The sequence below is a fragment of the Sturnira hondurensis genome, unplaced genomic scaffold, assembly GCF_014824575.4.
Source record: "Sturnira hondurensis isolate 20B ecotype Veracruz unplaced genomic scaffold, ASM1482457v3 Scaffold0001221, whole genome shotgun sequence".
Lineage (NCBI taxonomy): Eukaryota > Metazoa > Chordata > Mammalia > Chiroptera > Phyllostomidae > Sturnira > Sturnira hondurensis.
Genome location: NW_028073852.1, coordinates 7,534,895 through 7,675,338, shown reverse-complemented (window position 1 = coordinate 7,675,338; position 140,444 = coordinate 7,534,895). Strand labels below are relative to the sequence as shown.

At 53.1% G+C, this 140,444-nt stretch overlaps 2 protein-coding genes, 1 long non-coding RNA gene and 1 pseudogene across 10 annotated transcripts in view; 2 read left to right on the top strand and 2 right to left on the bottom strand.

Moving 5' to 3' along the window:
• Positions 1-4,579, bottom strand: part of ETV4 (ETS variant transcription factor 4) — a 14,342-nt gene extending 9,763 nt beyond the window's left edge. For 3 of the 7 annotated variants that reach the window (XM_037068180.1, XM_037068217.1, XM_037068206.1), the window contains exons 1-4: positions 3,992-4,151; positions 3,750-3,860; positions 3,474-3,567; positions 3,208-3,255 (exon numbers count right to left, since the gene is read on the bottom strand). In XM_037068180.1, coding sequence (XP_036924075.1) covers positions 3,208-3,255; positions 3,474-3,567; positions 3,750-3,809 — 202 coding nt within the window. In that variant the 5' untranslated portion in view covers positions 3,810-3,860; positions 3,992-4,151. Of the gene's footprint in view, positions 1-1,226; positions 1,303-3,207; positions 3,256-3,473; positions 3,568-3,749; positions 3,861-3,991; positions 4,155-4,401 lie in introns of those variants that run through there. The other 4 variants (XM_037068189.1, XM_037068198.1, XM_037068224.1 and 1 more) reach the window with 4 other exon arrangements.
• Positions 4,580-33,357: 28,778 nt separating this feature from the next.
• On the top strand, positions 33,358-34,074 carry LOC119003349 (geminin-like; annotated as a pseudogene).
• A 34,776-nt stretch (positions 34,075-68,850) lies between these two features.
• Positions 68,851-87,008, bottom strand: MEOX1 (mesenchyme homeobox 1). 2 transcript variants are annotated; one of them, XM_037068145.1, is made up of 3 exons: positions 86,115-87,008; positions 70,698-70,870; positions 69,405-69,609 (listed from the first exon to the last, which is right to left on the bottom strand). In XM_037068145.1, exons 1-3 carry the CDS (start codon positions 86,581-86,583, stop codon positions 69,487-69,489), a joined length of 765 nt encoding a protein of 254 aa, XP_036924040.1. In that variant the 5' UTR covers positions 86,584-87,008; the 3' UTR covers positions 69,405-69,486. The 2 variants fall into 2 exon arrangements, with proteins under 2 accessions (XP_036924048.1, XP_036924040.1); XM_037068153.1 differs by lacking the exon at positions 70,698-70,870 and having other exon boundaries at positions 68,851-69,609.
• An 11,143-nt stretch (positions 87,009-98,151) lies between these two features.
• Positions 98,152-123,194, top strand: LOC119002303 (uncharacterized). Its single transcript, XR_005069723.1, has 3 exons — positions 98,152-98,231; positions 117,009-117,171; positions 123,096-123,194. It is a non-coding gene; the product is annotated as an uncharacterized LOC119002303 (long non-coding RNA).
• Positions 123,195-140,444: the final 17,250 nt, after the last annotated feature.

The following is a 140,444-nucleotide window of genomic DNA, read 5'->3' as shown; positions in this document are numbered from 1 at the left end:
AAGGAGTCCTCGTGGAGAGGCGGGGAGCCATGCTCCAGAGCTTCTGCTCCAGCTTCAGCTCTCACCCTTACCCCACCCCAACCCTGGCAGTCTCTGTACTGGGAGGAACCAGTTCTCTATCTATGGAGGGGACAAGAGACTTCTACAAGGGAAGGAGACAGAAATATGTAGAAGGAGCTATTGTAGCTAAGAAAGACACGTGAAGGGATTAACCTCATGTCTCCCCACGACACGCTGAGGTACTGGCGTGCATACATGCGGATTCACACACACCCTAATTCCTTTCACTTCACAGCAGCACACGAGTGAAACACCCCCCATGCACACCTTTCACGCACAGGGGCTCCTTTGGACGTACGAAGACAAAGGGGGAAGCCAAAGGGCAAGGAGACTGTAGAGCTCGGAGGACTGGGAAGCAGAGGGGAGCGGAGACCCATCCCTTTGAGAATCTCACAAAAGGTAGGGATCGTTCTCTTTCTAAATGACCCCCATTCCTGTGTGTGGGGAGCACCCCAACAGTAGTACAGTGTCAGAGGGCTCAAGGGCCCCAGTGACTATTCTGCAGAGCTCCTGGGACTCCACGGACCCCAGCCTCACACAAAGGACATGCATGGCCCCAAGTCCATACTCCTTTCCACCAAACAGATCAAAGTCATTGTCCCCGAGGGCTCGCCTCGAGCCAGGAAAGGAGCCCGGGACCAGAAGCAGCACACCTTCTACCACGACCGGGCACAGACTGGGTTCAGCCTGCCCCTGCCTGCGTTTTCCTACAGCAGCCCGATCCTTTCTCCAGCAGCTCAGCAGACTCCAGGCGCCCCAAACCAGACGTGCCCTCCTAGATTCAATTCATCCCCCTCACTCTGTCCAGAAAACACCCAACCCTGAAGATCTCTGAACCGCCTGCCCCCACAGAGCCCCACGCACACTCACCCCAGTGATGCTTGGACACCAGACTCCAAACCCACAGTCACACTGGCTGGATCCAACCTGGACATCCTCCCTGAATTTTTCACAATCCCTCCACTGCACAACACCCCCCGCCCCCCGCAACAAGGATCTGCTTCTTGTCTCCACATTGGGGCTTTGGGGGGAAAATCCAACTGAGGGAGGGCGGTTGGACTCCGGCCCCCATTCCTACTGACGCGCCCCATTACTGGCAAGTTTCCAAAGAAGCTAGCCCCTCCCTGCCACCCCAAAGGTCCCCCTGGGCTGTAGAGGTCACTGACCTGGTGGGAAGAGGCAGGAGAGGAGGCTGGGGTGGTGCTGGGATGGTGCAGGGGGACAGGGCCCCGGCAGCTGCATCTGTCTCCGCAGAGAGAGCGAGAAGGAGCGAGCGGCCTCAGCATCCCCCCCTCAGGCCTGGCCATCCATCGCCAGCTGGGAACCTGAGCTGCTCCCTCAGAAGGAAGGAGAGGGAACCAAGGAGATCCCAGCACCCACCCCCGCTCCGTCTTGCGATCCCCACCCCCACCTCCCCACCCACTGGATTTAAATGTACAGATGCTCCCAGGGCAGCAGCAGGGAACACACACTTGCTGTCACACTGACACATGCAGATAGACACACGTACAGTCTCTAGACCCCCACTGCCAAGGGGTGGGGCTTCCGAGGTTGAGAGGCAATGAGAACATTTTTCTCCCGTTCCCATTTCAAATCCAGGCACAAATGGACCAGCTGCTGCCAAAATGCCAACCTCTGAGCCTACCCCTAAATCACAGCTCCGAGAGCTGCCCATGGTGGGGAGCGCGGGGACCCTCAGCTGACAGACAAGGAGCCTGGCGGCGGCCAGACAAAAATCAGGCGTTGGGAAAGGAAGTCTTTGAGAGGCCGTGGAAACTGACACCTCCGTGTTCTTCAGCTCCAGCCCAGCTCTGGAACCTCGGAAGGAAGCTCAGGAGGAGGATGGGCAGACTGGGCACAGGTCTGCTTTTAATTTGGAGCCGAGCACCCAGGACTTGCAGAGTCAGGAAGACGAGCACAATACCCCCAGCGCCCCCAGATCCCTTCAGCACCCGAGTCGCTGGCGAACCCTGAATTCCACAAAATGTCTCAAGCATTTGCTCTGTGCTCAACAGTCATTCTGTTAACACAGATTTGGGGGGATACCACAGTGGTCAAGACAGATCTAGTCTCATTTCAAGGCTCTAATCAGGTGTCTTCCCCTTCTACCCCAAGCTTTTGTAGAGGGTTCCACTGGAGCTGGACTGCAGCTTCAAAAACATCACCAAGGATACCCCCGCGGAGGGCTGGGGAGCTTCTAAGAAAGAGAACCCCTTCAAAAAGGGGTTCCTAGTGTGGTTTCTCGGTTTTCAGAGTGTTCAAGGGACCCTAAGATGGGGGTGTTAACCCTTCCCTCTCATAGACTATCTAAACATCGTTAGCCTTCTACCTGCAGCCCAGCCAGCGACACCCTCAGGCCCCACGAAAATACACCAATGACTCCAACCAGGAGACCCCCAGAACACACTTCCCCACTGAGCCAAGGCCCAGCTCCTGACCCCACCTCAGCTAGCTTGCAGCTACAGCTGACCCCCTGGGAAACAAGCAGGGGAATTTGCCTGGGGTGGAGGAATACAGGAGGAAGGAGGATCGCTGCCATCTGAATTACAATCAAGGCTATTGGGGGGAAGGAGGGGCTCAAAGACATCTGACAAAGTGCTGCAAACAAGAATTATTTAAACTTTTGTTGTTCTTTGGCTCAGACAGAAAATTGTTTGGCACTGGTAGCCGGGAAGAACAGAAACCAAGGGTTTAGGTAAAAATCAATGTCTTGGCAACTCCCGAAGATAGGTAACAAGTTAATTGCTCTTTCTCCTCATCCTCTTCTTCCTCACACCCCTTCCCCAGCAACACACCCCAACACACACCTCAGCTGGGTGCCTGCTGCCAAACAAATTTTGCAAATGAAAATTTCAACCAGGAAAACGGGCCTGGGGCCAAGTTCCATTCAAACAAGCAAATACCCCACACAATGGTCTGATTCATCCCCAGGCCTAGTTACACAAGCCTGGCTCAGGGTAGAGAAAATAAATATCTATATAAGTGTCCACATTGGGCTCTGGGGAGAGCAGAAAGGCTGAGGACTTGAGGAGGGGGCCTTGGAGAGCTTCTTGGGGCCAGGGAGAGAGGAAGTGGGCCAGGCGGAATACCAGGGTAGAGAGCACCCCCCACCACCACAGTAATAGAAAATGTCACGAAACTACTCACCTTCAGCGAGCCATGTCTCCTGAAAGTGACTTAAATCCTGGAAGAGATCTGAGGGGTGAATAATGGAATTGGAGGTGAGGTGGAGGTGATGGTGAGAGAGAGGGAGCCCCAGTGAGCCCCATGAAACCCCTTGGGGTAGCAGGGGCCGAGAATGATCAGAGTCCCTTGGAGGGTGAGTCTTTTTGTCAAAAGGGTGGGGGCTCCAAGATCGGTCCTCTGGGCGTCTGTGGTGGGGAGGGTCGCGGTTTGTCTCTCTGGCTCTTTACCTTCGGAGTCGGGGGGCGGCAGGGAACCGGGGTCCATGAGCTTCCCCTGCGGGACCATCAGCGCTTCGCGCAAGCTCCCATTTCCGGGTGATTTCTGCGGGAAAGGGGAAGAATGCCCCAGAATCACCCTGAGGCCGGCTGGCCAAGGGGGTGGGACTGGGTTCCCGGGGTGACTCAGGGGCCGGGCAACCCTGGACCCCTCTAGGATCGCGGGGAAGGGGCTGTGGGGCGGAGTGCAGGGCAGGGGCGGGCGTGGAGGCAGGCGCGGCGGCTCACGCTGCAGAAGGTGTAGGGCACTTGCTGGTCCAAGTATCCGCCTTTCATCCTCCGCTCCATCCGGCCGCTCCCTCCGGCCGTAAGTCCCGGGCCCCGCACGAGGGCAGAGACCTGGGGGCGGGGGAGGGGGGGCTGTTTTCGCACACCGTCCTAGGCAGGCAGCGGGGTGGGGGTGGGTAAGGGCGACTGGGAGGGAACCGTCCCCAGGCTCTGGGTCCGACGGCAAAACTTCTCCGACTCACTCAGGCGATGCGGGGGGGTTTCCGCCTGCTGAGCTGAGCGCCGCCACCACTCCCCTCCCGCCAAAGGAGGTCCCACCTGCTCCTGGGAGTCGGGGTCGCTGTTTCTGCTGCTTTCTGCAGCCCTGCTCTGCCCAGGCTCGGTTACATAAGACGTGTGTGTGTGTGTGTGTGTGTGTGTGTGTGTGTGTGTGTGTGCGCGCGCGCGCGCGCGCTCTGGAGCGCGGAAGAGCAGGCGAGGCGCGCACCACTCGCTCGCCCACAACTCCTGCGCCCCCTCCAACTCTGTATGCCAGCGCCTCCCACCACCCATCCTGGAATCTGCAGAGGTGGCAGTGAGAGAGTGTGGGGTGTGTTGGCGGCGAGGCGGGGAATCACGGACACTCTCCCTCCCTCCCATTTTGCAGCCTCACCTGAGGCCGCAGTTTCTGTGTGGGAGCCGCGGGCGGGACCCGAGCTTGCCCCGGGGCCGCAGCGAGGGCCGCGGGGCTAGGCGGGAGCGAGGCGGCCCTGGCCCCCGGTCCCCCGCGCACCAGCTTGTTTTCCGGGCGTCGTGGACAGTTGTGAGCCCGGAGGGGCCGCTGATTGGTGCATTTCCTTTGCCTCGGCTGCGGCTCTCTCTCCCCTGACCCCCCCACCCCGTTCCCTTTGTTTCATTGACTTTTGTGAATGAAACCCCAAGGCCGGGCACGCCCGCCAATCCGGAGGCTCGCTTGGCCAAGCCGGGGGGCGGAGTTTCCCAGCATCGGGGGCCAATCAGAGCGCAGGGACTGCTTCCCGGCTTCATTCACTGCTTGGGCTCTCATTCATGAAAAAATAAACTCGTGGCCGAAGTTCATTCAGAAAGAGCTGAGAGAAAAGGAGGGAAGCCAAGGACTGGACGCCTTCTCTGCGGGGCTCGGCAGTGGCCTTGGGTCTGAGGCTCAGCAAGCCCCTCCGGATGGCGTGTGCACACGTCTCTGTGCATCTGCTTGTACGTGGGAATGTCAACGTGTCTGTGTGTGCGCCCTGGGCGGAGGCGAGCGGACTTGTGTGCCCAGAGGAACAGTAATAACTAGCATTTATGAAGTGCTCCTTTTCCACGTGCTCGTTTCATTCGCATAACCCGACGAAGTGGCTGTATTGTCTCCGTTTACAGAGGAGGGTGGTGACTCGGTTGAGGTCACTCAGTCAGCTTCTGGGGTTTACGGTTCGCCATCGCCTGCGTTCTCCTTCGCGGCCCTTTAAGGCCACAATTAAATGAATTAAAGCCTTGTGATCATAACTAATACGCAGTAGGCACTCGATATACGTAAGCTGGAATGGAATCCAGGCTTCTCCTCAGGGGTCTGTGGTCTGCGGAGCAGTTCTGTGACCCACTTTCTATTGATTGCCTCAGAGGCCCCAGCTTGGACCTCCGAAAGGACAGTTCCCTTCAGCCATCTTTCCTCTTATCCTGAGAGCAAGCATAGGATATTAAGGAGCAAAAGCCCCAAGGGCTCTGATGATCCAAGAGTGGGACTGGTTTCAGTACTAGCCAAAGAGCTGGTCATAGTCTCCATCACCTCATTTATTCACTTTATTTAATAAACATTTAGTGTGCCAGACACAGTGCTGGGTACCAGGCAAGCAGCTGTGACCAAGACAAGCGCTTGGGAGTCGGGCTGCTTAGGCTGCAGCCCTGGGGACACATAGGACACAAAGTCCCCCTGGCCTTTTTTCTGAGACAATTCTCTGGGTCTAAAGTCTATGCACTTCTTTGAGAGGAGCCTGATTGTGCTTCCTGCCTGTTTGGAGAAGAAAATGACACATGTGAGCCCTTTCAGCTGGTCAGCGTTCGAGCAGGGACTCGAACACCCAACTTCTAGCATCTGTTCAGCACTCATTCCACGAGATCATTTTGGGGAAATGAAATTCAGTTTCCTCCTTTTTGTTGCTGAAATATTCTTTAAGACTCATGTCTACTGCCTCTCTTCTCCAGGAAGCCTTCCGATAGCCTGAATCAGTCCCTTAAGGACCCACAACATTCTTGCTTATCTCTGGTGAATATCTTTAATTCACCAGATCTCGGGCAGAATCTTTTATTCTGCCTCAGGATATAGTCTCCCCTAGGTAAGAAGAGCTCTCCAGGGCCCGGGGATTTCATTTGCCTGTATAATCCTTCCCCTAGCCTGCTTCTTGCTATGAGGGCTCCATGAAATACCTGTTTGGTGAATAAGTACAATAAAGGCAAAACTAATGGAGCTTAGCAGGAACCTTGCCCAAGGGAAGAGAGACAAGCCCGAGCAGATCCCAGCTTTGGGACTGAATGGAACCCGCTTAGGGAGGAGCTTGTGTCTCTGGGCCAAGAGAAGTGGGGGAGGAGGGCAGTGGGTTCTTCCGGAAGGCAGCTTGGGTGTGGCTTCATGACAACGAAGGGAATTCTGGTGGGTCCCAGGGCAGGCACTCCAGTTGGGGGCTCTCTAGGGGTTCCCGGCTGGTTCTGAGTTCCCACCTTTTATGGAGAACTCCTGGTTCCATGGAGAGTAACCGCTCCACTCCAGTCCCCACGCAGGCACCTCCTCCTCCTCCAGCTCAGCGTGCTGCCGAGTGGGAGAAGGTGCCGCTGCTGCTGTCACCCGGCCTCCCTTCACCAGCACCCAGACTCAGAACAGCCAGGTCTGCAGGGAGGATGCCCAAGTGCCTTCCAGGGCTCCAGGCAGTTGGGAGAGGAGGGAGCAGAGAGGCTGGAGCTTTCTGTCCGGAGTCACGTCACGATGACCACCATTCATTCACTTGCCTTGCTTTGCGGCAAGGACTGGGCCCACGTTCACTTGTGCGGCCTGTGCGGCGTCGGCCCTGTTTTGCAAAGGAGCAAACTGAGGCCTTAAAAACACTCCTCAACCCCGAGGAGTCTGCTCCACAGACTGAGGACACCCCAAACAGACTCATTGGTTCATTTTGAGGGAACATGGGGCAAGCCAGATGGGGCACAAGCCTGAGCCAGAGGGTACACATGAACCTGCCGGATTCAGGATGCTCACAGTGCCCCCAGGACACACACAACACACCACCTGACACCCTCATCACACCCGTGGTGGGGGCCGCATAGGTAGATGTTTCCTTCCCTCTAGTATATTGAAGCTGGACTCTAACCAGTTTCCCAGGAGTCTAAATTATAAAATGTAAATGTGGGTTTTAGAAATGCAGATATTCACACCAAGGCAGCCAAGGGCTTAGCTCTGAGATGTGAAGGAAGGGGGAGAGGCACCTGGATCAGACTAAGAAGCCCGAGAGTCTAAGACAAGAAGGCTCGGGAGGGTGGGGAGCAGGGGGCGGTGCTTCGGATAAGGGAGTGGCAGGGGGCTGGGTGATCTGTACAGCCTGACTGTGAGGAAGGACAGACATGCCTTCGAAGGCCTGGCTTCTTCAATGTCTGGAAGAGCTAAGAGTCCTGTGGCTTAAAGGGTAGGGCTCAGAGGGCAACAGAGGGACGGGTTGGTGAGGCCGGAGGGTTAGGTAGTGCCCTGCAATCCGTTAGTGTCTGCCAGGTGGGGCTTATCACCACGGGAAGGAGCCGGAGAGCAGGGTCAGGGGGTGGGGATGGAGGAACATGGGGTTCCTCCCGTTGGCTGGTGAGTCAGGACCACCAAGGGAAAAAAGTGCCGATCTTGAACTTCTTTTTGACCTGGTCTCACAGCCCCACTTCCACATGGCTTCCTCCAAACTGCCAGCGTTCTGAACCCCGGGGACAATGGATGTACAGCTTCCTGGGACAACGGCCTGCATCAGTCGGTGTGTGCGTCTGTGCATTCGCTGAGGGAAGGGTCTGTCAGGGGTCATCCCAGAGCTGGACTGTGAAGAACCACGGCTCTATGTCTTTTGTCACAGACGGCTTTACAAGATCACAGATCTTGTGAACATTATTACCTTGAAAATGGTCGGAACGATGCCACTTTTGGAGAATGTGCTTGGAAGGGGGCTGGAACGACGACAGTCTCCCTTGTTCCTCTCCGCCTTCCACTTAGCCTGAGATCTCTCTTGAGACTCCACAGAAAAGGGGTCCCTCCCTCTAGGCAGCTGGCCAAGGAGCATGTCGGGCTAGCAAGGGAAGGTACGGGGAAAGCTGGCGCCCTGCTCGGCTCCAGAGAGCACCCTGGCAGAGGAGAGCCATCTCAGGAGAAAAGATGGAGAGACTCGGCCCTGAGTGGAGACTGGGCCCCTCGTTCCCTAGTGTTGTGGGGTGGGATGTTCTTAAGAACCAGGAGGAGACGATTACCCCAGCCTGGCTCCCCAGGCATCTCCTGCTGCAGATGGAGCCAGCAGCCAGGATTTTGTGGTCGGGGTTCTGGCTCCCTCATCGGGGGTGACAGCTGTGATATTCTCAGGAGCAGAGCAATGGACACAAGGACACCGACTGGCCACGCCAGTCCCCAGGCAGATTTTCTGATTCCTCCTGGGAAGTCAGCTTTGAGGGGGCTGAGTGGGAACTTGTCAGAACCCAAGGAGGAGTGCTGAAATATTTTTAAACAAGGCTGAGTAAACGTGTCCTCCTGTCTTCTGGAGTATTGTTCCAGGAGGAAAGGTTGAGCCTAATGCTGGGAATAGAGTCTAAGGCTGAAGAGAGACCAAGGGTGCCCCAAGGAAAGTAATTTTTATTTTTTGAGGATGCTGGTGATGTCAGCTTTTTGTATTTGCTGCCTCCAGGACCCGCCCCAAATGCAAAGTCATCCTTGTCCTGTTCTGTCTCTTCTTCTGTCAGTTCAGATTTCAACCCTCTGCTTTTAGATGGAGCTTCCCAGCTCGAGGACAGGACCCCAGCTCAAGGACAGGACCTCTCTGAAAGCTGCAGGATAGAAGCTTCTATTTTTCTCTAGGAAACTTTTTCCTTTCTTTTGGAGAGTGACACACGGACAAGTGTCAGCAGACTGAAGGATGACAATGGAATCGGTGCCAGCTGGGCCAAGTCCAGGTTGCTTCGTTTTTTAATTAAGTGCGTACTTGAATTATGAGGACCACAGCTCCCGCTGGGAGGGGCCCCGCCAAGGGAAAGCGATTTCTTTCTTTAAAGATTAAACGCCCGTTTATTCCACTTAATCTCCCTCAGTTCTCTGAGAGTGTCTATATTTGCTTTTGTCATCACGAATAATGGGCGACCCAGTGGATGTCCCAGCTCACTAGGGCCGCTACAGGGAACCCCACAGCTGGCAGAAGCCTGGGAACTTGACTCATCCTGGACTCTTTTTTCAGGCAATGGTGGTGGGGGTGGGAATTCCTGTTTTTTTATTTTTCTTCTGAGTTTGCTTTTTTCCCTCCCAAAACAGAAACTTTTCCCCCTTTTGTCCCCGTCTGTCCCCTCCCCACAACCAACTCCCCGGCTGCCCCTGAGGCTCTAAGGGCTTTCCCTAGGGAGCTGCTGCTGTGGATTTATTTCTCCTGTTGATGCTCATCTATCTTGCTGGCGACCCCAGCCCAGATTTATCTGGTAATTTGCAGCCACAGGTGTTAATTTGTGGTCTGGGGCCAGGTGCTGGGAGGATGCTTCTCCTGGGGGGAGGTGCTGCTTTCTTTCCACTCCATGGAGACCAGGCACCTGGGTGGAGACCAGGCACCTGGGTGGAGGAGAGCGAGGCCGAATGGAAGGACTTCGCCGAGGGGACCCAGTTCCTGACCAGAGGAGGACCCGGAGTTCTGGATCCCTGCTGTGGTTTCCAAACCGCACGGTGTTTGCACGCACGCTTTATTTACGCTTGGTTGTTTTCCTTAGTTTCTGCCGATAATGTTATCTTATTATACTTTCCCTGTATTCCTCCAAGTAGGTATTTTCAGTCACATGTTCTAGTCCAGGGCTCTAAAGTTCGAGGGCAATTTGCCTTGTGTCAGCCAAGGGTGGGCACCGAATAACCTTCGGATCCCCTTTCCCAGGCTCCACTCGGCTCCCACAGCTGCTTCTGAGAGCGCAGCTGAGAGCCGAGTGGAGACAAAAGCACGTGTTCTTACCAGCCTGGTCCCCAGTCCTCTGGTATCCTGACCCCACCTGACCCTCTCCTCCCTGACGTTTCCTTTTTATGTTCTTTCTTTTTTTTGCCCCCTGTCTACAAGTCTCACTTTCCTGTTAAGAAACACCAGTTAGGGTCTTGTTCATTGTGTGTCTTCTTCGGGGGTGGTTTGGCGTTTTCTTAAATTGCACATCAGACTTGAATGTCTCCCGCAAAGGGAAAACTGAAGGGGGGCGGTGGCGGTGGTGGAGCATTTTGCTCCCTAGAAATTGCGAGTGTAAAGTATATTTAATTAAAATGATAAATCTGATTTTCAGTTTTGTTTTTACTACTGCTGAAACTAATCTATTTTATGCACGTTTGCAGAAGGCTGCAGCCATCAACTCAGAGAATATTAGAGCTGTGAGGCACCTGGAGATCTTTCTGGGCCAAACCCTTCATCTTACAGACAAAGGAACTGAGTGTCAGACTGGGGACGGGACCCCGAAGTTCCAGTGAGGGGCTGGTTCTTCCCTACTTAAACTCACTGGTGTATCTCAAGGGCAGGGGTAACTCGGCTCCTCTCTCTTTTGATATCTCCCCCTCCCCCCAAGGCGGGGACAAACTCATGTTGGGAGGGGCTTGGCCTCTGGGGCTCCTTCCACCACTCCCCCATTTGGCACCCAGTTACTTTCTACCCAGTTCCCTTCCTCTGACCCTGTGTGGCTTCCCAGGCAGGATTCTTACTCTGTGCGATCTCACTTTTGTATTTGGTTCCGTATTTTTCTCTGCCTTGCTGCAAGGTGGAAGCCAGGCCTTCGTCTTTCTTTTTCCAGCTATGTCTGCAGAAGAGAAGCCATGGAATTCACCTTTTATGTTGCTTTTGCTGAAAACACGGCTGTAAATGTTGGGAAACGTTTCCCAGTTTGAGAAAGGTGAACATCTTGAGCAGCACCGGCAGCCGCATGGTAGAACATTCCGAAGCTGTTTAATGATCTCTGGTTTTGTTTTAACCTCCTAGAGGCAGCCAAGATATTCGAAGCCGTGTGCGTGGCTGGTGCCATAGACCGTATATGTTTACACCATAATTACAGGTCTCACACGCATACATCAGCCCCTTCTCCTTTGCTTACACAAATGGTGCGGAACTGCGAGCTCTGTGGCTTGAACAGATAAAGCGCCAAAGGAACTTCATCCTGACAGAGCCTGGCTTAACCGGAGAACACGTCGGTCAAGGAGCAATTTATGCAGCTGGACGAGAACTTCTGGAAGTGGTTCTGGATGTGTTAGGACGGCTGTCTTCACTCCCTCGCCACCCATACAATTAAAAATAAAGATGGTATAAACCATTGAACAAATGAGGGGGAGTCCAGGCAGGATTTGCATCCTGATGACCGCTACCGAAGTGTGTTTTGTAAAAACTGGTGCGTCTGCTTAGGTGGAGGCCCGAGTCTGACTGGGGTTACCTGGCGTGGGTTTTGAGAGACAGGCCCAGACACAGATCCTGCCTGTGCCTCTGAGTGACTTTGTGATCTGGATGAGCCTCTGTTTCCTCATCTGTGCAATGGGGAGCCCAGGATCTCCCTTGGTTCCTGCTTTCAGTTACCCTGTGGGAGTGAGGGGACTGGAGATACCGTGTTGTCAGTGACCAGGAACACAACTCCTTCAAATCTCTCTGTGCATGAGTGTGCACACACACGCAGGTCTCTGTGGCCGGCCCCTTCCCCCTGCATACCCTTACCTCACTGCCTCTTCCACGTTCGGCCTCTCCTGCCCTCAGTGTGTGGGGCTGATGTTCAGATGCGCAGATGCTGTGCCGGGTCTTGTGGGCAGTGCTGGGCTAGCTGCAGGATCAAAGGCACCCAAGGCAGGAGGGGCTGAGTCCCAGCGACCTGAGAACTCCTCTCAGGGAGATGGGTCAGGCATGGATGCCAGGTGGGGAGAAAGCAGGTTCCTTGTGGGGCGGGGAGCTCTTTTCGGCCAGTGCCGACTATCCCACTGGCCTTCTGCGTGTTGCTCTCTTGGGGAAGCCTCCACAGCTGCTCAGCCATGATTCTGCTGTGTCAGCTTAGAGGCAGTGCCTTTATCATGTACTGGGTGTTGGTGGCCAGGCCCGTCAGGATTCTATGGGAGGTGGCTTCGAGACCCCCAGGGCCTAGTCTGCAGTGGCTGTTGGTTGTGTGAGCTTTTAGGCACAAGGGGCCCACCTTCTTTGGCAGAGAAATCGGGGGGCATCCAGTTAAAAGGCAGGAGGAGGCTATCTAGAGTGGGGGGACTGCGGATCCTGTGTTAGTGTGCGCCCACAGGTCCCAACAGTCACTGCTTCTCATCTCCAAGAAGTTAGGAGGCTCGGTAGTTTTGTCAGAATGAGGAAGCCCCTCTGAGACACTCTAAGGTCATGCCCAAGACGGCTGGTGCGTTTCGTGGGCCACATCTTTCTGGGGCTTGGGGAGCCACACAGAGAGAGGAAGCATCGCCGTCCCCGTGATCCGCTGTTCATTGGAAATCTTTGTCCGTTTTCGTCCTGACCCCAACTTCAGTTCAGTCTTGGAGAGCATTTTCCAGAACATCCGTGGTGGGAAAGCTTGTTCGTGGGGCCCAGAGGCTCAGAAATGAGTCAGGTTCCTACCCCTACCCAAGGAACCTGTCTTCCGGCTGTGGGATTGTTGGGGTGGGGTGGGGGGAAGCCATACATCCTCAGTGATTTGTGCAAAAGCCAGAGGGCTCCCTTTCACGGGAGGAAGAGAGACCACTGTGGCAGCTTTAGTTCCGAAGATCCTTTTCCTTTCAAGTCTGTTGCTAATACCATTCCTTCCCCGAAATCTTCCCTGATACACTATTCACCCAAGGAGCTGCTTAGTCTCCTTCAACTTTCTCAGTGCAAGTCACATAGAACTTATTTATTCACTGGACAAGGCAAGGTGTCTCTCAGTCATTGTTCCTTGACCTTGCGTTAGAATCCTCCTCAGACTGGTTTTGGATCACCCCTGCCCAGCACTGGATTAGAAGTTCTTTGGGGGCAGGCTAGGCGGCTCACTCCTTTTCTGTACCCCTCTGTGGAACCCCCACCCCCCCGGAACAGTCAGGGCTCTGCAACCTGCCTGCTGAGGTTGGGTGGAAGGCAGCTGCTTTGTGCAGCCCCTGGAACGGAGTCTGTGGCCAGGGGACGCTCTCGGGATGGGCAGGCACTGGAGCCTCGAAAGCGGAGGCATCTGACTTGCGGCCTGCAGGCCACACGTGGCTCAGGGCGGCTATGAATGCGGCCCAACACAGCATCATAAATTTACTTAAAACATTATGAGATTTTTTTGGTGTGATTTCATGTCGCGATGTATTTAATGTGTGGGTGGCCCAAGACAACTCATCTTCTTCCAGTGTGGCCCAGAGACACGAAAAGTTTGGATACCCAGCCAAAGCGAGGCTGGGGAAACCACACCTGTGGGCTGCGTCAGGCCCAGGGTCTGCTTCTGTGTGGCCTGTAAGCTACCAAGGGTTCTTGCCTTTTGCAATGATTGAAAAAAACATTTTTATATCATGAAGAATATAAGGAGTTCAAATTTTAGTGTTCATGGATAGTTTTATTGGGAGACAGTCATGCTTTTTGTTTACATGGCGTCTATGGTTGTTTTTGCGCTTCAACAGCAGGAGAGATGGTGAGTCACGAAGCCTGCACTCCCTGACCCTTCGCAGAGAGCGCCCGCTGAGTCTTGCTCCAGAGCGGAGGTGGAGGACCTGCTCCCCGTGTAGCAAGCGTCCATATTGACGGTTAGGCAGCCCAAGGGAGGGGCCAAGTATGTCTGGGCAAGTCAGTGGTAAAGGCAGCCCGTGACCCGTCTTCCCGGCAGGAACCCTTCCCCGGGGGACTGAGAAGGACCTCTGGAGGTGTGTCACCCTTGGTCAGGACAGCTGGGAGGTGGGGTGGACTTAAGTGACCAAGAGGCAGGGGCTTTGGGGTGTGATTCTGTGTGGCATGGCCTCTGGCTCCAGTGGCCTGCTCCCTCCGACGGCACGGGGGGGGGGGGCTGGGGAGTGGGAGACCCACAGGAGGAGAAAAGGATGTTCCAAACACAGAACTCTCGCTTTCCTGCAGCCTGACTTCTTTTGAGTGAGACAGAGAAGGAGGTTTGCTAATCCTCAAGGGAGAGCCCTGCCCATCACCTCAGACTCTGGACCTGAGTCCACAGGGTGGGAAGGGACAGCACATCCCAGGGCAGGCACAGCCTCCATGCCACCGGCGTGGGCTCCGGCCTGCACTCCGATGCCAACAAAGAAGGCGTTTAACCAGCCTGCTTCGTGCTCCCCCTTCGTTCCTGCCCCATGTGGAGGAGGCAGCTGGAGACACGTGGGGAACTTGCCTTGAAGAGCAGCTGAGTCAGAGACATGAGCAAAAGACCTGGCGCGTTTCTCAGAAGCCCCTGCTCCTGGGTGGCACTGACCAAGGCGGGAAGGGCCACCGTTGAAGTCAACCCCAGGAGACCATCCTGAGCAGCACCAATAGCAAGTTTTCGAAAGCTTATTCCTGCAGTGCTGGCCCAGTCCCTCCTCATTTGTTCATTCATTCATGTATTCATTCAACACACATTCGTGGAGTGCATTTTGGGGGTTGAGCTTACCCTCTAGTGGGGAAGATCGACATTCTCTGCTCTGAGGAGAAGACTATAAGTAAGACAGAAATCATCAACAAAGCGCGCTAGGCGTCAGGCACTATTCTGAACCCCGTGCTTGTATAAAATCATTTAATCCCCTCAAAGTGCCGTGGGATATTAGAGAGGTACTGTCGTTATCCTCTTATTATTGGTGGGAACGCACAGGCTCAGTGGGGAGAGGGATCTTGGCCCAAGGTCACCCGGCTGGGAAGGGGCAGAGCCAGCCTGTGAACCCAGGCTTGACTGATTTCAGAAGCCAAAGTCCTGATCACAGCCTGAACTTGGGTCGTCAAAGGGGAGAGAGGCCTTCCTCCCTGGGAGGATTGGAGAGGACTTCCTGGAGGAGGTGGCGTGGAGCTGGCACTGCGGTGGGTAGGGTTTGGGTATGGGGCTGTGGGAGTGTCCCAGGCTCAAGGTGTTGGGACCAAAGGCGGGAGTCGGGGAAGCACCGGTCAAGTAGGTGAACACTCCGGGGTGTCACAGCAGGGGATCATGGGGAGCCTAAAAACACCTGAGATATTTGCCTTGGGATTTTCTTTTTAGAGTCTGGCTCTGTGGCCTCAGGCCTGATGTCTATGCTTCCTGTCCACGAAGCTGAGCGAGAAAGTTCAGGGCAGTGTGAGAGAAGGAGAGGCTCCCACCTGTCCTGACCCAGCCCAGGCCTGCATGTGCCAGCAGCCTGGGACGAATTTCCCAGGGCCCCGGCCTGGTCTGGGTGTTGGGGGTCCCCGGTGGAGCCTGGACTTGCTCTCCAGCTGAGAGTCCAGGTCCTGCCTGTGAACTTTCCATGGGGCTGTCACACCGGAGGAGGGGGAAAGAGGGAACTTTATAAGCATTAGGCTGGACTCACTGCCCCTTCCAGGATGGAGTGGGGGAAATTTTAGTTTTAGGAACCTGGGCGACCAAAGCTGGGGGCCCAGTCGGAGATGTAGCAGCAGGCACCCCCTGAAAAATGAGCCTCAGGCATCCAACCTGGGTCCCTGGCATCTACATCAGTGCTCAATAAATACTTGTGAAGGAAGGAGTAAGTCGAGTGGGTGCTGGGGGAGGGGTTTGTCGAAGGAGGTGTGAGACAGGCCTCTGCCTGCCAGGGGCTTCCTGTCTAGTCAGGAGGGAGGGTGAGAGTGGCAGTGTGATGGTATAAAAATAACAACATGTTTTGTTACTCAAGTTAAAGGCACCCAAGGCAACCCGGGCGAGGCACGTGTCCATATGAAGGTGGGGGAGCTACTCCTGGAGGGGCGTCCCCAGTTCTCTAACCTGAAGAGGCTCCGAGCCGCCTGCCCTGCTCGGCAGGGGCCGTTCCTAGAGGCCCTTCTGTGCCGGGCCCCTTCGAGTTCAGGGTGTCGGGTCCTGCCTGGTCTCTGCTGTTTTCTGCCCACGATGGGGACTCCAGAAACACACTGACAGGACCGTGTTCTCCCTGAGGCGGGGAGAGGGGAGCCTTGGTGACTTTGGGTCGTCCACTGGGCCGCCTCCAGGAATGGCAAAGCTTACTTCATCTCAGATGTTACTAGCACAGGGGTTTGTGCTTTTAGCTCAAACCCGATTCCAGCTACTGCATTTGAAGGGGGAAAGGCGGCAGCTCTGAGCCATGCTCATGGTGCCTTGTCCCGGGGGTCTCCCTGCTGGGAGGAGTCTGCTCATGCCCTCCAAGTCAGTCACCTTTCCACAGCCAGGGTAATGGTGGTGGCTCTTATCACCCGGCCGCCCAACCCGGCCCTTCCTGGGTCCTCTCAGGATCTCAAACCTGGAGGCCTGAAGGGCGTTTGGTCCTGACCGGGCCCTACTCCCTCTCCCCTCTCTATTCTCCCCTCTCCCAGGGCAGGCAGCTGTCCCATTGCTGAGTCTCACATCTCTCTACACTATCATATGACAACCTGGGGGCTCAGAGAGGTTAAGTGACCTGCCCAAGGTTGCACGGCCAGGAATGACAGTCAGAGCAGGAACCACTCTGATCGCCTGTCCAGTGTTTTTTCCTTAGCATCTGTGGACTCAGTAGAGCGAACATTGGAGACCTGAAGCCTGTCCCGGACACCCCATCCCAAAGAGCAGGGCCAGGAGGTGGAGAGTCCCGGCTATGGACTCCTGCTCCCAGATAATGCAGATGGGAACCAGAGCCAGAGAAAGGAAAGTGAGAAGAAAGGGGACTTCTGGTGACTAAGCTTTGTGTTCTCCCCCTCTGGAGGTGGGACATCCTGGCCAAGGCTCCAGCCTGGTGGCTGCTGGTTCAGGATGCCCTCTGCTGCCCGCTGCCTGGGGGTGGAGCGCAGGGGGGGCCCTTGGAGCCCTGTCTTCCAGAGAAAATACCAGGCTAATGGAGACAGCCAGCAGGTGCCCCATCTGGGGTCTCAAACTCAAGCAAATGACAACATTTCTGTTTGGAGCTGGGGTGGGGTAGGAGTTGGAAGGTAATTTATTCATTAGTTATTTTATTCACTTATTGAGGTCAGTGCTAGGCACTGTGCCAGGACATACAAATGCAGAGTCAATGGCAGCCAGAAATAACAGCAAATCTGTCCACACTCACCGTGTATTACTCACTTATTGCACACCACACACGTGGGGTTCAGAGAAGTTGAGTAACTTTCCCCAAAGTCACAGAGCTCGTAAGTGGTGAGGGAAGACAGCTGAGTAATCTCAGTAGACAGCAGGTCTCCCTCTCGGGGAGGAGTACTCTGAGTGTCTGGGGGGACTTTGGAGGGGGCTCTGCTTGCACAAGTGGGGAGGAAGCCCTGGTGGAGGGGGCTTGTTAGGATGAGTGAGATTTCATCCATGGGGGAGAAAAAAGAGTTCCAGGTTCGAGAAGTCTATGCATTTGCAAAGGTGTAGAAGCCCCAAAGGAAACAGTGTCCCAGTGTGGGGGTGAGTTTGGGTACAGAGGGTGGGTCTGGGGACCGTAGACTCTTTGGAGACCATGTTTGAGAGCCTGGGTTGTGGGGAGTCAGGGGTGGGGTGGGGTGGGGTATGGGGCAGCTCTGACGCATTAGACCTTGGGCAGCGGGAAGGAAGGAGGAAAGGCACTGGCCTGAAATCTTCAGGAGTAGCTCATCCCTGGTGGCCGGCCTCACGCAGCCAGGTACCAGGTACGGAAGGTAGGTGCCTGGCCCTGCTTGTGCTGTGCTGGGAGTGGGCCGGAGGGCGAGCCTCAGAGCTGGGTGCCTCCGGGACCGGTGCCTCCAGATCCACCCAGGGCCCGTGTTGTGCAAAGTGCTGTGTCTGAGCCCCGCAGGGTCCAGGGTCCGACCTGCACTGGGGACATTGCCGTGTGATCAGCCAGGGCACCTCCTCCCAAGCCCCTGTCAGTGAGTGCCACCTGGTCCTTGTGAACACCGCGTCATGGCAAAGGCCCAGAGCTGCGCCCTCCCTTTCGCCCTTTCCAAAGGACAGGCAGTGAGAGGTCGGGGTAGGCACATCTCACTTCGTCCCATCCGATTTGAGGTCTGTTGGCACTACCCTTCAGCGTGAGCACCCAGGGTGGGCACCCCAGCTTCTGGTGAGTGAGTCCCTCCCTTGGCAGACCCCCCTCTGAGGCCCCGGGGTGCAAGCAGGCTTCGGCCAACATCTTCCAGGACGCGGAGCTGCTGCAGATCCAGGGCCTGTTTCAGCACAGCGGGGACCAGCTGGCATAGGGATGGGCAAGATCTTCTGGGGGTAGGCAGGGGACCCCCGCGTGGCGGAATCCTTAAGGAAGCTGTGCAGGAAGAGGTCCCCAAGGCAGAAAGCCCTGGGCTACTCACTCCAGCCCACTCAGATTTGAGACCAGCGATCCGTTGGCCAACCCACAGCGGTGCCACAGAGGTGGCTTCCAGTGATCAGTATCTGTACTAGGAGGACAATGCCAGGATCCCCTGGAACAGGAGGATGCCAGGCCCCTCAAGCTACCTCCATCAGGTCAGAAGACACTGATCCAGGGAAGGGTCTGGGAACGGCAGCATCTTCCCCAGGAATCTTAGGGACTTTTGCCAAAGGGCCCGGGAAGGTGAAGGAGGGGGAGACTTGAGGCAGACAGCCCCACATGCACGGGTGGGCTGCTCCATTCGGGACAGGACTGGAGGTATTACTGAGCTGTATGCTGTGTGGGACGCATTCTTCTTCAGGAGAAACGGCCACCGTTCTTGCCTCGGCCCTTGTGTCTCCAACACTGTGTATGTACATGGGCTGCATGACGTTCCCCTGGGAGCCGAGTTATTGGCACTGAGACGGGTAAGCGTCTGACAATTCCTGTACCAACCTTCCTGCTGTTGTGACCCACAGTCCAGTAGCCTGTCCTGCACCCCTGCCCCTGCCAGGCCATACAAGGAAACTGCAGTTTAAGTGACCCCCAAAAATTGCATAAAAAAGAGTGGCTCATCTCCAGTCCTGTTCCAAGACCTTTCTACACCTACCCCCCTCTTGCCACATAAGGCATAAGACACGGTGCCACCATTCGGCCCGGACAGAGGGCAGAGGGGTTACCAAGCGGCAGATAAAAGCTTGGGCTCCGGCTCTGGCTGGTGTGGCTCAGTGGATTGAGCAACAGCCTGTGAACCAGAAGGTTGCAGGTTTTATTCCCGGTCAGGGCACGTGCCTGGGTTGCAAGCCAGGTCCCCAGTTGAGGGTGTGTGAGAGGCAACCAATTGATGTTTCTCTCATGTTTCTCTCCTCTTTCTCCTTCCCATCCCCTCTCTCTAAAAAATAAAATCTAAAAAAAAAAAAGCAGGGGCTCTGGAGACTGACTCCTCTTGCTCTGCCACCAACAAGCCACGGGGACTGGAGCAAGTTAACCTTTGCCTCAGTTTCCTCGTGGGCGAAACAACAGCGAAAGCAGTGCCTACCTCAGAGAGCTGGGGGCGAAGATAAAATGAGACCCTGTGGAGGGACACAGTGCCAGTAAGGGTTCAATAAGGTTCAATAAACCTAGTTCTCCTTATCACATGTCACCTCCCCACCCTGCCCTGGGGCCCCTCAGCACCCCAGTCCTGACTCGCAGGAATTTTCCAGTCGGATCTAAAGGCCTCCTGATGTGGACGGATCCCAGCCCTGTGACAGCAGGATAGGGACTCGCTGGCACTCAGCGTTCTGGCGTTCTGTGCTCCCTAACCTCACCCGGGCTGCTAATCTCAGGTCCCTCCCTCCCTCCCACCCCGTGATTATCATAACCCCCCCAACAGTGGCAGGCTTGGCCGAGGCCCACAGCCTTTTGAAGTCCTTAGCCAGGTTCCCAGCCTCACACACTGACTTCTGAGAAAGCGGCTTCCCATCAAATCCTGCCGCCGAAAAGACTCCCCTCCTAGGTGGCCCTGCCAACTCCGTTTTATAATCTCCGCGCCGGGGAGGGAGGGCGGTACAGGCACTTTGTGCGCAGGAAGGAAGCAATTAAATTATTAGCACTTTGAGAAATTAAACGACATAACTTATGGTGGAATAAGTTTAGCAAAAAAAAAAACCTTGTAATGTGAGAAAACAATTAAAAAGAATTATATAAGGCTGGGCTCGCTCCTTTATTGCAATAGAGTTAGCAGTTCATTGATTCTCGTCTTGTTATAATGCAGCAGAATGAGCGGGCTGCCGCGGAGGCAGCGACACTCAGGAAGCGAGGTGCTCCGGGTCCTGGGAGAGGACGGGGAGGAGGAGCTGAAAGGTTTTCCTGGAGGGGGAGGAGGAGGGGGAGGGGAGATGGGATCAGGGAGGATGGGCAGCTCTTCTCCACCCAGGCTCCCTCGGCTTTGGTAGACTTGTCCGTTTCCAACTACCCAGGCCCTTTTCCAGCAATTCCGCTCCCAGGTAGTCACCCCCCAAAATGTCCACACAGACATGGGTTAGGGTGATGGCTGAGGCACCTTAGGTGTCCCTTGCTAGGAGAGTGGCAAGGTAAAAAATGGGGTGGCTATGCCACGTGGCCCTAGCGGACTGGATGCACACAGAGCCAATGGCTACACATTCTTTCCATATTATTATTTTTTTAATTAAAAAATTTTCAATTACCGTTTACATTCAGTATTATTTTGTATCCGTTTCAGGTGCACCGTGGCTCGATCTTAAACACTGAGTGCTCCATAGCAGGAAAATAAAAGGCAAACCTCTGCACCCACAGGGAAGGATCTCTCAGACACCGGCAATGAGAGAAGCAAGACATGGAAGAGGACCCACTCTACGACTTCGGTTAGATGAAGTTCAAGAACAAGCTGAACTAATGAGGGAGACAGAAGCTGCAATAGTGCTCTGAGGGCGGAAGGGGGAAGGGATAGTTTACCGACTGGGAAGAGGCCGAGGGAAGCTTTCTGGGGTGCTGGGAATGTGTGCGATTTCGATCTAGGTGGGGAAAAAACCCAAGTGTACACTTAAGACGCCGCAGTCACATACTTTACTGTGAGATGTTATCCCTCAACAGGAGAGCACAGGGCGAAAGTGCTGGCGAGGGGCGGGGGTGGGCAGGACTGTCGGAAACAAGGAGATGAGACACAGTGCCATTTAAGTAAATAAAAAACCACACATGTATGAAACACCGCCACCCGTTCTGCAAGAACTCAGCAAACAGAAAGTCAGACGCAACCACATGGATGTGGGTGATGGGGATAGAAGAGAATGAATGAATGAATGAAACCAAGAGCAGGGCTCTGCAAAGACTAATGATGCTAACAGGCCATAAACCGAGTATTGGGTAACTCAACACTCTGCCTCTGAGTTAGAAGTTTGTGGGAAATCCCTAGTTAATAAGTCATCAGTTTGGGCTGGACGGGCTTTGCGTGGGGTGCGGGGGTATTTTGACCTGAGGGGTGAGTGGAGGAGACTCAGGGGCTGATGCCTGCCCACAGGCAAAGGGGCACCTACCCCACCTTTCTCTCCTTTTCTGCCGTTTGCCAAGCGGTGCCAACAGGCCTGCCTCCCGGCGGGGCCTCGTGTGCAGTGGGGGGACTGGAGCCGCCACCTGCGCTCAGGACTCCTACCCCGGGGCCCCCTGGCAGCTTTCTTAACCTCTCTGGACCTCAGCTTCCTTATCCGTTACGTGGGGATGGTACAAAGGGTGCCCACAGTGAGGGTACTTTGGAGTGGGGGTCAGCAAACTTTTTAAAAAAAGATTTTATTTATTTATTTTAGAGAGGGGAAGGGAGAAAGAAAGGGAGAGAAACATCAATGTGTGGTTGCCTCTCACGTGTCCCTTACTGCAAACCTGGCCCGATACCCAGGATTGTGCCCTGGGCTAAAATTGAACCAGCAACCCTCTGACTGGCAGGTTGGCACTCAATCCATTGAGTCACACCAGCCCGGGCAGCAAACTTTTTTTAAAAACAGATTTTATTTATTTACTTTTAGAGAGAGTCGAAGGGAGGGAGAAAGAGAAGGGGAGAAACATCAGTGTGGAGAGAAGCTTCGACTGGTTGTCTCTCACACGCCCCTGACTGGAGACCTGGACCTCAATCTGGGAATCAAACCTACGGCCTTTTGCTTCACTGGCTATCGCTCAATCTACTGAGCTATATCAGTTGGGCAAACTTGTATCATGAAGAGCCAGATAATAAAAATTTTCAGCTTTGTGGCCCATCAGGGCTTTGTCACAGCTACTCTGAAAGCAGTCATGATGTAAATGAGTGAGCATGGCTGTGTTCTAATAAAACTTTATTTGTGAACACTGAAATCTGAATGTCATAATTTCCACATCGCAAAAAGTCTTTTTTGCCTCAAACCATTTAAACTTATAGAAGTGACTCACAGCTTGCAGGGTATACACAAACAGGGGTGGGGGACTGGATTGGCCCAAGGACCATAGATTGCTGACCCCAGGCTAGAGGACTGAGTTGGAGCAGTGCTCAGCACATAGTCAGTGCTGAAGAAAATTTAACAATGTTATTACTCTCATGCCCACTGTACAGGTGAGAAAGTAGAGGCTCAGAGAGGCAAGATGGCTTACCCAGGGAGCCGGGACTCTCCTGAATCTGTGTTCAGTGTGGTGGTTTTAACCCACTTTGAAAAATGCCCCAAATGAGCCCTGCCTGTGGCACAGTGGATTGAGTGCTGGCCTATAAACCAAAGGGTTGTTGGTTCGATTCCCAGTTGGGGCACATTCCTGGGTTGTGGTCTGGGTCTCTGGTAAGGGGCATGGGAGAGGCAACCACACGTTGATGTTTCTCTCCCTCTCTTTCTCCTTTCTCTAATAAATAAGTAAATAAATAACCTTTTAAAAAACTGCCCCAAACGAGAAGGGTCAGGTTGTATACCTCACATCCGTTTTCCCCGGGCTCACATCTTGCAGCAAGAAGTCTGGCTTCACTCCGGGTGGCTAGTTTCGCCTGGTGGATCAGAGAACCTCTCGCATCCGTGGAGCCTGTTTTCACTCTTCAGTGCCCTCCCCCATCCTGCTCCTCCACACTGTTGTTTCCTAGTCTTCTTTTCTCTTGCAGTGTCAATGGTATAAAGTTCTTGATGCGGGTGCTGTTAGGGGGTGTCAGAGGGAACTTCTGATTGCATTTACGTGAAGTTCAAAACCAGGCAAAGCTAATCTATGCTGTTGGAAGGCGGGAGAGCTCTGCCCCAGGAAGGAGGCACGCGGGGCCTCTGGGCTTCAGGAAATGTTCTGCCTCTTGATCTAAGAGTGATCTTTGTGGAAAGGCATCGAACCTACACTTTCGATCTGAGCACGTTTCTGTGTGGATGTTCTGCTCCGATGAACTGCATGTAAAATAGCCGTAGAGGCCCTTGGGCAAAACAAGGAACTTTTGGTGAGTCTGGGTGCGGGAGCAGTGCCAATGTTGCCCAAGCTCTGTTGCTTTGCTGGGCAGCAGGAAGCAAGACTGCTAGAGCTGTGCGGACGAGACAGAGTTCGCTGGCCCGTACTCGTCTCTCACCCTCACACAGAAGGTGCTGGTCTGGCTTCTCTGGAGCACAGAGAACGTGTGAGCATTTGTGTGTGAGTGGCTGTGTGAACATGTATGAGTAGGTGTGATTTTGGTTGAGTGCATGAGTGGGATGTGTTTTAGATGTGTGTGGACATGTGAGTGGGTGTATTTATGAGTGATTGGGATGTGATATGAGGTGTGTGTATGTACAAGTGGTTGTGACTGTGTATGAGTGAATCTGTGAGTGTGTGAATGTGTATACCTATGCATGGGTGTGATTGTGAGGGTGTGTAGTGTGTGTAGGAACAAGCAAGGGAGTCTGATTGTGTCAGTATGAGATGTTGGGGTCTGTGTGAGTGTGTGAGCACTACTCTACACAGGGCTCAGAAGCTCTTCGCTCCCTTTGAGTTTAAATTTATTTTAGAGTGAGAGAGGAAGGGAGAGATAAGGAGAGAAATATCGATTTGTTATCCCGTTCATTGATGCATTTATTGGTTGATTCTGTTTTTAAAAGATTTTAATTATTTATTTTTAGAGAAAGGAGAAGGGAGAAAGAGAGGGAGAGAAACATCAATGTGTGGTTGCCCCTCGCTCACCCCTAACTGGTGATCTGGCCTGCAACCCAGGCATGTGCCCTGACTGGGAATTGAACTGGCGACCCTTTGGTTCTCAACTCTTTCGTGCTCACTCCACTGATCCACACCAGCTAGGCTTGTTGGTTGACTCTTGTATGTACCCCGACTGGGGATTGAACCTGTAACCTCAGCCTATGGGGATGGCTCTCTCTAGCCAGGGCCTCTCCTCTCTCCTCTCCTTTTGCAGTTGAGATTTGGGACCTGACAGTGGCCTGTGTATACACACGAGTGTAGCGTGGACCACATGTGAAGGCGCTAGAACTCATCTCTCCGGTGCGGATGCCTGGAGCACAACTTGCCACGCCCCCCAGGAACTGCCTGTGTTTTTAGAATGAGCAGCCCTCGATTGCTGCAGCTTTACACAGAGAAAATGGGTTCTGGTAACTGACAGACCCTTTTAACTGGGGCTCCTCTGGGTGGGTCTCAGGTGCCCTGTTTGTGTCTGGAGGGTTTGCAGGAATTCTCTCTGCAGTGTGCCAAGCTTTCTGCTCAGGAGGAGAAATTTATTTAAATCGGATGACTTAATTCTCTCATTCACAGGGAGCAAAACACAGATTTTGCATTACCTGCGCCTGTGGGGAGAGAGAGAGGGGGAGAAGGAGAGATAAATAAGGCGGAGACAGGATGAGTCCGGACGAGTTCTCCAAGAGAACTTCTTTTCACTGGAAGGAGTTTCATTCACTCCTGGACCCAAAGGATAAGGGCTTGTCTTCCCGGCCTCTGAGCAGAAGAGGGATCTTGCTGGCTGAGTTTGAGAAAGGGTATTCCTGTCTTTCTACCCAATGTCACCCTCTTGGACCCCTGCCCACCGAGCTTCTCTACTCCCAGCCTTTAGCAGCAGACCCCTCCTACTATGGTCCAGTCCTGCCTACTTCTCCCTCCCTCCCTCGAACTTGACTCCTCTAGCTCCGAGAGCACACCATGCCACTGCCTGTTTCTCTTTATTACCTGCAATGTCTTCCTTCACCCTTGGCCTACCTGGTGAATCCTCATTTGTCCCCGACTCTGCTCAGACGTGGAGTTTTATGAGATGCATTCCTGACTCTTCTCCCTTGCAAATACCTTGGCTGCATGCTCACCACACGTAGCTGTAATTCTTTGCACATGGGTCCTTCTCCCACATTCGGCCACAAGTTCTTCTTGGGTAGAGTCTGTGTTTTGTTTGTCCATGACTCACCGGATCCCGGGGCAATGCTTGCCATGGACGAGATGCTTCCTGCGTGAACGAAAGAGCCCACAGGCAGGGGAACAGACAGGATGACGGCCACAGGCCTCAGCTGCAGACACGTATGCAGCCTCTCACCATGCTACCCCTCCGGCGCTGAAGTCGCCACGAAAACATGCACCCATGAAAACACATGCTCCCCATCCGTAACTCGCGGCTGCTCTGTTAAAGTCAATCCTTATTTTGCACAATCGGCACTCTGCTTCCAGGAGGGCTCTGGGTAGCAGCGCTGTGCTTGCAGACAAAGTCCGCCTAAGTCTAAAGCAGCACGAAATGAGGGCAAATGGTGGAAGCAGAGGGGCATTTCGATATGGGCTAAGACCAAGTTGGGGATCTTCGCGCTTTAGGGTCCTGGCAGAGACGGGTTGCTCTGCCTGTGATCACGGGCTGGGACGGGAAAGGGTTCGATCAGTGACCCAGAAGAGGGAGGGGTCCAGGGCAGCCTGGACAGATGCTATCTCCACGTGTACCGGTTTTCCCACAGGCAACCGGCAAACACTCACTGCTCTGTGCTCCAGGGTCCGCGCTTCAGTGAGAATGCGTACATGACACCTGGCAGAGAAAATGAATGAAAGAATGAGAGAATGGAAGGATTCATTGTATGAATTGGGCACGTGATTTGGCATCCCTGGGACTCACTTGTTCTCACTTGTCAGTTGGGGGGAGGTGGTGGCGGTGGTGTTGAATTAGACGGTTCCCGAAGCCTGTCCGGTTCTGTTCCTGCTCCACTCCCTGCCATGTCTATTAGTGGTACATGCACTGCATGTGCATAAGTAATCTTTTAAAAATATTTTATTTATTTATCTTTAGAGGGGAAGGGAAGGAGAAAGGGAGAGAAATATCAATGTATGGTTGCCCCCCGTGCATCCCCCGCTGGGAACTGGCCTGCAACCCAGGCATGTGCCCTGACTGGGAATCGAACCATGATCCTCTGGTTCGCAGGCCCGCGCTCAATCCACTGAGCTACACCAGCCAGGGCAAATAATCTTATTCTTACATTAAATATTAACTTGGCCTTATATCTCTTGGTATCTGGGCTCTCCGCATAGGAGGATGGTGACTCTGGAGTCAGATAACTGAAGGTTTGAGTTTTCCACTAGCTGATCGATGATTTAGGGCAGGTCTCGTTAGTAGTCTCCAGTCCTGTATCCTTGAAGGAGGAGGAATAAACAATCATCTTACTTATGGTTCAGAGTTGTGAGCATCAGGTGAAATAATAAGTTCGAAAGAGTTCTGCAGCCCTGGCTGGTGTGGCTCTGTGGACTGAGTGCCTTCCTGCCTACCCAAAAGTTGCTGGTTCGATTCCCAGTCAGGGCACATGCCTGGGTTGTGGGCCACGTCCCTAGTAGGGGATGCACAAAAGGCAACCTCACATTGACGTTTCTCTCCCTCCCCTCTCCTCTCTCTAATAATAAATAAAATCTTTTTTCTTAAAAAAAAAAAGAGCTTTGCAAGCTGTAAAGATTACTAAGGCATTATTTATGATTGTCCCACACAGTAGATACTCAGTAAATGCTCAGTAAATGGGTGACTTTCTGGATTAACTTCCATCTTTCCCAACTTGTGCTGACATGAACTCTTCTGTGTGCATGTGTTTTAATGGCCTTTACCCTAAGGCTGGAGGCAACGCAGCCAGAAGTCCCCCTTCACCCCACAAGGCCCACCAGCGAAGTGCTCCAACTTTGCCCCTCCCACAAGTCAACAGAGTGGGTGGGGGCTGGGAGGGGGAAACAAAGGGGCTGTTAGCAAGTCGGAGCGAGACGGGCCCGTCTCTGTGCAAGTCACCGCGATAAAACCCAATCGATGCAACCCCTTTTAAGTTGGTTGGATCAGTGACCCAGAAAATAGCTCCCCTGTAGAAAAGGAAATGATAGTCAATAAACTGAAACGTCAATGGGAAAAATCTATTAAAGTGAGTGAGATATCAGGAGACCTCTGGTGTTAACGGAGACCCTTTGGAACGAAGCCATGGAGTGAGAGTGGGTTTTTAACCCTCTCAGGACCGAGTCGCCCAGCTCCAGCTCAGGCGGCGTCTCCTGCAGCCCTGCTGGGCCCAGGTCTCCCCAGACAGTGTGCAGGAGCCCAGTGCAGCGCTGAGCTCCAAGCTCCTTGCCCCTTCAAGCCCAGTCTGCCTCCCTGCTAGCTGGTCAGCAGGTCTGAGGCTCTGTGTGGGTGCTGCCTTTAGAGATGACGCCTCCCTAGACCACAAATAAAGAAGCTGGGGGCTCTTCTCCCTTAATTACAACCTTGCCCTGACCTGGGTGTGGGAACCAGAGGGCAGTGCTTCAAACCAGGCCGGGCCTTCAGACACCACCCTGCCAATCAGCAGGGATTCACTCCTCTGGAGTTTATGAGGAACCGGAAGCTGCCCCCAAGAAACTGGCCTGGCCTTCATGCCACTTCAGCAACTCCTCAAGCTCCCTGTGATCAAGGAGGGCAGGGGCTGGGGGCCAGGGCCACTGTGGTGGGCTGGCAGGTTTCAGGGTAAAGCTGTGTTGAACCCGGGAAAATATGGGTGTGTGTGTAGGCAGGAGGGAAACTCTCAGAGTGCGTGTGCGCTGGTTCTGGGGGAGCGGCACAGTTCACCCCAGGTCCTTGCCCCACACCGTCGTCACCACATGGCCAAGTCACTCACACTGTCTCTGCCAGGCTGGTCAAGGATGTCACCTTCATATTATACTCAACAGCTACAACGCCTTAGGTAAGGGACATTTGGATGTGCAGACGTATCAAGAATACATGTGAAAGTGTTGAAGTTTACAGGGAGGCATGTTAATGTAGATTGGGGTGAGCTGGGCACAGGCTGCCTGGAGTGGAGGATGGCAGGGAGTCACACCTTGGCTGTTCTCCGACCTCCTCCCTTGCCTTTAGACAGGGCTGTTTGCTGGTGAGCTCCATGTCCAGTGACTACTTGCATCCTTCCTATGTTATTATTATTGTTAAAACTTCAAGTTTTATAGTTTTCTTTTGGAAGAGGTAGGGTCATAGAGCTGCAGTATTTATGCCACCCGGAATAGGTGGAGCTATCGACCGTGTCCCATGGGTGGATGTCCAGAGTCCAAAAGCCCACAAGAAGAAGATAAGACCACTGGATGAGGCAATTACAGACAGAATCTCCAGACTAGGAGCAAAGGTCATCCCCCTGGTCTCTCCTCGCATCTCTCCTGATGAGGCCCACCTGGCTGTGGGGCACAGCTACTATGGGGTGGAGGTGGTTACATTTGCTGGGGACCGTGAGGATGTCCTAACGCATCTGAGCAGGAACTGACCAGCGACTCTGTGAAAACGTAATTTGCGCAGCTGGGCTTGTCCTGTTCTCGAGGCACAGGAACGCATCAGGAAGAGAGTCGCTCTTCCCGAGTGAGAGAGAACCGCGTGAGTATCCGTCTTCATTCCCCACCTCAGGTTGGTCATGGCCTCTGGGAGGTGGTGGGGAGGTTCCCGTGGGTGGTGACAACAAATGGACAAACAGGCCACAGACACACGAGTCAAGTTCCTGGTTTCTGTGAATTGTGGGTTCATGTCCTCTTCAGGATCTGGAGGTGTCTCTCTGGTATTTCAGGGAACATTCTGAAAGCTTCTGATGTGTTCCAAGTCTGTCTGGTGAGCCCCAAGCCTCCTGGGGGGCCCATCTAGCCCCATCCCAGGAGCAGGGCAAAGCTGTGTCTTGGGGGCCTCTTTCCCTTCTCCTTCAACTCACTGGTCCCCATGCCCCTGCCAGCTTATGAGGCCTGTGAAAATGGGGCCTGAAACAGCTGAGAAAAATCAACTGCTCGTTCCCAAGGAGGAAGCCTGAGCTCTGGAGTCCATTGACCTCTGCGTTTCGGGCTAATCTCTTTCTAGCTGTGTGACTTTGGGCAAGTCACATCACCTCTCTGAGCCCCAGACTCTTCTATAAAATGAAGGCCAATTATGTCTTTGTTGCAATGTTGTTTTCAGGATCAAACGAGACAATTGTGTGTAACGCATTTACCACAGTAACCGGCAAAGAGTAGGAGCTGGGAAGTAGTAGCTACTTTCCCCTTCCAAGACAGGATTCTCTTTGCAGTGGTGAGTGGCCTATCATACAAAGTGAAAAGAAAGATTTTTTGAAACAAATCAGTTGTTGGTAGGAATGAGAAGAATTGTCTCCATTGCAGGATGAGGGTGGGGTGGGTGGGATGCAAGGACCCTTCCCACCTTGGCTTGGGTGGCTCTGACCACAGGGCACTCTGTGGAGGTGTCAGCCTGGAGTTGCATATTTCTGTCACAAGGGGGCAGTGTTGGCAAACATACCACTTCCCAGGCGCTGCAGCGAGGCCCAAAGTCAGAAGAATTTTACTTCCAATTTAAATTAGTTTTAGAATGGTAATGCTCTTAAAAATCACATAATGCCATGGTTCTACACCTTGGGAAATGGAGCCCCAGAGAGGGGGAGAGCTTTCCCCAACATCACGGAGCAGGTTAGTGGCAGCGCTGAGTTCATAGTCCACCTAGGACTCCTGACCAGGTTCATTCACTGCACACACCTTTGTTGTCCTTCTCTTTCCTATTATTCTTCCACTCTGGGTGGGGGGCAGAAATTAGGTGGTCTTGAGAGCCTTTGGTTGTTTTCAGGAGCCCCCAAAAGGTTTACGTGATTACCTGAAATAAATTTAGGGGTCCCAGATTTCCCGAGATTAATTAACATTCTGTACCTCACTTACTGTTAATTAGTGAGTGTCCTAGTGACAGACACCATGAGAAAGCCGTTTCTCCCCTCCTCTCCCTGCAACAGTCTGGTATGTTCTTAAATCCAGCGTGAGTGGGTGGCCTAACTCTGGTTTAGAAGCACCCCGTCTAGCTGCGTTTAAGGCTCGGTCTGCTGTTGTTTTGGCTTCGGCTGCATGTGGGGAACAAGGTAACGGCCTGGCCCTTGTTGGGATATCGGGAGAGCAGGGCTACAACCAACTGCCAGCTGAGGAAGCTGAGGCTCAGTCCGCGAAGTAACTCACCCACGGTCAAGCACGATTTCTGGATTCTGAGCTTCGGCTCTTTCTGGGCTGGCTTGGTAGGGCCGGGGAGGACCAAGATGGCCCAACCTGTAGGATGTGTCCTGGGACCAGGGGCTCCGTCCTGCCCCCGAAAGTCCCAGAGCAGAACGGTCTTTGCAGACTCTCTCTCTCCTCCCCCACCCGCCCCCCTGCAGCTTCCCACCAGCTCCTTTTCAGACTAGTCACTTGCTGAATAGGTTGCTAGTGGAAATGTGGTTTTCAAATTTGGGAAATCTCCATTAAGTCCTTTTATTTAAGGAGGATGTCATTATCGCGCCTCCCCAAGGACTATTATGGTTCTATTAGGCAAGGCCGCAGACTTCCTAGGTACTGTCTGGGGTCTGATTCCTGGGCAGGCAAATGTAAGACAGGAAGAAGGGGAGGGGGAGGCGAGAGAACAGGGGATGCGGAGGGAGGGGAGGAGAAGGAAGAAAGACCAAGGAAGAAAGAAGAGAAAGGATGAAAAAATGCAGGAGGGAAAGAGAAAGGAGAGAAAGAGAGGCAGAGGGCACACACCTGTTGGCTCCCCAAGGTGGTGAAGAGAGGCTGAGACCACCCTCCTCATGGTCCCCCACCCCACTTCCTGCCCCGGCCACTCAGCAACTCGCTCATTTAGTGGGTTTCAGATTAAACTGAAGGGGTGATGCCAAGAGCTGCCTTCCTTATTTCCCCTTCTGAGAAGACAGGGGCTACATTGGAGTCCAGACAACTCAGGTCTCCGGGTCTCCTCTCCTCCAGCCAGCTGCTGGTCCAGCCTCAGGCCTCCGAGTTCACACGGGGGAGGGGCTTCGGTGAAAGCCAGGAGAGAGGAAGGGGATGCCCAGGGAGAGCCCTTCCGGACAGCGGGTCTGAACTCAGGGCGTTGGCCTTCCTGGCTACTCTGGTGAACATGCCGCTTTCTGTTCTCTGCCCCTCCGTCTAGAAGGTAAGCTGGGGAAAGCAGGACCTCCTCTCTCTGCTCTTCACTGTCCCAGCCATGCAGCACAGGGCCAGGCCCAGAGCGGTGCTGGGTGAGTGTGGAATGAACCACAAATGATGGGTACAGAAACCATTCTGATGGTCCCCCACATTCTCCCTTGTTGAGTTCAGAGCAGTCCTCTGGTTTGGATGGATCTTCCCTCTGTTCTCAGAGAAGACTGGCCATCATCGATGCCCTCAGGTTACACACACACACACACACACACACACACACACGCATGCAGGCAGGGCAGGGTTTGGGGAGGAGGAAGGGTCTGGGACCGCATGGCAAGCAGCTGCCACTGGCTTGGCCAGCAGAGAAGAAAAAAAAGGGTCCCCTGGGAACTGCCCATGAGGGGGTTACCAGCTGCAGGCCGGAAGTGGTTTTAACCTCGGGCAGGAAGGTTGCTGCTCCGAGGACAAACATCCTGGCTGGGAAATCCCCTGACCTAGGGGTCCCCGGGGCTTGGCAGCCTCATTCCATGCCATCCTGGTCTCTCCAGAGCTCCCCCCCCCCCGCCCGGCTCTAGGCTTGAGGCCAGCCCCCCTCCTGCCACCCCCGGGAGCCCTGGTGAGAACTAGCCCAGGGCCCCTGGGGTACCCCTCCCTCAGAGCTCCTGTGCAGAAGTGATTAATGAGGCCGAGGAAGACTTTCTTCCCAGCTGTGTCAACACTGTCCAGAAGCGGCCCAGCCAGCGGTAGGAATGGCCTCCTCCATGCCTGTTCCCTTCTCACCAGGGGCCTCCTTCGGGGCCTGGGCCTCCCACTGGGCCATCAGAGTCTGATGGTGGTGACGATGATGATGGTGATGATGATTTTATGATGCCTACAGCACCTGATATTTGCAGAGAGCAACACCCTTCTTCTTGGCTCCTCCTTCTAGCTTCGTGAGCCAGAGGATCAGGTGTGGTTATCTTTGAGTCACAGAGAGCAACTAGGCTACAGTTCCTGGAGCTTGTATCACCTCCTCTGTGAAGCCTTCTGGGATCACCCCAGCCGGCTGTGTGCCTATCCCTGCCCTCTAGTCATTGCCGGGTATGGTCACTGTGTGGGGAGTGCATCTGTTTCCCTATCTGCTTCGCCTGGGGAGGAGACTGTGTGTCTCTCTGGGTTTTACTCATCCTTGCACTGGCAGCCCTCTTCCTCCACATTCCTGTTCTCACAGCAGCCTAGCACAATGCCTGACACAGGCTGTGATAAACACTTAAGAAATGAGCAAATGACCTGGAGATCTGGAATGATCTGGACGTCCAGGGCTCTGGCCTGTCTGTGGTTCTGCAGACTGATTCCCTGGTGTCGGAGCTGGCTCGGTCCTGCCTGTGACCACACATCCTGCCACTGGTCCCAACCCGTCCCTGGGGGGTTCTCAGGGACTGCCCCCCAGGGAACTCTGATAGTGCAATGGTACACTTGTGCTGCCTGGCCGTGGCGGGGGGAGGCAGCCAGGAAGCCAGAAGCAGCCACATGATTTTTTAAATAAACTTTTTATTTTGGAATAATTTTATATTTATGGAAAAGTTGCAATGATAGCACAAGTTCCTGTACACCCTTTGCCCAGTTTCCCCACGTTAACATCTTGTATAACCGAGGTGCTTCCATCAACACTGAGAAATGAACCCTGTGCCTCACTGGTAACTAACCTCCAGTCTTTATCCTGCCCCACCGGTCCTGCCCATTAATGTCCCCTTTCTGTTCCAGGGTCTAATCCTGGGTACCTCCTGGTGGTTGGCCCATGTGATCTTGAACGTGGTGGTTTATTTTAAAATGCGTGTAAGTGTTGCTTTCTTTCTCATAATCTCTCTGGCTTGGTTTTATGTGAAAACAAATGTGCTTCTTGCCAAATAGTTCAGTAAATGAACGGCAGCTTTGGTTTCTCGTGGCTTCTCGGGCTCTGGTGTACCCTGCTGCTGCGGGCCCGTGGGCAGTGAAGGACAGTGTCAGGTCATCTTCTGGAATCACCACATTAAAGTCTGCTGACTGGGTTGGTGTGCACGGGCATGGATGGCCTGGGGGTCTGGTGCCAGGTGCTGCCACCAGGGCGGGGCGGATCCCCCCCTCCAGCGAGTGAGCATGGTGGCAGGAGGCGTAAGCTGCGGACCAGCCGCTTCGCGCTTCACCTGCAGACTCTGGGGTCGCGCTGCACGGTGCATCCGGGATGAAGCAGAGACGAGAAGGGACCCGAGGGCCTGTAAAGAGTAGTCCTGTCCCAAGAAGCAGTCTGAAGACGATCCAGCCACCCCAGCGGGATCTCTTGTGGGAAGAGAAATTGAATTGGCAAAGGTGTGGTGAAAATGAAACATTGGAAGGACCAGTGCACATCTAAGCCCTCTGGCTCCGGAATTATTATTGTCCAGAGTTGTTATTTCACAGAGTGAGAACAGAGGTCTTGGAGTGACCCAGGAAGCATTTGATCTTGTGGTTACAGAATGCCAGAAAGAAGTGGCAGAAAAAGCGAGACACTTCATAAGGAACTTGAACAAGAGGACGATGAAATGGCCCGCCTGAAAAAGGAGGGTAAAGAATTGGGAGAAGTAGCAGGATGCGTCCAGTGTGTGGTACGTGGCAGAGGTCACAGGGAGACTAAAAGGAGAACCTCTCAGTGACTTCGAGCCACCGGAGAGTCAGGAATCTGATTCTGAAGAGGAAACTGGTGCGGATTCTGAAGCAGGAGACTCCGAGACTGGTGTCTGGGCTGCAGAAGTCGTATCTTCCTCTACAGAGGCAAAGCCTGGAGCGTGAGATTCAGGAATATTTGACTTGAGAACTACACCAGCCAAGTTCACCTCCTCTCTAGTGCTTTGTGGCTGAGCAAACAACTGTGTGATGCAGACTTAAAACCAAACGTCTGTGTTTGAATCCTGGGACTTGATTAGTGTATCAAAATACAAGCACTGTGCATTTGTAGTCTATGGTGTTTTGTGCGAAGTGCATTTTCTCAGATGTCAGACACAACCTGTTTGTGATCAACTTCAGTCTCCTACTGAAAAAAAATCTGCCGACTGCAGGTCCAAGCTGGGCAAGAAACAGCGATTGCTGGCCAGTACAGGGCTGGGGACTGCAGAGGGATGGGCGGGAAAGGACGTGTGTGAGTGTGTTTAGGGGTCTCAGGGTGGTAGCCTGGGGTCTCCTGAGAGCAGAGACATGGTGTCTGAGCTGTGAGTAGGGGGATCACCTGGATTCCCTGGTTATCGGTCCTCGGGCTTTGTCTCGCTCCCCCCACCCCGCCCCCCGTCTTTCCATGTGCGTATCTATTTGCAACATCACAGTTGGTCTTGGCTTTACTTATGTTTCTGGTCAGCTGGTGGACTAATTAGAGTTAAATTTTTAATTAAAATGTTCCCGGATGTTCTGTTAATAGCAGAGATGAACATTCCACCTGCTTGGGGGAAGGCAGGGTTTTCCTGTGCAGCTAAGGCTTTGCAGGCTCAGAGGGCTGGGGGAGAAAGAAGCTGGAATGCAGGCGGGGGTTCGGGTCAGTTAAGGTCCCTGCGTTTCAGCCCCCTCCACCGCACAGTGCCCCTCCTGGCGTGCAGGTCTCTGACCAGCGTCCACTGAGGTCACTTTCTGTGCTCCCAGTTTCTAACTCTTTTTGCTCCAAGAGGTGGGTGAGCTGTTGGGGCTGTGGGAGAATGTGGGAGGTAAGGTATTTGGAATCTGGCTTTGGAATTCTTCCCATTTTTGAAAGGATAGCCAGTGAGTTCCAGGAGAGCCCTCCGCAGGCTGTCTGTTTTGGTCAGGGGTTGGGTGGAGATGGGAGGAAGGGGGGGAGACTAGGATGGACAGAAGCCTAAGTGGACGTCACACCCTGGGGACAGTAGATCCTGCTGGGTGGGCCTGAGCTCAGAGGTCTACCCTACGTCTCCCAAGGCCTCTCACTATTGGGAGGAAGAGGCCTGAAGAAGGTCGGCACCAAGTCAGCAGGCAGGAGAGCACTGGACACAGGGATGCCCTGACCCCACAGACCCCAGTGCATTAAGGGGGCGACTCCTCTCACCTCTGGGTGGAGGGAGACATGATGGGTGTAGGGAGCACAGGGCATTCACCACCATCTCCGTCATAATTATCTACTGCAAATCCACGTCCTGGTCTGTATGTGATGACCTCACAGGTTCCTAGTACTTGGTCACCGCCTTGAAGACCCTTGAATGATGGTTTGAACCTCACCATTTCCCATCCCCCAGGCATTCCTCCAGTTCAAACCGTATCAGCTGGTTTAGAAAGCGCAGGTTTATTGTGCCTTTAGGGTGCCTGACGGCCCATCCCTCACGCCAGGCTCTGTAGGAAGTGCCAGCATAAATAGCGGAGGTGTCCTGGGTCCCCAACCGCTGCTCCCAGTGATTGGAGTAGGCATGGGCACATAACGACAGGCAGTTATAAACTGGCTAGGGACCCAAGGCTTTGCCCGAACCAGGGGCTGGGTCCGTCAGACCCCTGTTTGAATCTCAGCTGGGAGACAGAAGCTGGGCGTGGAGCAGCTGCGAGAGCAGCTGGTGGGGATTCGGGAGGATGAAAAGCCAAAGCCCCACGCAAACAGGAGGTAGAAGGGAGCTTCAGAGGCAGGGTGGAGGAAGTTGAGAGGAGACAAGGGAACAGCCGCCCAGAGAGAGACGGGGCCACCACAAGACGGGCTAAATGCTGCCACCTTCTCTGCGGCTTTTCCGTTTGCATCCTGCTTCTAGGTTCTGGACCACCTGCATCCGTGCCACAAACTGCCTGTCTTCCAGTGACTTAAGTGGGTCTCTCTGGCTCAGACAAATGAGCCAGACCAGGATACAGGTCCATCTTGTCCATTCCTGGGAGCTCAGTTCCCTCCTCCCAGCATCCTTAGGACGGCGAGATATGCTGCAGTGCTCTGAGCTGGGACAGGAAGCGTGTTTCTCATGAATAACTTGAACTGTGTTTCTGGTGAGTTAGGGGTGAAATAAGTTTGGGGGGTCGAGTTGGGGAACCCAAGCACTCCCTGCTAAAATGAGAGTTGAATTTGAAGCAACCTGTTGAATGAGGGCCTCTGGGTTGGGCCTGAGCACTGGGCTCCTACGCAGCCCAGTCGGGATATCACTTCTTTCTCCATTGCCTCTCCTCTCAATCCTAAATCCATACTCAAATGTCTGTCTCTTTATTAGATCTCCTCACTTTCTCACTAACTCTGGGCCACGTGCACCACCTTCTCTCTCCACTCCAAGACCTTCTTGAAGGAGCTGACCACTTCCTTACCACCCATAAATTCCTAACTCTCTTTCCACTGTTCCATGGAAACAGAGGTGGTAGTCTGTGGCTTTAAAGGAGGTGCACATTTTGGTTGATTCTGAAGTCGCTCTCACTAAATAAAGTCACCACTGACCTCCTCGTCTCTAGACTGCACTTTGGTTCTGGTCTTCATGTCCTTACTGCTCTGCTGCATGGAGCCCTTTCTTCTTTGCTTTATCAGCCTTCCTGGCCTCCCCCTCCCCCTGCCCCATATCACTCCTGCCCTTCCTCCTCCCAGATCTCCATATTGGCCCCTGGTCTTCCTCACTTCTTTCCACCGTTCCTCTGACGGCCTCTCATCTTCAGCTCTCTCCTCCTTCTAAACCTTCTCTCTGGCTCAGCTCACCTAAGCCCATATTATTTACACAGCACTATCTCCTGCTTAAACTTGTCCTTGTCCCTGGTCACCTCATTTGAACATCTCCCATTCACTCAGAGTCAAGCCAAGGCGAACGCATGCTCTGTTCCCCAACTTGCCCCTTCTCCTGTATTTTCCTATTTTGTTTGCTGGATGCACAAATGCCCAAATCAGAAACCGGAAAATCAGCTTAGACTCTCTCTCACCTTGCACCTAGTCACCAAGTTGTGTAGCTTTTAATCAGAAATATCTTTAACCCCATTCCTGTTTTCCATCCCCACCATGTGGTTCTGGCTCAGGCCTTTATCATTTCTCCCTTGGATTATTGCAAAACACCCTAACCGTCTTTTCTCTTTCCAGATACTTCCAGCTTTAATCCCCCCTCTTCATGTCTGCCAGCATTCTCTTTCTAAAAACAGATTGAAAGTGCCATTTTCTGCCTAAAAGCTTCCGATGGCTTCCTATTACTAATAGAATGAAATCTAAATTTTTATCTCAGCATACGAGGCTTTTCAGGGTCTATGCCAAGTTCACCTTCCTACCTCCTTCTCCCACCACTGCTTCTCTTGCATGTTTGCCCAGCCACCCGTGCTTCTCCTGGTTTCTAATCACGCTGCCTCTTTCTTCCTCTGCCTTAGCACATACAGGTCAGCTATGGGCTAAATATTTGCATCCTCCCAGAATTCATGTTGAAATCCCAATCTCTAACTGGATGGTGTTTAGAGGTGGGGCCTTGGGAGTGATGAGGGTCATGCCTTCATGACAATATCAGTGCCCTTTGGCCTTGGCTGGTGTGGTTCAGTGGACTGAGCACTGGCTTACAAACCAAAAGGTTGCTGGTTTGATTCCCAGTCAGGGCACATGCCTGGGTTGTGGGCTGGGTCCCTGGTGTGGGCATGGGAGAGGCAACCATACATTGATGTTTCTCTCCCTCTCTTGTTCCCTCCCTTCCCCTCTCTGTAAAAAGAAAATAAATAAAATCTTAAAAACAAAGATTATTGCCCCTTTAAATGAAACCCCAGAGAGCTCCCTTGCCCCTTCTGCCATAAAAGGTTGTAGTGAAAGGCATTTATGAATTACGAAGTGGGTCCTCACCAGACACCAAATCTGCTGACACCTTGATCTTGCACTTCCCTGCCTGAAGAAATGCAAGATATACATTCCTGCTGTTTATAAGCCACTGGCTCTGTGGCCTTTTCGCTAGAGCAGTCTGAAAAATCCAAGACGAGAACCTCGTCCGCAAAGCGCTGGACCGTCTGTGCGGCACAATTCTATCTGTAAGGAATTCGAGGTGCTGCAAAACCTTCCCCTATCGTCACCTCATCAGTTATCCTCTCTCAATGCTCGTATTTCTTTCTCTCAGAAGAGCACACATTTCTCCACTTGGCACTTATTTGTCTATGTCTGTCTGACTCTACTGGTTATAAGGATCTTGAGGCCAAGGGGTGCGTCCGATTCCACCAATGCCTGGTGGTGTCTGGCACGTACGAGTATTCAATGGATGTCTATTATTGAAGGAATGGATGAACGAGCAAACAGTGGATGGGTGATTTAGGTCTGTGTTTGAGCCTAGCTCTGTCTATCTGTGGGTATAAATGGCAGTAGAGGGTAGGGGTCGGGAATACGTTTCCTATGTGTTGTTTATCGCCATCTCCCCAAGACGGTGCCGGAACATGATGTGGGCTCTGAGCGTTGGTGAAGTAGGTATAGGAGAGATTCTGGCTTTGGGTTAGATTTCTTTGAAACGAAAATCAACGCTTGAACACTGTCCTCTCGGATGAGGCAACCGAGCTTAGCAAGCTCGCACAAGCTTTCCCAGGGGCACTGTCCTGTCCGATTTTCTAAGCGACACAGTACCAGGATCCGTGGGGCCCTTGGTTCGGGGTTGCTGATCACGTGGAGCCCTCAGCACATAGGTTCAGAGCGTTGTCAAGGCAGATTCATGTGGACGGGTTCTCCGCAGGCAAGGGGGCTTCTCCCTGGGGTTTGCGTTCCAGGAAGGGGCTCCCTGGGGCAGGCCCAGGTCCATGGTGAGGGGAGTGAGGCACTGGCCACGGGCCCAAAATGCAATGGGGCACCCAGAAAACACAGTAATCAAGAGAAATAAAATCTAACACAGTATTTTTAAAAAAAGCAGTGAACTATAGCCTGTGGGCTGGCCGCCTGCTTTTTAGAATAAAGTTTTGCTGGAACCAGGGCTGGGATGAAGGTGAGGTGGAGGAGGTAGGGCATTGAGTACTGAAGGTTGGATTGCCTGTTTTGAAATTTTTGTGTTTTGTTCATTGTGAATTTTCACAATCATTTTGACTTAAAATACTGCGCTAAGATGTTATCTTGATTTCTAAGTGTTGAGGATGCCCTTTAAATTTTTGGCCCAGGCAAGCGCCTGGCCAGTCTCTTAGGGCTTTTGCTCAGTGTGCTGAGAATGCTGAGGTCCGAGATACGGCAGGGCCAGGCCCCTGGGGCTCACTTCCGCTGGGTCCTGGCTGAGCACAGTCTCGCAGGCGGGTACAAAGCAGCTGTGGGCCTGGATACTTTCTTTCCTACACAGACTGCAGCGTGAGGTTTTGCTCTGGGTTCTTTCCGAAGTTAAGTCTCCCCTTGCTCACTGGTATTTCATTGTTGAACAGCGCCTGACACAGGGGTAACAGAATCGGCATTCTAAATGTCTTCTGAACCCTGCTCTCCCTTCTATCCCCACTGCCCCACCGCAACAGCCTCTGTCTTCTCTTCTGATTGGTCCCCCTGCCGCCAGCCTCACCCCTTTGTACCCCAGCTTCCCCAGTGCCACCAGAGTCACCTGCACAAAATGCACCTCTGACCTCTGTGCTGCTCCCGCGTAAACTCTCCAGCGCTCTTGACATAAGTCCCAACTCTCTGAACAAAGCCCCGTCCTGAGCCAGTCCGGCCCTCGGTTCGTGTCTACACTGCAGGCTGCAGGCTGCAGGCATGTCAGACTCTTCTGGACGCGGTGTGAGCACGTCCCCTTTCTCCCCCACCTCTTCGTCTGTGCACACATCTTTGGATGCCTGGTCCCCTCTTGTCTACCTTATGAACTGGCCCAAGGGAGGTCTCTTCTGTGCTTCACGGCTCTCCTCTGCGTATCTTGGTTATCCCATTTGCTCCTCTGCTCCGTAGTTATTTACAGGGCTATGCCCCCAGCCAAACTCAGGGGGTGGGGGAGGGGGGGTCATGCCTGTTGTGTTTTTAATTTAATTTAATTTTCTTAGACGTTTTAAAGAGAAGGTTTTGTTTATTTTTAGAGAGAGGGTAAGAGAGGGAGAAAGAGAAACATTGATGCATGAGAGGTATATTTCCAATGTTCCCAGTTTGGGACCTGACCGGGAACCAAACTGGTGATCTTTCGGTTTGCAGGCTGGCACTCAGCCCTCTGAACCACACCAGCCAGGGCTCATGTCTGTTTTACATCCCCCACTACCCTGCCCTGTCCTCACACCCTTAGTTCAGGAACTGGCACAAAATGGGCTCTGGATGAATGAATGCTCGAACAGAAGACGTCATCTTGTGTGCTCCTTCAGAATTTGTCAACAGCAAGATTTTGAACAGAGCCCTCATCCCTGGCTCCATTCTAGAGCTCACAGCATTGGGTTTGGAAGGCAGGGGTCCCCGGCCCCCCAGCACCACGGAGGGCAAACCAGAAGGCTGCTTTGAGAGAGCCACGCCACTCCAGGGGAGGAAATGAAAACTAAATCGAATGAATTAGTACTCATATTGAACCTTGCTTTTTTGAGGGTGCTAAAATCTGATTAAACAAACAACAAAAAAGATAAAACCATTTTTCTATCTTTTTTTTTTAAGTAGGCGAAAAGAGAAAAAGACAAAGACATTGATTTAAGGTAGGGCCCCGGTGTGGGGGCCAAGGGAAACCGGCAAAGGCTCCTGTCGTTTGGGGTCGCGGGTCGCAGGAGCAGCTGCTGCCTGGGGACCAGGCTCAAGGTTTGGAGTGATGGAAAAACCTGGCCTGATGCTTTTCCTCAGCGGACCCTTAACCCGCTAACAGGAGCCAGCTGAGTGCGCACAAACAGAGGCGCTGGACCCGGCGCAGATCCCAGCTTCCTCTGAAATTTCCAGGCCTCTTTTTTCCTGTCGGATTCCAGACAGATGAAATTTTCCTGGCCCCAGCCCTGTTCCTGGCAGCACCTCCCCTCTGAATCACCATAAATCAGGGCTGGGGGTGAGCAGTGGGATTTTCCTGATTGACAAGTGGCTGCCCTGGTAAAATGGGGGCTCCATTTCCTAGGCTAAAAATAGCTCTGGGGGGGCTTCCCTGAGCCCTCTCCATCCCAAGCCCCTGGTCGATACCTGCTTTGGATTTAAAATATTCCTATCTGTCTGTGATTATTATTTCATCAAGGAGGGCTGTGGACGTGCAGACGTGAGCCACTGGGGGCCTGCAGGGGTCGTAAGTGACACCATTGTGCGTGGGATCATGTCGGGGGCCTGTGCATTCCTCAAAGCCTTCATCATCCGTGAAGCCCCCAATTAATTTCAATACAAACACCGGATTTGGCCTCCCCCGTGCCTTTGCAGCCATAACACATGAGGTCATGCCGTTTGGGTTAACCAAAGGGGTGTCAGGGACGAGGTGTGGGGGGTGGGGGGCTTCCAGGGCCTTGGAGGTATCTGTCAGACATAACTGCTCTGGATCCGTCTTTTACTGCATAGGGTCCACCACACGCCTCAATTCTCTTGCCTTCCTTCTATCAGAAACTCTGAAATCTTTAATATCTTTTTTTGTCTCTTTTCCCTGCTCCTCTAGCCTAATCTCCAGCCATTGGGCTGCCAACCTACCACCCCCGTAGCTCTTTGAAAACACCCAGTGCCCCTCCTCCTCTGTGCTCTTGCACACACAGCTCCGTCCACCTGGGCGGCTCTTTCCCCCTCATCTGGCCTCTCGCTCTCGAAGATTTGCTGAGTTTCTTCCTCCAGCGGACCTCCAGCACTCCGTGCAGGGCTGACTAACACTCCCTCTTCTGTACCCCTGTAGCTCAGTGATTCTCAAGCATGAGCCTGCATCAGAATGAGTGGATCTGGCATAACAGAAGTTGCTAGACCCTCCCCCGGTTTCCTAATCAATAGGTCTGAATTCATTGAGCTCCCTGGAGATACTGCTGCTACTCTATCCTCCCTCCCGTGATCACCCCCACTGATAGGGCTCATCCCACTGGGTTGCTCGACCTGTTTATTTGTCCTTTCCTTCTTTTTTTTTTAAAAGAGATTTTATTTATTTATCTTTAGAGGGGAAGGAAAGGAGAGAAGGAGAGAAACATCAATGTATGATTGCCTCTCATGAGTCCCCTGCTGGGAACTGGCCTGCAACCCAGGCATGTGCCCTGACTGGGAATCGAACCACGATTGTGTGGCTCGCAGGCCCGCGCTCAATCCACTGAGCTACACCAGCCAGGGCCTGTCCTGTCCTTCTACCGAGAGGGTTGGGGCTGTCTTTTTCGTCTCTGTGTCTCAGTGCCTAGCTCATGGCATGGCGTGCAGTGAAGGGGTCCGATGGAGGTTTGTTGATTGAGTGAACTGTGGGTATAGAAGCGACTAGAACTGACTGGCTGATTGCAGAGCTCAACTGAGGGGAGGGGGCCAGCAGACAGAGCCTGCCCGTGACCTGGCTGCTGTCTTAAAGGGCTGTGGGACCGGAGGGCCGGTCACGGGGGCTCTCAGGGTCACGAGTGGGGATCATGCCAATCAAGGTGAAGAGGTGTCACCCTCTGTCCCCGGAGGTCTCTCAGAAAGCCTGAAACAGGAGGACCATGGTTCAGCTGCCAGCCAAGATGCCAGAAGTAGAAACAAGGAGTCGGATTTGAGCTTGATTTTTCTCCTTCCGCACCCTGTGAGTGCCGGGTGATGAAAGGGTACTGGGACCCTGCCCCTTCCCTGGAGCTAGGGCAAAAATCCCAACCGCCTTTCCTGTTGCCTTATGCTCCCGCCACACAGTCAGGCAAGATCTCACCCCTGCCCTGAACTGTGAGGACACCTTCTATGTCTCAATCATCTCTGTAGCTGCCCCTTCCCCTTCTACCCTCAGAACAGTGTTTTCTATAGTTCCTTAAATGCACCATTAGTTTTATACGTCCGTACCTTCGCTCATGCTGTGGCCTCCGCTCAGCACTGCCTCTGTTCTTTCTTTGCTGGTCAATACCCAACTAATCCATTCAAGGCCAAGACCAAATGTGGCCACTCTGTGTAGATCAGAGTCTCATTGGCTCCCCCGGGTCTCCCACATGGCAGCAACATCATGGCCTCTGATGTTAGTTCACATGGGTTTGGTCCCTGTCCCCCACCCCATGGGAAGTCTCATTTGTTCCTCTACCTCTGTCCTCAGCCCAGGCGGCAGTGGGCACTCAGTCAGGACGCCTCCAACTGGGTGGTGCCTGCTCATCTCGGAGGGGAGCGACCTGGGGCACCACTCACATGGTAATTGCCAGGGCTGCTTGGCTGAGCAAAGGGCTCCCTCGCCACCCCCCATTCCAGGGGTGTCCCTGTCTAGCCACATGCTCAGCTGAAAGGGGCAACAGGTTGGGGTGAGGGGGACTGTGCTCAGGGGCTGGTATGGCTCAGAGGGCAGGGACTCCAGAGTCCAGTGGACAAGTTGGAAGCCTGGGCTGCTTCTTAGCTCCCGGGTCAACTTAAGTTATTTGTAGTCATTGAGTCTCAGTTGCTTATTCTGGAAAATGGGGAGAATAACCCTCATTTCCAAGATCACCGTGAGGAGTAAAGGGGAAAATGGATGCTGGGCTTCAGGCACAGGCCTTGGCGTGGCCTCCTCCTTCTCTCCACCAGGGCTTCAGAGCAGGACTCTTAAGTTCTCTCTTCGTCAGCTCCAGAAGCTGTCGGCTTTCCACAGATCTCCCCCCTTAACTGCCTTACAGTGATGGTGGGCAGCTGTCCGAGAGGGGGGTCCATCAAGGCTGGAAGCAGGCTGTTTCATTCAGGCTGTTTTCAGCTGGAAAACCAAGCCTCAGACAGGAGGGAGGAAAAATTATTAAAGGATTAAATCCAGAATAATCCTTTAAGCCCCAGGAGGCTCAGAAAGCAATAAGCTACAGACTTAAAATCTGATCTGTGAAGTCGTGGGGGTGGAATCGGCAGCCGGGGTCTGGGAGTGGGTTTCAAGTGTATGACGAAGTCAGGTTGTTTCTAAGAAGCGGCCTCATTTTCGCTGCTTGGACAGCTTTTTTTTTTTATCCTCACCTGGTCACGGTTTTTAAATAACAATGAGCGAGCTGCAAGACTGGGGGAACTTTAGCTAAAATTCCATAAAAATAAAAATTTAATTAAAACACACAAGTTGAGAAATTCCATCCCTGTAAAGTGAGATGCCTTGGCGCTCTGCCCTAAGCGGACCTTGTGCCCCGGCCCTGGGTTGACACCGGCTTCCCCTTGGACCCGGACGGAGGACGTGTAGCCGGGGCGCGTGCTGCCAGCTGAGGGAGGGGGTGCTAGGCAGCCCCTCCTCCACCAGTCTGTCCTGGATGAAAGAGGGCCCCAGCGTCCTGCTCAGAGAGGGCAGAAGAGCCACCGGGCTAGAGTGGGGGTGTTTTGTAGGACTAGAGCCAGGCCCCTGTGTGTGGGCTGTGGAAGGGACTGTGTACTCTGAGATTTGGGGGCAGAGAGAAGAGCACAGAGCTGGCCACCGGAGGCGGGAGTCTCGTGTTCTAATCCCGATGATGTCAACAACTCATTGGACAGCTGGAGCAGCCCACCTCCTTGTGGGCCTCAGTTTCCCATCTGTAAAGTTAGTTGTTTGGACTTTGTAAAGTGTACGCCGAGGAGTCCCGAGGATTTTCCCTTGGGGAGGGCCTCTCTACGATCTTCAAAGGTCAAGTCTTCCCCTCGTCTTGGTACCTTCCCTGCCTCCTTTTGTCTGTTTTCTGTAAGATTTTGTTAGAACATAAGGTGCTGAGGCTGACAGTGTTTGAAATCTTCTCAGGACACTTTGGGTTGGAACAGCGTGTGATCTGCCCTGTAGGGTCTGACTCCAGCTTCCATCTGGCAGGGTGTTCCTTTTCCCCGCTCTAGTGGATGAGAGCCCCCCTTCTTCTCTTCCCTTCCATTACCTTCTTTTTTTTCTCTCCTGTTTTCTGAGTCATAGAACTCTTTGAGAAGTAGTTGAAAGTGAGGAATCCTCTCTCCAGAAAAATACACATAGAAAAAAATACATATACATTGCCCTGGCTGGGGTAGTACAGTGGATTGAGTGCTGACCTGTGAAACAAAGGGTCACTGGTTCGATTCCCAGTCAGGGTACATGCCTGGGTTGTGGGGCCACGTCTCCAGTGGGGGGCGCACAAGAGGCAACCACACATTGATGTTTCTCTTCTTTTCTTTCTCCATCCCTTCCCCTCTCTAAAAATAAATAAAATCTTTAAAAAAAGGAAAAATATATATACATACTATGAAAATGTAACTTTTTAGTATCTGATTCCTTCAGGTAAAGACAATGTCTTTGGGAAAGTCACTCGATGGGGCTACAGGCGCCAGGCTAGTGGGGTGAGAGGTGGGAGCAGAACAAAGGTAGGACTGACCTGCTCTGCACCAGAGACAGGCGCATGTCGCCCATCGTCCCATCACCCTGCAGGGCCTCCTGTCCTTCCGTCCTGGGTTGGCTCAGCCATGCAGACTGGCCCCTCCACATGGCTTCAATCCCAGAAGACCCCTGTGTCCAACCTGGCTGCAGGTTTGAGGACCAGCAAGGCTGAGTAGATGGAAACACCATCTTTATTCAGTCTTTGGTAGCAAGTGATTAAACTTCAACTAAAAAAAAAATTTTTTTGGTCAAAGATTTTATTTCTTTTTTTAATTTTTAAATTTTTTAAAATATATTTTATTGATTATACCATTACAGTTGTTCTGTTCCCCCCCTTCATTCCCCTCCACCCGCACACTCCCTCCCCCACCATTCTCCCCCCTTAGTTTATAACCACGTGTCTCAAGTTCTTTAGATTCTATATTTCCCCCACTATTCTCACCCTCCCCCCTATCTATTTTCTACCTACTGTCTATGCTATTTTCTGTACCTTCTCCCCCCTTCTCCTCCTCCCACTCCCCTGTTGCTAACCCTCCATGCGTTCTTCATTACTATGGTTCCACTCCTGATCTAGCTGTCCTCATGGTTTGCTTTTGTTTTAGGTGTGGTTGTTAATAACTGTGAGTTTGCTGTCCTTTCACTGTTCATATTTTTCATCTTCTTTTTCTTATATAAGTCCCTTTAGCATTTCATATAATAAGGGCTTGGTGATGATGAACTCCTTGAACTTGACCTTATCTGAGAAGCACTTTATCTGTCCTTCCATTCTAAATGAAAGTTTTGCTGGATAAAGCAATCTTGGCTGTAGGTCTTTGGATTTCATGACTTGGAATACTTCTTTCCAGCCCCTTCTTGCCTGTAAGGTCTCTTTTGAGAAATCCGCTGACAGTCTGATGGGTACTCCTTTGTAGGTGACTGTCCCCTTATCCCTTGCTGCTTCTAGGATTCTCTCCTTCATTTTAGTCTTGGCTAATGTAATTATGATGTGCCTTGGTGTGTTCCTTCTTGGGTCCAACTTCTTTGGGACTCTCTGAGCTTCCTGGATTTCCTGGAAGTCTATTTCCTTTGCCAGACTGGGGAAGTTCTCCTTTATTATTTGTTCAAATAAGTTTTCCACTCGTGGCTGTTTCTTTCCCCCTTCTGGTACCCCTATAATCCGGATGTTGGAACGTTTAAAGATGTCCTGGAGGTTCCTAAGCCTCTCCTCATTTTTTTGAATTCTCATTTCTTCATTCCTTTCTGGTGGGATGTTTTGTTCTTCCTTCTGGTCCATTCCATTGATTTGAGTCCCAGTTTCCTTTCCATCACTATTGGTTTCCTGTGCATCTCCCTTCATTTCAATTAGTTTAGCCTTCATATGTTCCTCTAATTTGTGACTATAATCAACCAGTTCTGTGAGCATCCTGATAAACAGTGTCTTGAACTGTGCTTCTGAGAGGCTGGCAGTCTCTTGGTCACTTAGAGTTATGGGCTCTGGGACTTTGAGTTCTTCTTGCGCCATCTTTTGGGCTGTTTGTGCCTGTTACATAGCAGGATCGGAGACCTAGGTGTTCATCAGAGCAGGGCAACTAAGTCGCTGGGTTGTGACGCTGTACGTGGGGGCAGGGTCAAAGAGGAACAATTGTGTCCCGTCTGCCGCCTCCCGCCGCCCCCACAGGCGCCGCAGCTCGCGCATTTCATCCCACTGCATGCGAGTGTGCCACCGCCATCAGCCCTCCACCACTGGCTTCGCCCCCTGGGGCCTGCGTGGTCCGTCTCACTGTGGGCGAATGTGCGACCTTGGTCAGTCTGCCCCACACCCTGACTGGGTCCCGGCTACTTGCATGCCTAGGTCCGGGGATCTTTCCTGCCCGACCCAGCTCTGCTTCTGGCTCCGCCCCTCTTACCGTCCCAGTTGAACAGTTAGTATGTTGTCGGACTTCCATATAATTCAATTTTCTGTTCTTTGGCTGTGTCTTTGTTCTCCAAACCTTTGTTGTATTCAAACTTGGTTGTGGGAGAAGGCACAGTGTTTCCACCTACGCCTCCATCTTGGTGGAAGTCCCTGCTCTAGATTTAATTTCTTTTTTGAGAGGGGAAGGGAGAGAATGAGAGGGGGAGAGAAACATCAATATGCAAGAGAAACATGGATCGGTTGCCTCTCACACGGCCCCAGCTGGGGACCTGGCCCACAACCCAGGCATGTATCCTAACAGGGAATCGAACTGGTGACCTTCTGGTTTGCAGGACAACGCCCAACCCACTGAGCCACACCAGTCAGGGCTCAACTCAAGTTTCTTAAGAAAAACAATAGGCACCTTGGCTGGTGTGGCTTAGCGGATTGAACAACAGCTTGTGAACTGAAATGTAGCTGGTTTGGTTCCCTGTCAGGGCATATGCCTGGGTTGTGGGCCAGGTCCCCAGCTCGGGGTGTGTGAGAGGCAACTGATCTGCTTTTCTCTTGCACACTGGTATTTCTCTCTCTCTCTCCCCCGTCTCTAAAAATAAATAAATAAAATATTTGAAAAAAAGAAAGAAACAGGAAAAAATGGGCTACGTTGGCTCACTTAATTGAGAAGTTGACAATGGAGTCAGGGTCCCACTGAGCTGCAGAAGTTAAGGGGACACTATTCACAGGGTGGCAGCTCTCACATTGGCTCAAGTGGAGCTGGGGACACAAAGGACACCTCCCTTCTCATCCCCCTGTCTCTCTTGACTCGGCCTTTTCTTAGTCTTGGCCTTGTTCTCCTTCCTAGAGACAGGCGTCTTCTGCAGGGCTGGGAAGAGGTCCCCAAGAGCCCCAGGTCTACCTGACACCAGTTGGCCACCCACTTTCTGGGGGTGTCCTCATTGATTTGGGCCAGGCCTGGGTCAGATGCTAACCCCCTTGGCTGGTGGGCTGGGATATCACACAGGTCACACTTCCAGAAACACAGAACTGGGTAAAAGCAATTCTCTGTTTTTACCAGATGGTGAAAGGGGCAGTAGGAAGGTAAAAACCGAATACACACAAATAGAACAACACCAAAACAAAGCAAGCATCTGGTCTGCCTGGCTGGTCCTTGGACCGTTAGCCAGGCTGCCGTGAGTTGATTGCAGCATGAGCGATTTTGCACGCGTGTACTGGAGTCACCTAGAGGGGCTGACTTCCATGGCTGGGTCAGTCCAGAGCATCAGAGTAGTACCTACAGGGTACACTACACTACTGTGGTGAGACGACCCTCCCACGGAATCAGTCTGGAAAACAGAACAGCTCTTGATAACCAGGACAGTCATTAGTCAGATCCCCAAGTGCCTGGCGGAGGGCGGGGAGGGCGAGGCCTGGGCAAGGTGCGGATGGGGCAGACGCTGCTTTTACAGAAACTCACAGAACCAGCTGTCTTAGCTGACATTGGATCACACACACAAAGCATTGCATACAATCCTGGGGAATGCAGGCTCCCCTGACGCCCACCCAGTGGACAGCCCCCATCTGGGGCCCTGCCTGCCTCTTTCTCTAGCCTCCACTGTTTTTTCCCCACACTCATGCGTACTCTTCTTCTTAGACAGCAGACTCCATGGCTGAGGCCCCAACCTTAACACTCGGCTCCCCGAACTCCCGAGTTGTACTACCTGTGCCCCCGTGGCAGTTTTCTGGACTGTTCTCGACAGACTAGTGGGCAAGCCTGCCTTGTGCATTTGTATCCATTTTCCTCCCCCTCAGGATGAGGTAGCAATTCCCAGAGCAAGGAGCCCCTCGACTCCCACCCCTCAGTCCCCGCTGCTGAGAACCCACTCTTCCGGATGATGTAATCGCTGGCACAGGGGCCCACTGAGGCTGGAGTGTACAGCCCTGGGCCCTACTGCAGGCAGCTCCCGGCAGGGTAGCCACACCCACTGTGGGATTTACGGCTACCTGTGTCTGGAAGTCTGACAGCTGCAGAAAGGGTCAGAGAAGCGGTTTTGAGTTTGTCCCAAGGAACTAATGCAAAAGAAGAAAAGGGCAACAGGCGAGAAGGTGTCCATTGGTATGGCGGTGACACTAATCAGCAAAACCTAAAAGCCCAGTAATGCAAATAACCAGCATCTGCCCGGCACCTGCCCCATGACTCTGCCTGGGAGGCACTTGACCCAGGTTTACACAGTGAACCTGTCGCAGAGCTGGGCTTTAAGCCTGAGCTCTTTTGGCTACACTCTACCCTCCATCTGCTTTTACCACTTGCCTCGCACAGGTTAGGGGAGCGAAGGGTGCCTTCTGTTACTGATCACGGGCTTACTCTCTGTGCTGGGCACTGTACCAGACATGCTGCGTCTGCGCTGCTTTCAAATTTCCCCAAAGCCTGGGAGGTGGGTGTCATTTGAAGGATGAGGACATTGAGGCTCAGAGGTGGGTGTGTGATTTGCCCAGAGTCACAGATGTACCTTTAGGTCGGGCCTGATTATTATTACCACTGGCCTGCGGAGTGTTATCCCCAGGAACCCTGTCTTTCCTCTGGTGCTGCGGCACCTACTAAGAGCTCGGGCAGTATTGGTGGTCATTAGAAAAGTATAGAAACTGTGATTCATAGCTGTTTCTGTATCGCTTCCTGGGCTCTAGCACTCACTCTGGGCCAGGCCTCAGGTTTCTGGAGGGCTAGGGGGGCTATGGGTGGGGGCTGGGGGCAAAAGGAGGCCAAGGAGAGCTGATCTGGTTTTCCTGTTCTACACGGTCCGGCGCTGAGCTTCCCCCTCCCCTTACAGAGCTGGATGTGGCCCTGTGACCAGGCTGTGGCCAGTCCAGCGAAGCAGAAAAGCTACAATACTTTAAACAATTTTTTTAATAGATTGATTTGAGAGAGAGAGAGAGGAAGAGTGATTTGTTGTTCCACTAAATAAGTGTATTCATTGGTTGATTCTTGTATGTGCCCTGACCAGGGATTGAACCCACAACATTGGTGTATTGGTACAACACTCTAATCAATTGAGCTACCGGCCAGGGCCACGCTACAGTACTTTCTGATGACAGCCGTATGAGGAAGCGGCCTGCTCTCCCCACCTCTGTCCTCCTTGTCTTGTGCTGGAGTGTGGCGTCACCTGGATGACAAGACCCTAAGGAATGACAGGGCAACACGAGGGAAGGAATCTGGGTGTCCAGAAAAGCTCTTGGTGTTTTCCCGGGCTCCTTGTCCGTGTCACAAGAGTGAAATGAAACTCTCTTCTCTGCTGCACTTTTGTCTGTAATAGTATCTTAGCTCGCACCTTAACCCACACAGGGTCATTTGTCACCCTCATTGCTGTCCCATTGTTACCCCCACTCCAGCCCCCGAAGGCCTCTAGTTTACCCTTTGTCCCCCATTTACCAAATCCCTTCCCTAAATTTTCCTTAGTAAAACAGACAGCATAAATTTTTTTTTTAAGATCTGAAAACAGAGAAGTCCAAGTGGAAATCAAATCTGGGAAGCTTGGCATAAACCAGTTCGGTTTCTGTCCCAGAGACGCCTCACCCCACCGCCACGATCAGGACAGGCCGACTGGGCGTTTTGCCCACAGGGCTGGAGATTTCGAGGATGTGAAATTTAAACGGATAATCTCAGAAAGCGATACAATTATAAATGTTGCAAATTTTACACCCTGGTGGCACATGCACTCCTTCAGCCACTCGGAAACAAAAGGGCTTCCAGAGGCCCGTCGCCGATGACACCTGCTTTGTGATTCCTGGGTGGGAAATCAAAGGCACTTGCCCCGTGTTTCAGGCCCCGGCCTGGGGCGGCTGGACCACCGGTTAGAGCTCTGTGTCCTGCTACCTTCAGAATTTCTAAGTGGTACCACCTGGTGGCCACTCGATGGCGTTTCTTGCTCCCTAACCCTCTGACTGCTTCTGTCCCGCTAACATCATTTCGATCCTCTTGTTGCCTGCCCTCTCTGGCCTGGGCTCCTGGCTGTGCCGTTTGGCCCAGACCAGCGAAGTTCCCTCTAGTTCCCCGGAACCCCTCTGTTCGCTTCTAGGTTCGGTTCGGAGTGACTTGTGTCAACCCTAGGCCATGCCGGAACTCTGATGAGAAGTGCCACAAATAATCTGTGACCCCACATTTCCTAGAGTCCTGTGGGAATTTAATATTTGTAAATCCGACGTCTCATAACCACTTCATTAATATAACAGTATCCTTTGCGTCCGTGGGAAGAAAGAGAGTCAGGTAGCGCTAAATGAGCATCTACTGTGCCCTATGTATCTTCCCATTTGCTTTCTCAAGATAATAGGATAGCAGATGAGACAGCAGCGCCCAGAGATGTAAAGGGCCTTGTCTCACACTGCACAGCCAGTAAGTGGTGGGGGCGGGATTTGAACTGAGGTCTCTCAGACTTCAAAGCCTGGGCTCTTCCCTGCACGTGATCTCTAAACAATGCATATAGACCCTGGGTATTGAGGAGGAGTATTTGGTCGGAGATGCAAGAAGACAGAAAAGTCACGTGGGAGTGGGCTCAGATTACGGAGGAGGGAGATGGAGGAGAGAGATGATGGAGGAGGAACGTGGCAGACAGACTAGCTGATGGAGGAGGGAGGTGACGGGAGGGTCATAGGGTTTGTGCTTTGACAAGGGATTTGGGATTCCGAGCCTGGAGCTTTTTTTCCACACGGTGCCTTGCTGGAAACACCTCACATCCCCGCTTGGGATGAGCTCACTCTTCTGTTGGCACTGACTCACCTTTCGTCTTGGCCCTGGCTGGGACGCACCAGCGTTTCTGCAGGAGGAATAAGCAATAACAGGAATCTCATTTTTCTCTCTAAAATAATACCTCTCTGTTCTGCCAGGAAGTGGAGAGCTGTTTCTGCCAGCAGCCCTGTGGGAAGCCTCTTCCCAATCCTGCAGGATTCATCCAATGCTGGCTTCCCAGGAGCCCCCAGCGGGCCAGGCAGCCCTCAGGTAACCCTGCGCTCCCTGAGACCCCCGAAGGCATTCTCGGCCCTGGAGGATCGCTCACCTCCATGTCCTCGTCCCAGGCGCTTGGGGGCAGAGAGACACTGCTTTCACCAGTGTGGGCCACAGGCTCCCGTAGCTGTGGCTTCCTTGGCATCTCTTTAAGACCTAAGCAATTTCCGACAAGGAAAACGTTGTTGGAAAAACCATTTTGAACAGGAAGAATTTAATTTTTCTGCAACAGGCTTTTCCCCCTTTATAAAAAAAAATAAAAGGAGTCCTCATTTACCTAAAGGTCTGAACGCCTGGAAATTTCTTCCCTCTGCGCACATTCCCCACTTCCTGGCTGCAGAGATGGAAGGACTCAGAGAATTTAGAGGATATTAAACAGATTCATAATGGACCCAGCAGTATAAACATGTCTCAAGTGCAGACAGAAATGCCACGAGTCCCTATTTGGTTTAATGTAAAACATACACCCGTTGTGTCTGCGTTCCCGTTCTACAAATAAACAAGGTGAGGAGATGGACTCTGAGATCGTCCCCGGGGAGCCAGGTGCCTTCGTTCCTCGCAATTTCCAGGCTTCTCCTGCCCACAAATAGCTCAGAAAAGAACGCTTAATGTAGCTTTGCGAAGCACTGCCAAAAGGCCGAGCAAGTGGGAGAGGCCTGGCCAAATGGTCTGCAGCCGTTCCCACCCTGCGCGGTGATTCCCACCCTTAGGGGCTCTAGGCCCCTGAGAGGGTGTTACCAGCAGAATGGTTTCGGTATCAGGAGTCCTGGGTTCAAATCCTGCCTCTGGCCCCACTGCCCACAGGCTGTGGGATCCCTGACAACTGGCGGCACCTCGCTGCGGCCCAGCTGGAGTGCTTCATCTGTGAAATGGGATGACAGTCCCAGACCTGTGTAACTCACCATGTGCTGACAAGGACCCCATGAGACAAGGTGGGTCAGCGCCCTTAATTAAGATGATGTATTAATAAGTGATCTCAGGAATGGCTGCTTTCCCATTTTAATTCACAATCAGGATTTCCTACCACGGATTCTTTCAGACCCAGAGGCAGAGGGACGTGTCGTTGTTAGAAAAGGTAACCACATTGAGGCAGGCTCATGGGCTCAAACGCCAAAATGACTAATTTGGCCCTGTCACTAGTTGGGGTGGGGAAAGCCCGTGGCTTGACCAGCGGTTCAGTCCACGCACCACCTGGTGGCTCCCGCATCCGCCGGACAGAGGAGGACGACACGTGAGGCATCGTGGGGTGGTGCGGCCGGCCTGCCTGGGCCTGGCCGTTAGATGCGGGGCAAACCCCCCACGCCTCCTCTGTCCTGGGTTCTTCATCAGCCAAAGGCAGAATAATGGCAGGTGCCCCGAAAAGGACTGGGAGGAGGATGTGATGTCATAGGGGTCATGTGCCTTGGACAGCACGCCCCCCCCCCCCCCCCGCAACCACTCAGCCGCTGTTAGCTATTATGTGTGTTGGGGGATCTCGGCATTGACAGTGAAAATTTCTAGAGAATAAGAGAAATTTTTCAGATCAGAAAACCGAAGCCCTACCTGGGACATGATCCCCCGAAGGTCACACAAGTTCAACTAGCACTTGACGGACATTTTCCAGGCACCACAACCACAATCACCACAATCACATTGTGAACCAATCACTGGTTAACACCGACTGATCTTTTCTCTCACTCTGGGCACAGTGCTAAGCGTATCTCGCACTTTATCTAATGAAGTCCTCCCCACCACTCTGTTAGGAAAACGCCATTACCCCCATTTGACAGAGGAGTAAACCGAGGCTCAGAGAGGGAAGGGACTTTGCCTGAGCTCAGGTGGCTGGTGGCTGGGATTAGCAGAGCTGGTCATAGGTCTGGGACCTCAGAGGCCACGTTCTTTGTTCCCAAATGTTCACCGCCCCTCAGCCAGGGCCAGGAGCCTGATTCCTGATCCTCGGTCGAGACTCTAGTCCTCTTACCTTGGCCGCTATGGCCTCTTCCTCTCTATTCCAGGCTCACCAGGTGCGGGAAGCGGGACAGCACAGCTGCGCACCCAGCCTCGGGCCTGCATCTCCTGTCCGGGTGGGTGTCCCCATGTCTTCCCAAATGTCCTCGCCCATTTTTCATTGAGCTTGGAGCACTCCCCACCCCGCCTCCCACACCGAGGTTCTTGGCCATGCTCTTGTGTAAGGCTCTAAGAAGTCTCTGTCATCAGGCAATAAATTACAAGCCCCTGAGTCTTCCAGAGTTGTGGGAAGGGAGATGCTGAGCGGCACTGAGGCCTGAAGGGACTTTGGACCCTTCTCCAGAGCTCCTGGCATCCTGGTTCCTCTGTCCCCAAAGGCCACTTTCCCACTTCTCTGACCAGCTGGTGTGTAAATGAGCCCCACGTTCTTCCCAAGGAAAATTTTAAAAAGAAGATAATCGGGGGTGGGGGGGCAGAAATTACCCAAAGTAATCCCTCTACTCACCATCATCTTAGAGTTTAGAGCAAAAGGGGTCAGCTTCCACCCGAGTGGTCAGCTTCCTCCGGCCAAATCCGTCTCCATGGGGCAGGCAGTGTATGGGGCCAAGGGGATGAGCACACCTGCAGCCAATGCCCCCTTCCAACCATGCTGGGCGTACCTGGGACCCAGAAATTTCCAAGTCGTCTTCCAGGATCTGCACGGGCCTCTTCCCCAAATCCATCCTTCCTGAATGCCCCCCTTGGGTGCACCTCTAAGTCCACAGCGGTGTGTGTGAGTGTGTGAGTGTGTGAGCCTTCAGGGCTGGGCTCTCCTTGGGCATCTGCACCACGGCTCTTGCTCTGCAGGGTGGAGCTGGGGGCGGGCAGAGAGGGGGGCACGGGCGGTGGGCAGGAGAGCCAGAGGCCGGCTTCCCAATGCCATGGTGTTCCATGCTGAACTCCAAGGAGTCCAGGAGCTCCGAATTTGGACCTGGCCTTCCAGATTGTTATTATAGAATATTTGTCAAGGTTGGAAAATAAAACACATTTAAGAGGGAAACTGGATTTTTAGCTCGTGTTTAGACACAAGGCAGGCGAACAAAGGTCTATTCTTGTCCCGGGCACTGCAACTAGTAGGAGTGGGCCTGGTTATGCCCCCCCTCACCCCCCACTGCCCTGACCCTGTCTAGTCACCACAGTAATCCTGTGAGCTGGGTCTGGCCATTTTCGCTTACAAAGGAAGACCCTGAGGCTCGGGGAGATTAGGACACTCGGCTGAGTCAGCAGAGCTGCAAAGTGGCAGAACTTGGACAGGAAATCAAACCCTCCAGACCCTTGTTTGGCTCGCCCTAGTCCCTGGACCCTCTTCCTGCTGTGGGGAGCCCCTTCTCCTTTAGGGGGTGGTGACTTGCTCCTCTGAGGGTACCCGGGCCCAGTGGTCAGCCTGGTGGAACGGGGCACAACGTAGGCTGGGGGTGTAACAGAACAGACTCACCCCAGCAGAGGAGACGAAGAAGAACGTCTACTTAGAAGGAAATACGAGATCCTTGTCACCTGTCAGGTTGGTGGTTCCAGGCAGCTCCTATTTCACAAAACCATAACCTCATCAAGCTCCCTCTGCCCCCTACAGGCTCCCCTCTCCCAACCAACTTAGAGTTTTCCATTGTGGAGAGGGGAAGAAATGCGGCTCTAATCCTTTGTTCCATGATTTCATCTCCTTCTTGCTCTTCCCCTGGGGACTCCAGAAAAACAGTTGGAGGAGGGAAGATGGGGCAGGGAGGGGGGCCAGCACGCTGTTCATGATCTGGCGGGGGTCATCCTGGGCTTTGGGCAGGAGGGAGGGGAGCTGGAAACCTGGGGGACTTCCACGAGGCCACCCCCCTCAGCTCTTCGCCCTGGCCGGCATCCCTCCACCCCACTGATTTCACCTCCTTGTCTGTGTCCCAATGATCCATCGCAAATACACTCACTGCCTGTGTGTAGGGCTCTTCGTTTCTTGTGGGATTTTGCAACGGCTGCCTCAGGGACACCAGTGCTACCCACCTTGGGCCCATCCTCCACTCGGCCGCCTGAGTGAGCCACCAGACCGTCCCTCAGGGGCTCCCAATCACCCACAGGACAAAGCCAAGGCTCCCGTGTCATGTTCAAGGCCCCCTGTCCTCTCCTGGCCTCCTCTCCAACCTCAGTTGTCACAGCGTCTGCTTTGCACTGCACTATTCAGCCACCCTGATGTCCTCCAAGAAGCCTTCCCATTCTCTCTCTCTCTCTCTCTCTCTCTCTCTCTGGCTGGACCGACCGCTTCTCACAGGGGCTCCTATAGTCCTTTCTGCTTTTCTCTGACATATACTTAGCATAAAAAAGAAATCCATTTATTTCTCACCCACTAAGGCCACTGAGGGAGAGAACTTCTCCACATTTTTACGTTTTGCTTTCCCAGCCCCTAGCAAAATTGTCAGTCAGTCAGCTCCAGCCCCCCATCCCATGCGCTTTAGGGAAGCCAGGCAAGCTAACTCCCAGTCCCGGGGTCTCTCATTTGCCTTCTCTCAGTTCTTCCTGCTGCCTGACTCGACCCACGGCAGAGCTCTTCCGTCCTTTCGTTTATAGGTGGCTGATGAAGGGACGCAAGTCACCTTTTGCTTCCTCCCAAACCAAAATCCCACTGAAACAAGACATTTTTTAAAAAGCATAAACCCGCAAGAACAAGGAGACAAGAGGAAACAATACACAACAAAAGAAAACTCAGTTTACATCAGCCTTGGGGAAAGCTGAGAGCCAGTCAGATTTTCACTGCTGAAATTTGGGGAATGGTGGCTTTGGGGACCTCAGGAACCCCTGGGGAAGTGGGTGAGTGCTCCACTAACGCACATTGGTTGAATATTGGAGAAATAAACCAGGCCCCTCCCACACTCTGAATAGCAGCTAATGGCCCAGGACTTCCCGGGGCCTTGAATAAGCTGACATGCAGTGTGCATTGAATCCGGGAAAGGGATTCACGAGGCAGCATTTTATAAACACATTTACCCTCAACACACTTTTGCCCCACCTTTTGCCATCTTGAGAGTGTAGCTGGGGCAATGCTTTTAAAAGTTGCCCGTGGCTGGGAGCACCCGCAAGAGGTTATTCCAGGTCACATTTGAGCGAACCTCTTCGCGTAAGTTTACTGAGCAGCGTGATTGGGCTCGAGTTGCACATGCTGAGAAATGGTTGCCACAGTGAGTTTAGTCATTGTGCATGTTTTCTATAGAGGCAAAAGAGAAAAGAAAGAAATATGGTTTTTTTCCCTCGTGATGAGAACTTTTAGGGTCTACTCTCTGTCGTGTGCGTGTGTCTGTGTGTGTGTGCGTGTGTGTTCCATGCCGATGAGCTGTCGCCAACTCCTGGTGACTCTGTGAGTAAGTGCTGTCCACACTGTCCGTCCTCACAGCCCCCTGCCCGGCTCCTGTAGACTCACGTCTGGGGCTTCTGTTACGGACTCAGTTCATTGCGTATTTTCTTCCTTGTTTCCTGCTGCCTCCCTTTTTCCCAGCATTACTGTCTTTTCCAAAGAACCTGCCTTCTCACCACGTGCCCGAGGTAACACAGCCTCAGTTCAGCCACTTTCGCCTCCAGCGACCTTTCAGACTTAATTTGCTCCAGGACACACTTGCTGGTTTTTCTGGTGGCTCAGGGAATTGCAGAGCTCTCCTCTGACACCAGCATTCAACTACACCAGTGTTGGCCAGGGTCACCGTGTTGCAGGTTTCCACATGCTCAGTGTTAGGTTCATTACTATTTTTAGAAAGACAGCTCTGAATTGGAGTTCAGGGTGGATAACCCTGAGGCATGTTCTATATTGTCTCTGACCAATAAAAGTCGAGTCACCTCTAACTCTAAATTTTTTAGTAGCCACATTAAAAAAAATAAAACTAAACCGGTGAAATTAATTCTAATAATATATTTTATCGAACACAATATATCAAAAACATTATTTCAATGTGTAAACAATAAAACAAATTATTAAGGAGATATCAGACATTGTTTTTTGGCACTTAGTCTTTGAGTTGGTGTGTATTTCACATGCGTCTATCAATTCAGACTAGCTGCATCTCTCAAGTGCTTGGTAGCTACGCGTGGCCAGTGGTACCTCACTGGACAGAGCAATCTATACGGTCCCCCAGGGTCCCTTGTGCAATTGTCAGGGAAAATGGGTTCCCTCAAAGGGAATGATGGGAGGAACACCCTTGGGTCCCCCCTCACCCCATCTTGTGTATCCAGTCAGAGGAGCAAACCAGGTCTCTTGGAAGCAGGGGGGAAAGGCAAATGTATCTTCCATCTGTTGAGTATTAACCTCTGAACCATTTAGCCAAACATTGGCTTCTCTCGTCATTTGATAAGGTGTATCCAGCAAAGGGAGATGAGAAAACTGGGAGGTTATTCTTTAAAATTACATCAGCAGGGGGTTTCTTTCTGCCGCAGAGCTCGGAGGGTCCCGTCTGGGCCGTCACATCACCAGCAGCACACTCAAGGAGAGGTTTGAGTGCTTTCCTCTGCCTGGGCGTCCAGGCATTCACGGGGATATAAAAAAAAGCAAGAGGGATTTGAAAAGAAAGCCCATGCACAGCAGACTGTCTGCCCTGAGCCCGGGCTGCAGCGAGGGTGATTATGGGGGAAGGAATGGTTTGTGTCACCATCACACGGAAATGCCCAGCGACTTTTCTGCGGAGACAGCACCTCTCAGTCTTCCGGAGACTCTGTGTGCAGACTTCCGGAGCTGTCGGGGACCTCCACGGCCATCCTGACCGCCCCGTACCCCCTTGAGTCAAGTTTCTTGGAGAGATGGGCCAGCGAGCCGTCTAGACACATGGGGACCTACAAGATTGGCCAGCCAGCTTCCCCTGGCAGATCTGACCTGTCAAGAGGATGTCAGGCCCTGGACAGAAGGGTGCGAGCCCAGGATTTGGCTGCTATCTCTGGTCCGGCCCTCCCTCCCGTCCTTCTCCTGACCTCCCACTGATGGGGACAGGTTATCAGCATCCCAGGCCCCCGTCCTTCCCTGGCCCCCACCCAGGCTCCTGCGAGGTGAATTGAGCAATGGAAGGAGTCAGGAATCCGTCAGGAATGAATGCCGCACCAAACGACTCCCTTTTCTCTGGGCCTCCATTTCCTCGTGGGTCCAAAGAGCTGGATGAGATGGTCTCTGAGACCCTGTCAACTCTGCCCAAGGAGGAGCTCGTTCACGGGATTCCTGTGGCGCAGAGGGAGAACATTTTCTCTGCTTTTCCCAGGACTCACAGCTGTGCGTCAGAAGCCTTCTCCGCCATCTCGCCCGGACCCTCTCTCTCAAGCTTCCCTCCTTGGTTCCAGAGCCAGTGAGTTCTCACCGGCCTCCTCCCCTGGACTCACAAGTCTTGCATCTCACATGTCGCTTCTTCCCTGGGGAAAGAGCAAGGCAATCCACTCTTTCTGAGCAGGGACTGAGCCCAAGCCCCAGGCTGGGCTCTTTCATACACATTAGCCTGTTTGATCTTTGTAGTCAGAACCATAGCGGAGTCTCATTGCAGATAAGGAAACTGAGGCTTGGCCAAGCTCCCCCACCAGGGATTGGCAGAGCCAGGATTCAGACCAGATTGGTTCAACTCTAAAGGCCAGATTCTTTCCATTGCACGTTTGAACACCTTCCCATGTCACTTAGTCATTGGGTCCTTCCTGAGCAAGGCTCCTAGCTCCTCAAGGGCAGGGGAGGCAGAATGGTGGAGCAGACACTGCATGGAGTCTTGCTCCCAAGATCTAACCCTTGGGCAGACAGGGGAAGTAGGAAGTGCTCGAGGCTCAGAAACTGGCCAGGTTGTGGCAATAATTCACTTGAGCCCAAGGCTTCGAGTGTGGCTTCACACTGACTCTGTGCCACGTCTCAGGTCATGTCCAGCTTGGTTGACCAGCTTGGCTCACCAGAGAGGGGTCTATGGGAAGTCCTAGGCAACAGCCCACATGACACAATGCAGGGCGTCATCACTGCCAACACAGAGTAGGTGTGTGTGCGACCTTGGGCAAGTTCCAACAGGCATCTGCATAATAGACATCAGATCCAGCCCAACAGGCAGCAACAGTGAAAAGACTTCACTGGCTTTGATGTAAAAAAACCACATTTTTTTTCTTACTCTCTCACAGTGTTACCTGTAGCACATGGCTGGCAGGGACTTGCTGGATGTACTTATCCTAGTCGTCGACTTTGGGCAGCCTGTTAGAGTTTCCTGAATATTTCCACACTTCACATTATTCTTTCATTCTCCCGACAGACCTTTCAGAAAGCAAGGCTGCCCTTGATCTTGGCCCTAGTTTATAGATAGGGAAACTGAGTCCCATCTTTTATGGCTCCCAGCTGGCTGAGGAGTTGGGGTGTTTTTGCTGACAACTTGCTGTCTTCTTGTCTTGTGGAGAGAAGAGGCCAGTCGGGGCAGCTCAGCAGTCAGCTGTGGTCCAGATGTGGAGGCCTGGAGGGCCACAGAGGAGGTGGGTGGGTGGGAACATCCTCCCACTTCCTCCCTGGAAGACAAATGGCTCAGGGGCCAGGGGAGGCTCTGAGGCTGAGGCTGGATCGGAACCTCCCCGGAGCCTCCATCAGGCGGGAGCTGCGCTCGTCTTGAAAACAGCTCCTCCAGGGGAGCTGGCTACTTGGTGGACCGAATCAGAGGACAGAGGCTCCGCTAGCTGCCTCCCCTTCCCCTGACGACACAGCTCCCTAAATGCTCAGGCTCTGGGGCCTCAGGCCCATCCTGGTCTCAGCAAAGGCGGGCATGCTAAAAGAGAGCACCATGTTCCCGGCATTCTGTTTGTTTTCCGGAGACAGCATTTCAAACTCTCTCCCCTGGCCATGGAGTGAACACACACACACACACACACACACACACTGACAGGATAAACATAACACACACATTTGTGCAACCACATACATGTGCACGAGCATGTACACATACACACACACACACACACCTGTGCACACACATGTATAAACTTGCAGGTACATCCTCATCTCCCGGGAGTAGCGGTGAGTTCCCTCAAGCACCTCAGAGCTCCCTTAAGCCCCCCGGGAGGCAGGAAGGAAGCTGGGCGTCATATATCACTTCTCCCCAAGCAGGCAGTGTCCTCTCTGCCCAAAGAGGGAGGGGTGGGGGTCGGCCGCTGTGAACTGGTCTCGGGAAGGAGCCCCTCTGGTCCATATTTCACAGACACCCCAGACAGAGCCTGCTGTCAGGAGCGCTGTCTAATTTCCTCCCCTGACGGCTGGCCCGGACCCCCCAACAAAGAGGGGCATTGTGTCCTCCTTCCCACCCCTGCCATCTGCTCCACAGAGATCCGCCCGGGATGCACAGAGGGGATTTGGGGGATGAAGGTGCATCCTGCACCGCAGCCCCCTGAAGGGCCACAAATTCTGGAGCTTAAAGAGCCTAGGCTAGTCTACAGGGTCCCCGAGCCTCACAGACCTCAGTCACCCCAGCAACCCCGTCTTCCCAGCAGTCCTCTCGGCCCCTCCACGGCGCTGGAATAGCTTCTCCTTGGGGAAGAGGAGGGTGAGGAAAACATTTAAAGAGTATTGGCTGAGGATGAAGAGTCGTTTTAAGGGGACTGGGCCTCCCCATCGTCTCCCAGAAGAAACACGGCCTCTGCCCTTGGCCCCCCCTTCTGGTGGGGACTTGCGGGTGGCCAGGTCACCACCAGGGCAGCCGCTGGGAAGAGGCAGTTGTGCCTGGTTTTTCCTGCTCTCGAGGTTTCGCAGGTCGGATATTTTGGGCAGGGCAGGTGGGGTTCTGGGGGCAGGCTGAGGGGTGACAGAATGAAGGGAGGGTAGGCTGGCGAGAGAGGACTATGGGTTGAGAGCCACTGCAAGGCTTCCTGGGAGATTGCTGTCCAGCAGTGTCCTCGGCAGCCACTTTCTGACTCCGTCCGGGGACACCTCCGAAGTGGCCGTTTCTCTCCCCAGGTGCCAGGCCACTAGGTCAAGATCCCGTGGAGGGTATGTGTGTGCGTTGGGGTGGGGAGAGGACATGTTTAACAACTGAAATCGCTCCCACGGGGTGTGCTTAGGGCTTTTGCGTGTGACCACAATGTGAGAGCAGCTGGGAGTTATGGGCCAACACAATGGAATCTAGCATCCTCCAAGCCCTTGACCTTCATCGCTAGCCCTGCTGCTGCTCAGCAACACTTCTTATCTGGACAGTTTGCTGCTTTGAGAACATTTTGCCCGTAGTGTCTGGTTATCTTTTGTACTCAAGGTAGAAGAAGGTGTTGGAGGGCTTTGTGTTTTTACAGCAGGAGATTGGCCCAGAGGGGGTAAGTGATCGGTTTAAAGTCACACAGCAAACAAGTAAGAGAGCAGATACTGAAACCCAAGCTCCTTCTCCTTGCTCTGTGCTTTTGTTGTAACTGGGTTGCAGACTGCGTGTAGGAAGAGAAGAAAACTGCGTCTAGAACATGGTGCATTTGTGTGTGTGTGCGTGTGCGTGTGTGTGTGTGTGTACATGCGAAAGAGAAAGAGAGAGAGGGAGAAAATCTCACCCTACTGAGGGCCCACTCTGAGCCAGGACCTATGCTAGGCACTCTGCAGACCTGACCCCATTGTCCTGGGGACAGGCTGGCTCTGTCTCCACTCACCATGCCCAGAACTTAACACATAGTTGGCACTCAAGAAATATTTTTGTGGAATGAATGAATGAATAAATCTAATTTCCTCATCAGCCTCTAAATAAAATACAATCTCTACTTTTTAGAGGCAATTTTCAAAAAATGTCTTGAAGCACCATAGCTTCTGTGGGTCACTGGGATGAGGAAATTAGGCTCAGAGAAGTTGATTGACCTGACAAAAGCCACACAGCCAGTGTGTGGCAGGGGCTGTGTTGGAACCTCCTTCTGTGAGTCTCTGAAGTCAGTGTGTGTGTGCACGTGTGTGTGTGAGGGGGTGGTCGCTGGGGGTGGGAAGGTGATAAGGAGTAAGGATTCTGCCTCCTGCCATGAAGAATACGTTAAAAGAAAACAATCTGAGAAGAGCACTTTCCCACCAAGCAGGCGTTCAGCTTGGACAGAGGCCAGCAGCTCTCCAGCCAGATTGTGCTGGGTGCGCTAGACAGGATTTGTGTTCCTGCAACACTGGTTTTAAATCATTAAAAAAAACAACACCCACAAATAAAACCATCCTTTACAGGCACCGGGGAAGCCTGCTGCTTGATGAAAGCCGGCAGCACACTAGTTCTAGACCATGAGGAATTCTCTAGCGACTTTGAATTCGCCCTCCTGGATTTTCTCAAAGCACGGCAGATGGGCCAGGGGGCAGAGAAAACCGACCACCAAGCTCTGGCCAACAGGAGCTCGGCCTCGGGGGCAGCCGCCCTTCACGGGGGCCCTCAGACCCAGCCGAGCCTGTTCCCTTCCCAACCACGCTGGAGTTAAGCCCAGCCGTGGGCCCCAGCTCTGGGGACAGGCTGGAGTCCTGAGCCAGCAGCCCCGGTTAGAAAATTAATAAAGAATGAGAAGCTCTCGCAGCCAGGCCCATGGTGAGAGACGAGTTAGGTCATGTCTCTTTCTGTTCAATCGGATATTAGTCCCGACCCTGATGTCACCTTCCAGCTATTAAGCATCACCCTCAGAGACGTGCGTAAGCTGCTCATAAGCCTCTTATCTGGTCAGACCCTGGACGCTGTTTCTTTGCAATAGCAGGTCAAAGGGAAGAGACTCATTCAGGCTTCAGACAGAGCTCAGGGCTCAGAGTGGTGGGGGCGGGGTGTGGGTGGGTGAATGACAGACAATCTCAATCCTGTGGCCATAATCAGAGACAGCTTCTTTGGGCTGTAGAACGGTGGGGGGGCGGTAAGTATTCACTGCCCCCTGTTTTAGGTAGGGGCATGGCCTGCGAGACCTGGTGGGCTTTGAAGGCCTGGACTGCCTGAGGCCCCCCAGCCTAACCAGCCTCAGGGCCAGAGCTTCCCCAGTGTGGTCCATGAGGACAGCAATAGGCACGTGTGTCCTGAGAAGCCAGGCAATGCCATTAACGTAACAAGTCCCCCATCCATCCATCCATCCATCCATGCCATAACTATTTATTGAGCACGTATTGTGTGCCAGACACCAGGCTAGTAGCTGGGAATACAATGCTCAGAGAAGTACATCTCCTTTTCTTTCCTCCAGCTTGTGAAGCAGACCACAAATGAACAAGCAAACAACAAATAGAAGAATTATAAGTTGAGATAAGGGGCATGAGGGAACGCAGACAAGGTGGGAAGGCAGAGCGGGAAGGATAGCAGGGACCAGAGATGATGGTGGTGTTTGAGAAGAACATGGGTTTGAGACAATTTTGAAGATGTCTATTCATGGTTGGTAGCACAAGGGACAGAGAAGTTGACCAGTGAGCGAAGGAACACGGCGAGGGCCCAGGGCCATGTGGCCAAGAGAGGGGGTGATTGACAATCACTGCATTTGGTAGTTGTAAGGGATTAATTGGCACAGGCCCTTCTGCTTGGCTGGAGACTATATAACTCTTAATGGAAAACATTTCCACTCAGTGGAAGAAAGAAAGCCACCCACCAGGGCCTCTGCTGGTTGCTGGAGCTGTGGTGCGCTGGGGGTCCAGGAAAGAGTGGGTCTCTCTGTCTGACCCTGTTTTTCTTCTTCGAGTACCAGAGCTGTAGAAAAATACACTCCCCACACAGGGCCTGGCCCGGGCAGGTGGGTGGAGTTCTGAAGCCTTGAGCATCAGCCACTGCCCCTCCCCCAACCAGGCCCTTTGACTTAGAAATGGATTCTCTACTCAATGCATCTCTTCTCTCTACCTCTCCCCAAAGGGCAGCTACCCCCTTGCTCATCTGTGACGCTCTCTCAAGGATGGAGAAACCTGTTGCTGGCAAGTTACGGTCTGGGAATGCTTGGTTGCTCAGATTCCTACCATGCCACTATTTCTGGGCGTAGTCACTGGTCCACATCAGGGAGTCACCAGTGGGGTAGCCTTGCTTCCCTGGTACAGATTTGCACCCCAGGAAAAGCAGAGGGTTTTTAGCAACTTGAGGAGCAACTGGTCCCAGCTACTGTTCACCCGGAGCCGGTGAATCTGACGCCAACGCTAAGGAGTGGAAGGAGCGCAGGGAGTGTCCGCGAGACACGGGAAAACGCCCCATGGATGTGTGAGGATGGCCCTCAAGGGGCCCGGATGCAAAGCGTCGAGGATGTGCCTCAGGTTTCTAGTGTGAGTGAGTGGGGGGGCTGTTGTGTTGCCAACTACATATAGTACGGGATTCCGAATGCAGGCCAAGCAGCCTCATTAGGGGAATGGAGACGTTCCCTTCAGGCATTTGGAGTTTGAGGGGCCTGGGGTCATCCGGGTAGCAGAGGGCAATAATAGGCAGAAGAATATGAAACCATAAGCTCCTTGATGGGGTCCAGGGAAGTGCGGGCCTCAGGCCAGAATGCCGGGGTTCAAGTCCCAGTGTCATCGCTGGGGCGGTTGGTTTGTAGGAGGCGGTGCCGCAGCAACAAATGACCCCCCAAATCCCAGTGGCTTACAAGAGACTTTTATGTCCTCATTGACATATAGGGTCTGGCACCAGTAGCGCCCCTTCTTAATGACCAAATCTCTTATTACAAAAGCATGCAATTCTGTAACACAACGATATCACCCTCAAGTGCACTGTATGATATTATAGGTGAAATGTTCAAATTAAAGCTATAAATTATCACACCCATCTTATTACCCTACCAACCACACTCAAGCAGGCGTAACACTCATGTAGGTGTTACTTCTGCGGGGCCCTGTACAAAGGTAACGGGTTCTGGAACCAGGGCTCTCGGTGGAACCGGCTTCAGCCACGTTCAGAGGGAAAAGAGCAATGATAGAGATGCAGGTTGGCACTCACACTTCCACTTAGACCCACCCGGTGCTTTTGCTTGCTTTCTATTGGCTGGAGCTGGTCACACGGACAAGCCTGGAGTCAACGAGTCAGGGAGGCACGCTCCACCCAGGCTGGGGGCAGCCTCTGCCGAGGGTCCTGCAGCCGTATTCCCCTGGAGGAGAGGAAGGAAGAGGACTAGGCCCAATCACACGCTCCACCACCACCACTCACTGTCTGTAAAACCCTGGGAGTTTAGTTCTGCCGTAGTCGTCTCATCTGTGAGACAGGACTACCAGTAGTGCCTCTCAGAACAGCGCCCAGCACAGTGTAAACACTATATGAGGGTAGGTGGCTGGAAGGGAGGAGGGAAGGGCGTTATTTTTTAATGGGTTCAGAGTTTCCCTTTGGGAAGATGAAGAACTTCCAGAGAGAACAGTGTCAAAGGTTGTACAACGATGTGAAGGGACTTCACTGTCCACATAAAATGGTTACAGTGGTATGTTGTGCGTATTTTACCCCAACTAAAGAGATGCAGGTGGATGGCCTCATCCTGGGGGGAGGCAGAAGAGGGGAAGGCGGCGAGTGGAAAGAGACCTCAGGAGCCAGCAGAGCAGGCAAGGGCAGTGAGAAAAGGGTCTGCGTGGGAGACAGAGAAGGAACATTCTGGACAGACAAGGCAAACCAAGAGAGGTTGATGTCCTCTGAGGCCACTGGACTCAGTTAGCACAGAGTGTTAAGAGTACCTGAAGGGGTCTGTTTTGCTGGGCTTTGAACCTGAACCTCCCCTTTGGCACCTTGATTTTGGTGGCTCGGCTTTCCTCTGCCAACTCCCAGTGATGTCATTTCTAGTCTCTGCCCACACGCGGCCCAGACTGCCTCAAAGCCAAATCCTGGCGAGGTCCCCTCTGCCCGATCCCTCCCTCCCCTCTCCAGCCAGTCCTATTGTGTCTGTTGTTGACACCTCAGTGAGACAAATCTTCCTTGATTAAAAAGTTATGAAATAAAGGATATTTTTTTCTTGTGTCATTTTTATTACTATCAATGTATATTGCTTTACCCTGAAAAACAAAACCTCCAAACCTCTATTTTGAAAATTAGGGATGGTGCCCTGGCCGTGTGGCTCGGTTGGTTCAAGTGTCATTCTGTGCATCCAAGGGCTGCTGGTTCAACTCCCAGCAGGGCACACGCCAAGGTTGTGGGTTCGATCCCTGGTTTGGGTGCCAGGCAACCAATCACCGTTTCTCTCTTACATTGATGTTTCTCTCTCTCACCGGCCCTCTCTAAAATCAATGGAAATGTATCCTTGGGTGAGAAAAAAAATTAGGTTGACTAGTTTATGGTCAAGATTCCTTTATTAACAAAAGAGTTCATCTTTTGTTTACAGAAGTTTGACTGTTTGATAAGCCATAAGGCAGAGGAGCTGAAAGCTAACATTTTACAAGGAGGGGTAAAGACAAGACAGTTGCATGGAAAAAAAGTGTTGTTGTTTGTTTGTTCGCTTTTGCAATGATTACATTCACACCCCCACATTTTAAAGGACCTCAGGGGGGCTCCCTGGTTCTAGACGACTTCTTCCCCTTTTTTGTTGCCTCTAGACATTGGCCCATCACCGCGGGAGCATTGGAGGGGTACACTCAGAGCTGAGGTCCTAAGCTCTGCACGGAAGAAGGCTCAGGCACTTTGCTTTGTAACTGATTTTATTTCTCCAAGAGTTTTCTTACTAAGCGACTTGACCTTGCACAGTTAACTTGATGTAATCTTAAGAAAACATATGAAGTATGCCTTAGAAACAATGACGCACGCTCTAACCAGCATCTCATTTGGCGATCGTTCTCCACAACAGTTGTCCTTGGGGATGGGGAGGTGGGGTTCTTTCTACAAGTGGACGATTAAATATACATACAAGAGATCCAGACTCCTGCTGCCCTTCCTGTGCGGCGGCAGCTGGTACTGGGAGACGGAGCACTGGGCAGGCAGGGGTCTCTCCGGGGCTTCAGTTGCCCCAGGCTCTTTGGCCATCGGTCCTGGAGGGTCACCCCAGAGGATGTGGGCAGTCCATACACGTAAACTTAGCAGCTCTTCCCCGGCTAACAGCGTCTGTGGAACCCCTCGGAGGGGCTCAAATGCACCCTGTGGAGAAAGAGCAACTGCTTTGTTTTATTGTGTTTTGTTTTCTGCCTCCTTTTGCAGTCAGAGTCTTTTGAAAGCACGGGACACTGCAGCTGGAGAACCTTCCTCTCCAGGGTTCAACATTTCTAGGCTGTCACCCAGAGCACAGCGGACACGTTCCAGCCCTTGGCTGAATGATGCGAGCCTCGGGATGGTTTTGCAACACAGAAATGGCGGCTTTCAAAGGAAGAGCTGCTCCGTTGCTCTGGGCACTGCTCGACAGTCCCAGCTGTGTTCCCGAGTTGGTTTTGAAGGAGCAGGTGGTATCCTGGTCCATTCTCACCCCCACCCCAACAACGCCCCCAGCAAAGCCAGTGTGTACGGACCGACAGGACTGCAATGCTTACACCAGCCCGTTTCCCTGACTGTCTTCCCCCCGTGCTAATACACTTGCCCGCCTAACAGCCAGCAAATTTGGAGACAGGGATGGTTTCTGATTCGCAGCAGCAGCATTTCTGTCCTCCACTCTCCTCACGCTGACTTCCCCTGGGGTTTGGGGACAACCCAGGACCCCCAAACCCTCAGATACACAGTCAGAAAGGAAAGGTGGTCTGGGTGTGTGCCTGTGTCTTGGTCATCCCTTTTCTTTAGACGCATTAGCTCTCATGAGCCACCANTTACACCAGCCCGTTTCCCTGACTGTCTTCCCCCCCGTGCTAATACACTCGCCCGCCTAACAACCAGCAAATTTGGAGACAGGGATGGTTTCTGATTCGCAGCAGCAGCATTTCTGTCCTCCACTCTCCTCACGCTGACTTCCCCTGGGGTTTGGGGACAACCCAGGACCCCCAAACCCTCAGATACACAGTCAGAAAGGAAAGGTGGTCTGGGTGTGTGCCTGTGTCTTGGTCATCCCTTTTCTTTAGACGCATTAGCTCTCATGAGCCACCAGCTGGTCCCCAGGCTCTTCTCCCTGCAGGCCAGGTGGCATCCAGACCTGGAGGAGGCCTGGCAGGTGGGAGGAGGGTGGCGGCAGGAGGTGGGGGCAGCAGTGGAGAGACCCTGAGGAGCAGGGGTGTCCCCCGGATTCACTCAGATCCAGTCTGGCAGCTGGAAGATTCCACAAGAATAGTGAGAAGCGAAGGCCCTGGGGAAAGCACTGCTAAGACAGAGCCATGCTGGACAACACTTTCTGGAAAACTTTAAGGCTCCCAGGAATGCTGGTCAGCTTCATATCCAAAAATCACTGCAAGAGGTGGTGAGGCTGCCCTGGGGTAGGTGGGAGAGGGTGGTAGGATTGGGGTCGGGGGCATTGGGTGGGGGATCCAGTCCTCGGTCTTTTATTCTCGATGGAGAATCTCACTCGGAACCTGGAGAGGCTGCAGAGTCCCCCTCCTCCGGGTCCTGACCATGAGGGGAGACAGGCTGACCGCCCTTCACACGCTTCCACTTCATCCTGCGGTTCTGGAACCACACTTTGACCTGGCAAAGGAAACAAAGGGGTGGGGTCACTACATCCACTGCCCCAGCGGATGCTCAAGCCAGTTGGGGTGCAGCTCCAGGGACCCCACTGCCTGTCCCTCCTCACCCCTCCAAAGGCTCCAGGGACTGAGAGGCAAGGGAGGACACACCTATCTGCCCCGAGGTCTGTCTTGTGTCTCCAGATTTAAAAAAAGAGCCTTAGACAGACATGAGAACAGGTTCTACAAGTCAGTCTTTGCTGGCCCCACCCCCTTTCACTTGCCCAGCACAAAGGATGGCCAGCCTCACCCTCGGGCACATTGATAAAGTGCTGCCCAGCCTCTACAGCGCTCTGCGCTGCTCATGGTCTCCTCTGAGCTCCAGCATTACCTGAAGATGGGGTTGTGACCTGTTTCACGGGTGGAGACCCAAAGAGGGTGGGAGACAGGTCCCAAGGGTCACAGGGCTAGCAAGTGGTAAGAAGCAGGATTTGAATCTAAGTTTTCCGATTCTAAATCCAGGACTCTGGCAGAGCGCTGCGTCAGCCCAGAGCAGCTAGCACCTATTCATGCTATTATCATTATTCTTCTGTGTGCTCTGTGTCAGAGCGTGGGTGTGGGCGGAATGCTCTGAGGGAAAGCCCAAAACAAAGGGCTAGGAAGTTCTTCGCAGCATGTGCCCCGGAAACCGCGGCATACCGGAATCACCTGGAGGACGGATTAGAAGTGCAGATCCCAGGCCCACGCTTTATTGCTGCAGAGTTGCTCTCTGGAGCTCCAAAATCCACATTGGAAACAAGCACCTAGGGGGCTCCTATGTGCATTCAGTGGGGGAATAACCAGACCAGAGGCTCCGGTGCTGGCTGCATGTGAGAGTGACCTGAGGAGCCTTTAGAAAACTCTCCTGCCTGCCCTCCATCCCCATCCCATTAGCCACCCTCCTCAGCTAGGAACATCTTGCCAGGTGATTCTCAGATACGGCCACAGTTGAGATCCACTGGACGGGGCAGAGAGAGGAGAAAGAGGAGAAGATTCAGGGAGGGAGGGGTGGGGAGAGAGCCGAGGAAAGGAGCGATGCCCAGAAGAGGAGAGCTCCCAGGGGGCTCCTACCTGCCTCTCGGAAAGGTCCAGGTTTACCGCGATCTCATATCTACGCAGCCGGGTCAGGTAGTTATGGTGAGCAAACTCGGCCTCCAGCTCCCGCAGCTGCTCCTTGGTGAACGCCGTCCTCTCCTTGCGGGCCTTGCTGGCTCCCTCCGGTTTCCTTCGGTTCTCCGGGTTGTCTGAGGAGAGGGAGCCCCGAATAGAAAGATGTGAGTCTCAAGGGCCTCGGTTCCCTTTATTTTGTCCTCAAGCAGGGGGGGCAGCCTTTCCCTATCTCTCTTACTTTCAAAAGATGCTGAGAAAGAACCCACGCCGTCCCTTTACCTTTCCTTCCAGTGTCTTAACCCCCTGAGAACTGGGAGGTTTCTTGGCTCCCAGACTCAGGTGCCAACCTCTCCACCCCCAAAGCATAAGAAGCTGCCTTTGGCTCTTTAATGACCTCCGCCACACAGCTCACTACCAGCAGCACACTTCCCCGCCCCCCAGCTTGACGTTAGTAGGGGGCAAGATGCTCTAAAACAGAGGTTCTCTGTCCCCCTGGCATGTCAGCAGCACCTGAGAACTGCTGGCCACGCCAGTCCCGGGGCCTCGCTCACCCCCGACCAGCCGAATGAGAGACTCTGGGAGTGGGGCCCAGCAGTCTACTTAAACAAGCCCTCCAGGTGATTCGGACTCATGGTCAAGTTACAAACCACTGCTCTCAGACCTGCTGAAAGGGTGTTCTGGGGGCAGCATCAGCAGGGAGCTGGGCAGACTCGCAGGATCTCAGACCACGGCCGCTCCCCGCGCCCCCCAAATCAGAGCCTGCGTTTCAGCAAGATCTCTAAGGGGGCTGTGTGCCAAGGTCAAGGAGTGCTGCTTTAAGCTTCTTTCCCCCTCTGACACCAGGAGGAGAGTGAAAAGTCCATCTACGAAGGGCGCCCCCAGGAGGCCACAGTAGGGGCCCAGTGGGAACTGCTAGCGGGGAGCCGGGGGCCAAGCACAGTCCGTGTGTCAGTCACTCAGTCTCCCCAGTAACCCAGCCGGGTAAGTTCTAGAGTCAGTCCTAGTTCACAGGGCAGAGAGCTAAGCACCGGGAAGTGAAGCCAGTTGTGGAAGCTCATCCAAGTACAATCAGCAAGGGGATGGCGGGGTCAGGACTCAAACCCAGGCCACTGACTCACACCCTGTTCGGATGAAGTCTATGGAGGAAGGGTTTACAAACTGAAGGTACTGTACGAATGACGGGCACTGCAAGTTATCTACCTTCAGGATTAGGGGTGGCGGGGCGTGGAGACCCCTGCCTCTGCATCACTGACTAAGTGGGTGCCATGGTCTGGTGCAGGGGACGGAACTGCTGCCCCTGCCGGCTCCCCAAAATGAGGGAAGTCTCACTCCCTCATCGTGGTTTCACAGACTTGGAGGCCGTGACCATAGTCAGGTGCTTTACTAAAAGCCACCCTCCACCGCCCCAACCTGGTTGCGAGTGTTGTGGGGGAGACTGTTTTCAGAGGCGAGTCTAACCTGACCAGTGGTGGTGGGTAAGGCAGGGAGTCGGCCCACACTGCTGGGCAAGCAGCCACAAGACCAGCTGGGGTGGGGACGAGAGACCCCTCGAGCCAGTTCCCTTCTCAGCCCTCCCTTCTCCCGCTTTCCATCCAGTCCCCTCCAGTGTCAGGTTCCTGGTCCTCCTCCCCCGAGGCCCGAGGCCCGGAGCCCAGGGGGAAGGGCCAGCGTGGGGTGGCGTGGCGCCAGTTGAAGCAATTGCCCACCGCACACCCCTGCCCCCCGGGGCTCCCCAACATCCCGATGCATGAGTGCTGGGGTCATGGCGCCCTGCATGGTGGGCCACCTGCCGGGAGCGCGGGGAGAGCAGGATGGGGGCGAGATCTCTGGCCCCGGGTGCCCGCCTGGTGGCCTCTGGCTCTGGCCTGGAGAAGGCCGGCCCAGAGCCCTCCAGAAGGGGAGCGTGGGCTGGAGGGGAAGGATGCGCAGCCCCAGCAGGGTCCCCCAGGAGTCCTCGGCCTTGGCCGCCACGGGCCGGAGGGCGCGGTCACGCAGCGGAGGGACAGCCGCTGGAGCACATCCCGGTCCGCTGGCCGGCAGGAGGCCGGGAAACCCGCTCATTTCCTGCCACCTCCCTCCCGTCCCAGGGCTCAGCGTTTTCCAGCCCTTCCCTTTAACAACTGAGGGGGCGTAAAACCCTGGATCTCCTCGCTGGAGCCTCCGAGGAAGTCACTGACCGTCCCAGGCTTCAGTCACCTCATCGAGAGGTTGGGGAGAATGCAGCGCCTGCCTGCCAGGGTTATTGGGGCGGCTGGACGAGCTTGTGTGTGGAAAATGCTTTTGAAAATTTAAAGCGCTGCAAAAATATAAAGCACGATTCCATTGTATCCACTGCACGAGATGCCATGGGAGGGGCTGGGTTAGTAACAGCAGGCGGTTCCCAAGGCTTCCCAGTGCTTAGATGCAACTGCGTTGGTCCTTCCCACACAAGAAGTAGGTGCTGTTGTTACCCCTCAGCATCGTCACATGGATTTGCGATAATTTGATTAACAGCTCTCTCTGTCTCTTTCCCCAAGGATGTAAGTGCTTTTTCTCATCTGCTACTGTATCTGGCACACAGCAGGTACTTGTTAAATACTTGCTAAATCCTTCTTGCTCTACAGAGAGGCCCAGGGCCTTGCCCAGTGTGCTGGGAAGCTATTAGGTGGCAGAACTGAGCTTCGAACCCAGGCCCGCCTGACTAGAGCTGAGGCCATCAACCCCAGCATTGGGTTCTCCGTTTTGTGTCTGTGTGGCCAGGGGTGGGAGCTGTACCACACCAGCTTGGTTTATCTCCACCCTGGGAGCCCTTATCTCCAGGGCTCCCAGGGTGGGGGGCTCATCCTGAGTGATGCCCACACCCACTCACCCCTTCTCCTAGGTGGGCTTGTGTTTAATAGGTGCCCTGTGGGGTTCCGGAAAACAACCCCCTGTCCCACCCACACAGTTCTATATGCAATCCTTCTGAGAGAGACAGGGGGAGGTGGGAAGAGGATCCCCTTTGGTTGGTTTTCAACTGGTTGTGTGGGCAGCTGACCACTGTCCACCAAGCCGAGCCACACCCTGTTCACTCTCCTCTCCTGTCTCTAGTGCCCTGATTTAGGTGCCCTAGCCTCAGGATGGGGAAGAAGGGGGCATAAGACAAAGAACCGTGAGCTGGGACCTGAGTGTCTAAGCCACTGTGTGGACCTGGGGCAACCCCGGGGGACACTTGTCCCTCCTCAGCTTCCCAGAGCAGGAAGATCTTCTTCCACTGGTGGAAATGACAAAAACGCCAGAAGTACAGGAAGATAGCTATGAAAACCAAAGTGGAAGTTACTGTTCTCTTTGTGCTGCAACTTTCTCATCAAGCTAGAAAAAGACAAAAACTCTGAGCACTTTCGTGCCATTTCTGGCCGGGGATGTTCAATCTGCTGGGTCACAGGCACTGTGCCCATGCACACTTCCCCCAGGATGGCTCGAACCCAAGCACACCCTTGTTGGGGAGCCTCCCTCCCTCTCTGGGCCTCAGTTTCCCCATGTATAGAAGTATGGAGTTGAGCCCTGGGTGGCATAGCTCAGTGGATTGAGCACGGGCTGCAGGCCAGTTCCCAGCAGGGGACTCATGAGAAGCAACCATACATTGATATTTCTCTCCCTCTTTCCTTCCCTTCCCCTCTAAAGATAAATACACAAAATATTTAAAAAAAAAAAGAAGTATGGAATAGAGCTGGGTCTTCTTTCCCTTGCAGAGCTGGCGTCAGAGTCTTTTTCCAAAATGTAGCCCTGACATCCTCTTTTCCTCTTTGGTTGAGAACCTTTGGCCTTGAACCCAAGGCCCCTAACAGTTTCAGATATTCTTATCTTGGCCCCTAGCTCTTCCCGTCAGTCATAGCTGTGCTCTCGCCATGTGCTCTGATCCAGTCCACCCAAGACTTTCCAAAGTCCTCAGCCCCGGGAGTTCCTCCCTCTGACGTGCAGAGCTCATCGCCCCAAGCTGAGTGCAGGGGAGTTGTGTCTGCAGAGGTGTCTTCAGAGCCTTGACAAGACTGGGCCTTTCTGGCTCCAAGGAAGAGCTCTCTGACCTTGGGCAGGTCTTGTAAGTTCTCTGAGCTTCAGTTTCCTCATTTGCAGAATGAGAATAGCTGCATCCACTGAGGTCAGAAGGCTGCTGAGAAGGTGGAATGAGGCGGGCAAGGTGTGGCTAACACCTGGCACAGTGCTGAGCCCCAAAGCGGCACCAGAAGAGGTCCTGCTGGGGATGATGTCGGAGAGACGACTCAGGGCGCAGGTTAGAGGTGAAGCTCCTCAAGGCCTCCGAAGCCTTGTGAAAGGCGTGCCTTTTCAGTGTCTGGCCTTTTAAACGTTTTCCCCTCCTCTACTATTCTTCTATGTCTCTGCTTGGATCTGTGTCTCTGGCCACTATCAGCCACAATTGTGTCAGCTTTCCAGGGCCCCATGATCCCAGGCACAGTAACTGGCATTGATCGGAACCACACATCCGTCCTCTTGGTTCTGCTTCTCTCTCAGGCGCCATGGGTGCCTCTTCCAGGACTGCGGAGGGAGGAGGCTGGCACTCAGCTGGCCGCCGCAGCCCCTGCCTAGCGCCCTGGGTGAGCAGGGCCACGCCGGAGCAGGCGGCAGTGCCCAGAGAAATGCAAACAGGATGTGTGTGTGTGACTGCGGTCTGCACTGCGAGCTTCCACACCACCCAAGTGAAATTATTTCATAAATAGCTGTCACTTTTGGCAGGCTTTCCTAGAGTTAACAGACAGCTCTATCGGAGCCATGAGGAAGCTCAGACAGACGCCAGGGACGGTGCCTTTTTGCAGCCCCGTCTCTCTCCTCCCCAGCTCCCACAGCCGTTTTTACTCATTTCTCTCCAGGAGATAGGAAGCCATGTGCCATGTATCTGAAGAACCCTTTGCAGTTGACAATGTGTTTCTTTCCCCCAGAGATAAACTTCTTTTGGGCTTCCGTAGTCTATGGAATCATAGGATAGTAGGGCTGGAAGGGGACTTAGTGCTCACCCAAGGTTGCTTTTTTATTTTGCAGGTGAGCTGAGAGGAGGTAAGAGGCTTGTTTAAAGACCACAGCAAGCGAACCACACGATCGCGGTTCGATTCCCAGTCAGGGCACATGCCTGGGTTGCAGACCAGTTCCCAGCAGGGGACTTACGAGAGGCAACCATACATTGATATTTCTCTCATTCTCTCCTTCCCTTCCCCTCTAAAGATAAATAAATAAAAAATATTTTAAAGACCACAGCAAGTGAGTGGTGGAGCTGGCCCTGGAACACGCACTGCCTTGGTGGGAAGCTATCTCCCCACACCAGGCTGCTTCCTGTTGTTTCCTCTTGATTATTCTGTGAGGTAGGTAAGGCACACAGTATCCATTGAAAAATGAGGAAACGCAGACCCAGAGACTAAATGGCTTGCCAACTCCCCCCACCAACCAGTCCAGGGCTGTGGCCACTGTCACGCTGCCCTGGGGAGGCCGTGCGCACTGCAGGGCCAGCCAGCGTCTGCATTCGGGCCCAGGCCTGTCTCCCCGGGACCCCCAGGGACGGGTACTGGGGGCATGATGTCAGTAGGTGGGGCCAGGACAAACCCTCTGGAAGTGGTGTCTGGCTTTCTTCCCAGAGCACGCCTTTGACATCCTTGTTAGTTTGATACTTTCCACTTCAGAGAGAGGAGTCGGAGCCCATCGAGTTAGACAAGACTGGATGGAGCCTGCCCGAGACCAGCAGAGCGTTGGCTTTTAGGGCTTCCCTGGCTTCCTAGAACTGCCTGCCTTTTCAACTGCGCCCTGCTGAACTTAACGTTGGGGCTGCTTCCATCTCCCGCAGGTGCCTAAAGAGGCAGGGGTAGGGATCTTGGCCTCTTTGAGGAGCCCAGCAGTGAAGCTAAGGAATTCGGGGTGTGTTTACTAGGAGAGAGGCAGATTCTTCTGGAATGAAAATGCCTGGTGCTACAGTAGTCTTTGCTGAGAGTCCTGGGGAGGGTGGACAGTGGTGAAGGAGAGTGAAATGGGTGGGGTGATAAGATGGGGTGTGGGGACCAAGAAGAGGGGGCAGAGAAGGAGAGGGAAGGGAGGTAGTGAGAATAAGAGGTGGGGGCAGCAGCAAGCCTCCCAGACAGGCTGGAGGGAGGCAGGGGGCAGCACTGGGTTTTGTTGGTGTTTATAAGTTCCAGATGTTGTCCTTAGCTGTCACCAAAGGAAGTGTGGGCTCCAGGACCCAGGCCCCACTGCTCACACTGTTCCTCCACCACGATGTTTAAGGGAAACAGGGAAAAACATGAAATAGGAAAGGCTAGGGTGGGGGTGGGGGAGGAATGCTGGCCAGAGGCCAGGGAGGCCTGATTCAGTAAGCAGACAGGCCCTGGGGAAGGGGTTAGCTCTGGGGGTCTGCAGGGGTCTGCCCCCCAGAAAGAAGGGCTGCTCTGCCTCTGGGGTTGTCACCACCTCCCTGAGTCCAGGTGCCCTGATTTGTTTCAGCTACAGCAATAGGTGAGTGGGGGAGGGGGGGGGAACTCCTGAGCTCCTAGCCTTGTAGGGCTGTAGGCAGGGCCGGGGTGGCCCATGGGCTCTTTGGACCTTACATCTTAGAAACTGGTCAGAGTCCTGCTGCCTTGGTGAAAACTGACTTTCTCCAGAACTTCCAGAATGCATCCGGCGGGGCCTGCGCAGGCCCAGAACCAGGGTTTGTGCTGCTGCATCTGAGTTCAGACCGTGGCCAAGGCCTGGGGCCCTGCGTTGGGTCTGTCAGAACTGGAGAAGCAGGAGCTCTAGCCAGCAGTCAGGGGACGCCCAGCAGGAAGGGGGAGTTCCGGTCTCCTCCTGAGCTGGCCACTGTGGAGCCCTGGGCTTCTTCCCTGCTGGGGGTTCCAGGGTTGGAGTTGGGGCGAGAGGGCTGCAGCCGCTGTGCACCCCTGAAACGGCACGCTGTCCAGCACTTCGGTGCCCCTGGAGCAGGGAGCCACAGGGGCAGGTGGGCCTGGCTGGGGGCAGGCTGCCAAGGCTCAGTTGGGGTTTTGAACATGGGCAACCTGGGGTGCAGCCGGGATGAGGGAAGAGACCTCATCCTGGTCTCTTCCAAGAGACAAGTCCCACCTGCCCCTGTCGGCTCCCTGCTCGACAAGAAAAGGGTGCTCCTTCATAGCTTTGGGGAAAATAGGTCGAAGGGTCACAGAGTGCTGGCTGTGGTCTTTACCATCTGTGATCTGATCTAGTCCCACGGCAGTTCCATGAGGTACTGTTATCCTCAGAGGAGGAGTCGGGGACTCACTGGGGGTCAGGACTTGCCCAAGTCCACACAGCCAGGACATTGTGGGTCCAGGGCTAGAATGGAGCCTGCCCTGTCGATGCTGCGGCCCAGCGAGGGACTGGGGGAGGACGTGAGGTCACCCAGTGCAGTACTCAGTACACTCTAGTGACCCCAGTGACACTCACTGATGTTCATTTATTTTGTTGTCACCTTCTCTCCTCCCTCCTCTGTCAAACAGCCCACTTCTTCTTCTCTTTTTTAAGATTTTTAAAATTTATTTATTTTTAGAGGGAGGAGAAGGGAGGGAGAAAGGGAGGGAGAGAAACATCAATGTGTGGTTGCCTCTCGTGCACCCCCTACTGGGGACCTGGCCCACAACCCAGGCATGTGCTCTGACTGGGAATCGAACTGGTGACCCTTTGGTTCGCAGTCCACGGCTCAATCCACTGAGCCTCACCAGCCAGGGCGTCCACTTCTTTAAAGACTCATTCCTAAAACTGCCTGCACTTTTAAAGTCTCTCTCTGTGGGTGTAAGATAAGTATGTGGGGATCCGCTCCACCTGAGCAGAGAAGCTCTAGTGGCAAGGGGACCGGGGCTGGGGGAGATCTGAGGTCGTGGTGGTGCCCACCTCGCGACGCGGCTTTCACTGAAGGGGCTTTAACAGGAACATCTGTGCCACTGCTGAGAACCCTGTCCTTGTCCCTAGACCCCTGTTTACGGGCTGATTGTGTGCCTTCTCCCCTCAGAATGTGACTGAATTTGGAGATAGAGCCTTTAAAGAAGTGATTAAATTGGCCCGAGCCCTAATGCAGTCTCACTGGCATCTGTACAAGAAGACACAAGGGATGTCCACATACAGAGGAAAAGGCTATGGCAAGAAGATGGCCATTTGCAAGCCAAGGTGAGAAGCCTCAGGAGAGGTCAAACCTGCCGACATCTTGATCTTTAACTTTTGGCTTCCAGAACTGAGAGAACATGTCTGCCTGTCATTTCAGCCACCCTGTCTATGGTATTTTGTTATGACAGCCTGAGTAGACTAAGACACCCCCTAACTCCCCACAGCCAGTGCTTACCACTGAGGAGAGGGAGCAAAGCCACAAGGGGTGTGTGGCGAGGCTGATGCTTGCCCATAGGGGGCCTCTGTGTAATCAGAAAAAGGTGCCCTTTCCTATAGCCTGGAGAATGCAGCCTCATGTCCATGTGACATCTGGGACCTCTATGCCCAGCTGTGGCAGCCCCCCTAATTGCTCTGCCCTGGTGGGTCCACTTTATTGCACAGCCACAGCATTTCCATTTGTTTCCCATGGTGGTCCTGGTACTTGGGACCCCAGTATCCTGTGGGGGATTCCTGCAGAGCCAACTCAGTCTGCAAGTGGCCGTTTATGTGTCTTTCTGACCCCAGCCCTTGCCCTGACCCTGGGCTGGTTTTACGACTGAAGTCTGGCTCTCTGAACACTTTTTTGTGAGTGAGACTGTAAAAGTTCTGATGCATTTTACAGAAACATATCACACATGGTAGAAGCCCTCATGCCAGGTGTCAGAGCCAAGTTCAGAGAGAAGTAAGAAAATGAATGGATGCATGCTAGGCTGCAATAGAGACTGTGGACCAGATGCAGCATGGAGCTCCTCCTGTGTGCGGATGTTTCAGTAGATGCTAAGCACAGGTGAACCAAACATCATTCTGACCCTGCAGACACTTCAATTTTAGGGAGAAGGTCAGCCACATGCATCTATAACTCTGGGTGAAAGGCCAATTGTGGTTTGATGCTAAAATGGAGGTATAAATAAGGCTTGCTCAATGTATGTAGGGAGGGAGGTCAGGAAAACATTCTTGGACACTCAGCAAACTAGAAAGAGAAGGAAATTATCTCAACATATAAAGGCCTTATATGAAAATCCTATAGCAGACATTATAATCAATGATGAAAAACGAAAAGCTTTTTTCTCTTAAGATCAGGAATAAGACAAGGATGCCGAATGTCACCACATCCATTCAGCATGATATTAGGAATACTAGCCAGAGCAATCAGACAAGAAAAAGAAATAAAAAGAAGAAGTAAAATAATCTCTGTTTACAGATGGCATAATCTTGTATGTGGAAAACCTTACAGATTCCACAAAAAACCTCTTAGAACTAATAAACCAATTCAATAAAGTTGCAGGATACAAAATCAATGCACAAAAAAATCAGTTGCATTTCTATACAGTAGCAATCAACAATCTGAAAAGAAAATAATTTATATTCACAATAGCATCAGCTGGAATAAAATACTTAGGAATAAACTTAACCATGGAGGCAAAAGACTTGTACACTCAAAACTGCAAATCATTGCTGAAAGAAAGAAGACAAATGAAAGGTATCTTATGTGTATAGACTGGAAGACTTAATATTGTTAAAAGGTCCCTACAACCCAAAATGATCTACGGATTCAATGCAATCCCTATCAAAAATCCCAATGGCATTTTTTTTGCAAAAATAGAAAAAAATCATCCTAAAATTCATATGGAATCTCAAAGAACCTTGAATAGAGAAAACAAACTTGAGAAAGCAAAGATGGAGGCCTCATAATTCCTGATTTAAAAACATATTACAAAGCTACAGTCATCAAAAACAATATGGTACTGGAATAAAGACAGATGTATAGACCAATGAAACAGAACAGATACCCAGAAATAAACCCTCACATGTATGATCAAATGATCTTCAACAGAGGTGGCAAGGCTACATGATGGGGAAAGAATGGTCTTCAACACACGGTGTTGGGAAAAGTGGATGTCCACAGGCAATGGAATGAAGTTGGACCCTTACCTTCCACTGTATTCAAAAATGAACTCAAAATGGATTGCAGACTTAAACATAGACCTGAAACTATAAAACTCCCAAAAGAAAACATGGGAGGAAAGCTTCATGACATCGGGTTTGGCAATAGTTCCTTGGATATGACACCAAAAACACAGACAACAAAGCCAAAAATAGACAAATGGGACCATGTCAAACTTAGAAACTTCTATGCAGCAAAGGGAACAATCAATAGAATGAAAAGACAACCCACAGAATGGGAGAAGATATTTGCAATCCAGCTGTCTGATAAAGGGTTAATATCCAGAATATGAAAAGCACGCCTACAAGTCAACAACCAAAGTCAAACAAGCCAATCAAAAATGGGTCAAGGACTTGCGTAAACAGTTCTCCAAAGAAGATGTACAAATGGCCAACAAATGTATGAAAGATGCTCAGCATCACCAGTCATCAGGGAAATGAAAATCAAAACCGCAATAAGGGACCACGTCACATCCATTAGGAGGGTCACCGACAGAAACCACCCAACCCAGAAAATAACAAGTATGGGTGAGGATGTGGAGAAATTGAAATTCTTGTTTATTGTTGGCAGAATTGCCACATGGCACAGTGGCTATGGAAAAGAGCATGGGGGTTCAGCCAAAAATTAAAAATAGAACCACATGATCCAGCAATCCCACTTCTAGGTAAATATCCAAGAAAATTCAAAAGTCGGATCTTGAAGACACTTGTACACCCTTCATAATAGCCCAGAGGCAGAGGGGACGCAAATGTCCTCCCGCCAGCAGATGAAGAGGTGGATAAAGAAAATGCGGTGTACACACACCATGAAATACCATCCCACCTTAAAAAGGAAGGAAATCCTGTTATGATGCTACAACCTAAACGCACCCCGAGGACATTAGGCTAAGTGAGAGAAGCCATCCCGAAAAGACATATTCTGCATGACTCCACTTATAGGAGATATCCAATGAAGTCAAACTCTTAGAAACAGAAAGTAGAATGCTGGTTGGCAGGCCCGGGGCAAGGGAACAGGAAGTTGTCGTTCCATGGGTACAGTTTCCGTTTCACAAGATGAGAACGTTCTGGGGAGCGTTTGTACAACAAGGTGCATACAGTTGGCCCTGCTGTGCTGCACCCTTAAAAATGTTTGTATGGCAGATTTTATGTGACGTATTCTTGACCACGATCAAAAGAAAAAGGAGACTTTAAATAGAAGATGTCCCATGATAAGAATCTCAGGAGAGCTCCTATGTGGTCCTAAACCATTTTCAGAAAAATTAGCATGGGTTCTAGTGGATTCCACAGTTTGAAACTTCTTCACCATAGCTTTCACTGAAATGATGCTATATACAAGTGGAGCCATCAATTCTTAAAAAAAAAAAAAAAAAGACAGAATCCTTGAAGGGGATTGTTTTCAAGCTGGGCACAAAAATAAGTAGGATGGTAATCAGCAGAAGAGTGGGGGAAGGGAAAGCCATTCCCCAAACTGGGTGTGGGGAGAAAAGGCTGAGTGTGTTTGCAAGGCAAGTACACTGGTGTGGCTTGTGGTAAGGTGGGGGAGGCCGTGGCTGGAGAAGGGGAACAGGTGAGGAAAAGGGCAAAGGGGGCCGGTCTGTGGAGGGTTTTAACCTCAGGCGTAACGAGCGTTCATGTGGTCGGGCAGGGGCAGGCAGAGATCAGGGCTTGCCGGGGAGAAGCGTGGGGGGCCGAGCCCGGGGCGGCAGGCGTGTTGAAGCGGAGGGAGGAAGGACAAAGCCCGTCTGGTGAAGGCGGAGTGAGTACGTGCGGAGCCCAAGCACAGGGGCTCTCCCCGGTGGGCGATCAGGTTCACCTGATCACGCGCGACCTTCCCTTGAACCCTGTCAGAAAATCACCGAGAAATCCCTCATCCCTGTAAATTAAAGACAAGCACGGTAGCAGTGACAGATTGGGGGCAAACAGCAGTGGCCTCGCAGCTGTCCCTGCAGCAGGGTCTTTAACACCCTGGGGTGAGATAACATCACACTGGCCTCCTGAATCGGCTCTGTGCCGTGAACCAGCAGAACGAAGGTCTCAGGGTGTGGGGGCCAGGGGCCCATTTACTTGAGCAAATCAGCCCCACTTCCAGCGGGAGCAGTTGGGGATGGCAAAGGAAGGAAAAGGGGAGAGCGGGAGAACATTCCTCTGGAAGGAGACCTTCGGTGACTTGCCATTACCTGAGGTCTCTCAGCCAGCATGGCCTGCATTCGCCCCGCACAACTCACTACGCCCCGCACCCGGCCCGCCAGGCCCCCTGTCCTCTCCAGCTGATCTCCGAGCTTCTAACTCATGACAATTGCGTTCCAAGGGTGAGCAATGACCATCAGAGGTCCCCACGGCTTCTACCCCAGACTCAGGGATTTCTGAGCCAGTGTATTTGGAGGATTCAGTTCCAAGGGACCCCGTAAATAATAAACAGGGAGATCTGATGGAGGCTGGTTCTGGAAATGTGGGCCTCGTATCATCCACAGTGGCTGTTTCTGGGCTTCACGGACTGGGCACAGTGGTCATCTCATGGATCAATGTTTGTAACCTTCACGGCCACTCTGCGTGGAAGTGCTATTGTTATAGTTTCATTGTATGGCTGGGAAGACCGAGGCTCCGAGAAGTTAAGAACCTTCCCGAAGGCAGGCTGTCCAAAGTCGCACGCAGTGCGGATGCTGCGACCTGTTCGCCCGCCTGTGAAGCTACAGAAACCACATTCTGGCCCCTGCTGGTTAACCTTCCAGGGCTGGCTCAGCAGGGGCCAGGGCAGGTGTGTCAGGAGCTCGTGTTGAGGGCAAAGTGCAAGGGGCACCTAAAACCTCAGTGAATCAAGAGAGAGAATATTTTAATGCAATTTTTACAAAATAAACATTAATGCCAAAAATCCATGATGAATAAAATAATCAAAATGTTAAATAAGAAAGAATCTAACCACTCAGGGTTGGTGGGGTGGGGGCCGGGGTCCTTTGTGGGTTGATCTCTTGTGAGCAGATTCCTGGAGTGGGTGGTGACCCTCGCCCACCACTTTCCCCTCCAGTTAAATCACAAAGGAGGACTCCCAGCAACTAGCTGGGTAATAAAGATTTCCATGCTGAATGGAGAGCAGGTCTGGGATCCCAGGGAATGAATGAAAGTCAGCTTGCTCTGCTATGTCTCAGGTGACTCCTGCCATTGCTGCTGCTCCTGAGGGGGGACCTTGAGGGAGAGCCCAGGGCCCCTCAGGGATGGGAATGTCCCTGACCCAAGGCCGAGCCTATGAAGAGTGCAGGAAATTCAGCTGAGGGTGTCCACGTTCCCCTGGGGCAGTCAGCTGCTTGGCGCACAAGTTTACTTCCTAATGCAGTGTCATGGGCCCCCGGCCAAAAGGAAAGACGTACAAATGAGTCTTGCTGAAGCACAGAATGGTTTTTCCTGAGCCCGTGCCTTCCCAGCCTTGGCTCCCAGTTTCCAGCAAAGTGGCTGCATCCAGCCGAGGGAGGTGTGGGCAGAGATGGTGGCCAGCGCTGTGGAGGGGAGAGCTCTTCAGCCAGGCTCAGAGCCAAGTCACTGAGAGCTCCTTGGAGAGGAGGAGCACGGAGTGCCCCATTCTCAGCAAGTCTCCAGCCAGGGCTAGGAATAGTTCAGGATTTAAGTGGTTGGAAATTTAAAGGGCCCTTCCTGTTGAACAGCCAGGAGGGCTGTGGTCATTATTATCCATTGTGAGCCCGGGAGGGACTTCTTCAAGCATGTTTTAGAATCCCCCTATTTCAAAAGGAGGATTGTACTTGGAAGCTACTGAAGGGTGTAGGGTTTGGGGTCTGCCATTTGGGGGTTTGAGCTTATTTCTAGGGTGACCAGCTGTCCCAGTTTGGCTAGGGCTGAGGGGGTTCCAGGGATGCTGGACTTTCCAGGCCCAAATCAGGAAAGTCCTGGGCGAATGGAGACGAGGGGATCACTCTGTCTGGAGTCCCTTCTAGCAGTGACCCGCTCCGACTGCGCCTCTGCTTTTCCACATGCACAGAACCTGCTGATAAGACCTGGGACACTTAACAGCATAAACCGGCGACACTCAAAGGAGCTGACGAATGTCGCCTACTGCCCCGTGGAAAGGCACGTCTGCTGTTAGGCAGGTATCAGCACCCGCTCCTCCCTCTGGGTTTGCGCTCTTTGCGGGGGCCAGAGCGGGGGCGGGTTGAGGCCACCTTGTTCATTTCCACACCCCAGGGCTTTGGCTAGTCGGGCCTGGTAAGAAGAAGATGCTGGGGAAACCGGCGCTGCACTGGAAGTGCCTTGAGAAGCAAAGCACAGAATGTAGTCCCTGGCTGGTTGGCACTCTGATTTTCTGCCTGCCCCTGCTTAGCCCCATGAGAAGGTCCTCTAGAGGTCAGATAGACATTGCCCCCTGGGTGGCTGTCAGGAGGGCAGAGCGGGCAGTGAGGGCAGGGGGCATGGCCGAGGTGGGGCCAGGGAAGCGGACAATGGGCGAACAGGCAGCAGAAGAAGCTGGGGAGGGCCGCATGGGTGATAAGGAAACCACAGGTCTCTACCACAGAGGGGGGATAGGATTTAGCTGGGGCCTTAACAAGAGGGCCAGCTTCATCCTCTGGCCTCTGGGACTCAGGCACCGAGCCGAGCTTTACCTGCATTCCGAGGTCCACTGCTTGCCCATGGCTGGCTGCCTGCCTCCCTGACTCTCCCCCAAGGCCAGGGATCTCTCTGGAGAGCCTTCTCCAGGGCTCACCCACCTCAGCATGCTGAGCTGCCCTCTCTGGCCCAGGCACAGTCCAGCTAGGCAGGGCGATACCTGAGGGGCTGTCTGCTCCACATGTCAGCACTCCCCCTCATTCCTTGCCTCTCCCATCCCAGCCCTCACACTGCTCCCCTGCCTCTAGGCTCCTGACCCTGCTTGACCACCCAGGTGTCTAGCGTTGGCGGCAGCCCCCTGAGCTTCTTCCTCGGCCGATTCCCACAGTGAGCAAACTCTGTGGCTCTGAGACCATTCAGAGCTGGCCAGGATAGGGCAGGGAGATGCGTGGCCCAGAGGCAGCCTGGGTCCAGGGAAGTGCCTCCCCAGCCCCTGCCTGCCTACACTGGGCTCCTTCCCACATGTCCTCCAAATCTTTGTGGATCCTGTTTCATTCTCTTGCTGGCTCATCCTTCCTGGAGCCCAGGAGGGCTGGGGACACATAGACCCATCACCAGGGAATCCTAGAACTCCAAGTAAAAGAAACTCCAAAGGTAAGTCCTACATTTTGAGTAGGTTAGATAGTATTGTTTGCAGTTCAGGGCAGTTAGGCTCAGAGAAGGCAAGAAACCTCTCTAAGGTCACACAGTAAAAGAATGGTCAGCTGCTCTCCAGCCACCTACCTGAACTCTCCTTTTTCCGTCGGGTTGACTTCTTCTCTGTCTCACTGGTAGTGCTCCCAGGGACCTCGTAGTCCTCTCCTGGGCCTCTCGTGGTGTCCACCAGGCCTGGGCTGCTGGCCCCCATCTCCCTGGAGCCCCCAGTTGGGCCCGGATCGAGCCTGCGCCCAGCCTCCGAGACAGGGAAGTGCCAGTCGGGGGGCTGTGGAAAGGCGGGGTGCTGCTCAGTGAAGACCCGCTCCTCCTGGGGCAGGCTGTGCGGAGTGGCCGCCAGGCAGGAGGCAGAGAAGTCGGGGTACGCTGCTGTTGCCGTCACTGGGAAGTCTGGTTTCTGGTGGAAGGAGAATGGGGTTGGCGGGTAGTGGGGTAGCCCCAAGGCCCCACTGCCTTCCGAGTGAGGATTTCGAAGGCAGCCCCAGACCGGGGCTGGGGGGTGGGGGCTCCTCATGCAGCTGCTGGCCACGGGATCCATCTGCCGTTCTCTGCACACCTCGGTCTTTCAAAAGTTTGATTCGCACACTGTTTACATTCAATTTTTTTAAATGCAAAAAAAAATTAAATAAGAGGGAAAAATGACCAACAGAAAGTTCACCCCAGGAACCAAAACAAAAACCAAAACTAAAGTCTCTTTTTCCAGTCCACACACGTGCACCTGGCTACACGTATGTGTGTGCGCACGCTTATGTCCGACTTCACTTCACTTCTGGCTTCCTGCTCCCCGACACATCAGCCTGCCTACTGGGGTCTCCTGTATGTGTGTATGTCGCCGATGACACGGACCATTTTCACGGTCCCAGCCCAAACGCACCGGCTGATGGAGTGCCTGTCCTGGAGCCCGCAGCGAACGCCTGCCGAGGGCTGGACCAGGGCTGAGGAGACACACTTTTAAATGCTGCGGTGGGGAGAGAGTGACACATTTCTGAAGTGAAATGTGAGAGAGGAGAGGGAGGGGTTAACCCCCACCCACACCATCCCCTCCAACCAAAACCCGAGCAGGCAACTATTAATCATCAGAAACCTTATATGCACATCTAATGGGATTTGCAGATGGAGACTTTTAAAGAAACATTGTCTGTATTTTTTTTTTAAGGAGAGAGAGCAGCTCACACATACAACTTCTTTAATGTGCCTTCTGTAACACTATGAAGTTACTTTATTGCACTGTTAACAAAATTCCCCAAGTCTTGGATTTGGAAAAAGCCTTAAGTCAGATCCAGAATCCATCAAGTGCCAAATTCCAGGGAGTGAAGCCGGGGATAAGCGCAAGAGACAAGTTTGCTGATTGCATTTGATTTAAAGGCCCTTCTGCTGCTGCTTGCGGAAAGGAAGGTGGATTAAAAGAACTCTTTTTTTTTGCAAGTCTCAGCAGTCCACTAGGGTCTGTGGTATACAGAAAGACATACTCCAGAAAAAAAATTATTTCTCTCTGCCCAAAGTGACATTCTTACTTTCTCAGTAACTTAAAAAAAAATCAGATTCTTCCTTCCGTTCCTTAACCCCCAGCTTCATGCCAATTAGCTACACTCTTCGACAGAAGGGCTTCAAGGCATTTTTCTCCACGGCAAAAGAGAGGCTCTTACTTAGATGAGGTCCTTGAAGTGTCTCCGGGCCTCCCCACCTGCTCCCTGGCCCCCTAACCTTCACCCACCTGCTTCCCCCTCTCCGTCCTCAGACGCCAAGCCTTCCGTGAGGTCGGGGGCACGGAAATAGGAACCAGGGGAGTTTCATTCCCGAAGGAATTCTCTTTGGCAAATGATCACGCGGGGCGTCCTGGCCGGTGCCAACTGCAGGTGGGGCAATTGCCAGTTCACCCGGTCGGACATCTCTGTGGCCTGCTGGTCTCTGTGGAGGGTTAATGCAATTTCTCGAAGGCTGGCATTCCAAGACCAGGACCGGAGCTCCTCTCCCATGGAGCATTTCCACGGCCCAGAGCAGCAGGGTGAGGGCTGAAATGGGGGTGGGCTGTGATAGTGGTGTCTTTGCTGGCTGCTTCCAAAAGAGGGTGGGCGTCTCAGTTCTTATAGCCTGGGGGCTACACACGCTTTTCATGAAACAGGCATTTCGTCTTTGGCAATGGGCAGCCGGGGCTTTGTCGGCCACAGGAGGAGACGGGGTCATAGCCATAAAGCAGGCTCATTTCTCCACTTTGTCCAGGGTGTAGCTGCTGCACACACGCTTCTCCTCTGCACCTCTCCACCCTTCTATCTATTGGGTAAAGGGAGAACTACGGTCACATTTTACAAACGAGGAAAAGGAGGCTCAGGCAAGTAGCGTGAGATGCTGCCAATCACGCAGTTGGGAAGTGGCAGAACCCGGAGTTGCCCCCAGGTGTGTGGCTCGTGCCTGGGCTTGGGGCTTAAACAGGCGTGAGTTCAAATGCTGGGTCTGCCTCTTGCTTACTGTGTGCCCTGGGACAAGGCGCTCTACCTCTCTGAGCTTCCGTTTCCTTGGCCAGGGTGACAGTCCATCCACCCACCGATGACGGCTAACATCCAGCCACTGGTCTTCACACCTACCACTGCTCCCTGCTGAAGCCCCACAAAAGCCCTCTGAGCCCCGTGCTTTACACATCATCTCCGTTTTTCCGAAGAGGACTCTGAAGCACAGAGAGACTTTGTAACCTGCATGGGATCACACAGTTGGGAAGTGGAGGACCTGGGCTTCAAACCTGGGCAGCCTGGCCCCGCTGCATCAGAATGCCTTCCCCACAGACACTTGAGAAGTTTAAACCAGTCATTTATGTAAATGGCCTAGTAGGTAACAGATAAATGGGGCTCCCTTCTTAGCCTGTCTCAACTCTCCTTAACTTGAGGATCTGAGGGGAGACTGTGGGGCTGGGGAGCCTGCGGAAATTCTACAGAAACAGCCTGGTAAGGTCCCTCTGGGCTCCAGGCTGTGGGGCTCTAGAAAGAATCCACACAAGGCTGGAAGGTCCTAGGAAAACAAACCCTCCTGAGGCCTGGCCCGGCAGGATGTAACTGGATTCCTGCTCTGGCCTCTTCATTGAGCCCAGTGAGGCCCAGCAGCCTGGCCCTTTGCCCCTGGAAGGGGTAGGCCCCGGGTCACGGCGGGGTGGGCGGAGAGGTCAGGAGGGGCAGTGGGGAGGGTTCCCGGCAGGGGTGCTCTGTGCAGCGCCCTGGCACCCCAGCACCCCCCTTCCCCACCCCGAGCAGCTGCTAGCGTCTGTCAGCCACCCTGCAGGGCGCAGCCGGGGGCCCACTGGCCTCTACATCTTCCTGACAGGCCCCTCTTCTGAGGCCAGGAAAAAACAACAATGGTTCCTCCCCTCCTGGCAGCCCGTTTGTTAGATGAAGGCCGGGCACCGGCACCTTTAACCTCCTCAAAGTCAGCATTTCCCTGTCAAGGCCCCCGCAGGCCTGAGAGACAGAGATGGAGAGAAATGGCTCTTTGTGGAAAAAAGGCCGGAGGCCAGGAGGCCAAGGGGAGTGGGGCTTTCAGGAAGGGAGGGGACCCTGTTTCTGCTTGTCGCTGGAGGTGGCAGGGGGAGGAAGAGGAAAAGCGTGTGTTGGGAGGAGGGGCCCTGAAGTGGGCAGTTGACTCGGCCACGCCTGAACCATCCCAAACAACTTGGAATTTCCCCCATTGTGCACGGCCAGCCAGCTGAGTGTTCTTGGCGCCCTGGACCCCACCCACCTGTGCCTGGAGCTGCAGGGTGTCAGAGGTGGGACCTGGGGCTGCAGGTAGAAGACTCGGGTTGAGGATAGGGCCTTGCCTTTCATCAGCCGCGTGGGCTCAGGCAGGTCCTGAGCCGCGGGTTTCTTGCTGGCAGGTGGCTGCTCTGCGGGATGTCCGTGAAAAGACCTGGCTGACTGCAGAGGGTGATGCACACGGGCAATTCTCTTTCCGTGCTCTGCTGGCCCCCAGGGCATGGCATGTCCCAGTGGAGGATGAAGATGGCTCATCTTAGCCCCCAAATACCCTCTCCTATGGCCATATAACAGAAGGTCAAGGTCATGGCCTCGGGAACCAAGAGAGCATGGGTTCAAACCCCAGCTCTGCTGTTAATAAGCTTCATGGCTTTCAGCAACTCGCTTTCTCACTTGAGCCTCAGTTTTCTCATCTATACATTGGGGATAAACTTTTTCTCCTTCCCCCACTCAGTTGCGGAGAGAAGTGAGTGAGGCGAGCCTGGAGCATCGTTTTTAGTGATACCAGCTAGATGATGCTGAAAATACCTGAGGTTTTCATCTTAAGGACAACTCAACTCAGGCCTGTGGAATGTTTATGTGCCACCTAAGAGGGACGAGATGAAATGATTAGCGCTCACTCAGAAGGCCGAACGTCCGAGGCAGACAAGACACCTTTCCTGAGCGAGACCTCGGGGGTGGGGCAGGAGACTGGCACACTTTCAATATGGTGGGAACTTCACGGGACTGGGATCTGTACTGGGGCCTGGCCTTCGTCTGGAATGCGCGTGTCCTTTGCTTCTCAGATGGCTCCGAAGAAGCAGGGTCACTCCTGCCCTCCAGGACTGCGTGAGGCTCAAATAACAAGATGAACAGGACGGAGTTGAGGGAACCACAGCATACAGTCCTCGTGGCTGCCCCCGTGGGGCATGCAAGGTGGGGCCAGACATTCCACCCCAGGAAACCTATGATGGGGTCTTTCGCTACGACATCCTCGAAAGGGCTGAGTGCATAGAGACAGACCCCTCAGATGAATGTCTTCTCTCCCAGATATACATCTTAAACTTTGGTGCTGGCCATCATGTGCCCACTGCCAAGGTCGTGGGCAGATGCCTTGAAAGCACAATACACGGAGGGGCCTGCGTTGGAACCTTGGGGTTTGGGAGTCACGTGACCTTGGTTTCCTCAACAGAAAAGCAGAAGCTTGCTGTACAGACGACACACAGGCACCCAGAGGGGGCTCAGCAAACGTTCAATCTCCAGGGCTTCTGTGCCTGGCGGAGTCGGGCCAGCCAGATAAAGCACAGGAAGTCCAGGTTGAGCGTGCTCCATGCCACATTTGGAACACACACTGAAACATCGTTTGTTGTTTATTGGAAATTTAAATTTAATTGGGTGTCCTTCCTCCTCCTCCTCTCCCCCTCCCCAAGTCTGGAAACCCTAATCTAACGCAAAAGTCGTCTTCAAGACGGAAGAAGGCTCGGGTCTTACCTTCAGGGTATGTGCACTTTGACAGAAGCCTCTGGAAGGCATCTCCAAAGGAGGCGTTGGGGCGGGGGTGGGGGTGGGGGTGGGGTGGTGGTCCGGTAGGTTTGCAGGAGGAGCCCCAGAAAGGTCTCCCCTGGAGGCCTTTTGAGACAAAGCAGGAAGGAGGGGAAGGGTGTCCAGGTGGGGAGGGTGAGGACAAAGGTGAGCACCCCTGGGCAGGAAGTGCTGAGAGAGAGGAGGAAGGTGGCCACCAGTGCCGGTGGGGAGCCGGCTTGGGAGAGTCCTGGGCCCCCCTTCCCAGGGGTGCACTTTTGCCACCCTTGCTTTCAAGGCAGCAGTGCCATTATTTCGGGGGGGAAACCAGCTAACCAGATAGGACAGCAAACTGGGAATTTATGTGGTGTGGGAACAGCTCGGGTTTCCCTCACTGTTTATCCAGCAGTATTTTTTAAAACAGAAATCAGCGAGAGGGTAACCACAGCTGTGAGTTACTGGCTCTGGCTGCAAGGCGGGGTGGGGGGGGGCAGTGGGGAGGGGGCGAGGTCTCCTCCATAGCACTTTGCTCTGCATTAGCTTGGACGTTGCTAAAGGAATATGCCCTTCCCCAGCCAGGGTCCAGGTACAAAGGGTGGGCAGGTCCTAGGTCGAGCTCTCTCCTCCAGGACAAAGGCCAGCATCCCCAAGGGAGCTTGAATCCTTAGAGATCACTCAGGTAGGCGTCATGACCCTACATGGGACCAGGCCTGGACACACCAGCTAGGGAAGCCGGCTGGGAGGGAGACACAGGAGTCTGATGAAAGGGAGAGGGGCACCCACAGCTCCGTGGCGTGGGCCAATTTTGCCTTGCAAGAATGTGGGCCTAGTTTTACCAGATCATTCTACATTTTTAAAAGAGCCATGATTCTAGATTTTTATAGGTGATGTCTCAATTTTTAAATGTTGGCATTTAAAACACTGTTGCTCAATTAAAAGATGCCAACAGGCACAATCTGGTCCTTGAACTGGCCACTTGCCTGCTCCCATTTTACAGATGACAAAGCTCAGGCTCAGAGAGGCCTAGTGGCTTGTCCAAGGTGGCACAGGTTGCTACTGGGGAAACCTTGGGTCCAGGACACTGGTCCTATACTCCTTTCCCGAGCTAACAGTTTTGTTGGCTGAGCCTGGGGGTCTCACCAAACGGTTCTGCAGGGTTTCCCAAGCAGGTCGCAGTTGCACAGATGGGACATTTGCAAACACCCCCATAATTGACTTGCTTCTGACAGTGGCCCTGAGGGCATGGGGCTGGCAGTAATCCATCTTCCATGGGTGGGGACCCCGAGGCTGTGAGAAGCTAGGAGACTTGCCGATCAACAGCCTTAGGAAGGGCTGGGGCCTGGTCCTCCAAGGACGGATGGGGATTTTTCCACTTCCAAACTCTGTCATCCTCAGGGGTGAGGGCGGGGGGAACAGCCTGAGATGGGTTATGAACACCTAAAAGGGACCAGAAAATGGATGGGATACTTGGGTAAACTGAATATTCTTTGTAACTGAAAGTTAATTGAAAATCCATAGGTTATCAATTTTCCAAGCAAGAGAATAAAATAGAAGGTATTTCAAAGAGCAATTATACGAGGCATGGTTTAATCTTTCTTTGATGATTCTGAAGGCATTTCAGGGGAATGTAATGCCTCGGGGTGTCATTACGAACACCAATAATTACTGTGTAGAGCTGTGAGACAAGTCCTCATCAATCCCCTCCCGGCTGTTTGGGGTGTTCTGATTGCAGCGCAGGGCGGTGCGCGCGCCTGTGTTCTGAACTGCTCTCTCTGCCGCGGTCCTTTTCCAGGTGGTGTTGCTGACAAAGCAGTGCCCTGGGAGGAAGCCCACCAACCTTCACCTTCTCCTGTCAAACTGGGATGATACCGACACCTTCAGGACTCACGGTAGGAGGTTCTATTTCACAAAGGGGTGAGGGTCACACCCCCAGGGTCAGAGCAGGAAGGCGTCTCAGGTCATGAAGCGTGCATCAGCTTCATTTTACCAGGGAGGGGTCCGAGGCCCAGAGAGGTCAGGGCCCTTGTCTAAAGTCACACAGCTGGGGGTGGGGTGGGGGTGCTGGAATCTGGGGTTTCTGGACTCTTCCTGTATACCACACCAAGGCAGAAAAGTCCCGTGGAGAGCAAAAGCTTAACACAGGGTCACATGTGCAAACAGGGTCTCTCCGGCCACAGATCTCCCGGGCCTCAGGAGACTGGTGTGCAAACCCCTTAGTTCAGGGGGGGCAGGAACCTGGGCTGGGACAGCTGAGACGCCAATGTGAGGTTTGTGGTTTCGTGAGTGTCGGAGCATTTTACTATGTGGTGATTTTGAGGGTTCAGGCTCCCAAGGCCTTTCTTCTTTTAACTGAAGAAATAAATAAAGCCCCCCTTGGCCGTGGAGAAAGGTAGGTGCAGTGCAAAGCGAGGAGAGCAGCAGCCTGGAAGGACTCCGAGGTACGGAGCAGTAAAGGCCAGAAGAAGAGAGCAAGCTGGCCTCCTCTGAGCCCCCAGAGACGGGGACCGTGGGGGCGCCACACACAAGCGTGTGCGTGTACATGTATGCACGCCTTGTCCCTACACAGAGCCCACCCGTCATACAGAACCGAAGAGAGAGGCTCAGCACACCATCCCCATGTGCGTGTTTGTGACAGAGGCTGCTGTGTGTATGTCCTCACCCTTGTGGCTGAGCCCCTGTCATCCGGGCAGAAAGGCCAGAGTGGGGGCAGGCACACACAGACACCTACTCCCACTTTTGGCATCCTAATAGTTCATGTCCCAGGTCTTGGACCTGCAGAGCATCTCACATGCTAGTCAAAGGGTCCTGCCTGATCGTCTGTGGAGGAGCTTTCACCTACAGGCAGAGGAAGAATATGAAAAACTGGTGCAAGCCTTTAAAACAGAGTTTTAGCATTGGGAGGAACAGGACGACGGGCCCGGGGACGCCATCTGGTGGTTATCACCAGAACGGCAGCACATTCAGCTGTAAGCCCAGGCCTAAGCTTCCGCTCTTCCAGAATGTGTGGACCGGCCTCTGACCCTAGCAGGGCGGAAGCGGGTGGGGTGCCAACCCCCTGTGGCCTCACAGCTGCATGCAGACACGGAGGGCGGAAAGCAAGCCATGTTCAGGTTATGAACCCCTCTCCTCCAACACAGCCCCAGGCTTACATCTGCCTCACTTGCCATTTTCTGGATTTTAAATGGAAGATGATGGGAACGCCAGTGGACGGAGCAGTCTCCGGGGTACCAGGATGAAACACGCGGAGCAAGTGGGAGAGAGGTGGTGTGTGTGTGTGGGGGGGCTTGTGTTGTCTTATACAGCGTGGGCAGGGGTGGCCACTCCAATACGGTGGAAGAGCAGAGGCCTGCTGGAAGCAAGGGAGGGAGGGAGCAGGTGGAAATTCCGGAACAGAGGAGGCGGAGAGAACAGCAGCGTGGGCAAATGCACAGACGCAGAGAAGCACTCAGAGAGGCGGATGAGGTGGCGAGAGGTCAGACGGGCAGCTGAGTGGGAGGAGGGGCACCCAGGGCAGGCTACTGTGTACGTTGTTACCCCATCTTGTTCCAACACGGGCATGAAGGCAGCCCTCGGTGTCCTCCATGGAGAGCGCCACCCTGAACACTTGGCCACGTGTTAGACTTGGCAATGACAAACGCTGGTGCCTCCCTCTGTTTCTCACACAGTCCGGTTTCAGAGATGAGACACACTCACCTAAAACAATAGCAAGACATATAAGACAGCACAAGGTGTAAGTGCTGAGCAGTGTGGCGCCCACAGGCGTTTGCAGCCTGGAAGGTCATTCGGGGCTGGAGTGGTCACAGCAGTTGTCTTGGAGGACTTGACGGTGTGAGCCTCCTATGGCTGCATGGAGGACAGGGGGTGGGCCATCAGAAGTGGGGACAGTCTGGGCAAAGGATGGCAGGGCATGAGAAGTGTCACTCTGAGAATAAACGTGCCCCCTTGCAGGAAGAACAGAAAGTGCCTTGATCCTTCATTTAATACGTGATTATTGAGCTGGGCACTGCACCCCAGCGAGTTACTTACTGACCAGATGACCTTAGGTGAGCCTTGGGCAGCCTGGCGACAATAACACCAGTGAAGCTGGTGTGTGCATGTGGGGACAGTGGGATGAATGGGTCACGGTGTCTGCCCAGAAAGAGTTCACAGTCCAGAGAGGGGAAGGTGGAAGACCTGCTAACTCCAGGTGGAGATTCCAACTCACTGCTGCAACTGGCTGAGGGGTGTGGAAGGCTAGCCACTCAGCAGACCAGGGCTGAGGTCCCCACTCTGCGTGGAGCAGCCGGGCCTGCCTCTCCTGCAATAAACTTTCCCAAGTAAGCTTGTGCCTCCAAAAGGCACAAAAGGAAACCTCTCAAAGCCAGTCTCCTCCATGTACCTCGGGAGCTGACCTCCCAGAAAAAGGCTTATAAATGTAAGACTCTCTCATCAATACATAAACAGGCACTGAGCACCCACCTAGGAGATCAGAGAAGAGGCCCCTGGCCAGGGACCTCCTGCAGGGCCTCCCTGGGGTGGCCCAGCAGGCTCTCCAGGCAGAGAGCGACTGGGCTAAGGGAGTGGGCACAGCTGCCATGGATTGCTCATCAGAGTGGAGAGGTCTCGGGCAGGGCTGGCCTGGGGAGGCCCAGGTAGGGAGGGGCTGCGTAGATTCAGGAGGCCCAGAGGAGGGGGGGAGGTGTGTGAGGTGGTGGGTGGGTGTGTGCCAGGAGGGATGTGAAAGAACCAAGCAAGAATGCGAAGGGAGTGTCCTAGTCAGGGCGTATGGGACATGAACAAAGCAGGCTGGCCAGAGGGAAGGTTCGGTGGAAAGCAAGGGGAGCTACTGCCGGGAGGGTCCTAAGAGCCAGAATGCAGAGTGGGGAATGCGGGGTGAGGGGTCCAGAGGGCAAGAGAAGGTGCTGAAGTTGTGGGGGTGGGCAACGTTTGCACAGGCGCACTGGAGGGGGAAGTGGGGGGGGGAAGGGGAAGGAGGCCATTTGGGAACCTGAGAGAGCAGTTCCCTGGGGGTGCTGCTGCAGGCTGGGGGGCGGGGGGCAGGGGGGGAGGCAACAGGAGGCAGCAGGACTGGACTCTGCAGGAGCCGGGAGCGTCCCATGTCCTGTAAACGGCCCTCCACACCCCTCAGCAGCTCTGGGTTCAGCGGGTCTCTAGGATTTGCCACTGGGATGCCCCTCCGCTGGCAGAGGCTCCTTGAATCCCTTGCAGAAGCAGCCACAGACCTTCTAGGTCTGAGGGGAGCTTCATATTTGGGTGAGGGGAGCACCTGTATTTGGGCAGAGCAGTCCAGCCCGCCCTGAGTATTGTCACTGATCAGGTTTCCGGGGCAGGGTCGCCCCCAGCCAATGCCCCTCTGGCCTCTGACACTTTTTTCCCGGTCTCCTTCCCTCCTCTCTTTCTTGACTTGGGACTCAGAAGGTTCAAGGCCTGGCTGTGCCCCTCACTGGCTGTGCGACCAGGGTCAAGCCCTGTAGAGGCTGTTAACCTTCTCTTCAGCCCTTGCTTCTCCTGGTTAAACGCCTTTGCTCCTCTAACAGGGCCCCCACCCCTTGTGCCTCACTCCCCACCTCAGAGGGGTCAGGCTGCAGTGAAAGGTCAAAGTGAAAGGGCACAGCTGTTCTGGTTGCTGCTCCCCTGTGGGGAGCAATGTTCCCCAGCAGCTCTCAGGGAGGCTCTGAGCCCTGGGCAGCCACCCTCCAGAAAGCACTCAGGGTGACAGGGGACCTGAATCTTTCCTCTGCCAGAGAAGGTCACCGTGGCGACTGCTCCCAGATCCCAGGCCAAGACGAAGTCCCTCCAGCTCCCCAACACTGACTGTGTGGCTGGTCTCTTCCCCGCCTGGGCACCTGGGCCATCTGTCCCTGAACTGGAGAAAAGTCTGCATCTTGAATCCCTCCTTGGCTGGGGGGAGGCTGGTGAAAGTCCCGGCCACGAGGGTCCTTGCTGCTGCATCCCAAGTGCCCCCTCTTCCTCCAGAGGAGGCCGGACCTCTGGAACCTCAGCCTGCAGCTCCCTTTTGTCCCTCTTAGAGCAAAGCCCTGTTTCTGGTCATTGGGTTTGATGGCATTAGCAGTGGGGAGGGTACAGAGCAGCCAGGTTAGGGGACTCGTGACAATTTTTCCCTAAGGAGAAGAGAAGAAAGTGGGGGTGAAAGGCAGGTGGGACTGGGACAGCTGGAAGGGACCCCCACCTCTGCTGACAACCCCCAACCTCCAACTTCACAAGCTCTGTGATTTGCCCTCCTTACTTACTACAGCAGCTGCGTGCGCTTGAGTTTAATTATTTCTCTCACATTGACACCAGGGACATCTCTGAGTCGTGGATCACAGAGTGACCCTGTGATCACAAACCGGTGACCCAGTGTTTTCAGGGTGGTCGACCCTGAGCACCTCGGTTGCTTTGGGCAGCTTTCTAGAGCGCGGATGCGCCCCTTCCACTGGATTCTCTGAAGTGACAGAGACCACGCCCCTCTTCCTTCCACACCGAGCTGCCTCCCGCACTTCCACCACTTCCTTCTATCCAGGAGCCTGGGCAAAAAAACCCTGCAGGCTCACCGAGGGGGAAACGGAGGCATTGAGAAACAGAGCCGTTCAGTGACTGGCTGGGACCAGAATCCAACACGCAGGTCGGGAAAAGCACCTCTGATTATTTGCAGAGGCCTGGCGGTTTGACCCCCACCTGCCCACAGATGTTGGCAGCAGGGCTGCCTCCGTCCGGGAAAGGAGCCACGGTTGGGATGGTCCGGGCTACAAGGCTACAGACGCTGAAGAAGGCAGGACCTTTTAGGGCCAGTCTGCGAACTGCCGGGCTCCATGGCCCGGGTGCGCCCTCTGCTGGCAGAGTGCAGCGCCACAGCCCCTCTGTGCCTCTGCGCAAACATCCCAGAAAACAGCCGGAAGCACCTATCTATCCCACCAGAGCGAGGACCCACCTGGACTCTAGCCCCTCCTTGGTAAGTTTAGCTGCCTGACCTTGGGCAAGCTGACCTCTCAGAGCTCTACCTGTGAAGTAGGGATAATGGTGCTTACCTTTCAGCGTCGGTGTGAGGATTACACGGGAGACCATATGGAAAGCACCCAGCACAGGGCGGGTGTTTTTTTAATGGCAGCTGTTATTCCTAATGCTGATCTCGCCTTCTGGCTATGAAAGAGACAGGGTCCGAGAAGGCTTCTTACAAAGGTAAAATGATAACCAGTGCTGGTACAAGGAAGCTAGTGTGTTAATAATACTTCTGAGGTGGTGGGCCCTCTGGGGGCTCACAGGAGCCACCCCCTGTTTTGGTGTGAACACGGGCCTATTTTCCTTTCCTTTCTGCTATGTGCTGCTTATTCTGGGGGATGAGGCTGAGGGGAGGGCATGGCTCCATCAGAGGGGGTGTAACTGCCTCTCACCTCCTGGGGGGGGGGTGTTGAAGACCAGCCTCCCAGCCNGGGCGGGTGTTTTTTTAATGGCAGCTGTTATTCCTAATGCTGATCTCGCCTTCTGGCTATGAAAGAGACAGGGTCCGTGTCCGAGAAGGCTTCTTACAAAGGTAAAATGATAACCAGTGCTGGTAAAAGGAAGCTAGTGTGTTAATAATACTTCTGAGGTGGTGGGCCCTCTGGGGGCTCGCAGGAGCCACCTCCTGTTTTGGTGTGAACACGGGCCTATTTTCCTTTCCTTTCTGCTATGTGCTGCTTATTCTGGGGGATGAGGCTGAGGGGAGGGCATGGCTCCATCAGAGCGGGTGTAACTGCCTCTCACCTCCTGGGGGGGGGGTGTTGAAGACCAGCCTCCCAGCCTCTAGAGAGAGGCAGCTGTCTGTTGCTAATCATTTGGATTTGGCTTTTAACAGGCCGTCAAGCTCTATTGTGAGAGACAAGTGAAGGACCCTTTTCTCTGTGTGTGTGGAGGGCCAAGAGGATGTAGGGTGGGACCCCAGGAGAGAACATGGGGAGGAGTAGCAAAGATGGTGCTGGGTTTAAGGACAGGTCTGGGGACTCACAAAGCCCCTCTGTGAGTCAGGAAGAGGTGGGTGGTGAGTGGAGGGTGGGAAGAACCAGTGAGGACCTGCCAGCGCCATCACCTGCCAGTGGCCACCGCTGAGCCTGTCCCACAGCCTGTGCCCAAGACCCTGTTGTTGGAGCACCCAGCCTGCACCCAGGACGGGAAGTTCTCTGTCTCCATTCATTCCCTGGGCCCCTAGAACCCTAAAGCAAGCCCCTGGACATGGAGGCAGGTGTGGAGAGGGGTTCCCACATGTGTACTTGGGAGGAGGGCAGAGGGGAGCACAGGGACTCCCCTTGCATACAGGTCTTCTGGGGGGTCCTGCTCAAGGACTGAGTCCTCTGGGAGGAAGGGGCCATGCCTTCATCTGAACTGCTCAGCAAGGCAGCCCCAGACCAGGGAGGCCCTGAAAGATGTGCAGAGACAGCTAGATGAGGCTGAGAGAGTGGGGAGGGGGAGAAGGAAGAAGACATGGATGGAAGGGGAGAGGGGGGCCAGGTAGTTAAGTTAATCTTGGAGGGTGGGGGCGAGGCCAAGCCAACCTGCTGCTCCTTGACAGTTCACCTGGCTGTCTGGGTGGGCAGATGGGGCCACACCCGAGCGGCCTTCCAGTCCCGCCTCTGCGTTCCTCTACATTATGGAAGGAAGAGACTGGAGGATGGTGAGAGACTCTGCAGAGGGAAGGAAGGAGGCACAGGCCTGCTGGCCCGCGTATTAATATGATTTAGGAGATACACAGGTCACCCGCTCATGACCCAGAGCCACCCTGGAGTGGAGGTTTGCAGCTATTTCTAGACAAAACTGTATGATGAGATGAAATGGCGCAACTCCTGACCATTAAGTCATGAAGGCCATGGCCATCGTAAATCTCAATGTCTGCGGCCCTCGCTGTCCCTTATGGAAGCACAGTCCAGCTGGTGCCAGCTGCCTTGGGGAGGCCCTCATCCATCCTGGCAGTGCCTCTGAGGACAGGGCAGGACTCAGTGCCAAGGATGATGAGGGGGCCAGAAAGCCACCCTGCACCTTCATTGAGTTTCCTGGGCAACCCAGCTCATCCCGATCTGTGTCGGCTCAAACCCTCCATATCTCACGTCGGACACACTAGCCCCACTGTGTATGTGTCTGACCATCTGGGGCAGATACGTTTACCTTCCTGAATCATGATGTCCTTACCTTAGAATGTGAGCAATAATAGTTCTCTGATCAGGTTGTTTGTGAGGATAAAACGGAATAATCAGTACAGAGTGCATCCTGGTACAAATATGCCTGTGTCCTTTTCTCGCAAAGCCGGTTCTGTCCCCTCTTCCTCTGGTGTCTTACCCCTATTGTCTCCTTGGCTAATTCCTACCCATCCTCAGGGCCTCCTCCTCAAGGGGTCTTCCCGACTCACCCAAACGCGGCTGCTCTCCTGCTTCCTGCTATGAGAGCATGTAGGACCCTTTGGCATGGTGGATTCGATTGAGAGGCAAGGTGTCTCTGAAGGGTGGAAACAACTGTGTTTGCTTTGTGTTTGAGGAACCAGGCAAAGAGAGATGGGGGTTAGAGAAGATAGTGATTGGGGGCAATCTCAGACTGAGAGACTTGAAATTAGGGGAGATGGGATTATTGGAGTTGGGGATGTAGCTCCTCTCTGGGGCCTGCAGATAGGAAGACCCTGCCTGGTCCGTTGCGGATACTAGGCCTGCAATTCTACTCCTGGCCACCAGGTGTCAGCAGTGCCCTTGGGGCAGCAGTACTGAGAGAGGGAGTACGTGAAACAGCGTTGCTTTTAAAAACATTCAGGTCTCACCCACTCCCCTATAAAGTTAGAGCTGCAGTTCTTGCTTCTCCGGCCCTGCCGCACCTTGTGATGATGTGCAGTGGTGCCCCACTGCCCCGAGAATCTGCGTCGGGACCGTGCACAGCGCTGGCGCTGGCTGCTCCTGAGGCACTTCCTCCTGCAGTCAGGACAGCCCGTAGCGAGGCAAATGGGTGGCAGTGACAGTACTTAAATCTGCCCTGATTTTTAAAAAGTCCCATCATATACAGACCTCGCTGCTCTAAAACTAGGAATATGATGACTACGACGGCATCCATCAGGGTGATGTGTGCTGACATAGTGGTCGAGAAGCTCTGAGCCAGAAATGCTGAGAAGATTGTCCCCCGGGGACAAGCGAACCTGTTTCCAGCTGTTGGCTCTTCCCGGCTCTCTTTCCAGAGAGGCAGCGCAGTGGTTGGAGGCATGAGCCCAGACCCAGGCTGCCTGGGAGCCGCTCTGAGAACTTAGGCGAGACTTACCCTGTCTCTGCCTTCGTGTCCTCATCTGCGAAGTGGGAGTCCTAACAGCCCCACCTCCGAGGACTGTTGGGAGGAGTAAATGAGTTAACACAATACCTAGTGCTGAATCAGTCCCTAGCGCGGGGCGAGGGCTGCCTGACCATTCACTGACTCGTCGGTTTCAGAAAAGGCCCCAACCTACCCACCTTACTGTCCACTTGCATCGGACGCTAGGGTCAGAGGTGTTTTTTTCTGTTTAGCTCAGGCACGGAGAGATGGGTGGGAAGGGACTGGTCAAAACAAACCCCTCATCCAGACAAAGAGGGCTGGCGTCATGGGTGGGCGACCCGTGCAGGAACGCAGGGCTCCTGTATTCTTGGTGAACTGTAGTTCACCAAGTAGTTTCTTAACATGGTCTTCCAGCCCTGGCCAGTGTGGCTCGGTTGGGTGTCGTCGGCAAGGCTGAAGGTCTCTGGTTCGATTCCTGGTCATGACACGACGCATGCCTGGGTCTTAGCCACGTACCCCCATGGACGTGCAAGAGGCAGCCAACTGATCTTCCTCTCACATATCAGTGTTTCTCTCCCTCTCTTTCTCCTTCCCTTCCCCTCTCTCTAAAAAAAAAAATAATAAAATAAAATATATTTTTAAAACATGGTCTTCCAAGCATTCCTCACAAACGGGGCCCAATGGGTAGAGCCCAGCGGCCCTGTGAGGGGGATGGAGGGAGATTCTTCACTCCACTTTGCAGCTGGGAAACTGAGCCTCAGAGGCGCCTTCACTTCCCTGGCCGAGGTCCCTGGACCCCCAAGAATGGTCTTCTTTCGTTTGATGGGGGGCCTGGGAGGAGGGCATCAGTGTCACATTCCCTTCGATAATTTGAAGGGAAAAACCCAAACTAGGAAAAAGAGGGCGTCTGGGCTGTGATTTAGCTCTGAGAGTGCGGCTGGGCCCTGGGCGATCACATTTCAAAGGGTTAGAACTCCTTTCCCCGCCTTTCCAGCTCGGGTCTCCGGGTTTCTCCCTGCCCCTCCCAGCGTCCCCGCCCCCTCCCAAGTGCCGCCGGCTGGTGACACCTGTATTATTGCTAAGGGTTAAAAAGCCCCCGAATCAATAAAATCCAGTAATGAGTGTTGGTACGGTGAAGGCTACAGATAAACCCCTTCTACTCGGTGAGTTCAATCCCATAAAACAGCTCTCCCCTTTCGATCCTGGCATTCATTTGATAGAAAATGTGGAAAAATTTTTAAAAGGTGACTTACTAATTGCCTGTAAAATAAAAGGCAGATGGAAGCTTTATTACAGTTGAAGGAAGTCAGGAATATTAAGGTAAAGTGTCAAATAACAATTGATTTTCCTCAGACATAAAGGGGCGATTTATGGCTTCCTAGTTGCTACAAATGAGAAATTATTTGAAGTTCTAAAAAGTACGAGGAGAAATAAAGATTAAATAGAAGATGAAATCATAGAGATTTCTCTGGGAGGTGACTTCAGTGCCCCTGGGGGCTAGAATTCATGCCGCAGGGACCCAGGCAGCGGGGGCTTGGCACGGCAGCTTCAGGCTGTGGCTGTGAGGTGTCTCCAAGGAGTGTTGGAGAACCAGGACACGGGGACAGGGTTCGAGACAGTGGTGGGTAGGGGCGATTCCAGATCTGGGGGACCTGGGATCCAGGGAGAGGAGTGTCCAGCTAGCGGACATTGGGAACCTAGGCAAGGGGAGGGCGTGCGTCTTCCCTGGGACCTCGATGGCCTTCCAGCCAGGTGGGGTCCGTCCTCGCTGGTGCCTGGACAGTAGGGACTGCACACCCGCCCTCCGGGCCGTGGCACTGCCCAGGGACCTGCGGTGACTTCGCCAGGGCTGGGCTAACTCAGTTCCCCACTGGCAGCCAAAGAGGACTCGCTTCTCGGCCACGGGAACCCGTGCTGGGGCTTAATCTTAACCTGGGGTCCCCTGGGAACTGACCAGAGACAAGGACGCAAGGGCAAGCTGTTTTTGAGAGTTGCTCACCTAAACTTCGGGAGGAGAGGGGGAAGTGGGGCAGGGGAGGCCATTTGCAAAGGGTGTTACCCTGTGGGCACCTGGGGCTTGTCCTTGCCGGGGGACTGGGTGGGGTGTCGGAGAGGGGTGTGGGAGCCACACCTTCGAGCGGCCCTGCCTGAAGGATGAGGGAGCCAGGGTGTTTCAACACCAATTCCGTTCTGGGGTTGGTGAGCCTGCTGAGTGGGATGGGGGCGTTTGTTCTCTGGCCCTCGGGTAGTCAGAAATTTGGGGCTCCAAGGTGATGGGGCCCCAGGGCACACGGTCAGGGCACCCACAGCCTCTGCCTCTGTGCTTTAGGTATTTACGTTAACCCTCATGATTTCTGTCACGTGGGTATCAGGGCCCCCCACTGCACGGAAGAGACGCTGCGGCTTGGAGAGGTTAAATAACCCCCAGCTGACCTGGCAGGGCTCAGCCAGGAGCGCTGGCTTCCCAGCCCTTTCCACTCTGTAATCTCCATGCAGTCGGGCCTACCCTGGGCACATGTCTGACTGCAGTTCCTGGGCCCACCCTCGGGGCTCAGCCCTGGCCAGGGGGCATTTATGGGGTGTCGGGAATATGCCCTTTTAATAAGCCGCCAGCCAGGCTAGGCAGGCCGTCCCCAACCTCTTTTTCACGACTTTCCACCCTGCCCCTCCTCCCGCCAGCCAGGTCTGCCTCCAAGGTGCTCCTTTCTGGGAGCTTTCTGAGCCACATCTCCGTCCGGAGGCACCAGGGATGGAGAGAGGAATCCAGGCTGGAGCAGGCCCCCAAGGAGGCCTGGAGAAGGGGCGGCTCACTTTTTGGTTCTGAGGCCGTGAGGGCTGGTGGGGACGCCGGCTGAGAACAGGAGCAGCTGCGGGGGAAATGCCTTGGACAAGATCATAGTCTGTCTCCTTAGCTTCTCAGAGGTAAGAAAATCCTTGAGGGGAGTGGATGGGAGAAGGGAGGGCGTAGTGCTAACTTTTGCGCGGGGAGTGACTGCCCCTCCCAAGACTGAGGTGGGTCAGGCTGCAGAAGGAGGGGACAGGAACCGGACGGAGACCCTGACAGTGAGCGAGGCGCAGGTGGGAGGCAAGGGCTGTGGCCTCTGGGCAGGAGGAGATCCCCGGGGGGGCCAGGGATGACGCAGGGTGTGGCCCGGGGTAGGGGCCCCTCTCTCACAGTTTACAGACGCTGGCAGTGCAGTTGGCAGTGTCGAAGCTTCTCTCTAACACTCTGTCACTTTCCTCCTGCTGCTGTAATAAACCATGGGTTAGTGTCTTCGAGCGACACACACATCTTCCAGTTTGAAGGCGAGCAGCCCTCACATCAAGGGGTCAGGTGGGCTGCCTTCCTCCTGGAGGCTCTGAGGGAGAGGAAGTCTCCTTGCAGCCCTCCCTGACCCCTGCCAGCTTCTAGAAGCCTCCACAGTCCTCAGCTCAGGGCCTCACATCACTCTGGCCTCCGTTCTGTCCTCACTTCTCCCCGGACCCTCCTGCCTCCCTCCCCTTTTCCTTCCTAAGGACCCTTCTGATTCTGTTGGGCCCGTGGAGGATAGTCTCCCCATCTCGGCATCCTACACACCATCACACCGGGAAGTCTCTTTTGCTGGGTAAGGCAACCTAGTCACCTTAGGGCCATCAGGGGACTAGGAGGTAGACATCTCTGGGGGGCGGGAAAAGGGCCTGGGGGGTCTTGTCTCACACCAACCACAGCCGCCTCTGTGACTGTGAGGCTGTTGCCTTTCTGGGCCTCCGTTTACCCAGCTGAGCAGTGAAGGTTGGCCCCTCCAGCCCCTTCTGCCTGAATTTCTTAGTTGAGAGCCACTGGGGGCTGGGGGGTGTAATGCTGCTCTAGGTCCGAGCCTGATGCGGAGTCCCACAGTGGTGTGTGTGTGTATGTGTGTGGTTTTTCTACCTTTGGATGTGGGCCTAATCCAATAAATGCTTAGGAGATTTCTATAGAAGAGATTAATTTTACTAGAAAAAAATATAATTGGTTGATGTTAAGGCTACTGCCCTGACAAATCTGCCTTGGCCATATATCTGAGAAAGTAAGAGACCCCATCCACTTGCACATAAATATGCCATCCCCTCCCACGGGCCCTGGCGGAACACTCCAGGGAGGGGCCCCTCGGTGATTTATTCTTCATTAATAAGCTCTGTGCTATATTAGGGTCAGATTTATGCCTCTGTCTTTCCAATATTTCTGACATTTCATCTGCAAAGAATTACAAATGAAATCTTGAAACTTTGCCACTTCTTCCTGCCTGTACCTGGGCACTGTGTCGCCAGGGGGAGCGGGTGGAATGGGGGAGTCCCAAGGCGTGGGGTGCAGAGGCGTGTTTCTGATGGGAAGGAATGTTGAGCTTGACATTGGGTGGCCTGAGGTTTGCAAGGAGCTCAGAATATGAGCAGTTCAGATCGCAAGGCTGTGGACCCCAACCACAGCGACATCGGTGGGACCAGTAACATTTCTTAGATGCTCTTTCGGTTGAAGGAGGTCAGGACGGCAGGGAGCCAGGCTGATGGGATGAGTTAGTGAGGAAAATGCTTTCAAAACGGCAAACCACAGCGTGGGCTCTGTGGTGGCTGCTGTTTGAAGGGTTCACCGAGGCAGTGGGCGGGAGAGTTGGAGAAACCTGTGAGGTGCCAGTGGGTGACAAACATCTGCCCCCCCAGACCAGTGGGGGCTGAGAAACAGGACAAATCTGAGGGAAACTCTGGGACCAGGAGATAGGCCCTGTATGGAAGATGAGGGTGACAGTCACCAATTATAGAGCTAGAGAAGAGACAGGGAGTAGCTGCCCTTTGCTGACTCCTACTGGGTGCCAGAGTAGTGCTGGACAGGTTTCTAACAGGTGGGGAAACTGAGGCAGAGAGAGGTTAAGTAACTTGCCTAAGATCACCTGGTCAATCAGCAGCAGAGTCTGGATTTGAACCCAGGCAGCCAAACTCCAATGTTTTTCTATTAAAACCAGGTTGCCCAATTTCACCCAGGAGCTACTGCCATCGGACATTCTCAGGCCCCTCCCTCCTAGGTTTGGAGTCAGTGGGCCCAGGACCCTTTGACTCTCTGCTGCATCCGTTAGTTATGCTTCATTATGACTCGTGTTCAAATGCCACGTGGGCGAGAGCTCGTCTCTGGCAGTGAAGCGGCCACACACAACCAAGTCCAGACACGAATGGCATTGATGCCAGTAAGCGCTGACATTTAAGGAGCGCTCACAGGGCCAGGCTCTGGGCGGAGCATTTCATGCACGTGAAGCCATTTAACTCTCACCATGACCTGGAGGGATGTGTGTTGGCCTCCCTGTACAGGGGAAGACTAAGACACAGAGAAGTTCCGTGACTTGCCCCAGGGTTGCGCAGCCTGGGAGACCTGAGGCTGAATGCATTTTGTCCTGGGGCTGAGCTCCCCTTGTCATTCCGCTTCCCCTGTTTCCCAGTGGGTATGCGACCTGGCTGGCCCCTGCCCAGCCGGAGAGTGAGATTTCTCAGCGTTAGGAAGTCCATGTCCTGGAGAAATGCACCCAGAGCTGTGGGCGGGCTATGGAGGTTTTCAGATGTGCCCTCATTTAATATCTGTCCTCCAAACGCCTCTCCCTGCACTCCCGTCATCCAGGGTGGACTGGGACACTGGTCCTTGCCAGGTCCTGGGGGGAGGGAGGGTGAAGGAATCGGAGTCTCTGCCCTCAGGAGGCCTAAATATGCAGTGCTCACTCACGCAAGACTCTGAGCCTCCACACTACTGACGTTTTGGATTGGACCATTCTTATTGGGGGGGGGGTCTGCCCTGTGCACTGCAAGACATTGAACAGCGTCCCCTGCCTCTGCTCACTAGATGTCAGCACCCCCACTGTGACAACCAAAGATGTCTGCAGACATTGCCAAATGCTCCCAGGAGGCAAAATTGACCCCCAACTGAACTGCATTCAAGAGAGAGAAGAAAACTCTTTTGTATCCTCTATCCATGGGCTAAATTTTATTGACGTTGATCTAAAATGACTGATTCCATTTTCATATTAACATTTTTCCCCACCAGCGATCATTTGATTTCCTAATGAAGCACAAATCAAATGTAAGGTGCAGCTAGAGTTCCTTTTGTAAATAATGCCTAATGGATTTAGTTGTGTCCGCTGCCTAGAAAGTTCTGGTGGCTCAGACAGAAATGAAAGACCAGTTGGAGATGCTACAGCTAAGTTCTTCTGACCAGCACAGGTACCTACCCCCCAAAAAAGCCATCTCTACTTGGGGTTCTCAGCTAGGCTGGACTTAAAAGACAGATTCTCCCCTTCTTCTTCCTGAGTTCTGGTTCTCTAGGTCTGGGGTGAGGCTCTGGTGCCTTTTGTTTTAAATCTCTATAAATCATTTAGCTACCTGTCCTAGTCTATAATATTTATAATATAATATTTATAATATAATATTTCTCCCCGTTTTTCATGGTCCTCTAGAACTTCCTCGGGGAAATAAAGCCTAAAGTTCTACAACTGGCCACTAGATGTCGCTTTTCAGCCACAATTCCTGGCTGGTGGACCCGAAGGAGGGTAGGTGCCTTCCATGGAGAGAAATATGGCCACAGCTGATGGGCCAAGACCAGGGTATCCTGGCTCATTCTCGAAGTACAGCCTCTTTATGGATGTGAACTGTCCCTGCTCCCTGCCTGGCCCTGCCTCAAACAAGGCCTCTTGGCAGACAGGAGCTGGGAGCTACCAGCTGAATTATTGCTAGTTCCTATGGTGCTTGGAGCCACCCAAAGCAGAATTACTAGGGCTGAAAGGGACTTCAGAACATCTCGTGCAGTGGGTTTCAAGCTTTTTAAAAAGCGGTGTGGTCTTGGACAACTTACCAACTCTCTCTGCCTCAATTTCTTCATCTGTAAAATGGGATAAAAATATATCCTGTATCTATATGGTTGTTATGAGGACGAAGAGAAGGAATAAATGTAAAGCCCACATTTATATCCTCTGTAAATGGAAGCATTTGTTGTCATACTGTTCTACATGTGGGTAAACTGAAGCCCTTTGAAGGGAAGTGACTTGCTCATGGTCACAGAGTAAGACAGTGCAGGCTCTGGGTTCCCTCTTGGAATTCCTGACACCCAGTCCCCCACTGTTTTCACTGCTCTGATTCTTACTTCAGAGAAAAGTCAAATACCCCAAGAAAGCACAAAGAAAAATTAAAAATGACTTTTAAAAAAAGCCACTTACATTATTTATATTTATATATTTATATATTTATATATTTATATTTAGAGAGAGGGGAAGGGAAGGAGAAAGAGAGAAAGAAACATTAATGTGTGAGAGATACATTGTTGTGTTGTCTCTTGAGCGCCCCCTACTTGGGACCTGGCCCACAACCTGGGCATGTGCCTTGACTGGGAATTGAACCAGCAACCCATCAGTTAACAGGCCAGCACTCAGTCCACTGAGCCACACCAGCCAGGGCCAAAAGGATGGCTTCTTAATCTGTGAGCTCTACCTGAAGTGGGGAGAAGCCCTGACCCTGGCTTGGGGGTAGAGCAGTGAGTTCCCTTTCAGCCTTTCCCTGGTTCTTGGGTGAGGATGAGTCTGCCTCTGAGGACCCGAGGAGAACAATGGCTATGCCTCCTGGGAGCTCAGGGAGGGTCAGATCAGAACTTCAGGAGGATTCAGGGCCTCTTCCATGTCAACACTCAGTGGGGCCACAGCTCCCTTCCTCATCCCTATGAGAGGGGACCCTTCCCAGGAGGCTGGGAGTCTAAGACTCAGTTGGCACTAAACTGGGAACCAAGGGACGTTGACCCAAATGTAGTTCAAAAGCAACTTTCTGTTGGGTTTTTGTTACATCACCTCCTCACTTGCAAGCTGGGGAAGCTGGATGAAATTATTTGGCTCTCACAACCCTTGTGTGCTCACCAGGTCCCTGCTGGTTTACGCAGTCCAAGAAAGGGTTAAGCAGGGGCAGCAGCCTCTCTCCTTCTTGGGACAGGAAGGTCGGAGGTGAGGCCAATACAGGAGGCGGCCTCTCGGGGTGGAAACGATAATATTTACCTCTTAGGCCCACATTTGTCCCCTCTCCCTGACACCGGGCCTGCAGCGCCCTCGTAAAGACGCTGGCGAGGAGCAGGACGGTGGCTCAGGCCCTCTCTGAACTGGATGTGCTGGCCGCACCCCCTCAAGGCTGGTCTCATTTGCCTTCTTCATTTTTAGACACATTCCAAACTTTTCAGCAAATTACAGTGTTTGCCAACTGGCCGTCTGGGGCCCCGGAGAGACGCTATTTATAGCGTGCTGGGACGCTGCCACTCCAGAGCAGCCTGCACGAAATTGGGCCAGAGGAGCCGGGAGCAACGTCCTGTGCCCTGGGGAGAAGTTGGCGCTCCTGGAACAGGGTGGCAAAGCTGGGCAGCCCACCCCTGGGCCCTGGTGTCTGCCCTCCATGCCCTGCATGTTGAGGGGGGCTCCTTGGAGGTTCCTGAGAGCCCCCAGAGAGACAGCAATACTGACATGGCCACTGGCCAGAGTCAAGGTTAAGATCACCATAGATCAGTGCCTGTTCACATTGACCACTGCCCCATCCCCCTTCCTTCATCACTCACTGACTCTTTCGTGTTTGAGTGCTGGCTCCGGTCCCACCTGGGGGTGTCCTGGGGGTGTGAAGTCACGTCTGCGAGCCTTGCTTTTCCCATCTGTGTAGAGGGTGGGCCCAAGCTCGGAGGTGCCTTCTATCCATACGTGCAGGACCCGTTGGGTGTCTAATACACAGCAGGTGCATAATAGATGCGTTTGTGTTCCTGCCTGCCCAGCGCCAGGCACTAGGGCACCCAGAGAAGACACAACAATAAACGTGGTCCTCGTCCTTGAGTGGCTCAAGACCCAGTGCCGGAGGCAGTACACAGACCAGACCTGTGCCTGGAAAGCAGCACGCTGCCATGTTTGTGCCCATGTCACAGTTTACGAAGGGTTTTCGTGGCACTGGCTGCTCCCTGCAAAGTGTGGCGGTGCCCCTTCTCGCGGGGAAACGCAGCACCTCAGAGAGGCTGCGGCCATGCAGCCGGTAGGTAAGGGCTGCCTGGTGTCTCGTCAGGGCTCTGCATTCTGACACGCTGGCTTGGACTCCTAGGCTCTGGGACTCCCCTCTGTGGAGCTCCCCAGCTTCCATCAAAAACTCCGTTCTCTTGTGTTCTCTCTTTTCTGTCCCTGGAAGAATTTTCTACTCTCAGAAAAGGCTTTGATTTGGCTGTTTGAGGCACAGCTCACACCCAGAGCGCTGTGGGGTCCCTGGGCCTCCTCTGCTGCCGGGGAAACCAAGGTTCACGCCCGCTGTTCTCTGCTGGGAAGGGGATGTGGAGGCCAGCAGCTGAAAACACATTTTTTTTAAGGAAAGGAGGCACACATTATTTTAACAAATTAAAAAAAAGGATATGTTCATCTGAAAAAATAATCAGGCACAAAGCAAGATATGCCTATATGCCTAAGGACAGCCCATTGGCAGGAGCCGCACTGGCTACTGAGGCCCCGAGTGGCCCGGCTTGGAGGGAGGGGCAGGAAGGAGCATGCAGGGGGTGTTGAGGTGCCCCAGGGGGCTCTGGGGACTGTAGACTGTATAAGGACAGGTTTCTGCTGCGCATCCCCTGCTCCTTAGTACCATGGACAGTGCCTCGCACACAGTAGGTCCTCAGAAAATACCTGTTGATCACTAGGTAAGGCAAAGGCCTGGATGCAAAGTGTGCTGGAGGCCAGAGCAGGGGCGTGGGGGTCCCACCAGGCTGCAGGGGAGGGGGTACCTGGGGGAAGAGGTATGCGGAGGCCCAGCTGGAGGAGTGTTGCTGTGCCCGCCCGGGAGGGGCTTCCTGGTCCCCTGGGGAAGAGCGGCAGCCCAAGGCAGGGGACGAGGAGTGACATCTGAAATCAGCATTTTAGAACAATGAAGCCAGTAGCCCAGCCGGTGCCAAACTGTGGACTGGAGCAGACTCCTGGAGGGGCCTCGGGGGCTCCGAGGTTTCAGATGGTCCTCTGAGAGCCCCTCCCCCAGTGATGGGCTCCGCTTAAATCAAGGCAGTGTGAGAGAGCCACAGGCCACCAGGGGGACATGTCTAGACAGTGACGTAATGCCCAGGGTCCCAGGCACAGGGAGGGGCTGGAGAGCTGGGAGTCTTCCTCACCTTGAGAGATGAGATCGGGCTGACTGAGGGGAGCAGAAAGGTGAGGCCTGAATGTTGGAGAGGGTCCAGTCAGGGGCGGGGCAGAGAAGGCAGCGGTGGGGGTGATGGAGCAGTGGGAGGGCAGTTCGGGTGGGAAAAGTCACAGGTGAGGCGGGGGCACCTCAAGGAAAAGCAGAACGAGGGCTGGGAAGGGCCCAGGATGTGGCGTGACTGTAGCTTCCACCAGTGCTGTCCTTACAGTCGCCAAATGTGGGTGGGCCCCTCCCACCCCAGCTCTGCTTTTTCACATGTCCCCTGGCTTTTTCAGCAGGCAGCTAGATATACATAACACTAGACGAGGTGAATAAAATCCCATGTCCCTTCCACCAGCTCTGTCCCCAGCCCCCTTCCTGAGCCCTCTCCTGTCACCCCCACTGGCCCCTGGCTGGCTCCCTCTGCTCCAGTCACACAGTCCTGCTCCTTCACGAAGCTTGTTCCTGCCTCGGGACCTTTGCACTTGCTGTTTCCTCTGCCTGAAATCCCCCACCCCAGATAACCGCATTACTCATCCCCCCACTTCTGCCAGGCCTGGCTCCCTTATCAGACAGCCTTCCCCACTGCTCTATCTGCAAGAGCACTTGCCTCTCTCTTCCCCTTCTCCAGCTTCTGTCTGCCTGTTCTTATCGCCACCTGACATCATACACTCACCAGTTGGCTTGTTTTCATTCCGTCTCTGCCCATCTTAGTCAGTTATTGCTGAAATAATGCCGCATAACAAATCATCCCAACACTCGAGCTTAAAACAAATATTCATTCTTCTCATTTATGAGCCAGTGGGTCGGTCAGCCAGGGCATTGTGCTTCCAGGCTGTGGCTCAGGCTCAGATCTGCTCCAGGTATTTCTTTATTCACCAGGGACCAGCGGCTCCAGGGCACATTCCTCAGGAACTTAAAAGCCAAGCTGAACCTCACAGCATGTTCGAGGATGCTCCTGATGCGCTGCTAACGTTTTACTGGCCAAAGAGGTGTCATGGCCAAGTTCAGTGTCAGCGGGGTGGGGAAGAATACACACACCCCTATAACAGGTGTGTGAGTGTGTGGGTGGGGGCAGGTGGGTGGGTAGAGAAGTGACAATTTTCATAACAATAGTCCAAACTGTCATACTCCCAATGGCACGAAAACACCAGGAGGCTACGGCAGGGCTCTAGCCAGCTTCGTCTCCAGCACCTCAAAGAGCTTTCCATTCATAGCAAGGGGGCAGCAAGCGCCTGCTCATTGCGCACGCAGAGGAGCCACTTAACATTCAGATGACAGGGCTGTCTCTCTCCTGCCAGCATCTGTGCCTGAGAGCCTGGCTGTCTCCGCATCTCTCTACCATAGCTCTCCTGTCCCCTCTGATCTGGGCACGGGGACTGGGCACTGCAACAGGAGCTGTGGGAGGCTCTTGTCTCCCTTGGGTTCCTGGTACCTTGGAGAACCTGTGTGTACCCCTTCCGCTCGGCTCACCTGGACTCACATCCCCTGGGACCCTCTGGAAGAAGCTTTCAGGGCCCCCCTTGTCATCCCACTTGGTCTTCCCTCTCACCTGACTGTGGAGCCCTGGCTGGCAGTGCGGCAGGCGGGCGCTGGGGCCGGTTCCCTGAGCCCCTGACTATTGAAGAGTTTGTCAGTCTGGACCGAAAAAAAAAAAGGCTGTTATAAAGGGTAGTACTGGACAACCAGTGAGATGTGAAAATGGACCGTGCTATACATGACATCACAGGATTCTGCTGATATTCCATTTCCTGGTGTTGACTAGTCTCCTGAAGATACAGAAAAGAATTCGCTTGAAATATTTAGGGGGCATGGTCCCGAATTCTGCACCTACTCTTAAATGGTCCAGCAGAATGAAAGAGTAAAAATCATAATGTGTACACTATTATATTAGATATACATATATGCAGCAAGGAAGATCGAGAGCAAATGTGGCAAAGTGTGAGAATGGGTGACTCCGGGTGGTAGGCCCAGGGCAGTTGCTAATATTCTTGCAATTTTTCTGCAGGACTGGAAATTTGCAAAATAAGTTTAATAATAAAAACAAAAGCTGACAAGTGGGGCCTTTTAAATACTCTCAGCTGCCCCCCTCCTTTTCTGTCCCCTTGTTTTCTCTCAAGCATCCCTCACCCCACTCACGGGCCAGCCTCTTGTTTACTAAACATCTCGGCAATGAGCTCTTGCCCCCGATTTCATCAATTATAAATGTGCTCGCTACTCACCACAGGGCAATTTGTGACGGTCTGTGGCTTGCAGCGAGAGCAGCACCATCCAAGTTCACCGCAGCCCCGAGTGGAGACGAGGGTTGGGGCCAGACACAGGGCTGTGGGGGTGGCACGGGCACCTGGGCAGCCCTGCCACCTTCCTGTTTATCAGCCACGAGAGGCTGCAGAGGGCAGTGGGCACTGCTCCGGCTGGCTGCTCTTGCCAGGCCAGCCGGTCAGCTCTGTGCAGCCAGAGCCGGAGGTGCCCTGACTCCTGGGAGCTGAAGCAGAAACTTGGGCCAGTTCTGTTTTAAGCGCCTTATGTATATAAATTTATTTAGTCTGCGCCAAAAGCCTGGGAACAGTTATTATTATGATGATACCCATTTGGTAGATGAGGAAACCAAGTCATAGAGAACTGTTAAGTAACCTCCTCAAAATCACGGGCAAGTGATAGGGTCAGGTCTTACCTTCTTGATCATTACGCCACATTGCTAAGTAGGTTTCACTGACATCTCATGATTAAAAGTCACAAAAAGCAACACTTTCACTGCTGCCTGACTCACCTCCCTGAACCCTGTGTAAAAGCATCCATTAGCTCCTACTGCCAATTTATAAAGCAGAAATCCTTCACCTGTACAAAGCCTTCTTCCTCTGTAATTTCCCATTTCCCTGGTCCCCCTTCTGGTAGCAGCCCTTTCCCCAACAGCAGTACAGGTAGTTCAGGGGGAGCTGAGTCCAGCTTGCCGCACATCAAACCAATCATGTGACACAGGACTGGCCAATCAGGTCCTCCAATGCCCCAGCTATAGTGATTGGTTTAGGGAGGGACACAGGACCCAGCAGAGCCAATGAGGATCTATTCTGGGACTTTTTTCTGAACTCTTGGGGGGGAAAGAAAATCTCTCCTAACCTTGCAGTGGTTAAAAGGATGAATGTGAGCTGGGCGTTGCTGGTAGCAATTGTGCTGCTCCCTACAATTTCTGGATAGTTTTCATTCCTAATAATTCCAAATCTTCATATTTCCCGAAGAATCTTCATAGTTCTTCCTCTCACCAATAATATCACAGCACTTGCAGGTTTACATGCTTTCTCAAACCCTTGGCGTCAAAAGCTGCCTTTTTCTGTGCAGCTTTCCTGGGCTGAGCCTGGTGGCTTTCTAAAGCTGCTTGTGGGCAAACGCTCTGCCCACCCTCCCTCCCTGGTGATTTCTCAGAGTACAAATTCCCAGCCTTGCTCTTCTCCCACATGTGCAACAAAGGAGAGAGTCAGATCCTGGCTCTAAATGCACAAGCCGCTGGTGGTGAAGCAGAGAAAATGCCGACATTGGGGCTGAAGACTCTGGCCAGATCCCAAGCTCTGACCGCCACGTTAGTGGGCCTCTCAGGCTTGGTTGCACTGTCTGTAAAATGCGCACCGCCGAAGGTTACGTGGGGCGTGGCCTTTGGAAGCGCAGAGCACCATGCTTCCCGATTGTCGCCTCAGCAGTGATGTAACTGGGTTTCTTCTTATCCAGGATGCCACTGAGGTTCTGGGCACTGGGAGGTGAGTGGCTGAGCGCAGGTCTGCGCACATGCAGACGAGGCTGCCTCCTGTATCCGTGGGGCTCCCGCAGCCAGTGCCGGCCGCCTCTGGGCCCCCAATCAGAGTCTGCAGAAGGCACGGGTCGGGGAGAATTGTGTCCGAGTACAAATGCAGACGCTGTCTCCTTTCAGTTGCTGTTACTCGATGGGACTGGTCTCACTACAGGACCAGGGCACAGAACCCAGAAACTCGGGCATCCGAACTGATGGTATTTGTGACTCCAAGTGACCTCAGGACGCTCTTGTCCCTAGGAGTGAGCAGGAAAGTCACAGGCCTGTGCGAGTTTTCGTTCAGCAATGGGAGATTACTCTCCCGGAGGAAAATTTAAAAAGAGGTGGGGGACGTAAGTCAAGTCGCGTTTTGATAGAACTAGGAGCTGTGCTTGTTTGGTGTGCCAGTTACATCTGCTGTCACGGAAGTTGTGCGTTAGGGCACCCAGAAGTCTAAAATTATACCCAGAAGGTCTCAGAGGAAGCGGGAGGGGTCTGTTGGCTAAAAATGTGGATTAACCCCCAGCGGACTTCCCCACCTGTCAGCCCCCGTTTCTAGACACCCTGTCCTCAAATCTCACTGCTTCTCCCACAGGCTGCTGGAAGTCCGAATCCACCCCCAACCCCCCTTTCCCAGGCCCCAGTCCTGGGAAGGGGAGCTCCTGAGCAGCAAGCCAAGCCCTGTTCGGCCTGGACCCAGATTCTCATCTGTGGGGTGGTGTAGGCAGTGGCCAGCCAAAGAGTGGTAATTACTGTGAGGTGCCGGGTGCTCAGGGGGCCCCCAGACCCCCACCTTCACGTGGGCAGTGAATGGCCCCGGCCTTGGATAAGATGGTGTCAGCAGGCGCCTGCCCACCCCGTGCTGGGTTCCCAGGCCCCTGGAGCCCTCTTGTAATAGGAGCCATTTGCCCCAAAACCAGTGGGTGACCAGGTTTTTAATCTTGGAGGCCCCTTGGATCTCAGCTGGGAAGTGGGATTTGTCAAATGGGGAGGGGAGAGCCTGTCTGGGAATCCAGAGGGCTTCTCGGGGGAGGGGGTTGTCCTGGAGCAAAAGGTCTCGGTTCCAGACCAGTCCCTGCCATCCCTCCAACCTCCCCCAGTCCCTGACAGATAGAGCTCTGCCCCACCCTGTGTCTCCAACGCAGCTACACATAAAGAAAAGCCCAAATTCGAAAGCAGGGTCCCTTACTTTGCACTAACTCAGGGACACATCAACTTGGGGTGCCTCTTTTGCTCCCCTCCTCTCTCCTTTGAAACTTCCCCTCTGGCCTGCTGCCTGTCAGCAACTGTCCTGCAGAAGTCCTCTACCTGGGCACTGCAGAAGCCGCCTCCTGGCTGCCAGGAAGGGTGAGAAGAACCCTGGACCAAAACCTGCCTCCTCTCCATCACAACTTGCTGTGTGACCTTGGGCAAGTCACTTCCTCTCTCTGGGCCTCAGTTTCAGTAGGGGGACAGACTTGGAACTTCTTGAAGGCCCCGTTCTTGAAACATGTGACCCCATACAACCCTTGCCAATGACCCTGTGACGTGTCTTCTTTTCTCATTTTTCAGGGCGGAAGATGCTGCCTGGGAGAGCCAACGAGACTGAATCAGGCCTCATAGCAAGTTGGTCCTGGGCCAAGATCTGGAGCCAGGTGTCTCTAACGCCACTGCCTGAGCCCTTTCTCTGCCACTGTGACTCCCAGGAGATCCTGAGGACGTCTTCCAGACGAAGGTAGAGAGCTATGATCACAGCCCCTCGGGTTCCGTGCCTGCTCCGGGGCGTTTGCTGCCTGCCCACCCACCCTCTCCTCTGAGATTGCCCTTCCCAGTGCATCTTTCCCAGATGTTTACAGTGTGTGCACACGGCTTGCAGTTTGGCCTTTGAGTCCCAGTTTCCTCCTCCAAATCCAGCTTTCAAGCTGGATACACTCGGATTCCACCTCCCCAGGGAGGTCTTCCATGGCCACACCACAGGGACCAGAGCCCATCACTCACGAAGGGCTAGAAGTATTTTATGTCTTCACTTGTTTATTATCAACGGTTCCCCAATAGAATGGAAGTGACACAAAGGCAGGGGCTTGACCTAATACGTTGACTGTTTTCTCCCCCACACTGAGAGCCAGCCCCTAAAACCATGCCTGGCACACACGGTGTTGAGTACGCCTCTGCGTGCATGCATTTCTCGGGATGTGGTGAAGCACAAATGAGTGACTTTGTGATATAACACAGCTACCACTTCTGGAGTGCGCACTGCGTGCCAGGCACTGTACCGAGATTCCTAACAACCCCACGAGGAAGGGCAATGAGCATACCCATTTTACAGACCAGAATCCTGAGTCGTGTGGCAGGTAAATAACTTACCCGCACCCTACGGTCTGGCTTTCAGCCCCTGCCTGTCTGACTCGAGTGCTCATCAGGATGCTTTGTCGACGCCAAAGTGCCTAAAAGCCGAGTGGCTCATTGTGGCAGTGTCTCCCGGTCTTGATGGACCTCTGATGTGCGTGGAGCCCCCTGTGTGGCCGGCCCTCTCCCGGGCCTCCTGCCCTTCCCAAGGGGAAAAGCACCGAGGCCCCACGGGAGCCCAGAGTAGAGACTCACATCTTCTCCCTCTCATGGGCAATGGTCCAAAATTGAAAACAAACACTTTAAAATAAAAGCCATATTAAAACACAAACCCAACTTTCTGCCTTAAAATATTGTGAGCCAGGGGGGCAATTAGCAATTATGCTGTATTTTATTATGAGGAGATGGAATTCTAATTGGACTGATTTGAATTCCACACACCTCCACAGATTGTTTTGGGAATTAAGGTATCAGTTGTATCGGTAATTATGGTTTACCATTAAATTACCCCCCCACAGAAAGCTGTTAAATTGTCTGTGACGGTGCTTAAATTTAGCCTGGACCCATGTCCTATGAAGACAGCGCGAGTCAATACAAGCCACCCGGAAACCACTGGGAGCCCTGTGCCAGGCGGTAATTAGGGGTTGAGGTTTCCAAAGTTTTACCTGAGACAGCAGGGACAAGCCCCGGGCTGCAGGATGCTCACGTGGGGGGCTGGGATGGCCCCTCCCCACCCCAGATCCGTGTTCTTGGATCCTGCTCTGCTCGGCTGGGCCAGTGCCTGAGCCGCCGCAGGCATTCTGGAAGGCGTGTGCTTTCAGCTGATGAGCGATGCTTTGGTGAGGTGGATCGGCAGGGAAGGAGCCCCAGGGCAGTGAGGGACAGTGTGTGGCTCCGGGACATTGCAGTCACACGCATCTGGGGCTGAGCCCCTGCCCTGCCATTTAGAAAAGAAACTCAGGAGGGCCGCTTGATTTCGTTGGGCCTGTTCCCTCGTTTGATGGGTGGGTGCGTGCCGCCTGCCTCACGCGTGTGCTGTTGTGAAGATGAACTCAGACCCATAGTGGTGACGGCAGCCTCTCCAGCACCCTTGCGGTGTGCCTGTCACACATGGCTGTCTTTAATCTCTACGACAACCTTGGGAGTCCGGTAGAAGTGCTGAGTGGGGAGGAGTGTCTGACTGCGAGCCATAAACCTCGACTCCAGCTGACTTAAGCAAACCTAGACTTTGTTGGAAGGGCTGGGGGCACTCCCAGAATGGAGAGGAAAGCTGGAGAAGAGGCTTAGAGCAGACAGGAGCCAGGGAGCACCAGTGGGCCTCAGAAAATTGAACTGCTCATCACGTTCTCCCAGATTCCCCAGTAAAACAAGCAAACTCTGATTGCCTCACTCCTCCCTGCTCCCCTCCCCCCTCCCTGCCCCCCTCGTGACCCTGGTTGTGGTCTAGAGCCCCCTTGTCCCTACAATGTAGGGCAGCAAGAGGAACTTCCCAAAGGGCGGGCCCCTGGATTTCGTATTCCTCAAGAGAGTACGAGCAGCGGTGAGGGAAAATTGGGGGAGTGGATACGGGGCACAGTGACCACTATCCCCATTTTATGGTCCGGGAAACCACGGGTCAGAGCTGTTACCACTTGCCCAAGCGCACACAACCTGTGGGGAGCAGAGCTGGGCCTTCAATGCAGGCCTGTCCTACGAAAGAGCTCCCCTCCCATTGGCAGGAGCAGCCGGCCAATGTGGAGACCTTTTCTCTGACCTTCCTGCATGCCAGACAGACGGCTGTCCAGGATGAGCTGGGGGGAGGCTCGTTGTCAGGACACTGAAGAGCTTAGAGGCCGTCAGATGTTCAGGGGTTGTTTTGATGGGTGAAAGCCCTTCCCCTCACCTCTTACCTCCGTACCTTGGCTTTTGCTGTTTCTTCCACCTGGAAGGATGTCTCCCCATCAAGGTTTTACAGTTCTACACACTCCTGAAAGCTGGACTCAAATTCACTTTAACAATGAAGCTTCCCTGACTCCCAAGCTGGGGCAGACTGCCCCTGCCTCCAGCCCTTACAGGGTTTGTTCTCAGGGCCCTGGCCGTGCTGCGTGTGGCTGGGAGCTCGCTCCCACACCCACTACCCTGGCAGCGACTCTGAGGGGTCTCACCCAGCTCAGCCCGCAGCACCGTGTTGGGTCCAGAGGAGACGCAACCAAAGACAGAGCAGCTCCTGTCCACCTCACAAACACTCAATGTCCTGATGTCTTTTCTCCCACAATGGCCTTGGTGTCACCCCAGCTGACATCATGGGCGCTGGTGTTATTTTCCTGGCGACACTGGAGGAAGCAAGCACTTGATGGGGGACAACTGAGCTCCAGGAAGACAGACTTGACTCCTGCTCCTCTGTAGCCACTTGGGGAATGAGGGGCCCCAACTTTGTCCAAGACGCAGGTCTGGGTGGGTCGGCCGTGTCAGTGCCATCCAGGGGGGCGCAGAAGCCCCTCACAGAGTCTCATTTATGGTTCTGAGTCTTCCTCCTATGTCTGCACCATGGGGAAGTGGACAGAAGGTGGCCCTGGCAGGAGGGACACTGAGGGTGGACGGGAAGGTAGGGGTTTGGGAGTGACAAGTTTTAAACATCTGACGGAAAGAACAGAACGGGTAGGAGAAGGAGTCCAAAACCCAGAAAACCTGCCCTTCCAGAAAGTGCCGACACCGAGCACAGGGCACCCGCCTCTCCGCCTCCCTCTTCATGTGCACCTCTTCTCCCGCCTGGAGCTGCCCACAGGGACCTGTNACACTGTCCCTCACTGCCCTGGGGCTCCTTCCCTGCCGGTCCACCTCACCAAAGCATCGCTCATCAGCCGAAAGCACACGCCTCACAGAGTCTCATTTATGGTTCTGAGTCTTCCTCCCATGTCTACACCATGGGGAAGTGGACAGAAGGTGGCCCTGGCAGGAGGGACACTGAGGGTGGACGGGAAGGTAGGGGTTTGGGAGTGACAAGTTTTAAACATCTGACGGAAAGAACAGAACAGGTAGGAGAAGGAGTCCAAAACCCAGAAAACCTGCCCTTCCAGAAAGTGCCGACACCGAGCACAGGGCACCCGCCTCTCCGCCTCCCTCTTCATGTGCACCTCTTCTCCCGCCTGGAGCTGCCCACAGGGACCTGTTCTTCTGATCCTCAAGGTCATGGCCTTTGCGTGTGGATAAGAAAGTGCAGTGCACACGTTTGGTTAGCTCCTCCTTTTAAACTTTTTAAAATTTTTTATTTATTTTTAGAGAGAGGAGAGGAGAAGGAGAAGGAGAAGGAGCGAAACATCAATGTGTGGTTGCCTCTCACTCGCCCCCTACTGAGGACCTGGCCCATAACCCAGGCAGGTGCCCTGACCAGGAATCCCACGGGTTTGCAGGCCGGGGCTCAATCCATTGAACCACACCAGCCAGAGCAACTCCTCCTTTTAAAACGTAAATTATCAGACAACCTTTTCGGAAAGCAATTTGGCAATAATACCGAGTGACATAAAAATGTTCATAGCCTTTGGCCCAATAATCTTCCTCCTGGGAATTAATGCTAAGGAAATAATTCATCAGGAAGAGAGAGCAATTCTATATCTACAGAGACATTTACTGCCATGTTATTTATGATGGGGAAAACTGGAGACACCTTCTCCGGCCAACATCGGCAGATGGTCCTATAAGTGATGTGGCACATACTATTAATACTATACATCCAAAGAAGTACCATACCACTAGGAACACGGTACATCGGAGCATGACATAACAGGAGACTATTTAGAAATTAAAAGCATATGGGAAAAGGAGCACGGAATTGCACACATGCCACGATTATCACAAGGCTGACGAGTGTACACGCGTAGGGGTCAAGTGCCGCCAGAGCCTGGAGAAATGAAAATAGCCCGTGGGCCTTGCACGCAGGGGCTGGGAAGGTGGGTGTGACTGTGCTTCAGATGTCCTTCCCCGTGGCTGAAGGGTCCAACTGAGAAGTCATTTTTGTGAAATCGGAATTTGTCACGGCGGGTTTTGGCTTTCTTTATCGCCGTTTGGGAGGCGGCCCAAGAAGCGCGTCTCCAACTTAAGCCTCCGTCCTTCCTCCGCCACCCTGGCTCCTAAAAGATGCTGCAGCTCCCAAAGCCCCGTTGCAGCGTCTGTCCCTTTGCTCTGAGCTTTCGGTGGCAGACGGAACACTTTGGGGCACTTTTTCATCATCATAATTCAAATTACCTGTTTAAGTCGGTCAAATGAAAAAATAGCTCCACCCGCACGGGGCCGGCGGGGGCGCCTGGAGCGCCGGGGCGGCTGCAGTGCGCTCTCCGCGGCGGCCAGGCCGGCCGTGAGCTCATTTCCTGGGGCGCGCGCGCCGGGCTATTTCAGCCTGGCGCTGTGCAAACAGGACAATTTACTGCGGCCAAAAGGGGCCCAAATTACAATCGTATCACAGACAAATATCCGCCACGCCAGGCCTCCGGAGGCCGGGGAGGGGCTTCTCTCCCGGCGCAGGGGGTGGCGCGGGGTCAGGCGGGTCCGAGGGGCTCAGCCCCGCTGGGACCGCGGGCCCTGGTGCGCCCCTGTCCACTCCTGCCTGCTCCCTGAAGGTGGATCCCTGGAGATGGTTGCTATGTGGTCTCCAGTGCAAAAAGCCTCGCCTCTTCGGGGGATTCTCCCCGATTTAAGGCCCTCTTTTATTTGGCTGCTTCTCTGCAGTTAGGATAAAAGCATCCCAACGTCCAGCTCAGAGATCTCCGTGGCTCTCCTGCAGCCCTGGAGAAAAGCCCCGAATGCCCAGCCTGACGGTCAAAGTGCCCACGTCCTGGCCTGGTCCATCCGTAGGAGATGGTTCCTCCACCTCACGCCCCACCTGCGTGCTCCAGCCCCTGAGAACACACCAGGCTGTTTCACTGTTTCATGTCCTGCCATTTGCCTTCCACTCCACCTAAATGTTCTGTTTTCTCTGCCTGGTGAACTCATACACATTCTTCAAGACCAACTCATATGTCACCTCCTCCCTGAAGCTTTCCCCAACTTCCAGGCAGAGTTAGCCCCTTTCCTTCCTAGCACCGTGCAGAAGTCTGTGATACTTCTCCAGTCCTGTAATTACTTGCTTGAATGCCTGTGCTACAATGGCCCCTGGTTACAGGCAGTCAGTCCCTCCTCCTCCCTGAAAAAGGATGTTATATCCCTCACCCATTGGCCTCACTCAGGCTTGGCCGCGTGTCTTGCTCTGGCCAATAAAGGGGGGCATACGAGTCTGTGGGGAGCAGAAGCTTCCAAAGTCCAGTGTGGTTCACCATGCCTTTTTCTCTCTCCTTACAGTAGAACAAACAAAATGTGAAACATCCCAGACACTCAGCCTCCTGGTCAGAGAAAACACCCAAGTCAACATCGTTGAAGCATTCTTCAAAAAGACAAGAGAGGCGAGGCTGTAGAGAAAAAGAAACCACGGTACACTGTTGGTGGGAACGTAAATCAGTGCAGCCGCTGTGGAAAACAGTACGGAGATCCTCAAAAAATTGGAAACAGAACTACCTATCCCTCCACAATCGCTCTCGGGGTGTGTGTCTGAAAGAAATGACGTCACTGTCTCGAAGAGCTGTCTGCACACCCTCGTTCACAGCAGCCGAGACATGGACACACCCTGAGTGTCCATCACCAGGCAAATGGGTAGAGAAAACCTGGTGTCTGCCACTGCAAGGCAGCCTTAGTCAGAGACGAAAAGGAGAGCAATCGTGCTATGTGCAACAGCGTGGGCGGACCTGGAGAGGACTAGGCTGAGTGAAGCAAGTCAGACTGAGAAAGACAAATACTGATCTCTTATATATGGGACCTAAAAAAGTCAAACTCAAAGAAATAGAGTGGAATGGCGGTTCCCTGGGGCAGGGAGTTGGCGAGGGCAGGGAGATGCTGTTCAAAGGCTACAAACTTCCAGTTATAGACAAGTTCTGTGGGTTTGATGTACAGAATGATGACTGTAGTTAACAGTGCTGTGTCGTATACTTGAAAATTGCTAAGAGAATGATCTTAAATGTTCTCACCACACACACACACACACACACACAAATAGTAATTGTGTGAGGTGATACGGGTGTTAATTGGCCTTACTGTGTTAATCATTTTGCCAAATATCTGTGTATCAGATTGTCACATTGTACACCTTGAATTTATACAATGTTATATGTCAATCATACCTCAGTAATGTTGGGGGAAAAGACTGGATATATGATGTCTGCCCAGGAGATATCCTGCCATGTAATATGAGACATAGAGACATTTATCAAAGAAGATACAAGGTACAAGAAACATGGTACACAGGACAATGACACCTCAGTCCCCTTCCAAGTAGGCACCTTGGGACCTCACACAATTCTCCCAATGGCCATCAGCTGCCCTGTTATATTTTCCTGAATCTCATTAACAGTCTGAAATCTCTTCCCTTTCAAAGGTGATTTTCATTTTGGGAAAAGCCAGAAGCCACAGGGTGCCAAGTCTGGGTTGTAGGGGAGCTGAGTCACCTGGCTGATTTGATGTTTCGCCAAAAAACTCTGCACAGACGTGGTGCGTGGGCGGGCACACTGTCGCGATGAAGCTGCCATTGTTGCAACCCACTGAACGATCCGAACAGTTTCCATGGAGGAATGTTCAAGTGTAGTGCAAAATTCAATGCAGATTCATTGCTCTACTCCCTCAGTCATTTTGAATGTGACAACCACACAGTACACATGCTCACTCAATAGCATTTACTGCCCCCACTGACAAGTACGGTGAAGTCATCATTGTTCACACCTGTGCATTCCAGTCCACTCTCCTTGGCTGCCAGGTTACATTGATGTCACACAAATCATTCTCATATTAATAATGGCTAGACTTTTTCTGGAAAGACCTCATATATATATANAAGAAATGACGTCACTGTCTTGAAGAGCTGTCTGCACACCCTCGTTCACAGCAGCCGAGACATGGACACACCCTGAGTGTCCATCACCAGGCAAATGGGTAGAGAAAACCTGGTGTCTGCCGCTGCAATGCAGCCTTAGTCAGAGACGAAAAGGAGAGCAATCGTGCTATGTGCAATGGCGTGGGCGGACCTGGAGAGGACTATGCTGAGTGAAGCAAGTCAGACTGAGAAAGCCAAATACATCTGATATATGTGGGACCTAAAAAAGCCAAACTCAAAGAAATAGAGTGGAATGGCGGTTCCCTGGGGCAGGGAGTTGGCGAGGGCGGGGAGATGCTGTTCAAAGGCTACAGACTTCCAGTTACAGACAAGTTCTGTGGGTTTGATGTACAGAATGATGACTGTAGTTAACAGTGCTGTGTCGTATACTTGAAAATTGCTAAGAGAGTGATCTTAAATGTTCTCACCACACACACACACACACACACACAAATAGTAATTGTGTGAGGTGATACGGGTATTAATTGGCCTTACTGTGTTAATCATTTTGCCAAATATCTGTGTATCAGATTGTCACATTGTACACCTTGAATTTATACAATGTTATATGTCAATCATACCTCAGTAATGTTGGGGGAAAAGACTGGATATATGATGTCTGCCCAGGAGGTATCCTCCCATGTAATATGAGAAATAGAGACATTTATCAAAGAAGATACAAGAAACATGGTACACAGGACAATGACACCTCAGTCCCCTTCAAAGTAGGCACCTTGGGACTTCACACAATTCTCCCAATGGCCATCAGCTGCCCTGTTATATTTTCCTGAATCTCATCAACAGTCTGAAATCTCTTCCCTTTCAAAGGTGATTTTAGTTTTGGGAAAAGCCAGAAGTCACAGGGCGCCAAATCTGGGTTGTAGGGGAGCTGAGTCACCTGGCTGATTTGATGTTTCGCCAAAAAACTCTGCACAGACATGGTGCGTGGGTGGGCACACTGTCGCGATGAAGCTGCCATTGCTGCAACCCACTGAACGATCCGAACAGTTTCCATGGAGGAATGTTCAAGTTTAGTGCAAAATTCAGTGCAGATTTATTGCTCTACTCCCTCAGTCATTTTGAATGTGACAACCACACAGTACACATGCTCACTCAATAGCATTTACTGCCCCCACTGACAAGTACGGTGAGGTCATCATTGTTCACACATGTGCATTCCAGTCCACTCTCCTTGGCTGCCAGGTTACATTGATGTCACACAAATCATTCTCATTATATTAACAATGGCTAGACTTTTTCTGGAATTCATATAATATATATTTTAATTTTTTTTTAAAGATTTCAAGTGCCTTATAGAGCATCCAAGAGAGGGAACTAGAAGACTAAGATCATTTTAAAACCTCAAAGCTAAAATCTTTTACCTCTTCTTTTTTTTTAAATATATTTTATTGATTATGCTATTATAATTGTCCCATTTTTTTTCTCCCCTTTATTCCTCTCGACCCTGGACCCACCCTCCCACCTTGACCTTCATGGCTCGGAAATTTTGGCAACTTCTTGAAGGCCTCCCTTTCCTGAACTAACCTTGGCCACAAAGTCGTCCATCCAGCCCTGAGTGATTAAGTCTACATGTCAGGTTAGGGAGAGCAGAAATATGGAGGGTGCCTTCAAGGGGACCAGTGTCTATGGGGACAATGACCTCTAACAAAGTAGAGGACAATGGTGTGCCAGGGGCCATAATAGCCATGTGCGCATGGGCTATTGAGAAAATAAAGGAGGGAAACTCCAGCTCTTATGAGAAGCCCAGGAAAGTGCCTGGAAAAGTTAGAGTTGGTCTGAGCCTTGAAGGATGAAAAGGAGTCTTCACATAGAGGAGATGGAACACTGTCCTGAATACGCTAGGAGTCAAAACTCGGGCAGATAACATAAATGAACGGGGCAGGCGAGAGTGAAGCAGCAGGGGTCTGTGGAGGCCGTGAACTAGAAGGCGTGCATTCTGCCTACAGCGCCTCCCTCTGCAGGGCAGGAAGCCTGCTCTGGACTCAGCCTCCACTTGCCCCATCTTCCAGGTGCCTTTGTGCATAACATCTGCAGCCTCACACAGCAACACCCGCCTAAGCTGGCCATTGGCTGCATATATTGCCAAGGCTGAAAAAGAGTCTTGTTGTTTTCCCTACATCTTGTTTTTTTTTTAAAGAAAAGCCGGAAACCCAGATTTTAATGTAAAATTCTCCAATTTGTCCAATACTATGGAGGCCAAACAATATTCAACCTCAGACTAGATCCGCCCTTGAGTTCTCCTTTGCAGCCCCAAAGGGAACCAGTTCCCAGACACATTCCACTCTCTTCTTCCCGTTCCTACCACATACCCAGTCCTTCGCTGACATTTGACGGGGGGGGGGGGGGGGGGGGACCCCACANGCGACACACAACCATTGATGAAGCCCGTTACCTGCTGCTGCAAAGCCCTGGCAGACGAACGAGGCGGGCTTCCGAACGAGAGGAGAAAAATGTGGGGCTGCCCAGCCACGGCCACCCCGTGAGACTGAGGGGTAAAACTTTAATTTATTGATGTACCTTGTTTTGAGAGCCTCCCCTGCCCTCACGGCTGCCCTCACCCTGGCCCCTCCTGTTTCGCTAATGATAAATGACAAGCAGTGGACGTTATTAATTAAACTGCCCCCAGTAGCCAGCGGGAAGACTCAAGGCCGCATGCAGACGAGGCATTCAAAGCATTCCTGCTGCCCCCACCCAGGGCGCCGGCCGGGCCCTCTCTTGCCCTGGTTGGAGCAGGCCCCGGCGGCCACACCCTCACACAACGGGCCTTCCCTAGGGACTGTCTGGGCTCCACTCTGTCAAATGGAAATCGCCAACCTGGGCCACACAGTAATTAAACTCCTGTCATTCTTTGGACAAAAAATGTTCCTCCTGGGACGTTCCCACAGGCTGCTGAAGGGCTGTCTGGGGCCTGCAAGCTCCCAGCTGATTACCAAGGGATTTTTGAAGTTGGCCTTGACTGGGGATCAAAAGGGGACGGGAATTCAGGGGTTGAACATGGGGTGGGGAATGCCTTAGAATTAAATTTATCACTTGGTTGTTCAGCTTGAAGCACCAATAACGGCTTCCCCAAGACAAGATGGGCAGAGAGACAAAAACAGGCCTCAAGGCCACTTTATTCGTATTCTTATTGTTTGTTCCCTGGTTTATCCCAAGCACCTACACAGAGCCTTGCATACAGTAGGTGCTCAAATACTGTATTTTCGGACTATAAGACGCACCCCCCCCAATTTGGAAGGAATAATAATTGTTAATACTGCTGTTGAGTTCTGTTTACATTTACATTGGTGAAATATTATGTTATTAAATATTTTACCACATTTTTTGCTTCAGAAATTTTTTCCTGTTTTCCTCCTCTAAAACCTAGGTGCATCTTATGGTCCTAAAAATACGGTATCTATTGACGGATCAGTAGGAGATGGGCTGATGTCAGTGCTGAAAAGCAGCAATCAGGAGCAGTTCCCAGTGAAAGTTCTAGAACCAGTGCCTTCTAAGTGTTCGTTGCCACAAGACTGTACGTGTGTTGAGGATGAGGCCAGTGTCTTATTCAGTTGACCGCCCTCAGCGCCAGGTATAGTGCCCAGCCCCGGGCCTGCACACAGTGACTTCTTAATGGTGTCCGTTGACGTAAGCCCTCGGGGGCAAACCACAGTCCTTGGCCAGGCCCTGCAGAGCCCCGCTGGGATGTGACCTGTGCAGACTCAGGCAGCCCCTCGAGCTGCAGCAGCAGCGGTGGCAATGCCAAGGTCCAGAAGCCCAGGGATCAGACCCACAGTGGATGTCCCAGATGGCAGCCAGACTCCGGACAGAAAGAAGAAATGAATTTGTTACAACTGGGGATTTCTAAGAAATGCAGCTTAATTTCCCTATGTCTCTCTTTGAGATCCCCCGTGCTGCCTTGCAGCAGAAAATTTAATCAATTTCAGCTGAACTCAGACATTTCAGATTTAAATTCGATCAGTGAAAGCCAGAGGCGGGATTATGAGGACACCCTCACCTTCACCAGCCAGCACAGGCTCAAAGCTTCCGCCCCCGTCACAGGGCAGATGGGAAGGCCTAGTGTGGACCTCCAGCCTCTGCCTCAGACCACCCCCACCCCCAATGCCAGGTTTTTCAGATTCCAGGGGGAAACCTGTCTTCCTCTTCCTATTGAAGCAGGGAGCTCAAAGTCATGGGCAGGGGAGTCAGACGGGCCGGACGTGAACTCGAGCTCTGCTACTCCCCAGCAGCCTCACCCAGCAACTTTAATCATCCATAAACCATTTTAACAATACACCCTTGGAAGAACTTGTAAAGTCCTTCAAGTACTCAGAAGAGGAGGGAAAACTAGGGCGCTAAAAGATGCCAACAGGTGATTAGGCAAATACCTCATTCACTAGCTACCTTGGCTTCAAGCTAATGGTTTCCCTTCATCCATGACATTGGACAAGTTCCTTGTCCATTTCAAACCTCAGTTTGCTCCCCTGGAAGATGAGGCTAATAAATCCTTTTCACAGCTGTTGTCAGGACGTTGTAACAGAGCGCGTCTTCGTGCCAGGTAGACAGTAAACATTCGATACATTCACCTCCCCTTCCTTCCTGTGCCTCGGGACCACACAGAGGCGTCCGCTGCCCTGGGTCCTGGCTGTAAGCAGGTTGTGGTCACCGGGAGGCTTCCACACTGGAAGCACATGCTTTCCAAATTGATACCTAACTGTATATTTTCTGGTGTAAACTATACGTCGACTCTAACTTTAGCCTGGGGGAGCTTCATTATTTGTTTCCCTTTCATGGAAGCTATAATAGAGGAAGAGAAAACCCTTCCTCATACATTCCAATTCCTAAATACACAATTTACAATTTTCGGGGATATTATTTAAGCTTATTTTAGTTCTGGAGTCTCACCATCCCCACGGGGTGTTTATTTAAGCTCCGGGTGGGCTCCAGGAAGCCTGGAACATCTCAGAGGGAGGGCAGGGGAGTCTTCCCATTCAGGTACCAGCAGGCTCAGGGGCTCGGCCGGTTCCAGGGCTCAGAAGTCTCCCTGATGCCAGCTGAACGACCCCAACATGTGGGCTGTGCTCACACCAAGCCCTCCGTTTCGTGGCCTGGAGCTGCGACAGTTGGACTTCCTAGCGGAGGCAATGAGAGAAACATGCTGGACCTTGGGCTGGCCGGGAGCTACAGCTTCCTCCCTTCTTTCTGGAGATGGGCAGAGGGCCTTGATGCCTGTACCCGCTCCCCACATGTAAGCACCGACCAGTGACTTCCATCAGGTTCTCAAAGGGCCAGGGGGCCCCCAGAAGAATAAAAACCATCAGCCAGATGGTCAACGTCTACCTACCTCCCATCCACTTCCTGCCCTAAGTCCTGTTCTTGGGACGAGACCATCCCTGACACTCAATGGGGTGGGGTCCCCAGAAAGGCCCCAGCCTCGCTGCACATCCTCCCAGGAGGACCCCTGCTCCTGGCCCTGCGGCGAAGGCTGTCCTTGCAGTGGAGGGTGGGATGGACAGCGCGCTGGGACTCTCCTTCCTTGCTCTGGTTGCGGATCGTAAACTCCTGTTCTGGAGCTCCACCCCAGGGCCCTCAAACCTCAGTGCGCAGAAGGATCTGGTGTGTTTTTAAAGGCAGGGGGTTCTGAGGCAGGTGGACACTTGGAGACACACTGGTTGCCAAAGCTGCTAGAAATCTGTTCCGAGTTGCTGGGTGTGTTTGGACTGTAAATAATAATAATAAATAAAATAGAATAGAATAAAATAAAATAAAATAAAATAAAATAAGGAGGTGCCCCCTAAGAAAGCTGACTGAGTTAGAAGATGGCTCCCAAGGAGAGCAGCCTGTGAGCGCAGTAATAACACAGCAGCTGATGTAGCACTACTGTGTGCCAGGCGCTGTTCTAAGCACATAGGACCCAAAGCCCCATGAGGAAGGTGCTCTTCGTGGCCTTGTCGTTCAGACGAGGAAACAGGCACAGAGAGGTTGAGGGGTGTAGACAAGGGCCCAGAGCTACTCGGGGGGCTGGACCCCAGCCGTCTGGCCGTAGAATCCCTGCTCCCCCCACCCCCCTCCATGTGGCAGAACAAGCTCAGGAGCTGGTGCCTCTGTTTCAGGAAAGGCCTTCCGGACCCTGCAGGAGGGGGAGCAGGCGAGGGTAATGGAGCCCGGGTAGGTGAGGAGGAGGCCCCAAAGGGGGAGCAGAGTGGGAGCATTTGGAGATCATGAGGGGTGGTTGGTGGAATGATGCCCCTTCAAAGGTCTGTGTTCTGATTCCTGGAACCTGGAATATGCTGTGGCAAAAGGGACTCTGCAGATGTGATGAGAGATCTTGAGAGGCAGAGAGTATCATGGATTATCTGGGTGGGCTCAATGCAATCACAAAGGCCCTTAAATGTAGGAGCGTGAGGCAGGGGCTGAGGCTCAAAGGGATGCCATGTGAGAAAGCCTCGGCCGGCCACTGCTGACGACGACGATGGAAGGGGCCACAAGCGAGGAACGCAGGCCATCTCTGGCAGCCGGAAGAGGCATGGAAATGTATTCTCCACCAGATAGGGCTACTGCCCGCCGGCCCCTCAATTTCAGCCAAGTGAGACCCCCTTTGGACTTCTGACCTCCAGAAGTAAGAAGGAACAGATGCGTGTTGTTTTAAGCCCCTAAGTTCATGATCATTCGTGACAGCAGCCTCAGGAAACGAATGAAAGGAAGAAAAGAAACTATTAAGAAAGAGTTTGCACTTGGCTTTGAACAGTGGCTGGAAATAGAGGAGAAAATAAGGAGAAGATGTTGCAGTGTGGGAAGCGGGGGATAGTCTTCTCCCGGGAGGAGAAAAGCGCGAGGCTTCCAGACAGCTCCCAGGAGTTTGTCTCATGATGCTTTTCAACATACAGTAGAACTAAACCAATTTCCGGGCTGTCTTTATGTCAGACATTTGCTAGGGAAGGATTTTTTTCCCCCAAATGCTTGCTTCTCTAAGCCTTCCAAATATCTGAGAATAACCTGGTGTTCAAATAGCGATAAAAAGCTGATGTCGTTCACCTGACACATTCTCTATAATGTACACAAAGTATCTAGGAAGTCTTCATCATAACAATTAATAGCAATTCGTTGCTAATATGTAATTGCTAACAGGCAATCGAGTGCTTACTCTTTGCCAGGCGCCGTACCAGGCACCTGGCATGTATTGCTTCATTTAAGTTTGCAATGACCTTTGTTCAAGTAGATGCTATTCCGTTTTATAAATGAGAGGCCTTATATTGGGGTGCAGCCAACACTGTCCATTGCTGTCAGTCTTCACCCTTTTTTTTCAAATATTTTATTTATTCATTTTTAGAGAGAGGGAAATAAGGGAGAAAGAGGGGTACTGAAAAACATCGATGTGAGAGAGAAATATCAACTGGTTGCCTCTCAAACTGCTCCAACCAGGGATCGAACCTGTGACTCGGGCATGTGCCCCAACCAGGAACAGAGCCGGTGACCTCTGGCTTGGAAAGACAAGGCCCCACCTACTGAGCCACACTGGTCAGCACCCTTCACTCTCCTTTCTCCTTGCTAAGGACACCCTCTCGATGGTGGTCAGGACTTGGCCTCTGAGCACAGTGAATTTTAATTAGCCTAAGTGGCTTTTATCCCTGATTAGGAATAGTTTAAAAAATACCCATGCTGTGGCTCCACCCCAGAGCCATGGAACGCAGAGCTCTGGAGAGGGCTCAGGGAGTCAGTCGAGTCTCTCAGGTGATTCTAAGGTGCAGTCAGGATCGACACCCACTCATCACAGCCAGCCAGGGGTACTTAATGCCTCTCCCTTTGGCTAAGGCTTGGCCCACGAACCATTCTGGCAGGGGAAGCGGGAATTTGCTTCTGGGCGTTGTCATCTGCAAATGACATGTAGCACGGCGGCTACCTTGGCCCCGGGAACGAGGAGACAGGTACTGCTGAGCAGCTAAGTCAGCTCACCTGGAGCCACAGTTCCAGACTCACTGTCATACGAGGAAGGCCTGTTGTTCTGGTTCAGGACAGGGGTTGGCAAACTACGGCCCGGGGGCCAAATCCAGGCCTATGCTTGATTTTGTAAATAAAGTTTTATTGGCCGACAGCCACGCCAGTCACTTACACGTTGTCTGCATGTTGCTTAGCACCGCCGCGTCGGGGGTGAGTTGTGACGCAGCCCTTCTTCTCTGACCCTTCACAGGAAAAGTTCACTACTCCTGGTTTAAGGTCTTCTGGTGATTTTTTTAATCACGTGGAGTTGAGGGTATCTGTCATCTGGGAGTCTGGGAGCTGAGCTTCCCAAACATGGCATTGTGAGGAGCCGCCAGCTGGGCCCTTTTAAGCCATTTTTCATGAGAGAATAATCAGAGTGGCCGATCAGGGATTTAATAACAGCACCCAACCCCTCTCCCCGTGGGGACGCAGCGTCCTTGTGGAGAGGGGGTAGGGGTCACGCGGGTGGGGGCTGCAGACAGGCCTGCATTGATGCTCTGGTTCTGCCACACAGGAAAGTTACTTAATCCTCTGGTCTTCAACTCTCTTATCTAAAACAGGACAATTGTATTTATGTGAAGGATGAGTAGGATTATGGTGGGAATTTCAGACAAAGGAATTGGTGCTGGCAAAGGAGCTGCCCTAGTCTGCTGTGTCTACTGTGGCTACCGTAACAGGATACCCTAGCCCGGGGGGTCTGCACAGCAGGAGTTCATTTCCTCACAGCTCTGGAGGCTGGCAGGTCTTAGGGAGGCCCAGCCATGTCCGTGCCCGGTGAGGTCCCTCTTCCTGGTTTGCAGATGGCCACCTTCTTACCTGTTCTCCGTCGGTGGAGAGGGGTCGCACACAGGAGGGAGAGGAGAGAGAGGCAGAAGGAGAATGCAAACTCTCTGAGGTCACTTCTGATAAGGACACCGATCCTGCGGGAGCAGGGTCCCAGCCTTACGATCTCATTTAACCTTAATTACTTCCTTAGAGACCCCAAGTCCAAATGCCATCACCTTAGGGGTTAGGGCTTCAACATAAGATCTGGGGGGCAGGGGATTTGGGGGACGTTGGAGGACACAACTCAATCCGTAGAAGAAACTGAGGTGGAAAAACTCTGAGTCCGGGCAGAGAACAGCGAGAGGGTCTGTCTGATCTCAGTGGAGGGTGCGTGGCACAGGGTCACGGAGGGCACAGGGGCGAAAGTTGGTTGGGAAGTCTTTGGTCCTTGTCCTGGGTTCCTGGGAGGGAGTGCTCACCGCACAGGATTGCCCTCGTGGTAGGAGTAGCTTTGGCATTCATAGGGGGTCCCTGGGACCGACCCCCAGAGTTCATGCTCACGAAATGGCTCGTGGTGGGCCCTTAGGTGGTCTCAGGTTAGGGGCTGCCTGTCAAAAACTAACCGTGTGATTAGAGGGCTGGGGCTTTAAGCCGGGTGGTACCTGCCTGGCCTCTGGGGAGGGCAGAGGGCTGGAGATGGGGTTCAGTCACTAAATCAGTCACGATGCCTTTGTAATAAAACTCAGTAAAAACTCTGGGGGTTAAAAAAAAAAGCATGGTCGAGCTTCCTGGTTGGTGACCACATCCGTGTGCAGAGATGGTAACTACCCTGATGCTGGGGGCAGGGGGGGGAGGGCAAGGAATCTCTGTGGTCCCACCCTGTCCGACCACACCCTACAGGTCTCTTCATCTGTCTTGTCCCGATTTGTATTCTTTATAATAAAAGTATAATTGTAAGTATAGCACTTTCCTGAGTTCTGTGAGTCATTCCAGCAAATTATTAAACCCCCAAAGTTACAGCCAATGGGTCAAAACTTCGAGTGACCTGAGGACTCCCCCCACACCCCGCAAAACTGTGGCCGGTGTCTGAGGCGAGGGCAGTCTTGTTGGGGACAGTGCCCTCCACCTGCAGTGTCTGCACTAACTCCGCGTGGTGTCAGATCGCACTGACTACTGTAGCCCTGATTTACGCGTGCCTGATGCAAGAGTTGGACTTTATTTGGTCTGTGGCTGGGAGTCATAGAAAGTTTATGAGAAGATGAGTGATAGGATTAGTAACTGGGGTTCTGGGGAAAATGATCCAGCAGACGCTGAGCCCGGCCTGAATTCTCCAAGGCCCAGGCCCCCTTGGGCACGCACTCTCGACTTTGACATGGAATGCTGGTCACCAAAGATGCTTCCTTTCAAAAAATAAAGAGCTACCTACATGGCAGGTGCGGCTCAGTTGGATTGGCCTGCAAACCAGAAGGTCACCGGTTTGATTCCCGTTACACCCGATGTTTCTCTCCTTTTCTCCTTCCCTTACTCTCTCTCTAAAATCAAAAATAACAATACAGTTTAAAAATAAATACAATAAATAAAAAGCAGCTATAAAGCCACCTGCATGGATTTACAGTTGGGAGTACACAAAACACAGAGTCCCTTCTTATATTATTATTTATTATTTATTAATTATTGTATTGTTTTCCATATGAAAAACTATCAACCTGCTCTTGCCCCACCCTGTACATTGGTGGGGTTGGAGCCAAGGCAGGCCAGCCAAACAGGGGCAAAAAATGCTCACTCCTGGGAGCAGAAGGTCAGTTGGTTCCTCCTGGTTCACCCTCTGCAGACATGAAATTCAGGGAAAGGGTCTTGTACGTGCACCCAGCGCACCCAAAGAGAAGGATGTGCCTTCTTTTAAAGCACAAGGGATATGGCGCCATAATCTGGGTACAGTTTCCCCCTGGATGTTTGGGGAATTGGATTCCCTTTTCTTAGTCTTCCTTGCTCTCCAGCTTACTTCTTTCCAGCGACAGCTAAACACTGGCGAATTCTCTTTTGACATTCCTTGCACATCCCTGTAAACCAGGCACTCTGCTGCGTGCGGCCTCTGATTCAGCCCTCACCGAAACCCTGCCCGGGATGATGACTTAATCTCTGGGCCCGGTGAATAGAGCCACAAAGTTCAGATGGATTTTGCAAGACAAAAACCTAAATGTATTTTGTGGCTGCCGATACACATTCTGACTTCACCACATCCGCGGTCATTCAGACCACAAACACAAAAGGTGCTATAAAATTTTTCCATGCGCTATTTGATTGTTTCTGGCATCATTCATTTCTTGATAAGTCAGCCAGTCAAAATAACCAGTCCGGGTCTGTCATCGGTCCCACAAGCCCACGAGCTGGTATCCTTCTGTTATTAATGTGTTACTAATGTGTTAGGTCTTAATTGTCTGCAGCTGTTTCTTCTGGCGAACTATTTTCTCATTGACTTTGACGAGGAAAATAATTTCAGAGAGATACTAGTGAAAAAGTTTAATTGCACTAAAAAAACCCAGCTGCCTTTTTTCTTAGGATGGTGGTTGACAGGGTCTTAGAATGCGGAGTTATTTTTTAACGGGTATAGAGTTTCAGTTTTACAAGCTATAAGGAGGTCTGGAGGTGGATGGCAACCGGGGTCGCACAACAATGTGAATGCACTTAATGCCATGGAACTCAACATTTAAAAAGACAGTAAATTTTATGTTATATATATTTTACAACAATTAAAAAAGGTTAAATCAGCCCTGGATAGTGTGGCTCAGTGGACTGAGTGATGGCCTATGAACGAAAGGGTCGCTGGTTCAATTCTCAGTCAGGGCACATGCCTGGGTTTCCAGACAGGTCCCCAGTAGGGGGCGCTTGAGAGGCAACCACACATTGATGTTTCTCTCCCTCTCTTTCTTCTTCCCTTTCCCTCTCTAAAAATAAATAAATAAAACCTTTAAAAAATGTAAATCAATTGACCATACATGTATGGGTTTGTAGAAGCCTTTAAAAAAATAATTGTAAGTACCCTTTGAAATGCACAAAGAATATGCCATCCTTGGTTCAAAATAAGCCACAAGAACACATTTGTAAGTTCCAGAACTATGATGGAACTTTCTAGATCTTAAAATTATTTTTTAAAAGGTTCTACAAACCCATACATTCGATTCATGAAATTTACTTCAAATGTTCATTTGTAAAACCATTCTTGGCTCACGGGCTGTAAAAAAAAAAATCGAAATTGAAATAAAAAAAGAGAGCCAAACATATGGTCACCTCCAAAGTGCTAGCAGCTTAGCTAGTCGTGACCTGTGGCTTTTGCCTCCATCCGTTTGTCCTTCTTCCCTTCTTTCTTTTTTTATCCTCACCTGAGGATTTTTCTAAATTGCTTTTTAGAGAGAAGGGAAGGGAGAGAGAGAAACGTGGACGTGAGAGAGAAGCACATATCGGCTGCTCCAGGACTGGGGCTCTCACCCCCCCCACCCCACCCCCACCCCCGGGACTGGGGCGGGGCCAGGGAGGGAACGTGCGCGCCTGACCCTGAGTCCAACTGCGACCTTTCGGTTACAGTTACCGGAAGATGCTCCCACCAGCTGAGCCACACCGGCCAGGGCTGCCCCCTCGTGTTTCTTTGACTGATTACCTCTCTCCTGTTTCACGCAGTCCTGATGCAACTCTCAGTCCCTCCCACCCCAGCCATCAACAGGAGAGAGCAGCGGTGGCAGAGCCTTCAGGCTGTGGGGCTTGGAGTCAGTTCCCGTCTTAAGGGTCACACCGCCAAGTCTACCTGGGTCTTGGGGCGGTTTTGAGAATCACGCTTCATCGACCTGCTCTGAGGTCCAGACAGTCTTCGCCCTACCCGTTTATCGATTCGGTTGGCAACATCTAGTCATGACCCTTACACCCTGGGCAGATGTCTCTGAAGTGGCCCCAGGGATTACAGATCCGGGGAGTCTCTCTCCAGCAGCAGCACGGCCGCCCCACAGACCCTCTTGCTATAAAACATTCATCTGTGCGCCAGAAACGGGGCTGTCTCTCAGCCTGTTTGGGCCCCGGGATCGTAAAGCAGTGCTTAGCTTCTGGAAAGCAATCAGACAAAGCGAGTAAGAAATGGCCGCTTCTGGAAAAAAATCCTAAATACAGAAAGCTCCATTTGGGCAAAGATGCCCAGTGTCCAAATTTGGGTACAGGCTCAGTCCCCCAGCAGCGAGTGCTACTCAGGCTGCTGGAGGTTCCCACGGTCTCAGCTGGGCACCTCCAGAGCAGTCCCAAGTGGTGCCCTGGTCTCCCTCCCCTCCTTCCTTCTCCAGCACTCTTCTCTCAGAAAGCCAGCGTCGTCCCCCTGGGCCAGGAGCCAGCAAATCTGGGCTGTTCCTTGTGACCTTGGTGCCTGAGCGAACACAACCCCCTGCCCTGCATTTCCCCCGCCCTCTGAGTGGAGGACCGTCGACAAGATCAGCCTCGCTGGGTAGGGTGGATTCCCACCGTGTCACTCTAATGATTCGTGAAGTTCAAAGACTCCATCTCCAGTAGTGGATGAGGACAGAGAGGGGAGAGGGCCTCACAGGGCTGGCTGGGTTCATGGAGCTGGAGCCTGGCCCCAGGATAGGATCCGGAGCTCCAACAGCCCTTAAGGAACCCACCTCAATGATCCATCATCTCAATGGCCCAGGCACAGCTGTTAAGAATAATGGTCATCGCCCCAGCTGGTGTAGCTCAGTGGATTGAGTGCAGGCCTGCAAAGCAAGGGGTAGTCAGCTGGATTCCCAGTCAGGGCTCCTGCCTGGGTTCGAGGCCAGGTCCCCAGTAGGGGGGGGCACATGAGAGGCAACCACACATTGATTTTTTTTCCTCCACCTCTTTCTCCCTCCCTTCCCTTCTAAAAATAAATAAATACAATCTTGAAAAAAAGAATAGTCATGAAGACTCTGCAGCAATATGGAAAATGCTTATGCTACCCTGCAGAATAGGTAACTAGATGGACCTACAATACAAACACACATGGGTGCACAGGAAACAGACTGGAAGGAGTTACGCCTAATGCAAGCCACACTTATGTTGACTGGGAGGGGTGGGATTGTAGGTGGGTTTATTTACTCTGTATTTTTAAATAAAATAATGACCCAGGTCAGGAGATAATTTAGTCAGCACTTCGTCCGGCAGCCTCCAGGGAGAAGCCCAGAGCGTGCCAAATTCCCACCGCCGGCCAGAGGAGGTCCGAGAGGGCCAAGAGTCTCCTTCTCCCTCTCCTGGGGCCCTGAGCCACGGATCTGAAGCCACATACACTGGGACACCAGGCGGGGATAATAGGAGCAGATGTGGAAGCTGGCAAAGCCCGGCTGTGTGGGAATCAGCACGCTGGGACGCCTGTCCTGCTTCCAGCTCCTTCACTGTCACCCACAGCAGCCTAGAGGCTGGGGGCCCCCACCCCACACTAGTCTACTCCCCCAAGGTGAAGTAGGTGCCTCCAGGACACTGTCTTCCTCATTCATGTGTAGAGGAAAGGATCTGCTCCCTGTCCCAGCTCCCCAGACACGGGCTGCTGTGGCTTGTGCTCTGAGCCCCTCCCACGGGCCTGACCCGGCCGTCAGCCACTCAGCCCTTCCCAGCCGGGGCCTCCTCGGCACTGCTCAGCGTGCCCAGGAGCTTTTCTTGCAGCCAAGGCTTTGCTGGGCCTCTGCGTCCAGATCAGGACCCTGGCAGGGCCCCGCACCAAAACTGTACTTTGGTCTCCACTGCCTTCTACAAGAAACGTGCGGACTTTCAAGTCCTTTAATCTGAGCTCAGGGCCTTCAGTAAGGGCAGAATATGACCTACAGGGATTTAGGCACATTTTGACAGTAAGTGTTAACAAACTATGGGAGAGTCACTCATTTCTCTATCAGAAGAGGCAGAACTTCCCTCTGTAAAAGCATCAGATTTAATCGGTTAAAAACACATTCCGCCCAGGCAGTCAAGCCAGTGTGATGGAGACTCACTCAAGATATTTATTTGCTGAAAAACGCAGGAGCCTGGGCCCAGCTCCAGCGCCACCGAATCAGCACCTGAGGGAGGCGAGGACAGGGAGTCTGACTTTTCACCAGACTCCCGGTCCTTCCGAAGCTCAGTAAACCGGTGGTGGAGTAGCTTCCACGCTGAGGCAGCCTGTCTCCCTCCCTGGGAGGCCTCCCCCGCCCCTAGCGTAGGAGCTCCTTGTTGCTAGGATATTCCGTGACCTGGGGATGAGGAAGCAGAGGGCAGCCTGAGCTGCAGCTCGGGTGTGTGCCAAGTTCTCTGGGAGCCCAGAGCTTTCTCAGGGAACAGGTCTCCGGGGCAGGGGCAGGATCCTGAAGTCAAAGTAGAGTTGACCAGCTAAATAAGGGAGCAAGGGCATTGGGGATGGAGGGCACAGCACGGGCCAGGCACATGGGAGGTATAAATAGACGGGGGAGCAGAGGAGGCTGAAGAAATGAGTGGGGACAGGACCCCCTGCTGGTTGGTGTTATTTCAACTTGGTAAATGTGGGAATAACGCTTTCCAGAATCCCCTTTTCCAAAGGGGTTTGGGGTCGAGCTGGTCCAAAGAGAAATCTGCAGGAGACTCGGCAGGTGCAGCGACACCATGACTCTCCAAGGGCTGTAGCTGTCAGACGCCGGGATGGACAGAGGCAGAGGTGTCTGGCCTGTGGGCCTCACTGAGCAATGGCTCTCCACCGCCCACTGTGGGCAGCCAGATGCTCTTGGTGTCCCGAAGGCCTCTGCAACTGCTGACGTGTCGCCTCTGGCAAGACTGGTCGGTGACACTTTCTCTGATCATTCACTCCTCTTTCAGAATGCCATGTCCCCAGCCCCTCCTGCACTGGGACCGTGTAGTGCCTACAGTAAGCCCCATTCCCACAGACACTGCTTCCTGGCTAGACCCTGACCAACCTGGTCCTGATCATGGGTCGCTCTTGAAAATCAGGGAACGCCTTGACTGTGAGCATCTTCCCCAACACGTAC

What these genes read in the sequence shown, in the direction of transcription:
- MEOX1 (XM_037068145.1), bottom strand. Translation starts at nt 86,583, where the DNA reads ATGGATCCCGTGGCCAGCAGCTGCATGAGGAGCCCCCACCCCCCAGCC. An exon ending in ACGGAAAAAGGAGAGTTCAG is followed by an intron (nt 70,871 to 86,114) that starts GTAGGTGGCTGG and finishes CCCTCTCCTCAG; the next exon opens with ACAACCCGGAGAACCGAAGG. An exon ending in TGGACCTTTCCGAGAGGCAG is followed by an intron (nt 69,610 to 70,697) that starts GTAGGAGCCCCC and finishes TTCCTTTGCCAG; the next exon opens with GTCAAAGTGTGGTTCCAGAA.